This window comes from Somniosus microcephalus, chromosome 13 (genome assembly GCF_052327205.1).
Source record: "Somniosus microcephalus isolate GS21.2 chromosome 13, FLI_Smic_1.0, whole genome shotgun sequence".
In the NCBI taxonomy this organism is placed as follows: domain Eukaryota; kingdom Metazoa; phylum Chordata; class Chondrichthyes; order Squaliformes; family Somniosidae; genus Somniosus; species Somniosus microcephalus.
In genome coordinates, this window is record NC_140999.1 from 110,811,372 (window position 1) to 110,955,107 (window position 143,736).

The 143,736-nt window shown below is 45.5% G+C and overlaps 4 protein-coding genes and 1 pseudogene across 7 annotated transcripts; 3 read left to right on the forward strand and 2 right to left on the reverse strand.

Annotated features, from left to right (window-relative positions):
• Nucleotides 1-2,876: 2,876 nt before the first annotated feature.
• snrpb (small nuclear ribonucleoprotein polypeptides B and B1) lies at nucleotides 2,877-13,113 on the forward strand. The gene is made up of 7 exons (XM_086005211.1): nucleotides 2,877-3,004; nucleotides 5,445-5,596; nucleotides 6,996-7,107; nucleotides 9,332-9,484; nucleotides 10,214-10,343; nucleotides 11,327-11,449; nucleotides 12,820-13,113. Exons 1-7 carry the CDS (start codon nucleotides 3,002-3,004, stop codon nucleotides 12,855-12,857), a joined length of 711 nt encoding a protein of 236 aa, XP_085861337.1. The 5' UTR covers nucleotides 2,877-3,001; the 3' UTR covers nucleotides 12,858-13,113.
• A 9,346-nt stretch (nucleotides 13,114-22,459) lies between these two features.
• ddx27 (DEAD (Asp-Glu-Ala-Asp) box polypeptide 27) lies at nucleotides 22,460-76,720 on the reverse strand. 2 transcript variants are annotated; one of them, XM_086005212.1, is made up of 21 exons: nucleotides 76,462-76,720; nucleotides 63,231-63,374; nucleotides 62,560-62,619; nucleotides 50,420-50,639; nucleotides 50,237-50,286; nucleotides 49,608-49,694; nucleotides 47,424-47,529; nucleotides 45,821-45,994; nucleotides 44,792-44,942; nucleotides 43,578-43,677; nucleotides 42,358-42,499; nucleotides 41,007-41,160; nucleotides 37,148-37,229; nucleotides 36,238-36,415; nucleotides 35,080-35,186; nucleotides 34,394-34,490; nucleotides 31,293-31,387; nucleotides 28,803-28,926; nucleotides 28,549-28,645; nucleotides 25,905-25,979; nucleotides 22,460-23,656 (listed from the first exon to the last, which is right to left on the reverse strand). In XM_086005212.1, the coding sequence occupies exons 1-21, from the start codon at nucleotides 76,543-76,545 to the stop codon at nucleotides 23,641-23,643; spliced, it is 2,343 nt and encodes a 780-aa protein (XP_085861338.1). In that variant the 5' UTR covers nucleotides 76,546-76,720; the 3' UTR covers nucleotides 22,460-23,640. The 2 variants fall into 2 exon arrangements, with proteins under 2 accessions (XP_085861338.1, XP_085861339.1); XM_086005213.1 differs by lacking the exon at nucleotides 76,462-76,720 and adding an exon at nucleotides 76,002-76,099.
• A 15,038-nt stretch (nucleotides 76,721-91,758) lies between these two features.
• pdrg1 (p53 and DNA-damage regulated 1) lies at nucleotides 91,759-105,906 on the reverse strand. Of its 3 annotated transcripts, none has more exons than XM_086005215.1 (5): nucleotides 105,671-105,906; nucleotides 102,049-102,124; nucleotides 95,046-95,120; nucleotides 93,629-93,655; nucleotides 91,759-92,175 (listed from the first exon to the last, which is right to left on the reverse strand). In XM_086005215.1, the coding sequence occupies exons 1-5, from the start codon at nucleotides 105,803-105,805 to the stop codon at nucleotides 92,093-92,095; spliced, it is 396 nt and encodes a 131-aa protein (XP_085861341.1). In that variant the 5' UTR covers nucleotides 105,806-105,906; the 3' UTR covers nucleotides 91,759-92,092. The 3 variants fall into 3 exon arrangements, with proteins under 3 accessions (XP_085861341.1, XP_085861340.1, XP_085861342.1); XM_086005214.1 differs by having other exon boundaries at nucleotides 93,575-93,655; nucleotides 105,671-105,873; XM_086005216.1 differs by lacking the exon at nucleotides 95,046-95,120 and having other exon boundaries at nucleotides 93,575-93,655; nucleotides 105,671-105,898.
• Nucleotides 105,907-114,116: 8,210 nt separating this feature from the next.
• On the forward strand, nucleotides 114,117-130,485 carry LOC147108544 (tubulin beta chain-like). The gene is made up of 4 exons (XM_086005217.1): nucleotides 114,117-114,408; nucleotides 115,869-115,977; nucleotides 126,726-126,836; nucleotides 128,468-130,485. Exons 1-4 carry the CDS (start codon nucleotides 114,352-114,354, stop codon nucleotides 129,529-129,531), a joined length of 1,341 nt encoding a protein of 446 aa, XP_085861343.1. The 5' UTR covers nucleotides 114,117-114,351; the 3' UTR covers nucleotides 129,532-130,485.
• Nucleotides 130,486-142,344: 11,859 nt separating this feature from the next.
• Nucleotides 142,345-143,528, forward strand: LOC147108545 (acyl-coenzyme A diphosphatase NUDT19 pseudogene; annotated as a pseudogene).
• Nucleotides 143,529-143,736: the final 208 nt, after the last annotated feature.

Consider the following 143,736-nt stretch of genomic DNA (forward strand, 5'->3'; position numbering starts at 1 on the left):
AGCCCAAGTATGAAAAACAAGGTTAACATGAACTCACTGACTAAGGTTGGAAAAACGATGGCGTGTATAAAGACAGAGAATTCTGAGTCTGTTCAAGTTACAGACATATGCATTACGGAGGAACACCGGGCTCGAACTCAACGTTATCTCAAAGTACGACAACAATTAGAACAATTGAGTTACCGTCTCGTACAAGAGATGAAAACAATGAAAAAGTTCTATGACACCGAATGGGAGAGTCTGGAAAGACAACAGAACCTGCTGGCTCAAGCAGAGAGCGACCATAGAGCCATCGTGACCAATTACCGATCACATCTCCCTTATGATGTTCAGGAGTTACAATATTTGCATGATCTAGAGATACAGCATAACGGCAAACCACGCTACACTGAGGATTTTGTCCTGCAATTGGAGACGGAGCTAGTGCAGGCAAGGTTAAGAGAAGCTGAATCGCAATGTGCACTTAAAGAGATGCAGAAAAAAATCTTGGACATAGAAAAGAGAAATGCTTCTTTACCTGATGAGAATAATGTGGCCATGTTGCAAGAGGAGCTTATAGGGGCGAAACTGAAAGAAGCTAAGCAAAGGATGTTGGAACTTGAAACACAGAACCAAATCAGCAGTAACCAGCTATGTCGAGCAGAGAAGGAGTGCAATGGTCTACAGGAGAAGGTGCAATATCTCTCAGCCCAGAATAAGGGACTACTCACTCAGTTAAATGAAAGTAAAGGGAAAATGGCTGAGATAGACTGCAAGAATAAAGAAGATTTGATGGCAGTGAGACTTCGAGAGGCAGATAGCATAGCAGCCTTGGCTGAACTCCAACAGAAAATTGCGAAAGAAGCAAATGAAGAGGAATCTTCAGGAAGCCAGGATTTTATTCCAGTTCTTCTCTACGACTCCTTACAAGCAGAGTGTGAGAAGTTGAAAGAACAGTATGAACAGGCCCAGGCTATAATTCTGGAGGGGGTTAACTCGGCAACCTCCGAAAAGCTAGTTTCAGTAGAAGCATATGAGCAACTAAAGGTTGAACATGAGCAAGAAGTCCAAAGGCTGCAGGAAATTCTTGATGAGCTCAAGGCCAAGACAGACTCATCGGTAGAAGTTCCATCCATAGATGAGAAATTAGAGGTGAAAGACATGGCAGAACATGAAAGACAAGATGTCCAAGAACTCATAAAAATATTGAAGGAAACCCAAGACAAATATGAGGCGGCAATGACCGAGGTTCAACAACTTGAAGAACAGATTCAACTGGGAATCCTTTCAGTGGAAGAAAAGGAAACTGTAAGAAACACAGAGACTGTAAGAATGGCCCCTGAACATGAGCTAGAGAGCATCAAGGCGCAACTTCTCCGAGCGCTGAAAGCCAAAGTACAAGAGGAAAAAAAGGTGGATGAAACGGAGAAGACTCTGATCCACAGTGTTCCCGTGGAAGAGTTAACGGTCAGCCAACTCCTTCATATGCTGAGGGACAAGACTCTGCAATGGGAACAATCTGAACACGAGCTTCAATCTTCAAAGGGAAGGAGTTCGGAGCCCTCAAAAGTTATGGAAATAGCTGAGGTTGCAACACAGATTTTACTGGGATGCCAAAAGTACGCTGAATCACGTCTATGTGAACAACAGAATGTTGAAACAGCTGCTCCAGTAGAAGGATTGAATAGCCCGATCAATCAATCCCCGATGGAAGGGGAAGTATTGAAATCACAAATGAGGTCCTTAGTGAAGGATTTGCAGGAAACCCAGGAAGAGCGGGATGACTATGAACGCATGAAGAAGTCCCTTCAGGAAAGATGTCTAGGGAGGGAACAACAGTCGGCTAACATCCAGTTGGGTAAGGAAGAAGTAGCAGGCCCTCTCGCTAGACTAGCTCAGGATGACACCGAATATTACCATGACCTGTTGAGTGACACGGAATATTACGAGGACCTGGTCTGCCCAGCTTGTGATGAAAACTCCCAAAGTGCAGAAATCAGGATGAAGCACTTAAAGTCTAAGGAACATAGGGAGATGGTGGCGCTACAGCTGGCAGCTGAGAAGGGAGCCCCGAGAGTCTCCAAGAAGCAAAAAAGGAAAAGACGAAGCCGAAGATGATAACCATCTAAATCATTATCACTTCTAATGGGAAAGTAGGGAAAAATTACTAAGGCAGTCCAGCTGTTTGTAAAAGTCAGCACTGCTGGTTCAGCAGGACGGAAGTTCAAGCTGTTACGTCAAGGGAAAGACTATTGGATGAGTCACTCTAGCAATGTGAACCGGCTACACCACAGAGATGTTGTTCGGACCGAGTCAAGACCAGAGACTGAATCTGTGAACTGTTCCCACAGAGACTGAACCTGTGAACTGTTTTCCGCAGAGACTATATCTGTAAATTGTTTTACATGAAGTTGAATATATGTTATGTTTAATGGGGAATACGTATGTTGTAAGCTAAAAAGGGAGGATTGTAGTGTATGTAACCGTCTACCTTTAAGAGACTATTGTATGTAACCATTCACCTTTAAGAGAACTATTTTAGGTGTGGCACTACTTGTTTGGCTTCTGTATACGGTAATACCGACGGTGACCACACCGGTATATAAGTGCTGTGGCATGATTTATAGGGCAGATTCGCCCTGACCTTCGAATAGTAAAGTCCTGTTGTATGTTACTCCTGAAGTCTGTGTCGTAATTAACTGCACAACCCACAGACTTTACAATTATCTCCCACAAATACAAAGCTCAGCCCGCCTACTCCGGCTCTTCTGTCGTCCGCAGCGACAGTGCATGTCTTCCCTGCCTCTCGCAGCGCCGCCCCGCTTCGCTTCCAGTCCTCCCAGCCAGGCTCGCCAGTATCCCAGGCTGCTCCGCGCCCAGTAGCGCCACCACGCCTGCGCAGTTTGCCCCCCCCCCCGGGTTTCCGCTCTTCGCGCCGCGCGGTTTCCAACCTGCGATAGCTCGCAGGAATATTTTTTACTTTTACAATCCGTCGGGTTGTGTGCCCATCCCGCCCGCAATCATGGTAAGGAGGCTTGATACCCAATCTCGGGGCCCTGATGAGTGACGTCGAGTGTATATTTCACATAAAGCCGGCTAACTAGGCCGGCAGGTTGGGTTTATTTTTCTAAGGGAGGGCGCTGATGAGTTCGCGGCCTGGTAGTCGGGCTTCTAGAGTAGTTCCGAGGGGGAGAAACTTTAAACCGTCAGGGCCTGGCTTTAGACTGAATCACTTCCAGCGTTGGTATTCGGCACCCTGTGTAGCACTGGAGTGTTTACAACCAGCACAAAGACCCAACCACGGCCGTGGTGGGAAAGTGTTCAGTGCCTCTGCTCTCTTCAGTTTCTATCCCGGTCTGGGGTTTGTTGGGAGTTCTGCATCCATTTGGACTTGATCAAGATAACCAGTTCCACAATGGTTATATATTGAGACTGAGGTTAAAAAAAAAGTGACTGCAGATCAGTGAATGAGAAAGGACAGGCTGATGGCTCTGAGTAGAGATTTCCTCCTCCCCAGCCCAACTTCCATCTGATGAAGGGTCTCACTTGAAATGTTAACCTGTTTGTTTCGGGATCTGATTGATATGTGTTTTTCCACTTTTCCATAATTATATTCATCCTTATTGATGTAGATCATCCTTGTTTTCAAATCCCTCCATGGCCTCGCCCCTTCCTATCTCTAATCTCCTTCAGCCCCACAACCCCCCCCCCCGCAAGATATCTGCGCTCCTCTAATTCTGCCCTCTTGAGCATCCCTGATTATAATTGCTCCACCATTGGTGGCCGTCCTTCTGTTGCCTTGACCCAAAGCTCTGAAATTCCCTGCCTAAACCTCTCCGCCTCTCTTTCCTCCTTTAAGACACTCCTTAAAACCTCCCTTTTCTCCTTAGTGTCAAACATTTTGTCTTTTCTCCTGTGAAGCGCCATGGGATGTTTTACTACATTAAAGGCGCTATATAAATACTTCTTGTAGCTAACCTGATAACGTCCTGAATCTCGCCAGGGAAACCCATTTGTAGCTGACCAGCTGAAGAGTGAGATAATATTGTCAGGGTGAGATTTCCTTGTACAATTTTAGTAAAGCTTTAGGAAGAAAAATGAGTGCATTTGTCTGAGATGTTCCCAGGACTAGAGAGTAACAGGGCAATAATATCAAGTAACACCCAAGATATTTTCATGTAAAAGCTTGATAGGTGCTGTCTATAATTTTTTGATTAACTATTTACTGCATTGCAAGAGTTTTAAGTTTGTATTCTTTCATGGTGTACGGTTTTTTTCTGTTGGGTGTGCTCGACACTGTTTTGAAGCAAATTAAGATCTATTGTGAGTGGAGCTGAAGCCCTTGACTAAATTTCAGAGCATAATGTCTTCATGAGATTGCAGCGGTTTTCTCCCTCTGATGGTGTCAGCATTGAACTCTCCCAGATCAGGGATCCTACAGGCTGGAACCCCTCTCAATTTTGCTGATAAAATACCTAAGCCCCACTCCCAGCATCAATGGGAGTTTTTGATTTTCCACACCAGCTAGCTTTGTGATGCTGTCAGTTTAGTGAATTGTGAGGTATTTTGGGGTATTTGACTGTTGCTTCATAGGGAGAGGGTTGCGACTGCCTGAGGGTACATTTACACTATAACTGTGGAGGTGCATTAGTGGTACAGTTAGTGTAAATGCTTCCTAATTCCAAAGTCAGGACCTGACATAGGAAAGGGAATCTCACTCTGCTTTGCTCCAGAGTGAGGTTGGATCCAAATTCCAGATTTACCCTACACAGATTTAGCATTGGTACAAACAGAAGCTGCTCTGTGCAAAAATCAAACTTGTAGTGTAAATGCACCCTTTGACTCATTTAATTTGGGGTGCTTGTGTTTGTTAGGGAGGAAGCTTTCATCATGTTCTAGGTTGCACTCTGGTCTCTGGTGAAATGGCAGTGTGCTAATTCACTGTTCCACCCTCTTGACTAATATTTCTAATAGCAAGCTCGGGAATTGTATTTTCAAAATGTGGTGGGAGAACGCAAGACTGCATGGAATACAACAACTTGCATTTATATCGCACTTTTAACGGATTAACAAGGTCTGTAGGTGAGCGTAGTTAGCCTTCTCTCTGTGTGTGCTACAGTGTAAGAGTTTAAGCTGAAGGTAAGTACTTTTTAGTTTTAAGGCAACAAGTGATCCTGGGGTGGAACTGTTAGGTTTGAGCATTAAGTGGCTGCCATCACCCTGGTGTCTTTAATTTCTGTGTTTTTTAAACTGAGATGTGAATCAAGAAGTAGTCTTGGTCAGCTGGGCATCTGACCTATGGAAATCTATTAGCGCAGTTTGGAGACTCGAACATACTAACGAGAAATCAAGTAATAGTAAGGTGATGTGCTTAAAAGCCAGAAAATCGTTAGATTGACTGGACTGAAGTTCCGTTGGAGCAGTGAGCCTTTGGTATGATGATGATTTTTTATTTCTCTTCTCAGACGGTGGGTAAGAGCAGTAAGATGCTTCAGCATATTGACTACAGAATGAGATGCATCCTTCAGGACGGGCGCATCTTTATTGGAACCTTCAAAGCTTTCGACAAACACATGAACCTTATCCTGTGTGACTGTGATGAGTTCAGGAAGATCAAGTAAGAAAAGTCTATAAGCTTATAGACCATAAATTCCTATCTGGATGGGTAGAATATTTGCTCCACAACAAATCTGTAGCTGTGATCTGGCTTTGTGGTGCTACCTGCTTCACTAAGTATACTCTGTGATACATCCCTTGTTTTTATATAGTGTGGAGATGGCAGTCATTATTAACTATAGCCATATGTCACACTGAATGGGCCTTGCCAGTTTTGAAGCCCTGGGCCAGAGTCTTTAGAGTTTCTTTATCAGTATTGGACTTTTAAAAGAAAAATTACAAAGGAGCACATTGCTCCTAATTCAGGCAGAAGTCAGTCTATTTTTTGCCATTGTTTTCTTTTGAGAAAACAGACCATCCTCCATTATAAGTTGCCTAATTTCTACCCTCCAGAACCAACTACTTACCAGAAATGAGTCATTCTTAATTGCTAGAAATTTGTTTCCTTCTAATTTGCGTTTTTGTTGTATTTGCCAATTCACAATTATCCTTTACAATAAACTGATACAGGATTATTTACATTGAAGTGATCTGGTTCTAAACCAGTGATTGAAATAAAGTACGCCAGTGAAATAGATGTACATTAGTGCCCTGTTCAGTGGGATAACTTCTCACCTAAAGTTATTGGGGTGAGTGTCCATGAGTCCTTTTGAGCATTAGTCAGGGCTCATCTAAAATGACAGGTGCTTTTAAGGACACCTGGTGACTTGCAGTGTCCACTCCCAAGTCCAGCGTGTGGATCTAGGATGTCTGCACATGACTTTTTAAATAATGAGCGCCCAGTTCAGTGCCTTAGTACCGTGTTTCATACGCGAGTCCTTTGGACATTTTATTGCTCCCAAGTTGCCATTTTGTTATTTCTTGACAACATAGAATGAGGACTGCAAAGTCCTTTTCAGTTTACCAGGTAGTTGCAGTCCAGGCCATCGACATCGTCAGCAACAGAGTCTGTAATTAACCGCACAGTGCACGTGTGTGGATGTTAGGTGAGGGTCATCAGCTGTGATGGCCCTCGTGGTTGAAAAGCCTGCCTACAATCGCTGTCTAGACTTGTACATGAAGAATGGCCACTTGGGTGAGGTACTGGAGGGTGCCAGGCACCTTTGGGCCATACCCTAGCGAATGTCAGTAGTCTCCAGAGTGGAGGCTGTTTGCTGTAACAACGGCAAATTTGCTCCCAGGACTCCTGTAAACCCAGTGTCTCAGTATTTCAAGGGCAGTCTCATCCTTGCACGTCCTTTACAGAGCAGGGTGGACTTAATTCTATTTGGTCAATAAGAAGTGGGTCAATGTAATTGAAGGCATAGCCTTGCTGAACTGGGGTAAAGTGCTGAGATGACAGTTTGACTGTGGGCTGATAGCTGGTTGTAACAATTAATTCTTCTGTGTTCCTACACAAGGCCAAAGAACTCCAAACAGCCTGAGCGGGAGGAGAAGCGTGTTCTTGGACTGGTCTTGCTTCGAGGTGAAACCCTGGTTTCCATGACTGTGGAAGGACCTCCTCCCAAAGACGTAAGTATCTAGATTTAGCTGAGGCCTTGGGGATTGGATGGTTCTGACATAAAATTGATAAGAATTATACCCTTTTTTTTAAGGAACTGCTCAATTTGGAATCCCGAGCATTTGGTTTTCCATCTTTTAGTAATTCAGTGACTAGATTAGGAGAATAGAACGATTTGTCATAAGCAGTGGTTGAGGCGGAGCAGAGGCCATTGTGTCTTTTAAAGGAACATTGCATAAATATTTGAAGCAGAGGAAGATAAATAACCATGGGGAGTTCGGTACAGTGGGATTAATTTTGGATTGTTCTATAAATTGCTGGCAGATGCATTTGGCCAAATTGTCTTCTAAATGTCTGTGGTTCTAAATAGAGCTACTTTCCATTTTGAACTGTGCCAGCGGGTAAATACTTGGAACAATAGCTAAATGATGATTAGTCACTGTAGATTTTTCAGGTTGTAACCTTGCACTGAGCCAGTCACACAGTGACGATTAACTGTACAGATAGTTAGATATACACTACCGCGGTTATTGAACGTGAGTGAAATAAGGCTGGGCCTGTGATCTAACGAATGGTGTTTCAGTAATCTATTTCACTTTAGTTGGTTAGTGGGTGATGTGTTTGTGACATCTTGTTTATAACTGCAAATCTGAAGCCCTTTTGTGAGTTACCAATGTGGAAAGATGTTACTAAAGTGAAATGATGGATGTCGGCCTTTGGGAAGTACTTTTAAAATAAAATAACTGGTCTGGTTACTTGTATCTGAGTTACCAAGCTACAGCTGTACCGTGATACAAATCTGTTTGCTCGAGTCCAAAATAACACTTAAAAAAGAAGTCCCCATTGCCGGCGAGATTAAATAATTTCAGCGGCTGTCTCTTGGTCATCACCGTGGGTCAGAGCGCAGGAGAGTGCCGCATTGCTTCAGTGTAAGGGGGGCATCTTTTAACTGGTTTATGGCGATTTACCTGGCCAGCAGCCTTTGCCTCCGAGCTCTGACCAATTCCAACTTTTTACCTGGTTTACGGTAATTCACCTGGTCAGCAGCCTTTTGCTGCTGCACTCTAAACCAATTTACAAACAGCGGTTTCGAATCGCTACCCCTCCTTCAGTTCTGAGTGGAGGAACTTATAATTAATGATATTAAAACAGACAAGTGGTTTGGATGAGAGAAAAATCAAGTTTTATTACCTAAATAAACTACAATCAAAAGAATAAACTATACCACACGAACACAGTAATTACAGTAAAACTATATAACGGGGGGTTGCAGATGGTGAAAACGAGGGATAAAATGACTACAATGTTATTTAAACAATCTTAGCAATTCCCTTAAATCACCACCCCAAACTCCTGCTAGGTTGCCTTGTTGAGTCAGAACACCCTGCTCACCTGTGGTCCAGTGAAGTAAAAAGAGAGAGAGATAGCTTCTCAGCAGCTATCTTTATACCTGGTGAGCCCCCTGCCGTTCTGCCTTGCAAGGGCTGTGTGCAAAATTCCCACCCAAAGGGTCCAATACACAAGAGAGAGCTGTGATTGGCTAACTCAGAGTGGTTGGACTGGGTTAATGTGTCTTCCGGAGCTCCCTGGGCTGAAACAAAAGGGAAATACAACTGCTCTATTGTCCAGTGCTGGGTGATTTAAGCCCATTCAGTTCTTAAACGGTTCCCATTCAAGATCCAAAAGTCTCTTCTGCAGTTTAGATGTATCCACTCGATATACAAACAAATGCTAATAGCATTCAATTGCTTTGTAAACAAAGCATTGTCCTTTGTCTTCGGCCATGTGGTGACAGCCATTTTTATCCCTGGAAATTTAAAAGCACAACGCCCAGGGATTCTTTAATCCAAAAAATTAATCTTCAGAACTGTAAATTATTGCGAATTCTTACAGTAGGAGTGCACTGGGACAGTTTATTGTGGCGTTGTGCCATGGAGAATGCAGTGGTTGATTGAGGTGGATACCAGTGGATCTGAGGGTCAGGTTGGGAGGCAACAGTGGTTGTCTGTCCCGACAGTAAAGCACGAATATTTGACAGTTTATGTGGGAGTATGTTATTCATCCTGCCCTTTCGGCCAGAGAGAGCTTGTAGCCTAGGGTAATCTGGAGGGAGAGGAATTGACGGTAACATTCTCTCTGTCGTTCAGTAATCTGTTGCTTTGTTAGATTTGGATTGTGGCTGTTTAGCTGGAGTTTAGATTTCTTAGATCACTTGCTGTGCCTTTCTAATTACAGACTGGAATTGCTCGCGTGCCTCTTGCTGGTGCAGCCGGGGGTCCTGGTATTGGCCGGGCAGCAGGTCGCGGCGTCCCTGCTGGAGCACCGATGCCACAGGCTCCAGCTGGGTTAGCGGGTCCTGTCCGAGGAGTGGGGGGACCATCTCAGCAGGTGAGAATCTTTCTGACTCTGTCTCTTCATCCCTGTGCTGCAATACTTTCATTCTGTTCAACCAGACTGCAGCCAGATAATAAGATGCCAGTGTGCGTTACAAACATTTTAAAGCAAGTAGTTTACTGTATCTTCTACAAAAGGATCTGAATGACTAGTGGGGTGTGCAGGACCTTGCCTCCCCAGACTGGTTTTGATGGCAAATCACTTTGGTTGATTTAGCACTTGTACAGTTGTGTAAATCACTCTATGTATTTATAGGGAGGAAGAGTTCTATGTATTGTAATATACCCCTAAATAGGGAATGTGTACGTAATGTTATACATTAATTTACATAACACCACTGTCTAGTATACTTTGCTGGGGAAATTTTTGCATATTTAAATTGACTGCAAATGTCAAACCAAAAGTAACTGGAGTAACTTGGGCTGCCAGCACCTTTTGAACAAATTCTTCACACTAGTAGATCTCTCGTAATTTTGCCCATGGAAAGTCAGTACAGAGCAAATTTCCCTCGGAGTGTGTTAGTGACATATGTACAGATACAGGGGTCTGGGTCTGGAGCTTATGAGAGTTCATCTATTGATCGATGTGCGCAGCTGCAGGGATGGCTGTGCTTCACAGACTGATGGTGCCCAAATATGGCAAGTTTGGCACATTACAGCTACAGTATTTACTGTAGTCAAGAGTCCATGTGTTTATTAATGCTGTTTATGCTGATGTAAATAGGTGATGACACCCCAAGCACGTGGAACTGTTGCAGCAGCTGCAGTCACGTCCAGTATCGCAGCAGCCCCTCAACAGTACGCACCAGGCCGCGGAGGCCCACCGCCAATGGGACGAGGAGCACCCCCACCAGGTGAGAACTTAACAGCACCAAAAATGTGAGATTGCGGTGGTGAACAGTTAACTACTGTACAGTGGGGCCTACTAAAGACAGACATACAAGGCAGCTAACTGTTCACTACAATGTTTGTTGTAGACTATACGGTCAAACTACACTAGGGTCCAGTTGTCAACTTTCCTTTTCTATTCCATTATTTCAGATTTCCCCCCTTTTCTCCGTGCTCCTTGATTGGTGCAGCAGGAGATACAATCGAGCAGCCAGAGAGCTCCTACTTTCTCTAGACATCGCAAATTAATTTTAAAAATCTCGAGTCCAGCGGGTATAGTGTCGGAATCAGCTGAGTAGCTGGTTCATATGTTCAACAACATAGAAAGGTTTGAAGCAGTCACTCTGCACTGTTACTGAAGGGCTGCTAATTTCTGACACACTAATGTTTATAACTTTAAGATTTATTGTAGATGATTAGTTCAGCACATGATTGTGTGCCTGTGGTGGACACTGTTGTGAAAAATGAAGCTTTAATCTTGCATTATAAGAAGCTGAATTATTAGGAGCTAAATATTCAGAGCTTCTCCCTCTTCCCCCTCCACCCCAGCCAGGCTGTGAGTAGCTGTTGGAGAACAGAGATCTATGGTTTGATTCCCACTCTGCTGATTTGGCTAGTTTCAGCCAGAACAGCAATAGGGCACTATGATTGGTCTCGGTGCCTGATTTGGAGTTTTGTGGGGGGGGGGGGGGGGGGGTTTGATATTGGCCAGTGTTCTTGTTACTGGAGGTGCACCGTCAGGCAAGATTTGACTTTTTTGCCTCTGATTGCTGCCCTTTGTTGAGGCTCCACAATGCATAATGCCTACTTGTGTGGAGCAGCAGAATGAGCACTGTGATTGTTCCTCCGCAGCGAGCCAGTAACTTCAGGAAAGGAGGTAGTGGCTGGTAGTTTCTAGCTCAATTCATGCTTGCTTGCGTGCTCTGACATGGTTTTAATGGGGTTGCAGGTATGATGGGCCCTCCTCCTGGTATGAGGCCACCTATGGGTCCACCAATGGGAATGCCTCCTGGACGAGGAGCACCAATGGGAATGCCACCGGGAATGAGACCTCCACCACCAGGAATGCGAGGTAAGTGCTTGAGCGAGAGTCAAATGGATGTTGAACCAGGGGTTGGAATACTGGTTTGTTCAATTTTGAAATTATTATCCACAGACTGATTTACAAATGAATTCAAACTTAATCTCTCACCGGTACAGTAGTCTGGTTGTTATGGTACGGGACAAGCAACCTAGAGGTTATGAGTTCAAATCCCACTGTCAAATGGTGAAATTGAGCTAAAAGCTGGTCATTTGTGGGCTAGCACCAGAAGGGTGTCACTCCAACCTGTTCTGGCTTACATGTGTCTCCAGTCCCACACTGTGTGGTTAACTATCATTGTCCTCAAGGCAACTGGATGGGCAACACATACTGCCTTGCCTGTGTTGTCCACGTCCCAAGAAGTAATGTATTTTATAAAAATGCTTATACAGCATTTGAGGCTCTCCTCCCACAAATGTACTATGAACAGCTGTTTGTTAAATACTCCATCACTACTGAACTGTGCTAGTGGCTGAAGTTCTTCCCCAAAGGGTAATTTTCATGAGTAGCAAATGTCAGTAACACTTGTGGGTAGTGGATGTAGCTGAAAGTATTCTGAAAGGGAACTATGTCAGAAGAGTCTAAATGGAGTTAGAGGGGCAAAGGGGTACAGATAGACAAATCACTAAAAGTAGTGAAGCGGGTTCATAAGGCCATAAAAAAGCAAACCAAGCATTGGGGTTCATTCTATAGGAATAGAATTGAAAGGCAGGAAAGTCACGTTAAACTTGCATAGAACCTTGGGTAGACCACATTTGGAGTACTGTGAACATTTCCAGGCTTCATATTATTAAAAAAATAGAGGCATTGGAGAGGGTGCAAAAAAGATTCACAGGGATGATACCAGAACTGAGAGTTGTAACAATCAGGAAAGGCTGATCTGGCTGGGGCTCTTTTCTCTAGAAAAGAGAAGGCTGAGGGGTGACCTAATAGAGGTCTTTAAGATAATTAAAGGGTGTGAATTACAGCAACCAGTCTCTTTTTGTCGCTCTCAATGCATCTCAGTGTAGGCACATCTCGTAATCTCTGAAAGCAATATGGCGATTTATAAATACGCAATAGAGGAGGAGATGCTGCTGCAACAAGGTTTATGGGGTTCGTGCTTGCAACTTTCTTTAAGCAGAGTCTGTTTCCCTCTCCTCTTCCCCATTCCACTATAGCAAGGGAATGTTGTCACATTCATGTTCTTCCTTGCACCTCAACTTGGAGAAGGCAATGCCAGGGAGCTGGTTTCTGCAGGTGCTGTCAGCTGGTAACAATAGCCTACAACAACGTATTTATCTTGTGTTTTTAATAAATATAAGATAGTGGCAAGAGCTACAAAGTCTCCTGGTGTGCCTAATGCGTAGTTTCCCTTTCAGGTCCTCCACCACCTGGCATGCGTCCACCAAGACCATGAAAATAAAACTAGTGAGACGTCCGGGCTGATTGATTACACCCAACTACGTGGGAACGTTTGGCCGTTGTGATGGGGTGGTGTCCTGAGCAGAGACTTTCCAAATCTTGCCGTTTGTAACGGCTGGTGGTTGCAATGCAATCGCTGAAATTTCTGGGACTGTTATCAGTAGATTGGCTTTACAGTAGGCCTGATGGGATTTATTTGCTTTGTATTGTAATATTTGACATTTTTATTAAAACGTTTTGGTAAAATGAAAGGCTGACTATCTTGGTGTAATACAATAACAAAATACTGCAGATGCTGGAAATCTGAAATAACAACAGAAAATGCTGGGAACACTCAGCAGGCCAGGCAGCATTCGTGGAGAGAGAAACCGTTAACGTTTCAGGTATCTTGGTGTAATGGTGCTTCAGAGTTGGGTCATAATGGATGTTGCTGAGAAATCTGGATAATTCTGTGGAATTGTTTCATAACATAAGAAATAGGAGCGGGAGTAGGCCATTTGGCCCCTCGAGCCTGCTCCGCCATTTAATGAGATCGTGGCTGATCCGATTTTGGTCTCGACTCCACTTTCCTGCCCGCTCCTCATAACCCTCGACTCCCCTGTTGCTCAAAAATCTCAGCCTTGAATATATTCTGTTTGTACCAGCAACAATATTTGTGATTCCTGAAACAGTTTTTTAAAAAGCAGTTTCTAATGTTTAGGGAACATTTTAGTGATTTCAGAACCCCAATGAATGGTCTGAATCCTGGTATAAGGAGCCATCAGCCTTATCTCATGAGTGGTTTACTGCTCTGTTGTTGGGAGGCATTACAGTCTACTGATTTTTGCTGTGCTCCCTAAAAAACTTCATAGTACCTCTTTACTTTCTCTCAGAAGCTGTCTCTTTTGGTCTCTTCCTTCCCAGCCCCACCATGCAAGGTGACCCAAGATATTAGAACCATAAAAGTTTGCAGCACAGAGGATGCCATTTGGTCATTGCACCTGCGCTGATTCTTTGCTAGAGCAATCCAAGATGAGAAAAGGCCCTTCTTAATTCATCCAGAAACTACAAACTCACTGCTGCATCTGTTTGATTCTGAAATGATCCCAAAGTTTTTGCCTCCACTACTCCATTCCAAGTGTTGATCACTCTGTGTGAAGAAGAATTTACTGATATCCAATCTAAACTTAACTTTTATTGGTTTGAACCTGAGAATTTGGAACTCACACATGGAGTGGTTGGAGCAGATAGTATTGACACTTTTAAGTGGGGGGGGGCTTGATGCATATGTGAGGGAGAAGGGAATAGAAGGAAACAGGCAGCATTGGAAGAGGTGGAATGGGAGGAGGCCCAAGTGGAGTACAAACACAGTTGGGCTGAATGGCCTGTTTGTGTACATTCTATATGTCCCTTTGTCCTACCCTCAATTTTAATTTGTGGTAATATTTTGGATTTATCTTTTGCATTCATTTAATGATCTTGTATACCTCTCCGGTGCCTCCTCTAGGCTGAAAAGCCCAAGTATCACCAGTCTTTTCTACATTCAGACCCTTGACACTAGGGAGCACCCTCGTGGTCCTTTGTCCTACCTCCTGCAGTTGAATGTCTCCCTTGTTTCTAGGTGAGGTGAGCAGAACGAGACACGGTACTCAAGGTGCAATCTGGCCAGCACACTGTACAGTTCACAACTTCCTCTGACTTATTCTTTTGGCTATGTAGTTGAACATTCTGTTGGCTTTGTTCATTGCTGTTCTGCATTGGTTGGACATGTTCAGCATAAAGTCTAAGATGTCTAGGTCTATTTTACCTTCATAGCTAGTTTATCACCATTCACAGAATATGTGTGGCCCACTTTTATTCCCTATGTGCAATATACATTTATGTTAAATGTAATCTGCCATTGCTTTGCCCACTCACATTTTAACTCTTGCTTTAATTTCTGAGCTACCTTGATTCCACTACCCCATCTAATTTGGTATTTTCTGCAATTTTGAACAATTTGAGATTCTGAATCCAGATAGAGATCTTGTCTGCTTAACACGCACGGTTTCTGCTTTCCTGAGGAATGAATGCCCTACAACCAGTCTCTGTGACCTGCAAAGGACTTTGAACTAATAATTTGGGGTGGGTTCAGTCAAAAACAATAGTAAAAATGATAGTTTAAATATATTTTAGAAAGATAAGAGCAGAGTTCAGGTCACAAATAGTGATATAGATACACCAGGTGAAGGGACTACTGAAATAACTGAAGTAGTTACAGCAGGAGTGAAATAAATGTGAGGAAAGGCAGCAGGAGGACAGGTTTGGGTCTTTTGCCCAAATAAGAGTTTAATACATTAACGCACGGAGTACAAGAAATAAATTGAGTGAATTAGAGGCTTAAATACAGCTTAGAGTGTATGACATGGTGGGCATTAGAGACATGGCTGCAAGCTGGTCATGATTGGGAATTAAATATTCCAAGTTACAAGGTCTTTAGAAAGGATAGGGAAACTGGAAGAGGAGGAAGGGTAGCCTTATTAAAGACACTATTACAACATTAGTAAGTGAGGGTATAGGTAAAGGCAAGCAATCAGTGGAGACTCCATGGTTAGAATTGAGGAATAAGAATGAAACTAATTGGAGTTGTCTACAGGCCTGATAGCAATGAAGTGACAATGTATTCAGTGATTAGAGACTTGTAGCAAAAGCAAAGTTGTTTTAATAGGAAACTAAATTTCATATAGATTGGGAAGAGGAAGAGCACAGTAGCTCAAGTCAGAAAGGTGGTGAATTTCTTGAGTGCATTCAATATAGTTTCTGGAGCCATATGTTCTGGAACCAACAAGAGGGCAGGCTGTATTAGATTTAGTAGTGAGCCAGTATTAGTTATTCTAACTGATCATAATATGATCAAATTCAATGTTGGGTTTGTAAAGGAGAAACTTAAAACATACTAAGATTCTAGATTTTGGTACGGCTAACTTTTAACAGGATGCGACAGAGACTGATGACAACAAACTGGTCAAAACCGTTACTGGGTAAAACTACAGGTGAACAGTGGCAGGTGTTCAAAAAAGAGTTTAGCTTAATACAGGACCAGTGTATACCCCTAAGGGGAAAGAGCTCTACTTACCAAATGAAACAGCCATGTTCGACGATGTCATTTATATGGACTTCCAGAGTGCATTCGATAAGGTTCCACATAAGGGACTGTTAGCTAAAATTAAAGCTCATGGAATTGAAGGCAAATTATTGACCTGGTTAGGCAGTAAAAGACTGAGAATGGGTATTGGAAGGAAGTGACTCATTTGTTTTATTTATTCATGGAATGTGGGTGTCGCTGGCAAGGCCAGCATTTATTGCCCATCCCTAATTGCCCTTGAAAAGGTGGTGGTGAGCCGCCGCCTTGAACCATGTGGTGAATGTATTCCCACAGTGCTGTTAGGGATGGAGTTCCAGGATTTTGACCCAGCAATGATGAAGGAACGGCGATATATTTCCAAGTCAGGATGGTGTGTGACTTGGAGGGGAACTTGGAGGTGGTGGCGTTTCCATGCGCCTACTACCCTTGACCTTCTAGGTGGTAGAGGTTGCGTATTTGGGAGGTGTCCCACAAGGAGCTGTGCTGGGGCCACAACTATTCACTAGATTTATTAATGACTTAGATAACACAATAGAGCGCCATATATCCAAGCTTGTCAGTGACACAAAGATTGGTGGTTTATTAAACAGTGTAGACGGGAGCATAAAATTACAAAGAGGCAGTGATAAAGTGAATGGGTGAAACTGGCAATTGGATTTCAACACAGGTAAGTGTGAAGACATCCATTTTGGACCATAAGAGGATAGATCTGAATATTATTTAAATGGTGAAAAACTACAAAGAGATTTTGCGGTCCATGTACACATCACTAAAATGTAGTAGGTAAAAAAAAAAAATCAAAAAGGCTAATGGAATGTTAGCCTTTATATCTAGAGGGCTATGGAGAGGGGAGCTCTCATCATGGTCAGCTCAATCAATGGGAGTAACTGCTCCAGGTCAGAAGAAAGCAACCCAACCAATAATGAGCAGCTCCAACAGGACACATCATGGGAAAAGGCAAGCAGCATCCAACCGTGTTCTGGATGGAGAGTGGGGGTGGGTCTGGTACATCTTGTGTGAGTCAACATTAATGTTCCCTCTAATTTGCAGTCTAAGTCCCTTCTGCAGTATCTCTCAACAGCTGGTGAGCGGCCTGCGCGGGACCTCCCGATTGGTGCGCAGCCACACACCTTATAGGGTACATTGGTCAACATTCTCAACAATCACTGATGAAGTTAAAAGTAGTGCTCAACCTTTTTTTATTTGTTCATGGGATGTGGGCATTACTGGCAAAGCCAGCGTTTATTGCCCACCCCTAATTGCCCTTGAGAAGGTGGTGGTGAGCCACCTTCTTGAACCACTGCAGTCCTTGTGGTGAAGGTACTCCCACAGTGCTGTTACGGAGGGAGTTCCAGGATTTTGACCCAGTGACGATGAAGGAAGAACGATATACTTCCAAGTCAGGCTGGTGTGTAACTTGGAGGGGAACTTGCAGGTGATGGTGTTCTCATGCACCTGCTGCCCTTGTCCTTCTAGGTGGAAGAGGTCGCGGGTTTGAGAGGTGCGGCCAAAGAAGCCTTGGAGAGTTGCTGCAGTGCATATGCTAGATGGTATACACTGCAGCCACAGTGCGCCAATGGTGGAGGGAGTGAATGTTTAAGGTGGGGGACGGGGTGTCAATCAAGCGGGCTGCTTTGTACTGGATGGTGTCAAGCTTCTTGAGTGTTGTTGGAGCTGCACTCATCCAGGCAAGTGGAGAGTATTCCATCACATTCCTAACTTGTGCCTTGTAGATGGTGGAAAGGCTTTGGGGAGTCAGGAGGTGAAACACTCGCTGCAGAATAACCAGCCTCTGACCCGCTCATTGCCACAGTATTTATGTGGCTGGTCCAGTTAAGTTTCTGGTCAATGGTGACCCCCAGGATGTTGGTGGAGGATTCAGCTCAGGTAATGCCATTGAATGTCAAGGGGCGGTGGTTAGACTCTTGCTTGCTGGAGAAAGTCATTGCCTGGGACTTGTGTGGCACGAATGTTACTTGCCACTTATCAGCCCAAGCCTGAATATCGTCCAGGTCTTGCTGCATTTGGGCATGGACTGCTTCATTATCTGAGGTGTGGAGATGCTGGTGTTGGACTGGGGTGGACAAATGTAAGAAGTCACACAACACCAGGTTATAGTCCAACAGTTTTATTTGAAAGCACAAGCTTTTGGAGTGCTGCTCCTTCGTCAGGTGGAGAGATGCCTATAGACACAGATTATATAGTCAGAGAATAATGCCAGACGATTACAGGTAATCTTTCTAACTGCCATTTATCACACCTCGGCAGAGAGATAATCACAGCAATCAAAGGTGTGAATGGTGTCCAAACAGGTTAGTCAGGAAAACATTACATCAAAGAACGAGGTGGGGTCACAAGGGGTAAAATGTTGCAGATGCTGGGGTCTGTGTGAAAAACAAAAAACAGACAAAAAACATTTTCTTTGCTGGGAATCACAGCAGGTCCAGCCACATCTGTGTAGAGAGAACAAGCCAACGATGACTCGAGTCTGGATGACCCTACGTCAGGTGGGGTTACATGTAGCGTGACATAAACCCAAGATCCCGGTTGAGGCCGTCCTCATGAGTGTGGAACTTGGCTATCAGTTTCTGCTCTACGATTTTGCGTTGTCGTGTGTCTCGAAGGCCGGCTTGGAGAATGCTTACCCGAAGATCGGAGGCTGAATGTCCTTGACTGCTGAAGTGTTCCCCGACTGGGAGGGAACACTCCTGCCTGTCGATTGTTGTGCGGTGTCCGTTCATCCGTTGTCGCAGTGTCTGCATGGTCTCACCGATGTACCATGCTCCAGGGCATCCTTTCCTGCAACGTATGAGGTAGACAATGTTGGTCGAGTCACATGAGTATGTACCATGTACCTCGCTAAGGCCATCCCCACGCCTCCACTACTCGCCTTCAAACAGCCACCTAACCTCAAACAGACCATCGTTCGCAGCAAATTACCCAGCTTTCAGGAGAATAGCGACCACGACACACCACAACCCTGCCACGGCAACCTCTGCAAGATATGCCAGATCATCAACACAGATACCATCATCACACGTGAGGACACCACCCACCAGGAAAGGATGCCCCGGAGCATGGTACATCGGCAAGACCATGCAGACACCGCGCAACAATCACCAGGCAGGAGTGTTCCCTCCCAGTCGGGGAACACTTCAGCAGTCAAGGACATTCAGCCACCGATCTTCGGGTAAGCATTCTCCAAGGCGGCCTTCGAGACACACAACGCAAAATCGTAGAGCAGAAACTGATAGCCAAGTTCCGCACTCATGAGGACGGCCTCAACCGGGATCTTGGGTTCATGTCACGCTACATGTAACCCCACCTGACGTAGGGTCATCCAGACTCGAGTCGTCGTTGGCTTGTTCTCTCTACACAGATGCGGCCGGACCTGCTGTGATTCCCAGCAAAGAAAATGTTTTTTGTCTGTTTTTTGTTTTTCATACAGACCCCAGCAGCTGCAACATTTTACCCCTTGTGACCCCACCTCGTTCTTTGATGTAATGTTTTCCTGACTAACCTGTTTGGACACCATTCACACCTTTGATTGCTGTGATTATCTCTCTGCCGAGGTGTGATAAATGGCAGTTAGAAAGATTACCTGTAATCATCTGGCATTATTCTCTGACTATATAATCTGTGTCTATAGGCATCTCTCCACTTCACCTGACGAAGGAGCAGCGCTCCGAAAGCTTGTGATTTCAAATAAAACTGTTGGACTATAACCTGGTGTTGTGTGACTTCTTACATTCATTATCTGAGGAGTTGCAAATGGAACTGAACACTGTGCGATCATCAGCAAACATCCCTTCTGACCTTATGATGGAGGAAAGGTCATTGATAAAGCAGCTGAAGATGGTTGGGCCTAGGGCACTGCCCTGAGGAACTCCTCCAGCCATGTCCTGGGGCTGTGATGATTGACCAACAACCACAACCATCTTTCTTTGTGCTAGGTATGACTCCAGTCAGTGAAGCGTTTCCCCCCCGATTCCCATTGACTTGTGTTTTACTAGGGTTCCTTGATGCCACACTAGGTCAAATGCTGCCTTGATGTCAACGGCAGTCACTCTCAACTCACTTCTGGAATTCAGCTCTTGTCCATGTTTGGACCAAGGCTGTAATGTGTTCTGGAGCCGAATGGTGCTGGCGGAACCCAAACTGAGCGTCGGTGAGCAGGTTATTGGTAAGTGCTGCTAACCGCACTGTCGACGACACCTTCCATTACTTTGCTGATGATTGAGTGTAGACCGATGGGGTGGTAATTGGCCGGATTGGTTTTGCCCTGCGTTTTGTGGACAGGACATACCTGTCCACAAAACTGCTGGACAAAAACCTAGAAGCTGCACTAAGATGTGCTGTGGTAAGTTCATGCCAGAATGAAAGACAAAGACTGCAAAGTTTCCCTCTGAATTGTGGTAGATGTTTAAGTAAATATACACAAAGTACATTTACCTGTATTGTGTGGAAGGCATTTTCTACTCCTAGCATGTGGCTAGAATGGTGTCGCTGTAACCACACTTGCACCTAGTCAGCAATTTCTATTGGACAACATTGCTTTAAAGTTACTTCTGCTTGCGTTTCCCTGAAGTACAACAACCCCCCCACTTTTGATGATCTCTTAGCTTCCCCATCATTTACCTAAAAGCATTGCACCTCCCTGCTGCTCTGGAAGCTTTGCAGAGTCAGGGTTTTTCGGTGAAGCATTCACGGTTTTGCTCCCAAGCTTGTTTCCTGGTTTTATAGCTCACAAATGGAGACTTTCAATCGCCTTTACATTTAGCAATCGATAGTTGTCTTCAGTATCTGTGGGCCTGGATAAATTTAATCTGTCGTCACAGGAACCCTCCTGCGGAGCAGCCACCTCAACCAATTGGAACACAATGCACATCTTGGCTGCTGTGGGAATCATCCCAACCCCACTTCACCTGAAAACTATATTTAGTAATTGGAACCCGTTAATGACACTTGCCTGACGCCATCCCCTTCCTTGGACACTGTCTGAGGCTGAACCAGACGGTTCACTAACTCGGCGTCCCATTTAACCCAGAGCTGAACTTCTGACCTCAGATCCTCTCCATCACCTAGACGGCCTACTTCCACCTTCATAATATCACCCGTCTCCGCCCCTGCCTCAGCCCACCCGCTGAAGCCCTCATTCATGCTTCTGTTACCTTCAGACTCGACTATTCCAATGCTGTCCTGGCAGGCCTCCCCCCTTCTGTAACCTTCAGCTCACCCAAAACACTGCTGTCCGTATCCTAACTCACATCAAGTCCCCTTCTCTCCTGTGCTCACATTGGCTCCCGGTCTGGCAAAGCCTCGATTTTAAAATTATCATCTTTGTATTCAAATCCCTCCCTATTTCTGCAACCTCCTTACAACACTCTTGAGATCTCTGCGCTCCTCCAATTCTGGCCTCTTGCGCATCCCCGATTTTAATCGCCCCATTGGTGGCCGTGCCTACCGCCATCTAGACCCTAAGCTCTGGAATTCCCTCTCTACCTCCCCTTCTTTAAGATGCACATTGACCAAGCTTTTGGCACCTGTCCTAATATCGCGTTATGTGGCTCGGTGTCAAGTTTTGTCTGGTAGCGCTCCTGTGAAGCACCTTTTGCTATGCTAGAGGTGCTATGTAAGTTGTGGACACAAAAAGTCAAAGGGGTCGATTTTCATTGACCCGTGGAGTCGGGATTGGAGGCGTGCGGGGGGTTAAAGTCCCGAATTCGGGGGTCCCAACACCATCCCGTCCCCAACCCGCCTCCATGTAAGTTTCAAAGGAGGCGGGTACCCGCCCCGCACTGGGACCCGCCTACCCGAGGCGGGAAGGGATTAGTGCCAATTAACTGCCTATTAACAGGTAGTTAACAGGCAGTTTTTAGCCTAATCCCTATTTTAAAGCTTGAAGTGTGGGATTCCCGATGGCTCCAAACCACGCCAAGTTAGAGTCGTCGGGCCGTCGGGTTGAAGGACTTGGAGGGGTCGAGATGTCAGTGTTCAGGTGAGTGATGGGTGCATGAGTGTAAAGGTAAGTGTGTTTGGTGTGTCTAAAGTGTGTAAAGAAGTTTAAATTACTTGTACTTACCTTTTCAGCCTTCCTTCCTCTAGGTTTCGGGGGTCCATCATCTCGCCGGCACAGAAAGCAAAATGGCTGCGAACTGTCAAAAGTGACAGCCTGCAGCTTTCTGTGCTGGTGAGATTTCTAACTGAGTCTGTGTAGAAGGACTCGGGTTAGAAGTAAGACTGACAGTGTTTGACAGCTTCAAACAGCTGTGAAACACTGATATTTCATCTGTCAAAACGTCTTGACAGATGAAATTTCAGTCTGTGACGTCACCTGTTGCCGGGTGGCCCTTAATTGGCCTGCTGGGTGGGCTCAACAAGGTCAATCAAGTTAAAATCGCGTGGATTGGCCGCATCTCGAAGGAGGCGGGACTACAACCCCAAAGTTGTAGTCCCGCCTCCTTCCCGACTTCTGAATGAAAATCACCCCCAAATTCTTTATAACTTTTATTAGAAACCAGTCAGATTGGTACAGCTCACGTGAAAACATCCACTGTTCTTAGGAATATATAAAAAACTGTCCCAAAAATGTGAATGTCCATTCCTCTAATAAATAGTGCTTTAGTCCCAAAAATTCATTCAAAGGGGCCATACAATCAGTCAAATCTATGGCACCTTTCAGTCTAATTTTCTCAGTCTATTCAACCTTTTGCAAATAGTTTGTAGGTAAAATTAACAAGGGAGGTCAGTTAATATAATACAAAATATTGGTCAAGGGCAGGTATGGTTCCACCGGTACCACCCACCTGCTTTTACCTTTCCCAAGCAGCAGCATAGTTCCTTTTGCTCATGAATGACATCAGACCATTTGATCACAAGGAGCATAAAGGCCAAGCTTGATCCTGTTCTCAACAGTATTCCACACGCGCACACTGCCAGAAAGGCTCACTGAATAACAATGGGGAGGGCACGATCTGGCCAATTTTCTCTTCCCTAACCTCGGCAGATGTTTCACTTCCTAACATCTGTAAGCTGGTTTAAACACCATCTCCTACACCATTTGGATCGAAAGTAAAATCATTTCAGAAATATGCCAGCTATTTCATGAGGTTTTGCTGATGCTCCACTTGAGGAAGGAGTTCTGTGCAGAATCCCAGACTCCTTGTGTCAGCAGCAAAGGTTCCCTGTGTCACCGAGCAACACATTGCTAAAAATCATCTCAATGCCCATAACTGAAGAGAAGGTGGTGTTTGAATTAAATAAAAAGAACGCACAGATGTCTGCATGACATAATAACAGCTGAAGATTGAGACATAACTGTTTCACTTCCGAGAGTCCCACCTACACCAGAAAGGACTGAACCCATAGTAAGCACTACTTTGGAATGGAAGTTGCGAGACCGGGATTGTTCCCCTTGACCTGTAATAATGAACAGTGTGAAATCTCAATTCCAATGGAGTTAAAGGCGAGTGTGATCATGGCTTTTGGTGTTCAACTTGTTTCAATGGATTGATAAAGCAATCAGTTTTTACATAGGGTTTCTCCCATGGTCTGATTTATAAATCAGTTTCACTAATAAAATGTAGCTCATTTGCAAATGTTACAGGCCGACTTGAAGTATTCACTCTTGAAAAGGCAGTTTAATAAATCTCTCCGGTAGCTCTACTGTCGGGGCTCATCTCCTCTTGTACCTGAAACACAAACACGCATGATTCAATTCACATGAACACCGCATTAACGTGCAAACAGCTGATGGCCAAGTCTTTGGGGAAATGGGCAAGAGCAGTAGGGGGCATTAAACACAAGAATCACGGTACTGTTTTAGTGCTGGACCTCAAATATTAAAAATGAAGTCCCGGTTTCAAGAACATGAGAATCTTAAAAAAGATATTCAAAACGACAAACAAGAATGTGTAGTTTTTATTTAATTCTTTGTGTTTGGTTTGTGGGCAACACTGACAAGACAATATTAACTGCCCAAGCTAAGGGCATTAGGAACTAACCACGTAGTGTAGGACTGGAGTCACATGTAGGCCACACCAGGTGGGGGAGTCCGGTCCCTCCCTGTGAACCAGTTGGGTATCTCCAATTATCCGGCAGCCTTCATGGTCATTTTTCTGGTGCCATCTCATAAAGGACCAGATTTATTGAATTCTGTTTCACAAATTGCTATGGTGGGGTTTCACCTCTCGAGCTCTGGGTTGCTGGTCTAGTACTAGGCTATTGTACAGGTTGAGTCCTGAATCCGGCAACTTCGGGACCGAGGCTGAGCCGGTTTGCGTGTTTTTCCGGACTTCGGAACGTGTTTCTGATGTCCGAAGTCTGGAAATATCGCAACCTGGGCTCGGGCGTTTCCAGACTTTGGACATCAGAAACACGTTCCGAGTCCAGAAATGCCTGGGCCGCTCCGCGTAGCGCTAACGCGTTTCTCCGCCCCTCCCCTTCAGTTAAGATCAGACAAGATCAATATGGATGGGAAGGCCATTTAGTCCATCTAAAGTCACCTTGCGATCAATAGGGAGAGGGCAGGGGGAGAGGGAAAGCTTCTGGGTCACAATGAAAAAGAATTTGCCATGACCATTATGCAAGAGATCCCTTTTACATGGTGTTTTATAAACGTCATGACATAAGTCCGCTGCCTGCCTTCCACCACTCTATCCCATCAGGTACAGCAGTTTGGGCCACTCTTTCACAGAAGTCCCACTTGGGTGAGGTACCAGAGGGCAACGGTCAATTGTGAAACGGTACCTCAACACCATCAAGGGAAGAGGGGAAGGGAGATTGAGGAATATTTAAAAAATAAGTTGCGCGTATCATCCGACGCTCAATTATATGATTAGAAAAGACACCACCCACTAAGCCACACAGAATAGAAGGTGGAGGTTTCAATTCCAGGTTTGTGCTGATCACAGCTGGGACATTTAAATTGGCTTCAGCACCCTTGAGCTAAGGGGGAAAAAATGAATAAACTTGCATTTATATAGCACATTTCATGACCTCAGGACATCCCAAAGCACTTTACAGCCAATGAAGTACTTTTGAAGTGTAGTCACTGTTGTAATGTAGGAATCACAGCAGCCAATTTACGCACAGCAAGCTCCCACAAACAACATGATATAACTAGATAATCTGTTTTTAGTGATGTTAATTGAGGGATAAATATTGGCCAGGACACCAGGGATAACTCTCCTGCTCTTCTTCAAAATAGTGCCATGGGATCTTTCATGTCCATCTGAGAGCGCAGCTGGGGCCTCGGTTTAACATCTCAGCTGAAAGACAGCACCTCAGACAGTGCAGCACTCCCTCAGTACTGCCCTGGAGTGTTGACCTAGATTTTTGTGCTTATGTTTCTGGAGTAGGACTTGAACCCACAACTTTCTGACTCAGGGGCAAGCGCTACCCACTGAGCCACAGCTGAACAACTGGCCATGGCTCTTAGTCCTGATTCCTGGTGGAAAGTGCGCTTTTGTGGATGTCGAGCGAGGACAGGATTGGGCCCAGCTGTGATGCCCTCAACAGAGTTGAATAAACTACCAAGACGTCTGGGTTAACACATGAAGGATGGGCCCTTGGCCATGTACCAGAGGGCTGTTCGTGCCAGTAGGACTGCACCATGGCTCAAGTTACAGCCTTCAGGAGAGGAGGATAGAAAAATTAGGAATAAAACTCCCTTAAAAAAAAAAAAATCAGAACATTGCAGCAACTGAAAGTTCTGTTTACACTTCGGACCTTCTCAATTTACTGAGGATATCATTGAGATGGATGAGTTTTGGTGGCAGTGGACCGGAATGATCGGGTGTAGTGCTAATCTGAAGTGCATTTTGAGCTGTGGACCATTGGTTTTCTGAATGTAACTATACTCATTGCAAAGGCAGCCCTCTCCCATTGGCTGAAGGACCACCCAATGGCAACCATTCGTGTTACTGCAGCAACGCTTACCTGGACTTGGATTTAAAGGCACCGCCTTTCCTGTGCAGCGATATTCCGAGTCTCTTTCGGTCTTCAAAGGACGGCCTACAAAGAAATCAAGATACAATGAATCCAGATACTGAAATAATATTATAATACATTGTACCTCTGACATGGGAAATATCTGAAAGTGCTTCACACAGTGAGTTTTGAAGTGTAGTGATGGTTATAGAGGCAAACAGTACAGCATTTCTGCACCAATAAGGTCCGCACTATTAACACGTGGCTGCTTCAGTGAGTTACTCCCTCCACGTGTAGTCCACTAGCATTGGTTTTGAGAATTTTATGCTCCTTAAGGTGCTGAGGAATGGAACACTATTTCACTTAGCATAAAGCACTCCCATTTCAGGAATCAAATGGTTAGACACAGAATATAGCTTCTTTTACTCTGCTCCAAATTAAACCTTAACCTTAAACTAAGAAAAGCTCTCCCAATTGCTCCAGTGTGACATTTTCCACACGAGTCAGAGGCCAGTGAGGCTCTATGTTATGCACCTGTGGCCCAAGAGACAAAAGCTTAAACATTCCTGCCCTAGAGAAAGGCTGTGATAATAGCTGGCAGTACCAGCAGTTATTACACACAACAAAGCTTTTCACAACGTGTATCCACAGAGAGGGCGCCCTTTGGCCCCCAGCTGAACATCCAGCACATGGAGGGCCACCCTCTGACCCCAGCTGGACATTCACCACCAGGGGGGTGGGGGAGGCTGCTCTTTGACCCCAGCTGGACATTCACCACCAGGGGGGCGGTGGAGGGGGAGGCTGCCCTCTGACCCCAGCTGGACATTCACCACCAGGGGGGTGGGGAGGCTGCCCTTTGACCCCAGCTGGACATTCACCACTGGGGGGGGGGGGGGGGGCGGTGGAGGGGGAGGCTGCCCTCTGACCCCAGCTGGACATTCACCACCTGGGGGGGGGGGGGGGGGGGAAGGCTGCCCTCTGACCCCAGCTGGACGTTCACCTCAAAGGGGGTCTCCCACTCACAGTTAAAAATAAAGCACAGGGATCTATCTTCCTAACCATAGCCTCCAACCCACCGGAACTCTACCACCTGCTGTATATTCCCCACAAGGGCATTACCCTCCTATCCAACTACTTGCTCTCCCCACAAGGGCACTATTCTCGTATCCTGCTATGTGCCTCTTCCACCCCCTCCACCCCAACCCCGGGCCGCTGCCCACCCATTCATAGAAACATAGAAGATAGGAGCAGGAATAGGCCATTCGGCCCCTCGAGCCTGCTCTGCCATTCAATGAGATCATGGCTGATCATCCAAATTCAGTACCCTGTCCCTGCCTTCTCCCCATATCCCTTGATCCCTTTAGCCTTAAGAAATATATCTAACTCCTTCTTGAATATATTTAATGAATTGGCCTCAACTGCCTTCTGTGGTAGAGAATTCCACAGGTTCACCACTCTCTGGGTGAAGAAATTCCTCCTCATTTCTGTCCTAAAAGGCCTACCCCTTATCCTTAGACTGTGACCCCTGGTTCTGGACTCCCCCGCCATCGGGAACATCCTTCCTGCATCTAGTCTGTCTAGTCCTGTTAGAATTTTATAAGTTTCAATGAGATCCCCTCTCATTCTTCTCCAGCGAGTATAAGCCCAATCAACCCAATCTCTCCTCATACGTCATTCCTGCCATCCCAGGTATCAGCCTGGTGAATCTTCGCTGCACTCCCTCCACGGCAAGAACAGCCTTCCTCAGATAAGGCGACCAAAACTGCACACAATACTCAAGATGTGGTCTCACCAAGGCCCTGTACAACTGCACCAAAACATCCTTGTTCCTGTACTCGAATCCTCTCACTACGAAGGCCAACATACCATTTGCCTTCTTAACCGCCTGCTGCACCTGCTTACCTTCAGCGACTGGTGCACAAGGACACCCAAGTCTCGTTGCACTTCCCCTTCTCCCAATCTATTGCCATTCAGATAATAATCTGCCTTCTTGTTTTTGCACCAAAGTGGATAACCTCACATTTATCCACGTTATATTGCATCTGCCATGCTTCTGCCCAATCACCCAACCTGTCCAAATCATACTGGAGTTTCTCGGCATCCTCCTCACAGCACACACGCCCACCCAGCTTTGTGTCGTCTGCAAACTTGGAGATATTACATCTAGTTCCCTCGTCTAGATCATTAATACATATTGTGAATAGCTGGGGTCCAAGGACCGATCCCTGCAGTACCCCACTAATCACTGCCTGCCACTCGGAAAAAGACCCGTTTATTCCAACTCTTTGCTTTCTGTCTGCCAACCAGTTCTCTATCCAAGTCAATACCTTGCCCCCAATCCCATGTGCCTTAACTTTACATGCTAATCTCTTATGCGGGACCTTATCGAAAGTCCAAATACACCACATCCACTGGTTCTCCCTTATCTATTTTACCAGTTACATCCTCAAAAAATTCCAGTAGATTAGTCAAGCACGATTTACCTTTTGTAAATCCATGCTGACTTTGTCCGATCCTGTCACTGTTTTCCAAGTGCTCTGCTATTACATCTTTTATAATGGACTCTAGCATTTTCCCCACTACCGATGTCAGGCTTACCGGTCTGTAATTCCCCATTTTCTCAACTACATATCAACACTATGACACAACTTACCCGGCTCTGTACTGTTTAAGGGCCTTCTGACTTGTGTTCGTCAATTCTTCATCAAACACAGACTTCTTTGATTTGTTTGTTCTATTCTTTTTATTTCCTTAAGATAAAGAAAAAAAAATCTTTTATTCAAAATATGAACATTTCTTTCGACTGTACCGTTCATTGACTGCAATTCATTTATGTTCACAACAGAAGTTACAGATGTATTCCTGGATCAGGAGTACATTTCACTCTGGTCTCGCCAGTTTACCCACCTGCAGCTGGGTTTGGCTCGTCCTCGGGCATCACGCGCGCTCTCATCGGTCTGCGGCCTCGTTTAGCAACGCGCTCTGCGTACATCTGCGATTTCACAATTTCAAACTGTGTTCTCTCTTCCGCCTGAGGTAAATGAGAGCACAACGTCATCACATCTGCTGCGATACACCACAGCCTCACCCACAGGAGTCACCTCAGGCCAATGTTTTTAAGGACACACCGTTACTGGGCAGCATGGAGTGAGGAGTTGGATTCACCACCGCTATTCCCTAAATGGAGCATCCCAGACATTGTCTGCACTGTAGGGATGTGCAGAGTGGATGCCAAGCACTTCCCACAGAAAGAGGGGAGGGGGGAAACAATTGAGGACCAGCCAAATGGTTCTCCCTCTCAGTTTCCATGCCTCCTGGTCTGTTAAATCCCATCTTGCTCAAATTTTACATTTCTTACCTCCATTACTAATGTGTAGCTAACCTTTTCGCTCCCCCATCAAGATTTATCTAGATCAAGTTCTCTGCTCTATTGGCCTTCTTCGCAAGGTCTCTGGCTCCATTTGGTTTACATAGAAACATAGAAGATAGGAGCAGGAGTAGGCCATTCGGCCCTTCGAGCCTGCTCCGCCATTCAATGTGATCATGGCTGATCATCCAAATTCAGTACCCTGTCCCTGCCTTTTCCCCATATCCCTTGATCCCTTTAGCCTCAAGAAATATATCCAACTCTTTCTTGAATATATTTAATGAACTAGCCTCCACCGCCCTCTGTGGCAGAGAATTCCACAGGTTCACCACTCTCTGGGTGAAGAAATTCCTCCTCATTTCAGTCCTAAATGGCTTACCCCTTATCCTTAGACTATGACCCCTGGTTCTGGACTCCCCGGCCATCAGAAACATCCTTCCTGCATCTAGTCTGTCCAGACCTGACAGAATTTTATAGGTTTCGATGAGATCCCCTCTCAATCTTCTAAACTCCAGTGAGTATAAGCCCAATCGACACAATCTCTCCTCATACGTCATTCCTGCCATCCCAGGTATCAGCCTGATGAATCTTCGCTGTACTCCCTCCATGGCAAGAACGTCCTTCCTCAGGTAAGGTGACCAAAACTGCACACAATACTCAAGGTGCGGTCTCACCAAGGCCCTGTACAACTAGCAAGACATCCTTGTTCCTGTACTCGAACCCTCTTGCTACGAAGGCCAACATACCATTTGCCTTCTTAACCGCCTGCTGCACCTGCATGCTTACCTTCAGCGACTGGTGCACAAGGACGCCCAGGTCTCTTTGCACTTCCCCTTCTCCCAATCTATTGCCATTCAAATAATAATCTGCCTTCCTGTTTTTGCCACCAAAGTGGATAACCTCACATTTATCCACATTATAGTGTATTTGCCATGTTTCTGCCCAATCACCCAACCTGTCCAAATCATACTGGAGTTTCCTGACATCCTCCTCGCAGCTTACCCTCCCGCCCAGCTTTGTGTTGTCTGCAAATTTGGAGATATTACATCCAATTCCCTCGTCCAGATCATTAATATATAGTGAACAGCTGGGGTCCTAGGACCGATCCTTGCGGTACCCCACTAGTCACTGCCTGCCACTCGGAAAACGACCCGTTTATTCCAACTCTTTGCCTTCTGTCCGCCAACCAGTTCTCTATCCAAGTCAATACCTTGCCCCCAATCCCATGTGCCTTAATTTTGCACGCTAATCTCTTGTGTGGGACCTTATCGAAAGCCTTCTGAAAGTCCAAATACACCACATCCACTGGTTCTCCCCTATCTATTTTACCAGTTACATCCTCAAAAAATTCCAGTAGATTAGTCAAGCATGATTTACCTTTTGTAAATCCATGTTGACTTTGTCCGATCCTGTCACTGCTTTCCAAGTGCTCTGCTATTACATCTTTTATAATAGACTCTAGCATTTTCCCCACTACCGATGTCAGGCTTACCGGTCTATAATTCCCCGCTTTTTCTCTAGGGTGAAGGTATCCCCAAGTACGCACCCCAATGCTCTCGGAATCTGAAATCCTCCCTTCTTCACTGATTCTTGATCTTCTGTTAATGTTATACTTATTGATTGTCATGAGTGATGATGACTTTCTCTCATAATGCTATTTCTCTTCATTACCTTCAGCGAACCTGTCACTGGGAATAACCCCGAGATTAATACCTGACATCAATACACATGCACTTCCCAATAGGACTCAGTGGATAGTGAGCAAGAACCTTGGCTGATTTTTTCTGTCCTCCCTATCCCAAAGGCACTGAGGTCAATTGTATATTATCATACAACTGTTCTGGCTGAGATTAGATATCTCAGCAGAGATCTGGGATTAAACCTGGGATGTACCACATTTACCTTTAGTCAGCCATCCAGGAGCTTTGAACTTTCACGTGCCCTTGACGGTAAAACGTTGTGCAAGAAAACTCTCCAGAATAATCTAATACAGGGGTATTAAATTCCCCAAAAATGTGACTGATACTCACCGTCATTTCTCCTTTTTTCTTAATATTTTCCATGAGCAATTTCCTCTTCTTTTTGCCTCTCAAGGCAACGTCAAAGTCCTGCAGAGCCTTTGCAACTGGGTTTAAAAAAAAGCATTGAACATATAATTTTATTAAATATTTCCTGTCAACTTTTTCCATGACCAATTTGTATGTTCACATTTAATGGGAATTGCCTATGTAAACTTGTAAAAATGTAATTACACCTCCCCCCCAGTGGAGGCACTGCTACGCCACCACTGGTGCCAGAATCCCATTACAGTCTGATGAGTTCCCAAAAGTTCTGACGAAAGGACATCGACCTGAAATGTTAACTCTGTTTCTCTCTCCACAGATGCTGCCTAACCTGCTGAGTATTTCCAGCATTTTCTGTTTTCTTTCTATTATTGTTGCATGGTAGTTGTGCACGGAATCGCAACACATTTGTATGACATTTCTCCGACCACTATTTTAACTGTGTTACAATAGTGGGTGGGAGTTAAGCATTCATCTGCTAATATTGCAATGGCAACTTCTACCTGCTTGTATTTATTAATCAATAGCAGAAAGATTTTGGATCTGTTTTTGATATTTATGAAAATATGGCCATGTATTGCTCTGCTGTCAAGCTGCACATTCCACACAACCAGATAACAGTCCCCATCAGGTTTATGGCATTCCCTTAACTCAGGGATTCCTTCCACACATTCACTACCATCTGTGTAAGCTATGAACCCCAGTCCTCTCTATCACCGCTACTCCAAGCCATATCCTCTTCTCCCAATTATTAGTCCATCCTTCAATACCGTCACCCTCAGTCTCCCTTCAGCACCACTATTCCCAGTAAAATCCCCCGCCCTTTCGTCTTTCACCACTGCTATTTCAAACACCAATCTTCTTCATTCTGACCTTTGCTACGATTATTCCAAGCAAAAAAACCCTCTCCTAGCACACTTACCATCATTTTTCCAAGCATTGTTTGTCCTTGTGATGACCCTCTCCCCAATACCGTGTGATTACTCTGCATGATTGGCAGACTTTTACCACTGCACAAACCAGACATTTCTGTGCTTTGCCATCCTACTGGCTCCAGGAGAGTAATAACGGCACAGGAGGCCGCCATTCGGCCCATCGATGCCGTGCCAAGCTCTCTGTAGAGCAATCCAGTCAGTCCCATTCCCCCACTCTATCCCTGTAGCCCTGCAAGTTTATTTCCCTCAAACGCCTATCCAGTCTCCCCTTGAAAACATTGAGTGTCTCCGCTTCCACTACTTCCGTCGGCAGTGAGTTCCAAGTCCACACCACTCGCTGCATAAAAAAGTTTTTCCTCACATCCACCCCGTATCTATTGCCCAAAACCTTAAATCTGTGTCCCCTAGTCCTTGTACCATCAACTAGTGGGAACAGCCTTTCCCCGTCTAGCCTATCCAAACCCATCATAATCTTGTACACCTCTATCAAATCACCCCGCAACCTCCTTTGCTCTAATGAAAAAAAATCCAGCTTCTCCAACCTGTCCTTGTAGCTAAGATCCACCATCCCTGGAACCATTCTGGTAAATCTCCTCTGCACCCTCTGAAGTGCCTTCACATCCTTCCTAAAGTGTGGTGACCAGAACTGGACGCAATACATAGATACATAGAAGATAGGAGCAGGAGTAGGCCATTCGGCCCCTCAAGCCTGCTCCGCCATTCAACGAGATCATGGCTGATCATCCAAATTCAGTACCCTGTCCCTGCTTTCTCCCCATATCCCTTGATCCCTTTAGCCTTAAGAAATATATCCAACTCCTTCTTGAATATATTTAATGAATTGGCCTCCACTGCCTTCTGTGGTAGAGAATTCCACAGGTTCACCACTCTCTGGGTGAAGAAATTCCTCCTCATCTCTGTCCTAAATGGCTTACCCCTTATCCTTAGACTGTGACTCCTGGTTCTGGACTCCTCGACCATCAGGAACATCCTTCCTGCATCTAGTCTGTCTAGTCCTGTTAGAATTTTATAAGTTTCAATGAGATCCCCTCTCATTCTTCTAATACTCTGGTTGTGGCCTAACCAGCGCTTTATAAAGATTCAGCATAACTTCTCTACTTTTGTACTCAATACAGGAAACTTTCTGGTATCCGGCACTGACGGGTCCGAGCTGGTGCCGTACCATCAAAACTGCCGTAGAAACCAGCGCTAATGTTAAAACATACGGAGCTTTTGAGCTCCGTGTGAATCAACAAACCCTGTTGCTACAGCTTCAAAACAGTCGGCTGCAGCTTAAAAGCGTCTCTGTAGTTAAGCAACAGCTTCAGCTAGACCTTGCAGAGCCTGACTGGAAAAAAAAAAGCAACGAGAAGTAAAAAAACTTATAGGAAACGGCTCCTGAATTTTGCCAGTAGATAGAGCTTTCCGGACATTTAACCTCCAGTTAAATGAAAGTTTCCTGTACCTCTATTTATGAAGCCCAAGATCCCATATACTTTGCTAACCACTCTCTCAATATGTCCCATCACCTTCAGGGACCTATGCACATTAACTCCCAGGTCCCTCTGTCCCTGCACACTTTTTAAAACTGTGCCATTAAATGTATATTGCCTCTCCCTGTTCCTTCTGTCAAAGTGCATCACCTCACACTTCTCTGTATTAAATTCCATCTGCCACTTGTCTGCCCATTCTGCTAGCCTTTCTATGTCCTGTTGCAGTCGATTACTATCATCATCACCGTTTGCCACACCACCAGGTTTGGTGTCATCGGCAAATTTAGAAATTCTACTCTGTATTCCAATATCCAGGTAATTTATATGTATCAAAAAAAGCAGTGGCCCCAGCACTGACCCTTGGGGAACACCACTGTCTACCATCCTCCAATCTGAAAAACAGCCATTTACCATAACTCGCTGTTTTCTGTCCTTAAGCCAATTCCTTATCCAAGCTGCCACTGACCCACCTATTCCATGAGCCTCAATTTTATTAACCAGCCTTCTATGTGGTACTTTGTCAAACGTCTTCCAATAATCCATGTAGACAACATCCATTGCATTCCCTTCATCAATCCTCTGTTACTTCATCAAAAAATTCAATTAGATTAGCTGCCACATTGCCCAGAACAAAGCTCACCTTTCTCTTTCTTCCGCTCCTCTCTGGTTTGGAACCAGCTGCGTTCCGGCCCGGTCTCTTCATTGTCCTTCTGCAGCTTGTTTTTGGCAGTATTGATCTGTAGGGAACAAGTAAATCAGGAATCAATACTCGCCTGCTAATCGCAGTGGCGCAGGTTAACAGCAGTGCTATTCCCTCCATCCCCACTGTAGGTTACCAAAAGACACTACTATTCTCTCCATCCCACACCAGTTACGACACAATAATGAACAAAGCTGCTGGGTTCAATAGTAATTTGGGATGAGGAGAGCAAAAGCCATGACAGAAATGCTCCTACTTGTTGATACATTTCTTGACATTTAATCACCACCAGGTTAAAATAATGAGCTTTTGGCACGGAGTCCCTTTAACACACTGCATCCACCCTGCACTGCCCAAAGTGTGAATCAGCACTCAGTGGGGAGATATCAGTAAGCAGGAAACTCACCGTTACCGAACATCTGAGAGATTTATTTTTTAAAACGCAATTTTTTTTGCCACGTTGGTATTGACAACTCCAGTACAAGTCATCATGGACTGATCAGCTGTGATGAACGGAAGGGAATCCCAGTGTTTGGTCATCCTGTAGCCCATCTTCAATGCTTCATTTGTAACAGTGAACTACAACCTGTAAAGCGGTGTAATACTTGGGGTAACATGCCACGTACCTGAGCCTCCGATCGCTGCAGCATCTTCTCCTCCTTTTCTAGCTGCATCACAGCATAAATTTCCTTCTCCAGTTTCTCGATCTTGTCCCGGAACTTCATCACCACCTCTGTGAAGATAGGGACAAGGGCATCAGCATGAGGTCCCGCACAGGACAGGTTATGTACACATCACTGGGGCACCCAAAGAATCCTTGTGGCACTCCTAACACCTCCTCCTATCCTGAAGGTGCCACTTTGCTGGGGTACAGTTCTATAAAGGTCACCACCCAGCCCTCCATCATCTCGCCCAAGTAGTCATTTTACATTTATGAGTCTGGACAGTGAACAATGGAAGGCTATTCAGCTGTGGGAGGCACCAGTGTCAAGCCCAATGCTGCCCTCACCTGACGCCCACACAGTTTGCAGCGGCAACCCCGTCCTATTTTTCTCTCCTCCTTCGACCAGGGGCATTGAGACCCACTGCAGTGCCCCATTGCAGCCCCGGCTGCGATACAACTCCGCAAAGACAAAGGTCAAACCTGGTGATTTTATTTCTTTTTTTATTTAAACAACGTGAAACACGTAGCGAGGAAGAATGGTCATGAGGAGTGTAAGGGAGCGGTTTCAATATGAAAGGAGAGCCAGTAACTTGAGTCAGTTCCACAGATGAGATTCCTGTTTAAACAGGACAGGTGCCATCATAATTCTTGATTCCTAGCAAGGGTATAGATGGCAAGATTTGCTCTCTAAATTCTGCTCAAAGTTGCTTTCCTCCCCCTCACAAATTTACAGAGTCATACAAATTACAGCACAGGAGGCCATTCAGCCCATTGAATTCTGTGCTGGTGCAAGCTGTACAATTCTTTCTCTCCTCTCTTGTGAGCACCAACTCTTGCTGAGCCCTGGCTCCACAAGCACCAACCACCCTTCAGCACCTTATCCCAGTGACCATTCTTCACGTGTGAGTTTAGACAGTGAGCGTCAGCAAGTTATTTTACTAAGAAGACATCGCTGTCCTCATCAGGGGACTCGCACGCACATTCCAGCAGAAGTCACTGGATGATGATCGGGAGCAGTACAGCACCCAGACAAGTGCAGATGTGGGATCCAGAGGCGCCCACAGCCAAGGGTCGGCGGCTTTACAACTTATTCAAGCACAGTTGTCCCGTCAGCTCTCACCTTGTGGAATGACACGAGCTTTCACTTCAGTTTTGGCTTTCCTCACAATCTCTTTCAACATTTTCCTTTCCATCTCGCCAACGAGGGAGACAGATCGTCCGCTGCGGCCTGCTCGCGCCGTGCGGCCCACCCTGTGCACGTAGTGCTTGACAGTATTGGGCATCGTGAAGTTGATTACCTGGCTCAGAAGGAACAAAGACTCTGTTACTGATACCAACCAACACATAATAGCAGTCAGTTTATTTAAGGACTAGAGCTTCTCATGACTTGTCAAACGCAGATCACAGTTTTCACCAAATATGTTTTTACACCGTAGTTTTTAAGTTATAAAGATTCTCACTGGAACAGAATCTGTGTTATAGTGTTCTCTCCATTAGAACTCCACCACCCACCTCAACAACATTCTTTTGTATACGTCCCAAAGACAATGTTGTTGAATTCCAGGTGGGATCTTTACTGTATCACCAAGCTTTGAAGAAGAGCAATTCCGTTTGGGTAGTTTTAAGATATTGTTATAGGAGCCACAGCTCCAACAGAGATTCTCCGAGGGTGCACCACTCTCCTTAGTTTAACTTAGCTGGCGGCGCCACTACTAATCAAGGTCCGCTGGAGGCCAGAGTGCCAGCGCCAAAAGGGAGGAAATGCAGCTCCACCAGTTTAAAAGGAAGGGGAGACCTAACAGCAGCTCACAAGACCATTGACAATGTGGGTCTTTGACCCCTGAAGAAAGGTCCTTTACATTGCAGATTGTGGCAGTACTGCGCTTATTGTCAACGGCACTCAGTTTGTGTAAAAGTACCTTTGGGCAACAGGACCAAGAATAATATAAGCACAGAATATACCACCAGCACCTACCCCTATATGTAACTCCCACATCAATTGCCCCCTACACATTTATTGAGTCACTTACAGTTTTGACCCCATCAATGTCCAGTCCTCTGGCAGCAACATCAGTGGCTACAAGAATATCGATCTGCTCGTCCTTAAAGCGCCTGTCACCATGGAAACAAAGACAAGGGATAAGCCAAGAACAGCCCGATATTTGCATTTCTGCAGTGGAACACTCTCCAGGAAGCAACCCGTGGTCAAGAGGTCAGAACTTCTGGTGCAAAAAAAACTCTTTTTGGGGGGGGGGGGGGGGGGCGGTTGGAATCTAAATTTAAATTATCCCTCTTGTACCTCACTTAAGGGAACATTCTACATACACAAGTATAGACAGCAAGTGTTAAAACTATTTTACATTGAAGGGCGTTATAGTCCTGTCTTCCAGTAAGGGCCAATGGACTACAACCAGGAATGGGAGCTGGCTGATTTCCCTTCCCAGCCCCAGGTCCCTGATGTTAATTGCACTACCCCAACTGCTGCCCTGGCTGAGATTTTAGCTAATTCTGCGCAGACCAATCTGGGCCTTCCTGCTCTGCAGGCCTGAGTACCACACCAAGCACCGTCTTTATCCACTAAGCCATCAAAATGTGAAGTTATGACATCTCTTATGGGTTAGAATATTAACCAGAGTACACCCCAAAAAGACAAAATAGAAAGCCTTCACTACCCTGAGATTACAGTGGGAACTGTAGCCTAGTCTTAGCCATTAGGAAAGGCATTACAAATCTGTAGGAACACAAGGGAACTATACTGGAGTTATAATCCCACGTATGTAGCACTAAATCTGGGACTATAATCTAAAAGCGGAAGCAGCATGCTCTAGACAGGGCTAAGCGATCCCACAATCAACAGATCAGATCAAAGCTCTGCAGTCCTACCACATCCAGTCGTGAATGGTGGTGGACCATTAAACTACTAACGGGAGGAGGAGGCTCCATGAATATCCCCATTTCCAATCTTGGTGGAACCCAGCACGTGCGTGCAAAAGACAAGGCTACAACCATCTTCAGCCAGAAGCGCCGAGTGGATGATCCATATTGGCCTACTCCCGAGGTCCCCACCATCACAGAAGCCAGTCTTCAGCCAATTCGATTCACGCCACGTGATATCAAGAAACGGCAGGGCACACTGGATACAGCGAAGGCTACGGGCCCCGACAACATCCCGGCTATCGTGCTGAAGATTTGTGCTCCAGAACTAGCCGCACCTCTAGCCAAGCTGTTCCAGTACAGCTACAACACTGGCATCTATCCGACAATGTGGAAAAAAGCCCAGGTATGTCCTGTCCACAAAAAGCAGGACAAATCCAATCCGGCCAATTACCGACCAATCAGTCTACTCTCAATCACCAGCAAAGTGATGGAAGGTGTCATCAACAGTGCTATCAAGCAGCACATACACACCATTAACCTGCTCACTGATGCCCTGTTTGGGTTCCGCCAAGACCACTTGGCTCCCGACCTCATTGCAGCCTTGGTCCAAACAAAGAGTAACTGCCCTTGACATCAATGCAGCATTTGACTGAGTGTGGCATCAAGGAGCCCTAGTAAAACTGAAGTGAATGGGAATCAGGGGGAAAACTCTCCACTGGCTGGAGTCATACCTAGCACAAAGGAAGATGGTTGTGGTGGTTGAAGGCCAATCATCACAGCCCCAGGACATCGCTGCAGGAGTTCCTCAGGGCAGTGTCCTAGGCCCAACCATTTTCAGCTGCTTCATCAATGACCTTCCCTCCAACATAAGGTCAGAAATGGGGATGTTTGCTGATGACGGCACAGTGTTCAGCGCCATTCACAACTCCACAGATAATGAAGCATTTCATGCCCGCATGGACGACGTTCAGGCTTGGGCTGATAAGTGGCAGGTAACATTCGCGCCACAGAAGTGTCAGGCAATGACTATCTCCAACAAGTGAGAGTCTAACCACCGCCCCTTAACATTCAACACTGTCGTCGACAGTGCTATCAAGCGGCACTTACTCAGCAATAACCTGCTAACTGACGCCCAGTTTGGGTTCCACCAGGGCCACTCAGCTCCTGACCTCATTACAGCCTTGGTCCAAACATGGACAAAAGAGCTGAACTGAAGAGGTGAGGTGAGAGTGACTGCCCTTGACATCAAGGCAGCATTTGATCGAGTGTGGCATCAAGGAGCCATAGCAAAACTGAAGTCAATGGGAATCAAGGGGAAAACTCTCCATTGGTTGGAATCATACCTAGCACAAAGGAAGTTGGCTGTGGTTGTTGGAGGTCATTCATCTCAATCACATGACATCACTGCAGGAGTTCCTCAGGGCAGTGTCCTAGGCCCAACCATCTTCAGCTGTTTCATCAATGACCTTCCCTCCATCAAAAGGTCAGAAGTGGGGATGTTCGCTGATGATTGCACACTGTTCAGCGCCATTCGAGACTCGTCAGATACTGACGCAGTCCGTGTCCATATGCAGCAAGACCTGGACAACATTCAGACTTGGGCTGACAAGTGGCAAGTAACATTCGCACCACACAAGTGCCAGGCAATGACCATCTCCAACAAGTGAGACTCTAACCATCTCCCCTTGACATTCAATGGCATTACCATCGCTGAATCCCCCACTATCAACATCCTGGGGGTTACCATTGATCAGAAACTGAACTGGACCAGCCATATAAATACTGTGGCTACAAGAGCAGGCCAGAGGCTGGGAATTCTGTGGCGAGTGTCTCACCTCCTGACTCCCCAAAGCCTTTCCACCATCTACAAGGCACAAGTCAGGAGTGTGATGGAATACTCTCCACTTGCCTGGATGAGTGCAGCTCCAACAACACTCAAGAAGCTTGACACTATTCAGGATAAAGCAGCCCGCTTGATTGGCACTCCATCCACCACCTTCAACATTCACTCCCTCCACCACCGGCGCACTGTGGCTGTAGTGTGTACCATCTACAAGATGCACTGCAGCAACTCGCCAAAGCTCCTTCGGCAGCACTTTCCAAACCCGCGACCTCTACCACTTAGAAGGACAAGGGCAGCAGACGCATGGGAACATCACCACCTACAAGTTCCCCTCCAAGCCACACACCATCCTGACTTGGACCTGTATCGCCGTTCCTTCACTGTCGCTGGGCCAAAATCCTGTAACTCCCTTCCTAACAGCGCTGTGGGAGTACTTTCACCACATGGACTGCAACAGTTCAAGGCAGCGGCTCACCACCACCTTCTCAACGGCAATTAGGGATGGGCAATAAATACTGGCCTTGCCAGCAACGCCCACATCCCACAAACGAATAAAAAAAAGCGAGAAGTGCTGGAAATCTCCAATAATGAAGTTGCGATTTGGACTCCATAAGACTGTGGTTAAAGTTAGGAAGATAATCAACGTGTTAGGGTCCAGCCACAAACTGAACTACTCACACAGCACCAGCAGCAGTAGAGACGTCGCAACATCTGTTACTCACACTCCTCACTGAAGGCACCAACGCATGCTGGGGTACAGTTCCACGGATGCTGGCGGCCCTCTCGTACCTCAGCCAAGAGCCCATTCTTCGAGTCCGAACCTAGACAGTGCGAGTCAGCAGGCTATTCCTGCGCAGAGGGCATCAAGGGCAAAGCTGAGATTACCTCCATCTGACAGCCACACACACACACACTTCCTTTTCAGCAGGGGGGTCACTGGATAGCGATCAAGAGTAGGGAACCCAGGCTGATTTGTGCACCCTAACCAAGGGACATGGAGGCCAACATTCTCCAACAGATGCTCCAGCCGAGATAGGTTCACTCAGCACAGACTGGGGAATTAAACTTCGGTTCTGTATGGCTTACCACAACGTACAGTGCCTTTATCCAGAGGGGGGTAGAAGAGTCATGTGTCTTGTACCAACTCTTCAATTGGTTGTTCCACTTACCTAAGGGCCTCCAGTCGCTGGGTCTGAGAAAGGTCACCGTGCAGCTCGCCAACCTTCAGTCCCATCAGCCCCAGGAGGATGTGCATTCGATGAGCCTGTTTTTTAGTCTGTGTAAACAGCATGACGTGGTCTTGGAACGTACGAGTCAGAAGAGCTACAGAGGGAGGAAAGAAAAACTATTGTACCAAATGCAATACCTCATATCAAGTACAAAACTGTCCCCCTTTTATTCGATTGCCTTTTCCCCCGTATTAAATGCACAACCTCTAGTCACTCCTTCCCCATATTAAATACAAATTCCTATTGAAAGAAAGCAAGAAAGGAGAAACAGAAAAAGAGAGTTGCATGTCTTTCATGACCTCAGGACGTTGCAAAGCATTTTACAGCCAATTTGCACACAGCAAGCTCCCATAAACAGCAATGTGATAATAACCAGATAATCTGTTTAGTGCTGTAGGTTGAGGGATAAATATTGGCCAGGACACCGGGGAGAACTCTCCTGCTCTTCTTTGAATAGTGCTGTGGGGATCTTTTACGTTCACCTGAGGGGGCAGTTTAACATCTCAGCCGAAAGACGGCACCTCCGACAGTGCAACACTCACTCGGTTCTGCACTGGAGTGTCAGCGTAGAAGAACTCAATTTCCCATAAACAATACATTACAACAGTGGAAGTACAGGAAACTTTGGTTTATCCGGAGGTTGTATGGCCGGAAACTTTGCTCTAACGGCAGAAATCAGCAGCCGTTTTAGTTCGTTTTTTTTTCTTCTCCTAGCATTCTGTTAACAGGCAGGCTCTGGAAAGCGTCTTTGGAGCTTCGCAACAGCTTCAAAGACGCTTCAAGGTACGGGCCGAGTGTTTACGAGCTGTTGCTGAGCAACAGTGTTTGTTGTCAAATACGGAGATTTTCATTTCCGTATGCTTCAACGTTGACTTTGCATGTCCGGCACTTTTGATAGATCGGCAACACGCCGGTCCCGTCGGTGCCGGATATCAGAACTTTTCCTGTACTTCATTGGCTGTAAAGCGCTTTGGGACGTCCTGTGGTCATGAAAGGCGCTACATAAATGCAAGACTTTCTTTCTATTAAACACAGGATACCTATTTCAAGCCAGCTGTAATGAGTGCTGTAGTTGTCAATTCCTTCCGCAGAAGCAGAGCCTTAACTAAAGGCAACAACATAGGCAGAAAAGTGACCAGCCCTATGTAAGTACATGTCACCAATGTACTGGCATCAGCCCCAATTTCGGGGGGAAAAATAGAAATGGCTGTTGAACAATTAGACTGATAGCATTCATCATTAGTTGTGTTGGGGCACAAACTGCACTGCAATTCAAACACATCCCATTTACCGGAAACAACTGCCTCCCTGTCCCCCTCACGGTTTGGGCGGATTCGGATGAATTCCTGACGGAGGAACGGCGCCACATCAGTGTTACTGTTCACGAAGATTCGCACCGGATTCTTCAGTGACACTGATGCCAGATCTTTCACCTGCAGGGAAAGATAGGGAGAGGAGAGCAACAGAGTGAGTGTGTGTGTTAACAATCTGGTCTGAAAATATTAAATTATAAATCCTCAGACCAAATAAGCAAGTGCGCTTGGAAGAGACACACTAACGTAAGGATAAACCAGGTAACTATAGCCCAGTCAACTCAACAATGGTAATGGATAATCTTCTAGAGAGACATGGATGGATTAAAGACAGCCAGCACGGATTTGTGAAAGGCAAGGCAGGTCCGGCAAATTTAATGAGTTTTTTAAGGAAATAACGGTGTGCACTGACAAAAGAAGTGCAGTGAAGGTGTGTGCACAGACTTTCAAAAGTCATTTAACAAGGTTTGTTGAGGACATTAAGGTGCATAAGGGTACGTGGCAGGATGCTGGTTAGAGGACCAAAGAGAAAGTAGTGGTTAGTGAATGTATATCCAATTGGAAGGATGTGGCATCCCCCAAAGGTTAGTGTTGGGACCACTGCTTCTCAATACATAATGATCTGTACTTGAGTATGGGGCACTTTTTTTTCCAAAGATTGTAAGTGACTTCAGGAAGACATAGGTTGCTAGATTGGGTATGTAGATGCCCAATGAAATAGAATGTGTTGAAATGTGAGGTGGCATAGGAAGAATGAGAGGAAATAGACACTAAATGGTAAAACTTTAAAGGGACTAGCAGAGCAGAGGCGCTTAGAGGTTCAAGTACACAAGTGTTTAAAAGTGGAAAGAAAAAACATGCATATGGGATCCTAGGTTTTATAAACTGAGTAACTGGGTACAACAGCAAAGAGGTAGGGTAATGCTAAACCTATACAAATATTTTGTTAGGACGCTACTGGAATAATGTGTCCATTATGAGCGCGCAACTTAGGAAGGATGTCAAGACCATGAAGAGGGTATCGAAAAGATTTACACCAGGAAAGGCTGATGGGAGGCTCCCTACATCTATCTTCAGAGTTTACTGTTCGCCTCAACTACTTGCAGGTACGAGCAAACTCAGTTTTCAGCATTCAGTCTGGCCCTGCAGCATGGTAGAAATTCTTCCGGCCTGCTCCACAGCAACACCTTCCACCTACCTCATCAGTCATGGTGGCAGAGAACAGCATCGCCTGTCGCTGTTGGGAGCAGAGACGAATTATCTCCTTCATCTGTTCCTCAAAGTACTCGTCCAGCATTCTGCAGAGGCATGGGGAAGGGGGGGGAACAGACATAACGCAGCACTGGTCAGTGACCTCACTCAGAGATTGCACAAATTTTTTTTTGTATAAAACACAGCAACTGTAGCAGTTTGAACAGAAGACTATAGTCAGAGGAATGCAGTGTTCTGGAGGGATTACAGGGATGGGGGTAGGTGGGGCAAGATGTGAACAGATTTAAAGACAAGGATTTAATTTAAAATATTGGGTGACAGGAAGCCAGAGAAAATCAGCAAGAACCTGGGAGGGGTGGGTAAATGAAATTTAGTGTGGAACAGGGCACAAGTAGTATGCTGTAACAACACAGATGTAGGGCTGCAGGGCTCATTTGGTAAGGACAGCATGTAACTGAGCCATTTGGACTCAGGGTTCCTGCTCCTGATCAAGTTGCCCCTACTGGAAAGCCTGTGCGTGGGGATGTCAGGCGAGGGCACGGTGGAGCTCAAGGACTGTGAGGTCTACTCGCAGTTGCCAGTTCTCATGGTCCATGCTCACACATGAAGAATGGCCACTTTGGCCAGGGGCTGCTGGTACCTGTGGATCCACATCCCAACACAGGAAAAAGAAACCTTTCACCAATTCATGTCGAGGTGCAGTCCCCACCGCTTATAGCGGGCGCATTCATGCAAATGCGATTTGCCCGCTATATGCGATGGCCGCTATAACATTTAACAGATTCTTAAGGGGAGCTCCCAAAATAATGCCAACGCCAACTCTTGATAAGTGTGAGGAATATCGCAGAGAGTATCATGGTGTGTGTAAGCAACTTCGACAAATGGTAATGACAAATGGTCAGTGCCATTTGCCCGATACAGACACCTGCCCGGGATAAATGGGGACGGGGTAAGTGGTGGGGACTGTACATCCAACATAAATTACTCCCCATTTGGTTTAAAGTTTTGCTTTCTGAAGGCTTATGATTTCCAAAAGGATATTAACAGCTGGTCAGTGTACTTGGAGCAGAAACCTGAAATTCACACATGCGCTGACGTTATGGGACAATTCACTCCTCAGTTTTACACACCCGAGAAACTTTTCGGCCCCTTCGCTTCCACCTCTTTACCCATGGACAGGGCTGCTTTGTCCCTTCTTACCTGTCGGCTTCGTCCAGAATAAGGACCTCAATGCTGCCAAGGTCAAAAGACGGACAATTGTGAAGATGATCGATCAGTCGACCGGGGGTGGCAATGAGAACATCAGGTCCCGCTCTCAGAGATGCCTCCTGGGTTTTTACATCCAGTCCACCTGGAAGCAGACAGGACATTTCAGATAGTTATCTAAAGCGTCCCTATGAAAGGGCAGCAGTGCATCCCATCCCATCCCATATCTTACATTGTCTTTATTACTTCTTTCTTACTGTTGGGAGACAATTACCCATGCAATAAAATAAAGCAGAACCCTGTAGGCTGCCTTGTACCCCATGGAGCTTAGGTCCCACTATAGGAACCTCCCACCATGTGCTGTATCTAGGATTTATTGCAAAATGAAACTTATTTGTTCAAAAGAGTCGTTTAATCGTAGTGGCTGCAGTAGGACTTTTGCATTAAAAGCAAAAACAGTAGCTACAATCTTTTAAATTTACTTGAATATTTAGATTAGGTAAAGACATTCTATGCTGCTAACCATACCTTATGCAATGTACAGACTCTGACATCATCCTCTAGTATATTTTATAATTCTAGAAGAGCTGTAAAATCTTATGCAATAAAGGTATTTTCTTTGAATGGGCTGTTAGGGCAAAGTTTCCCTCTATTTTTATCCTCTTCTCTCTCTCTGCTTGGGCAGACTTGTGCAGCACAGGCAGTGGGGACATGCCAACAACACCCTGTGCTGTCAGAGTTTCCCCAGCAAGCCACTTGTTGCAGATTTTCTATTCTCCTCTCCTGGGAAATATCACAGCATTGGATCAATATATCCGTCCTCAGATCAAGAACTCAGTGAAGTGGGACTATAACATACACCCGCCCCTGCTCTGTGGCACTGACTGCCAACACAATAATGGTACACATTCTTTTATAAAGAGCATCTAGGAGTAGCCACGCATCTCAAACCTTAAAGTACACATGGTTCCTTATACTTAAGATCTGTTTTCTGACTGCGACAGACACACAGTCCAAACTTACCAACAGCGAGACAGACTGTGATGGATGTGAACTGTGACAAATGTCTGGAGACAGCGTGCACTTGGATGCCAAGCTCGCGAGTTGGAACTAGAACCAGCACCCTGGTAATAGGAGCCTGTCGTGGTTTATAGATCAGACGTTCTAGGACTGGCAGCATGAAGGCAGCAGTTTTACCTACGGAGCAGGGGAATGAAAGGAGAGAAAAAAATCAATGTGCGTGAGAGTTTAATCTCTTGATTAGATGATCGGCAACATATGAACTTTTTTGTTTTGTTTCTTATCAATGATCGAAGTGAGGTATTCTTGCTTAAAATGTGTTTGGAACCAAATGCGAATGGACACAACCATGTTTACACAGGACAGCCTCACCCAGCCTTATGATTCTCAGGTGAAAGTAGCTGGAGCAAAAGGATTATAGCCTCAGGTGTGATCCAAAAACCCAACATTATTTCCACTTACAGCTGACCTCTCCCCTGCCATTCTTCCCAAGTTGCAGCAGGTTATCTACAGATATAGTCCAGCCTCTAATCCCCCGCCTCCTGTGCGGCACAGGACTCAGCAGGTTACTTATGTTTTTAATCCAAAAGTAATGCTGACATCACAAGACCTCCAGGCTGTGTTTGCCTCCATCACTTTAACTATAAGTTGATTTGATTACCCCTTTCATACATCCATGAAGCAGAGAACTACTGGGGAAATTCTGGATCCCGCTGCTCGTCAATAATTCTGCACTTACTGCCCAGAGAACATTTACTTTTGTTCAGTCACCAGACCGAGGTTCAACACCTGGTCTGTGATGAGTCAGCTGATCTCAGCAGGGGTAAAAGAGGCCTGGTCTTCAGGGAAAGGGGCCGGGGGGTGGAAGATGGGAAATCAGTCAGGGTTCCTGTTCCTGATCGCTAGCCCATGCCTTCTGCTGGATAGTGCGTGTTTGTAGATATAGGGCAAGATCAGGATCAAACGTCGTTGTGATACTAGCAAGCCAGCCTTTGTTCTCGAAGCTCACCTGAACAATGACTACCTGTATGAGGTAGTGCAGGCCAGCCAGTACCACGGAATCAACACCCTCCAGAGAAGAGGTGGAGAGAAATTGGGGAACAAACCCAGATGACCAATAGCAGCTGCAAGACGGACAGGAAAGCCACCAGTTCCTGGCAACTTCACAGCAGAGACCAGCTTCTGATATCAATACTACAATTAGCATAACAGCACACACCTATCCTCTGGAAACCACACCATACCCTGACAGCATCATTACACAAAGATGCCACACAACATGCTGCCTCACCTTTGCCCTTGGTATAACTGTACAATTTACAACCAATGAGCAAAGATGTAACACATCAATCATATAAAAATGTGACATGTGGGTAGCCCTGGAAGAACTGCTGCATGATATCACAGCAATGAATATGGATCTCAGGTACACGGAGTACCTGTGATATATATCACTGTAATAATAACAACATGGCTCAGGTACAGGAAATATCGGGCACAACATTATATCCACAAGTACCTATTCCTGGTGCAGAGATCATCACAAAAATACACGCCCATCTCACATATTGAAGATTACCAAGCGAGGAACTAAAGCAACACCTACCTGTCCCAGTAGCAGCACAGGCACACAGGTCTCTGCCCAGCAGACCCAAAGGAATACACGCTTTCTGAATGGGGGTTGGTTGTTTGAAACCCACTGCAGTGATTGCCTAAACACAGTCACACGAAAGAGGAACAATGGTTAGAAAGGCAGGAGAAACTGTCCAAGAGTCAGGGATCCAAGCTTTGCAGTCCAGCAGTATCATGGTTAGACAATGAATCAATCACAAGTAAATTAAACAGTACAATTCCAATAATGTACTCTATTGGGATTATTAAAATACAAGTAACATGTACAATACTGCCTACATAAGTGTGTTTTGCATGTTATGTAGTTTCTCTGTTACTGGGAAGCCATAAACAACGTGTTATATCAGAGGGTGTACCACAGACCCAAGATTTCTTGAGAACTAAAGATATTTATTAAAAATTGAAAATTAGACGACTGCAACATTTCACTGAAAAATTATCTGTAAATACACTTCCCAGTGTGGAATGGAGTCATACAAAACCAAGATGGTCCCAGATTCAATCCACAGGTTACTGATCCAATCCAGGGTGAGAGTGGAGTGTAATAATTGGTGGTAGTCACTCCCCGGACTACTACTACTAAATTCCCGTTCGTCAGCTGAGCAGCAACGATGGGGCCGAATTAATTCACTCCATTGTTGTCGGTTCTGAACTAGCCGGGCTGCTTCAGTCATCTGTAGCTCTTTCTGTGACAAGTCACTCTTGACATTGTCTATCCAGCGCTTCCTTGGTCTTCCTCGGCTTCTTCATAGAATCTTACAGCACATAAGGAGGCCATTTGGCCCATTGTGCCTGTGCCGGCTCTTTGAAAGAGCTCTCCAATTAGTCCCACTCCCCTGCTCTTTCCCCATAACCCTGCAAATTTTTTCCTTTTCAAGTATAAAGTTAATAACTAATCTGCTTCCACCACCCTTTCAGGCAATGCATTTAAGATCAATACAACTTGCTGTGTAAAAAAAATTCTCATCTTCCCTCTGGTTCTTTTGCCAATTATCTTAAATCTGTCCCCTCTGGTTACAGGCCCTTCTGTCAGTGGAAACAGTTCTCCCTATCCACTCTATCAAAACTCTTCATAATTTTAAACACCTATTAAATCTTCCCTTAACCATCTCTGCTCTAAGGTGAACAATCCCAGATTCTCTAGTCTCGCCACATAATTGAAGACCCTCATCTCTGGTACCATTCTAGTAAATCTCCTCTGCACCCTCTCCAAGGCCTTGACATCCTTCCTAAAGTGTGGTGTCCAGAATTGGACACAATATTCCAGCTGAGGCCTAATCAGTGATTTATTAAGCTTTAGCATAACGTCCTTGCTTTTGTACTCTATGCCTTTATTTATAAAGCCAAAGATCCACATGCTTTTTTCAACAGCCTTATCAACTTGTCCTGTCACCTTCAAAAGATTTGTGTATGTAAACCGCCAGATCTCTCTGTTTTGCACCCCCTTTAAAACAGAACCATTTAATTTATATTGCCTCTCTTCACTTTTCCTTCCAAAATGCATCACTTCACACTTCTTTGCATTAAATTTCATCTGCCATGAGTCCACCCACTTCACCAGTCTGTCTATGTCCTCCTGAAGTCTTGTTCCATGTACCCAGGCTAGGGAGGGAAAATTAGCCAGAGTTCACATCCCATCCAGATTCTCCTGTTAAAAAGTGCACCTGTAGGTGTCAGGTGAGTGCAGGATTGAGCTTGGCTGTGATTCAACAGGCAGCCAACCTGGTGTCACTCATTGTCTAGGACTACACATGAGGAATGGCCATTTGGTGAGGTACTAAAGAGTAACAGATGTATTTGGAATTGTACCCCGGCAAGAGTCAGTGCTTTCAAGAGGGGAGATTACTGGGAAGGAGAAAATTTGTGTTATTAATTCATGTTGTGTGACGCGAGATCAGTTTATGAAAGTGTCTCATGCCAAGGCCACACTTTCCAGAAGAGGCCAATTCTTCACAAGAAACAGCCAACAGGAGCACGGGCACATCGGCACATTCCTAACAGGTTCATCAATTTACAAGCAGAAAGTAACACACAGAATTTAAACTGTAAATGGAAATGCTTCCTTCCCAGAAAGGGAAGCACTTCCTAGACAAATGAGGGTAATGGTGGCAGTCAGACATGTTGACGCATACATGTCTCATCAAGTGACATACAATACCTTTAAAAGTGGTCGCGATAGATTCATGTCCTGGAATGTCAGACTGTCGTCAAACTGAGGGGCATCCTCGAAGAACACGCTCGATTCCTGCACAGAAGCACAAACAGCAGTGTGAATCTGCAAACTCCAAAAATAGCTTCACGTTCCTCATCCTCCCCAAGTTTAATCATCTTTTCAACCATCTCTCCATTCCTCCTAACTCCATCCCAATGACCTGCCAACCTCCCCATTTCCTTACATCTGCTCTCCCTCCTCCTGCCTGTTAATCCTCCTCTCATTCACTCTCCCCATACCACACTCCTTCTACACGTCACTCTGTTGGCCATCCCTCATTCCCTTCCTTCCACTCAGCCCTGCAGTTGCCCCTCCATTGCTTTCCTCCTTCCAGTTGCCTCTCCATTCCCATAGAGCCCCTCTCTTCCAGTCAATCGTTGAATATTCCCCACCCAGTTGTGGGTTCCAAAAGCTAAAAATTAAGGAAAGCAAAAAAAATCATCTCAGCCACTACTAAGGGTCATGAACAGCCATCTGCTGCAGGCCTCCCCAAGACACTCAGACTCTTGCCTTCAGCAATACAATCATCCTCATTGTCCCCAAACCACAGGAGGCAAAACATCAGAAGTACTCACATTCTCAGGAGCTTTCTTCTTTCTCTTCTTCCCCTTTAATTTCAATGTGTCTGTGAAACAATTAGCATTAAGTCAGTCTCTGAACATGCACATTGCACAATCAATAAAGAGATGGAAACAAACTTTACAATATTACCAGGGAAACCCAAAGCCAATTAACTCAAGACCAGGCAGTTAACTTACCTGCTTTCTGTAAAATATCCTCATCTCCTGAGGAGAACTCTGATATCGACTCATCATCTTCCTCATCCTCTGGCTCTTCTTCTCCATCCGATTCCTCCGCTTCACCATTAGCCTCCGCCTCATCCAGTTCTTCCTCGTCTTCCTCTATCGCATCTGGATTGGACACAGTGTCCTCAGTAGAGTCGGTCTTTATTCTCTTTGCTTCTTTTGTAGATTTCTCCTAGGAATGAGAAACGTTTAAACCAAAAGCAGAGACAGATACAAGTCATTCTTCCTCTCAGTTTGTTGCTATCCCTCCTCATTTTCCCTCTCCCAGCAGCATCCTTCAAGGATCACTTCTCCTCCCCAACTTACATCCATTTCTAGAGCCATATGCAAAATCAGAGCAGGGACCTCAACTTCTGCTGAAAGATCCTTAATTTGCCATGCTCTCCGAATTGTTCGGGAAGTTTATCCAGTGAGGAACTGACCTCACTGTCCCAGCTTTTATCTTGGTTTGTACTGAGCTAGATAATCTCAGTCAAGAAAGGTGCTATAAATATCCTTCCAGGTGAAACAGTGATTTACTTGTACTTCTTGCAATTTAGTATACTGTATTCGCTGCTCACGATGCAGTCTCCTCTATATTGGGGAGACCAAACGCAGATTGGGTGACTGCTTTGCAGAACACCTCCGTTCAGTCCGTAAGGGTAACCCCGAGCTTCCGGTCGCCTGACCCTTTAATTCACCGCTCCACTCCCACTCTGACCCCTTCGTCCTCGGACTCTTACACTGTCCCAAAGAAGCTCAACGTAAGTTCGAGGAACAGCACCTCATCTTTTGATTAGGCACTTTACAGCCTTCCGGACTCAACAAAGAGTTCAACTATTTCAGACCATAACCTCTGCCCCTATCTTTTTTTTCCTCTCTCACTTGGCAGCTGTCGATGATTCTGCCATTGCCATTTACACTTAATCTAGTCATCTTTTGTTTCTTAACTTGTCCCATTACCATCTCCTTTTGACTTGCACCATTATCCCGTTTGTCTCTTAATCTCTCCTGCCATCCATCCTATCACAGAACTTCCCTTCTGTTCTTTCCTTCCCTCCCTCCTTTCCCTGCCCCTACACTTGCTTAAAAACCTGTTCCATCTCCAACTTTTTCTAGTTCTGACGAAGGGTCATCGACCTGAAACGTTAACACTGTTTCTCTCTCCACAGATGCTGCCTGACCTACTGAGTATTTCCAGCATTTTCTGCTTTTATTTCAGATTTCCAGTATTTTGTTTTTGCTATAAATATCCTCAGCCTTGGTTTGGGGCAGGGGGGTTGGTGGGGGGGGGGGGGGGGGGAAGGAAAAAGAGAGAACTTGGCTAGGGCTTATACTCCTGATTGCTATCCAGTGAACCTTGCTGAGGGGTGCATGTGGACATAAAGCAAGTCTGGAATCAGGGTCTCTGCCATTTAATGGCCTGAGGAAAAGAATATAAAAGAGACTTTAAGATCAAGAAAAATACATTGGGCACAAAAGCGTTTATGCCTAACGCTCAAGCCCTTCACCACAGAAATAAATAAAATTATCCCTTGAATCCATTTACCCTGTCCAAAGAAACATAGGAACAGGAGTAGGCCATTCAGCCCTTCGACCCTGTTCTGCCATTCAATTAGATCTGTAACTCAACTCCATTTACCCACCATGGTTCCGTATCTCTTAATAATCTTACCTAACAAAAATCTATCATAGAAATTTACAGCACAGAAGGAGGCCATTCAGCCCATCTTGTCCGTGCCGGCCGACAGTTTCAGTCTCAGTTTTGAAATTTTCAATTGACATCCAGCCTCAACAGCTTTTTGAGGAGAGTTTTCCAGATTTCCACTATCCTTTGTGTGAATAGGTGCTTCCTGACATCACCCCTGAATAGCCTAGCTCTAATTTTAAGGTTATGCCCCCTTGTTCTGGATTCCGCCACCAGAGGAAATAGTTTCTCTCTATCTACTCTATTAAATTCTTTAATCATCTTAAACACCTCAATTAGATCACCCTTCTTCAATACTCAAGGTAATACAAGCCTAGTCTATGCAGCCTGTCCTCATAATTTAACCCCGGGGGGAGATACTGACAGCACCGCAGGGTAATACAGGAGGAGCAGATTGTCAGAGAGCGCATGGTTACTGCTCTACATAGACACATTTAAAGTGGAAGCTAGGTAAGCATATGAGGGAGAAAGGATTGGAGGATATGCTGATAGGGTTAGATGAAGAGGGGTGGGAGGAGACTCGTGTGGAGCATAAACACCGGCACAGACCAGTTGGGCCAAATGGCCTGTTTCTGTGCTGTAAAATTCTATGCAATGCATTCTATGTAACCATTTTAGCCTCGGTAACATTCTGGCTAATCTGCGCTGCACCCACTCCAAGGCCAGTATATCCTTCCTGAGGTTCAGTGCCCAGAACTGAACACAGTGCTCCAGATGCAGTCTAACCAGAGCTTTATACAACTGTAGCATAACTTCCTCCACTTTGTATTCTAGCTCCCGTGAGATTTGCAGTGATGAAAGTCTGACACTAAAATCAGCTCCAGCATGTCTGTGGGAAAAGGACTAAAAAAGTCGTTTGAACACCTGCAGACTTAACTTGGTTACGTTGTGGACACATTGCAAAAGACCACACAACAGAGGATAGATCACCATAGCAACAAGAACGAGTCTGGGCCAGCTGGAGATCATTTTGAACACCTGCGTATGTTAGGTTGTGGACAGAGAGAGAAAACAAGTGTGTCAATCAATCGTGGATGATATTTGTTGGAACCTATTGTTGATAAGCCACGGTCTCAGGAGGTTGGTAGTAGGCTAAAAAGAGCTTTTAAAAAGCTAGACAAATGAGACACAGCTCCACAGCAACTGTTCCACCCTCGCCTTTCGCTTTCTGGTGGTGCCACCTCACCTAATATCTTCTTGACTGCTTATTACCAATCTTCCCGACAAGCTTGAGCCAACCATGAGTATATGACGTTCGTTATGGGGTTAGTCTAAGATATGTAGTGTATGTAACTGTTCTACCTTTAAGAGAACTATTGTATGTAACCGTTCACCTTTAAGAGAACTATTTTAGGTGTGGCACTACCTTATCTTGGCTGCTGTATACTGTAATACCGACGGTGACCACACCGGTATATAAGTGCTGTGTCAGGATTTATTGGGCAGATTCGCCCTGACCTTCGAATAGTAAAGTCCTGTTAAAGTTACTCTTGTAGTCTGTGTATTAATTCGCCATAATACCTACAGACTTTACAGTGGCGACGAGTTCGATCTTACCCTGCGGCAACAATAATTCCGAAGCAGTTAACGAGCGTCGAGAAGAGGCACCCGCCCTCGTCGTTCTGCTGAGAGAAAACTCGAGCCTGCAGAGCAAGGAAGAAGGAAGAATTCATACACGAAGCCTTCCATCAGCAACAGGCACTGATTGTCCCTTCTGCCACGGTGGTGAGTGAGCCGATCAGCACGAGAAGCAAGTCGGCCACGGTGACTGTGAGTAAAGGGAAAATAAACGGAGGATAAGGGCGGTGAACTCGACCACGGTCGGGGGAAAGGAGCCGGACAGAAGTCGGGCCCAGAGGCGCTGAGACTGGGGCAGCGTGGAGCACGGAAGCCGCGGTACAAGTGGGCTGGGAGACGCAACGGCGTCGTGAGACAGCTAGACCGCGACCGGCGAAAAAGGCCGGGCAGCTACCGAGGCCACGAGGCGCTGCGACCGGGATCGTAAGGCGCGGGAAGATATAAAAATAAATAAACCACGGAGAACTCAGCCGCAGCCGGGGAGGAAAGCACCGGACTGCGAGAGGGCTGGGAGGCGCGATTGGAGTGAAAAAGGCCGGGCAGCGACCGAGGCCACGAAGCGCTGCGACCGGGATCGTAAGGCGCGGGAAGATATAAAAATAAATAAATCACGGAGAACTCAGCCGCAGCCGGGGAGGAAAGCACCGGACTGCGAGAGGGCTGGGAGGCGCGATTGGAAGCCGCTGAGGGAGAGACAGAGCCCGAGCGAGCGGGAGAGACAGAGCCCGAGCGAGGGAGACTGAGCGCGATCCAGCCAGCGGCTGAAACTGTTCGCCGCCAACGGGTTGTACCCAGCGCCGGTTGCCCTGCCGAGAAAAGGGAACAACAGAGCCAGAGCGAGGGAGACTGAGCAAGATCCAGCCCAGCGGCTGAAACTGTTCGCCGTCAACGGGTTGTACCCAGCGCCGGTTGCCCTGCCGAGAAAAGGGAACAAGGAACGCACTGAAGCTGACGCGCAGGCTGTGAACCCCGAAAGCCAGCGGTCGTCGCCCGAGGGAAAAGCTTACCCCTCCCGCCAGGGGAAGAAACGCGGGAAGCCGCCAGTAGGCGGGGAAGACGACAGAAGCGGGAAACCGCCATTTTGAAAGTAGGCGGGGGAAGAAGACAAGTGCGGGAAACCGCCATTTTGAAAATAAAAAGTTAAAGAAAAATTTCGTGTTTGTTTCGCAGAAAGATAGAGAGATAGTGAAGATGCCTAAGCATGGTAACATCAACAACTTCGATTCCGAGGTGGAAGATTGGGCCACGTACGTAGAACGTATCGAGATATATTGTGAGGCCAATAAGATAGCAGATGATGATAAAGCTCTCACCTTATTAAACGCAATGGGGGCAAAGACATACGGGCTATTGAAGCATCTTCTATCACCAGCTAAACCGGCGGATCAGACTTTCGCTAATATTGTTGCTGTCCTGAAGGATCATTTGAACCCCACACCACTGATGTTGGCGGAACGATTCAAATTCTATGCGAGAACGCAACGGAAAGAGGAAAGCAACGCGGAATACTTGGTCGAACTGCGTAGACTAGCGAAATACTGCCAGTTTGGGGAAAATCTGACAGAGGCATTGAGAGACAAGTTCGTGTGCGGGTTGTCGAAGGAAGGAACACAAAAGCGTCTGCTAGAAGAGAACGATCTCACACTTGATAAGGCTGTCCTTATTGCAGCATCGCACGAAGCCGCAGCGAGAGGCACAGCGGAAATGCAGCTGAAGGCAGCGGTACTCAGTGTGGATCAAATTACTTCGGGTACATCGAAATGTTATCGTTGTGGGAAGACAACACACGACCAGAACCAATGCTGGTTTAAAAACCAGGAATGTAGAAAATGTGGCAAACTTGGTCACATAGCTAAGGTATGCCGGTCAGGAAAGAAGACCAACAACAACAAAAAAAAGTCACCGCAGGAAAAGTACAATAAGGTACACAAGGTGGCTGAGAAGAGTTCAGATGAACAGAATTCGGATTCAGACTCAACCGTTCAGGAACTGGGTAGTCTGAGAATTCACAATGTGAGTAAGGAAGCTGACCTGCAAACTATCTGGGTCATGCTAAAAATAGCCGGAGTCCAAGTGAAAATGGAATTGGACACAGGATCAGCCCTATCAGTCATAAATCGAAGGGATTACAACCGGCTATTCTCACACATACCCTTGAGAGATACCAAGATCGTATTGCAGACATACACGGGGCAGAAAGTATACCCCATGGGAAAGATAAAAGTCAAGGTGAGAGACAGGGGCAAAGAACACCAAGGAATGTATTTATATGTACTACCTGAGGGAGGTCCACCACTTCTGGGACGGGAGTGGATCTGGGAAATAAACATGGAATGGCACTATTTAAAAGCAATAATGAGTGAGAACTCGGTGAAGACAATCAGCTCAGACTCTGAAACGGATGATGATAAGACCAGCCCAGGTGCGAAAGACAAGTTTAAAATGGACTTGCTGACTAAGGTTGGAAAAACGAAGGAGTGCATAAATGCTTATGCTTCAGAGGAGAACAAAGTTTCAGAACAGAATTCCACTGAACAACAACAACATAGTTTGACAGAGAATTCTGAGTCTGTCCAGTTTACAGATATGCACAATTCTGAGGAACACTGGGCTCGAACTCAACTCCATTTCAAATTACAACAGCAATTAGAACAATTGAGTTGCCGTCTCGAACAAGAGATGAAAGCAATGAAAAAGTTCTGTGACACAGAGTGGGAGAACCTGGAAAGACAACAGAAACAGCTGATGGAGAAAAAGGAGCAGGAGCACACAAACCGTCGGGGCAAGGAGGCCAAACGAATCAAAGCTGATTCGGTTTCAGAAGGTGCGTGCTTTAATCTGGTGGAGCAAGAGGTTCAGCAACTGAAAGCGCTTGTTAGCGGATTGCAGGCAGAAAAGACTGATTTGGTCGCCATGAACTCCGAGCTCCTACTGAAGTTGGGTGCAGCATCAGCGGACGATTCAAGTGGGGAAATTCGAATGGTGGAGGCTGCGGATGATGGCGAAGTAGAAACAGCAAAGGAGCCCCAGGGCAAGGTTATAAACAGCCCTGCAGCTACTGGGAAACGTATGAGGTCAGAAGAGTTAACGGTCAGCCAACTCTTTCATATGCTGAAGGACAAGACTCTGAAATGGGAACAAATTGAACATGAGTTTAAATCTTCAAAGGAGAGGGGTTTGGAGTTAACGGTCAGCCAACTCCTTCATATGCTGAAGGACAAGACTCTGAAATGGGAACAAATTGAACAGGAGTTTAAATCTTCAAAGGAGAGGGGTTTGGAGCTCCCAAAAGTTATTGAAATAGCTGAGGTTGCAACACAGACTGAGAAGATGGCAGCAGAGCAACCCTTGGATGCCAAAAGTACGCTGACTCACGTCAATGTTGAACAACAGAAGGTTGAAACAGCTGCTGCAGTAGAGGGATTGAATAGTCCGATCAACCAATCTCCGAATGAAGTTGAAGTATTGAAATCACAAATGACGTCATTAGTAAAAGACTTGCAGGAAGCCCAGAAAAAGCTGGATGAAGCTGAACGCCTGAAGAAGTCTCTTCAGGAAAGATGTCTGGATTTGGAACAAAAGCTGGCTAATGTCCAGCTGGGTATGGAGGAAATAGAAGACCCTCTCACTGGCCTAGCTCAAGATGACACCGAATATTACCATGACCTGTTGGACGACATCGAATATTACGGTGACCTGTTCTGCCCAGCTTGTGATGAAAACTCCCAAAGTGCAGAAACCATGAAGAATCACAAAAAGTCTAAGGAACATCGGGAGATGGTGGCGCTACTACGGAAAAAGGAGGACGAGAAGGAGGAACTGTGCATGCAGCTGGCAGCTGACAGTGGAGCCCAGAGAGTCTCCAAGAAGCAGAAAAGGAAAAGACGAAGCAGAAGATGATGATCATCTGGACCATCATCATCACTACTAGATCACGCACGGGGTCCCTTCGAACAGAGCCAAATCAGTTTGGAAGTAGAAAAACTTCCCAAGGTACTCAAGTTTTTACAAGCCAACAATGCTGGTTCAGAAGGACGGAAGTTCAAGCTGTTAAGTCCAGTGAGGGACTATTGGATGAGTCACTCCAGCAACGTGAACCGACTACACCACAGGGAACTGCTACACCACTGAGGTGTTGTCAGGACCGAGTCAAGAAGCACGGAAGGCGCATCCACCGAGATTGAATCTGTGAACTGTTTTCCGCAGAGACTGAATCTATGAACTGTTTCCCGCAGAGACTGAATCTGTGAACTGTTTCCGCAGAGACTACATCTGTGAACTGTTTTAACATGAAGTTGGATATATGTTATGATGTTATGTTTAATGGGGGAATAAGTATGTTGTAAGCTAAAAAGGGAGGATTGTAGTGTATGTAACTGTTCTACCTTTAAGAGAACTATTGTATGTAACCGTTCACCTTTAAGAGAACTATTTTAGGTGTGGCACTACCTTATCTTGGCTGCTGTATACTGTAATACCGACGGTGACCACACCGGTATATAAGTGCTGTGTCAGGATTTATTGGGCAGATTCGCCCTGACCTTCGAATAGTAAAGTCCTGTTAAAGTTACTCTTGTAGTCTGTGTATTAATTCGCCATAATACCTACAGACTTTACAAGATAGACATTGGATTTCTAAAGGTTATGCATTTTGGAAATTCAGAGGGTGTTGTTGTGTGGTTAAAGCAATTCTAATTTGTGCATAAACCCAAGATATTGTTTAGATTCTAATGAAAATGTTCTAATTTGTTAATAATAAATGATGTACAAAGCCATGGTTTGTGCCTGAAGTTTCTTTAGGAAAAAGAGCCCATTAAGTTAAATAAAATTAAATCATGTGGAGATAAAAAAGCAATTCCCCAAAGTAAAGTGTAAAATCACTTTGCACCTTTTTGCTCCTACACATTCCATTAGTCTTTCAAATTATATTTTGTACCTGTCTACTAGTTATTAGTGATTTCTGTAAATGGACCCTTAAATCTTTCAGTTTTAGAAAATACTCTGATCTGTCTTTCTTAGCACAAAAGTGTCTAGGTTTGCACATGAAGAATGACCACTTGGACAAGGTACTGAAGGACTGCTAGCCCCGGTGAAACTGTCCCCCTGAAAAGTCAGCAGCTTAAGACTTTTATTAGTTTTAGATATGGAAAGGGAAGAAAGTTCAAGAAAAATGGGCAGGAAATTTAGCCTGTGGGAGATCACAGCTTCTATGTCCAACTGAGCTCCCCACACCTGAACATTCATACACTCTCAATTCTTTGACAAATATGTTGAAAACTGACAGAAGTGGATGACCTCACACTTCCCATATTGAACTCCATCTGCCACAGTTTTGCCCACTCACGCCCATCTATCTAAATGCACGTAGCATTCGCAACAAGGTGGATGAATTAATGGCACTATTAGAAGTAAATGGGTATGATGTAATTGCCATTACAGAGACATGGTTGCAGGGTAACCAAAGCTGGGAACTGAATGTTCCAGGGTACTTAACATTTAGGAAGGACAAACAAAAAGAAAAAGGAGGTGGCGTAGCACTGTTAATAAGGGATGAGATTGGTACGGTAGAGATAAAAGATCATGGCTTGGCAGATCGTGATGTAGAACTGGAATCAGCTTGGGTGGAGCTAAGAAACAGCAAAGGGCGGAAAACATTGGTGGGAGTTGTGTATAGGCCACCAAACAGTAATGGTAATGTAGGGCACAGTATCAATCAAGAGATTAGAAGTGCATGTAACAAGGGCAATACGGTAATCGTGGGGGACTTTAATCTACATATTGACTGGGCAAATCAAAGTACCACTAATGGTGTGGAGGACGAGTTCTTGGAATGCATGCGAAATGGTTTCCTGGATCAGTATGTGGAGGAACAGGCTATTCTGGATCTGGTACTGTGTAATGAGAAAGGGCTAATCAATAATCTTGTGCTAAAGGGGCCTTTAGGGACAAGTGACCATAATATGATTGAATTTTACATTAAGTTTCAGGGTGATGTAGTCCAATCTGAAATGAAGGTCTTCAATCTAAACAGAGGAAACTACAAGGGTATGAGGGACAAGTTGGCCATGGTAGATTGGGAGACTACACTAAAAAGGTATGAAGGTGGACATACAACGGCTAACATTCAAGGAAATAATGCATAATTTGCAACAAACATATATTCCTCTAGGGCATAAAAACCCAAAAGGAAAAAAGTGATCCAACCATGTCTAATAAAAGAAATTAAAGCTAGTATTAAGTCAAAGAAAGAAGCTTATAAAGTTGCCAGAAAAAGCAGTCAGCTTGAGGATTGGGATCTTTTTAGAAATCAGCAAAGGGGGGCCAAGAAATTGATAAAGAAAGGGAAAATGGAATATGAGCACAAACTAGCAAAAAATATAAAAACGAATTGTAAAAGCTTCTATAGGTATGTGAAAATGAAAAGACTGGCGAAGGTAAATGTAGGTCCTTTACAGTCAGAGACGGGAGAATTTATAATGGGGAATGAGGAAATGGAAGAGGAATTAAATAAATACTTTGTTTCTGTCTTCAGAGGAAGACACAAAAAACCTCCCAGAAATACGAGAAAACCAAGGGTGTGACGAGAATGAGGAACTTAAAGAAATTATTATTAGTAAAACAAACAGTACTAGCAAAATTAATGGGACTAAAAGTCGACAAATCCCAAGGACCGGATGACCTACATCCTAGGGTTTTGAAAGAGGTGGCCATTGGAATAGTAGAAGCATTGGTTGTCATCTTCAAAAATTCTATAAATTCTGGAACGGTTCCTGCAGATTGGAGGATAGCAAATGTAACCCGCTATTTAAGAAAAGAAGGGAAGAGAGAAAACGGGGAACTACAGACCTGTTAGCCTCACATCAGTAGTTGGGAAAATGCTGGAATCTATTATAAAGAATGCAATAACTGGGCACTTAGAAACTAATAGTAAGATTGGGCATGGATTTATGAAAGGGAAATCCTGTTTGACAAACCTATTGGAGTTCTTTGAGGATGTTACTAGTGGAGTAGACAAAGGAGAACCGGTAGATGTGGTGTATCTGGATTTTCAGAAGGCCTTCAATAAGGTCCACGCAAGAGGTTGGTGAACAAAATTAGGGCACATGGAATTGGGGGTAATATACTAGCATGGATTGAGAATTGGTTAACAGACAGAAAACAAAGAGATGGGATAAACGGGACTTTTTCAGGATGGCAGGCTGTAACTAGTGGGGTACCACGAGGATCGGTGCTTGGGCCCCAGCTATTCACAATCTATATCAATGATTTGGATGAGGGGACTAAATGTAACATTTCCAAATTTGCTGATGATACAAAGCTAGGTGGCAGTGTCAGTTGCAAAGAGGATGTGAAGAGGCTTCAAGGGGATCTCGACAGGCTCAGTGAGTGGGCAAGAACATGGCAGATGGAATATAATGTGGATAAATGTGAAGTTATCCACTTTGGTAGAAAAAACAGAAAGGCAGAGTATTTCCAAAATGGTGAAAGATTGGGGAATGCAGATGCTCAAGAGGGACCTGGGTGTCCTTGTACATGAGTCACTGAAAGTGAATGTGCAGGTGCAGCAAACCATTAGGAAGGCAAATGGTATGCTGGCCTTCATTACAAGAGGATTTGAGTAAAGAAGTCTTACTCCAATTATATAGGGCTTTGGTGAGACCACACCTGGAGTACTGTGTACAATTTTGGTCTCCTTACCTATGGAAGGATATACTTGCCATAGAGAGAATGCAACAAAGGTTCACGAGATTGATTCCTGGGATGGTGGGACTGTCATATGAGAAGAGATTGAGTAAACTAGGCCTGTATTCTCTTGAATTCAGAAGAATGAGAAGGGATCTCATTGAGCATACAAAATGATTACAGGGCTTGATAGGATGGATGCTGGGAGAATGTTTCCCTTAGCTGGGAGTCTAGAACCAGGGGCCACAGCCTCAGGATAAAGGGTAGGCCATTCAGGGCCGAGATGAGAAGAAATTTCTTCACACAGAGGGTGGTGAATCTTTGGAATTCTCTACCCCAGAGGACTGTGGAGGCTCAGTCATTGGGTATATTCAAAACAGAAGTCAATAGATTTCTGACTAGTAGGGGTATCAAGGGATATGGCGATAGGGCCGGTGAATGGTGTTGAGGCAGAAGATCAGCCATGATCTCAATGAATGGCGGAGCAGACTCCAAGGGCCGAATGGCATACTCCTGCTCCTATTTCTTATGTTCTTATCAATGTCCCACTGCAACTTTCTGCTCCCATCTACACCACTTACTTTTGCACTAGACCCTCACTCTTCCTGGTCTCTACTCCGCACTGTAGGTTGACAAGGTCAGCTAATGCTTCGGTGTGAAAATGAACTGGTCATTGTGGGACTGAGCCAGTCAGAGCAGGAAGGTCCCAGCTTCAATCCTTGGTCTGTGCTCAGTTCATTGATCTCCACCAAGCTAACAGTAGGCGTGTTACTGGACGAGGAAGGGAAAAAATCTACCAGTATTCCCACTGCTGACCGCTATCCAGTGACCCCTGGATCATGCACCTGTGTGGAAAGGATCAGCTTCGATTGCGAACCCTCCTTCCTCTCTAGGTTTGCACATGAAGAATGACCACTTGGACAAGGTACTGAAGGACTGCTAGCCCTGGTGAAACTGTCCCCCTGAAAAGTCAGCAGCTTAAGATTTTTATTTGTTTTAAATATGGAAAGGGAAAAAAGTTAAGGAAAAATGGGCAGGAAATTTAGCCTGTGGGAGATCACAGCTTCTATGTCCAACTGAGCTCCCCACACCTGAATATTCAGACACTCTCAATTCTTTCACAAATATGTTGAAAACAACTGACCTCTTTCTTTCTTTTCTTTCGCACTTTGTCTATCTTTTCATCCAGGGTTGTTGGCGCTTTCTGGAATTGAGCAGAAAAGTGAAGTTAGCATTGTTTCAAGAACACAGCTATAAATTCTTTAGGGGAGCGACAGAACACAGCCAAGCCCTGGCTTCAAATCACAAGGTGCCAAGTTTGGGTGCCCAGGCTCCACCCGACATCCACTTTGTGACCCAGTGCTCAACAAGAGTCAGGAGTAAAGCACCCAGCTCAGTGCACTGAAACTCCTGGTCATCTCCTGCCAAACAATCAGCAAGTGCTCTGACAGGGGACATAATAAACCAATGGGACTTACCTACTGCCTCAAAAAGAGGCATGTGATATGGGGCATGTACACCCACTCATCAACACACTTCAGATACCCTCCATCACACTTCTTTAATCCCACATTACCCTTAACTTAGCAGAGAAGCAAACAGAAAGAAAGCTTCCACATTGGCCTATTCACTAGGATTACAGGGACTTTTTGAACACCAGCGCTCAACAGTATGACTGGCAGCATTTCTGGGCTAGAGCTTCGCATCACTACAGCAGAAACTGTGAATGCTGCAACACTAAATGTAATCTGGTATTTATTCAAGAAGGTTAGGGTAACTGCAGCCTGTAGTCAAGATAGGGTCACAGATCCTCACACTCTTCTTCAGTTGGCTCAAGACATCTGCCATCATCCAGCTGTCGTCATATTCCCCATCCTTCTCGGTGAAGAGAAAGCCTTCACTGAAGTCCACACACTGCTTCCTCAACTTCTTTTTCTTCAGCAAAATGACAGGCGGGTCCTAAAACAAAGAAATAGAACAGTCTTACAAGTCAGAAAGAAATATGATGTGCAACAAGACCAGTCCTCCCGCTGCTTATCAGCCATGTTCTCACTGAATGGCGGAGCAGGCTCGAGGGGCCGAATGGCCTACTCCTGCTCCTATCTTCTATGTTTCTATGTTATTCACAGACAACATAATACACCAGTACATCGCTAAGCATAACTCCACAGCACCAGTAATCCAAATGGGAGATGCCTTGAAGACGGAACTTCCCATTGCAGCAATCTTTTGTAAGCTTGAGTTGTTATTTTACTGATTATGTCAAAATTAATAGCTATAAATTGCTTTGGAACTTAGGAATTAGCATTAGCCCACAGGCCAGGACCAGTATATTTAGCTACAGACAACTATTATTGGGAGTATGACTGCTCCGATGATTGACGGGACAGTGCAAAATGTCTCCCAAGTTTAACAATCATATACTTAAAACTTTAAATAAGTAACAAGAGCCAGGAGTGAAGTTGGGAGGAAGAGCTGCAATTAAAATAATCACAGTGCTGTAGGAGCAGTTCATTCCTATCATAGGCACCAGCTCCATATCTCTAACAATGTGATATATAAATGGCTATTCTCCCTCCTGACTCCAATCCCTGTTCCTGCTGCTGACTCCATTCTCTGCTCTCAATGTTGATTTTAAGCTGTGATGGTGAATTTAAATGACAATTCTCCTTCCCGACTTGAAACTTAAGTAGCTGTTCACACAAGACCTCAGTTTTCTTTACAGCCATTAGCATTCCATACATCAAATACTGAGCTAGTCTGAATTAATCAGTATTCTGAATGTGATCAGTCCCAACCAGACTGCATCAGTTCCAAAGGTAACTCAACAGGAGGATGAGGTACCTGTGATCTATTTAAAAGAAAATACTCTAAAGGTTCTGCACAGTAAAGTTGCTTCAATAACTTTCCTGCCAGAAACTTGGAATCCAGTGCAGTGGCAACTGCTTCCCTCAAGTAAGTATCAGACTATAACAGATTAGGTTGACATTGAGGTAGTGCTACACTGTTGAAGGTGCAGTCTTTCAGATGAGGCAGTAAACCAAGGTCCTGTCTATGCATTCAGGTGGATGCAAAAGATCCCTTGGCACTATTCAAAGAGCAGGTAGTTCTCCCATGTCCTGGCCAACATGCCTCCCTCAATCTCCACTACCAAACACAGATTAAGTTGTCATTCGTTTCCTCTGTTGCTCGTGTAATCTTGCTCTGCACAAATTACCCATCCCGTTGTCTACATAACAGTAATTACATTGTAAAAGCAATTAACTGGCTGTGACTCGCTTTGGATCTTGAGGATATGAAAAGCACCATGTAAATGGAAGCTTTCTTTCTAACTCTTGCTCAATAACCTGACTTCAGGAACTACCAGCTCTGATGAATATCTATTTCCATTACATTCCTTAGACCCTTTTTTTTTTGAAAGCCAGTCCCACTGTATTCATATATTTTTTAATCATTTATGTGATGTGGGCATCACTGGCAAGGCCAGCATTTATTGCCCATCCCTAGTTGCCCCTTGAGAAGGTGGTGGTGAGGCGCCTTCTAGAACCGCTGCTGTCCACGAGGTGAAGGTACTCCCACAGTGCTGTTGGGAGGGAGTTCCAGGATTTTAACCCAGCGGCAATGAAGGAACGGCGATATATTTCCAACTCAGGATGGTGTGTGACTTGGAGGGGAACTTGGAGGTGATGGTGTTCACACGCGCCTGCTGCCCTTGTCCTTCTAGGTGGAAGAGGTCACGGATTTGGGAGATGGTCGAAGAAGCCTTGGCGAGTTGCTGCAGTGCATCTTGTACACACTGCAGACACGGTGCATCGGTGGTGGAGGGAGTGAATGTTTAAGGTGGTGGATGGGGTGCCAATTAAGCAGGCTGCTTTTCCTGGATGGTGTCGAGCTTCCCGAGTGTTGTTGGAGCTGCACTCATCCAGGCAAGTGGAGAGTATTCCATCACACACCTGATTTGTGCCTTGTAGATGGTGGAAAGGCTTTGGGGAGTCAAGAGGTGAGACACTCGCCGCAGAATACCTGGCCTCTGACCTGCTCTTGTAGCCACAATATTTATGTGGATGGTCCAGTTAAGTTTCTGGTCAATGGTCACCCACAGGATGTTGACGGTGGGGGATTTGACGATGGTAATGCCGTTGAATGTCAAGAGGTGGTGGTTAGACTTTCTCTTTTTGGAGATGGTCATTGCCTGGCACTTGTGTGGCATGAATGTTACTTGCCACTTTTCAGCCCAAGTCTGAATGTTGTCCAGGACTTGCTGCATGCGGGCATGGACTGCTTCATTATCTGAGGAGTTGTGAATGGTATTGAACACTGCAATCATCAGCGAACATCCCCACTTCTGACCTTATGATGGAGGGAAGGTCATTAATGAAGCAGCTGAAGATGGTTGGGCGTAGGACACTGCCCTGAGGAACTCCTGCAGTGATGTCCTGGCGCTGAGATGATTGGCCTCCAACAACCACAACCATCTTCCTTTGTGCTAGGTATGGCTCTAGCCAGTGGAGAAAAAGATTTCAATTTTACTAGGGCTCCTTGATGCCACACTCAGTCAAATGCTGCCTTGATGTCAAGGGCAGTCACTCTCACTTCACCTCTGGAATTCAGCTCTTTTGTCAATGTTTGGACCAAGGCTAGAGCCGAGTGGTCCTGGCAGAACCCAAACTGAGCATTGCTGAGCAGATTACTGGGGAGTAAGTGCTGCTTGATAGTACAGTCGACGACACCTTTAATCACTGACGGGGTAGTAATTGGCCGGATTGGATTTGTCCTGCTTTTTGTGGGCAGGACATACCTGGGCAGTTTTCCACATTGTCGGGTAGATGCCAGTATTGTAGCTGTACTGGAACAGCTTGGCTAACGGCGCAGCTAGTAGCTGGAGCACAAATCTTCAGCACTACAGCTGGGATGTTGTCGGGGCTCACAGCCTTTGCAGTATCCAGTGCGCTCAGCTGTTTCTTGATATCAAGTGGAATGAATCGAGTTGCCTGAAGACTGGCTTCTGTGATGGTGGGGACCTCAGGAGGAGGCCAAGATGGATCATCCACTCGGCACTTCTGGCTGAAGATGGTTGCAAACGCTTCAACCATGTCTTTGAACTTGTGTGCTGGGCTCTGCCATCACAGAGGAAGGGGACGTTCATGAAGCCTCTGCCTCCAGTTAGTTGTTTAATGGTCCACCACCATTCACGGCTGGATGTGGCAGAACTGCAGAGCTTTGATCCGATGCATTGCCAGTGGGATAGATTAGCTCTGTCTATAGCATGTTGCTTCAGCTGTTTAGCATGCATGTAGTCCAGTGTTGTAGCTTCATCAGGTCGTCACCTAATTTTTAGGTACGCCTGGTGCTGCTCCTGGCATGCTCTTCTACTCTCATTGAACCAAGGTTGGTCCCCTGGCTTGATGGTAACGGTAAAGTGAGGGCCACGAGGTTACAGATTGTGGTGGAATACAATGCTGCTGCTGCTGATGGCCCACAGCGCCTCATGGATGCCCAGTTTTGAATCCCATTTAGCATGGGGGTAGTGCACGTTGGAGCGTGTCCTCAGTGTGAAGACAGGACTTCGTCGCCACAAGGACTGTGTGGTGGTCACTCCTACCAATACTGTCATGGACAGATGCATCTGTGACAGGTAAATTGGTGAGGATGAGGTCAAATAGGTTTTTCCCTCATATTGGTTCTCTTACCACCTGCCGCAGGCAATCTGGCAGCTTTGCTCTTCAGGGCTCGGCCAGCTCAGTCAGTAGTGGTGTTACTGAGCCACTCTTGGTGACGGACATTGAAGTTCCCCACCCAGAGTACACTCTGTGCCCTTGCTACCCTCAGTGCTTCTTCCAAGTGGTGTTCAATATGGAGGAGTACTGATTCATCAGCTGAGGGAGGGCAGTAGGTGGTAATCAGCAGGAGGTTTCTTTGCCCATGTTTGACCTGAAGCCATGAGACTTCATGGGGTCTGGAGTCAATGTTGAGGACTCCCAGGGCCACTCCCTCCTGACTGTATACCACTGTGCCGCCACCTCTGGTGGATCTGTCCTGCCAGTGGGACAGGACATACCCAGGGAGGGTAATGGAGGAGTCTGGGACGTTGGCTGAAAGGTATGATTCTGTGAGTATGACTATGTCAGGCGTTGCTTGACTAGTCTGAGGGACAGCTCTCCCAATTTTGGCACAAGTCCACAGACGTTAGGGAGGAGGACTTTGCAGGGTTGACTGGGCTGGGTGTGCCTTTGTTCATTTCTGTTCAAATCACCACCTCTTCACTAAACATTCCTCACAGAATCAACTTTTTCACAATCTTCCCTTTTCTCTACAAGTTAAAAGTAAAACACACTGCAGACATTATATCCTATACCTTCATTATCAGCAAACACTATAATAAACACCTACATTACAAATATCTAGAGCTTTGTATATAATAAACATTGTTACACGCTGTAACAGTCCTAATGTTATAAAACAGTACATTCCCAACTGACCGTGAGCAACAACATGGAAGATTCATCAGCATAAGTTGTAATCATAGAAATTTACAGCACGGAAGGAGGCCATTTCGGCCCATCATGTCCACGCCGGCCGACAAAGAGCTATCCAGCCTAATCCCACTTTCCAGCTCTTGGTCCGTAGCCCTGTAGGTTACGGCACTTCAAGTGTACATCCAAGCACTTTTTAAATGTGGTGAGGGTTTCTGCCTCTACCACCCTTTCAGGCAGTGAGTTCCAGATCCCTACCACCCTCTGGGTGAAGAAATTTCCCCTCAAATCTCCTCTAAACCTCCTACCAATTACTTTAAATCTATGGCCCCCTGGTTGTTGACCTCTCTGCTGAGGGAAACAGGTCCTTCCTATCCACTCTATCTAGGCCCGATAATTTTATACACCTCAATAAGGTCTCCCCTCAGCCTCCTCCGTTCCAATGAAAACAAACGCAGCCTATCCAATCTTTCCTCATAGCTAAAATTCTCCAGTCCCGGAAACATCCTTGTAAATCTTTCCTGTAATGTGGTGACCAGAACTGCACGCAGTACTCTAGCTGCGGCCTAACTGGTGTTTGATACAGTTTAAGCATAACCTCCCTGCTCTTGTATTCTATGCCTCAGCTAATAAAGGCAAGTATTCCATATGCCTTCTTAACCACCTTATCTACCTGGCCTGCTACCTTCAGGGATCAGTGGACCTGCACTCCAAGGTCCCTTTGTTTCTCTACACTTCTCAGTGTCCTACCATTTATAGTGTATTCCCTTGCCTTGTTAGCCCTCCCCAAATGCATTACCTCACAGTGACAGGATCGGACAAAGTCAACATGGATTTACAAAAGATAAATCGTGCTTGACTAATCTACTGGAATTTTTTTGAGGATGTAACTGGTAGAATAGATAAGGGAGAACCAGTGGATGTGGTATATTTGGACTTTCAGAAGGCTTTCGATAAGGTCCCGCATAAGAGATTAGCGTGTAAAGTTAAGGCACATGGGACTGGGGGAAGGTGCTGACTTGGATAGCGAACTGGTTGGCAGACAGGAAGCAAGAGTTGGAATAAAGGGGTCTTTTCCGAGTGGCAGGCAGTGACTAGTGGGGTACCGCAGGGATCGGTCCTAGGACCCCAGCTATTCACAATATATATTAATGATGATCTAGATGAGGAACTAGATGTAATATCTCCAAGTTTGCAGACGACACAAAGCTGGGTGGGCGTGTGTGCTGTGAGGAGGATGCCGAGAAACTCCAGTATGATTTGGACAGGTTGGGTGATTGGGCAGAAACATGGCAGATGCAGTATAATGTGGATAAATGCGAGGGTATCCACTTTGGTGGCAAAAACAGGAAGGCAGATTATTATCTGAACGGCAATAGATTGGGAGAAGGGGAAGTGCAACGAGACCTGGGTGTCCTTGTGCACCAGTCGCTGAAGGTAAGCATGCAGGTGCAGCAGGCGGTTAAGAAGGCAAATGGTATGTTGGCTTTCGTAGCGAGAGGGTTTGAGTACAAGAACAAGGATGTCTTGCTGCAGTTGTACAGGGCCTTGGTGAGACCACACCTTGAGTATTGTGTGCAGTTTTGGTCACCTTATCTGAGGATGTTCTTGCCATGGAGGGAGTGCAGCGAAGATTCACCAGACTGATACCTGGGATGGCAGGAATGACGTATGAGGAGAGATTGGGTCGATTGGGCTTATACTCGCTGGAGTTTAGAAGAATGAGAGGGGATCTCATTGAAACTTATAAAATTCTAACAGGACTGGACAGACTGGATGCAGGAAGTATGTTCCCGATGGCCAGGGAGTCCAGAACCAGGGGTCACGGTCTAAGGATAAGGGGTAAGCCATTTAGGACAGAGGTGAGGAGGAATTTCTTCACCCAGAGAGTGGTGAACCTGTGGAATTCTCTACCACAGAAGGCAGTGGAAGCCAATTCATTAAATATATTCAAGAAGGAGTTGGATATATTTCTTAAGGCTAAGGGGATCAAGGGATATGGGGAGAAGGCAGAGACAGGGTACTGAATTTGGATGATCAGCCATGATCTCATTGAATGGTAGAGCAGGCTCGAGGGGCCGAATGGCCTACTCCTGCTCCTATCTTCTATATTTCTCACATTTCTCCGGGTTGAATTCCATTTGCCACTGTTCTGCCCACCTGACCAGTTCATTGATATCTTCCTGCAGTCTACAGTTTTATTCTTCATCATCACCCACAGCCAATTTTAGTATCATCTCCAAACTTCTTTATTATACCCCCTACATTCAAGTCTAAATCATTGATATACCACAAAGAGCAAGGGACCCAGTACTGAGCCCTGTGGAACCCTACTGGAAACAGCTCTCCAGTCACTAGACTTCCAGGTTTTGTGTCATCTGAAAATTTTGAAATTGTGCCCTGTACACCCATGTCCAAGTCATTTATATACATCAAGAAAAGCAGTGGTCCTAGCACCAACCCCCGGGGAACACCACTGTATACTTTCCTCCAGTCCGAAAAACAACCGCTCACCACTACTCTCGGTTTCCTGTCACTTAGCCAATTTCGTATCCATGCTGCCACTGTCCCTTTTATTCCAGGGGCTTCAACTTTGCTGGCAAGCCTATTATGTGGCACTTTATCAAACGCCTTTTGGAAGTCCATGTACATCACTTCAACCACATTGCCCTCATCAAAAAACTCGATCAAGTTAGTTAAACACGATTTGCCTTTAACAAATCCATGCTGACTTTTCTTAATTAATCCACAGTTGTCCAAGTGACTTAATTTTGTCCCTGATTACTGTTTCTAAAAGCTTCCCCACTACCGAGGTCAAACTGACTGGCCTGTAGTTGCTGGGTTTATCTTTACACCCTTTTTTTGAACAATGGTGTAACATTTGCAATTCTCCAGTCCTCTGGCACCACTCCTATATCCAAGGAGGATTGGAAGATTATGGCCAGTACCTCCACGATTTCCACCTTAAATTCCCTCAACATCCTAGGATGCAGCCCATCCGGTCCTGGTGACTTATCTACTTTAAGTACAGCCAGCCTTTCTAGTACCACCTCTTTCAATTTTTATCCCATCCAGCATCTCCATTACCTCCTCTTTCGCTATGACTTTGGCAGCATCTTCTTCCTTGGTGAAGTCAGGTGCAAAGTACTCATTTAGTGTACGGATGTTGCCTGACTTGCTGAGTTTTTCCAGCATTTTCTGTTGTTATTTCGGATTTCCAACATCTGCAGTATTTTGCTATCGTACTAGTGTTTGGTTCACTGCCACACCTCTTCTAGGAATGCCTACCTTGAAGAAGTTCTGCTCTTCTCTGCGACGGGATCTCCGTTTGGCTCTTCAACCTTGTTCACCTTCATTACTTTCAGTTTCCCTTCTCGTGTTTGATCAGGTATCTGCCAAGACTCGGTTTCACAGCCACATCATTTTCCTCAGCAACTGTCTCCGGTTCCGACTTACTCCACGTGGATTCCAACTAAACTTCCACCCTTCGTGCTTCGGATCCACCCAGGATTACAAATATCTCCAAGATATTCATCGTTCCTCGAACTACTGCTCTCGCCGCATCCTGAGATCCACGCTCAACGCCATGTGGCGCCACATGAACACACTCGACTTCTCTCTTCAGCAACACCGGCGCACTCTATCTCAAAGCTGTCCGGGTCCTCAGTTCCACTTCATCCTTCGACTCATCCGACGCTTCAACAAAAAACTTTTCTTCTTCCTTTCCGATGTCAAGGATCGCAAGCTTCATCAACTCTTGGACACCAACGCCCCTCCGGAACCTTCTTCCCCTTCACTTTCCTCTGACCCCCCTTCTCCCAATCTCACCCCCTGCCGTGTGTTCACTATCCCCTCTGACCTTCCACTCTCTGACCCTGAACGATCAGTCCTCAGCAAAGGCCTGAGCTTCATCCCCTTACGCCCCCACCTCAATGAATTTCGAGCTCGGCACGATGCTGAGCTCTTTTTCCGCCGCCTTCGTCTCCGTGCCCACTTCTTTGGCCAGGAGTCCTCCCCCCGCACAACTGACCCTTTCTCCCGCTTGCAGAATTCCCATTCTACCTGGACCCCTCCCCCTGGCCTCTTACCCTCTCTAGATCTTTTCATCGCTAACTGCCGCCATGACATCGGCCGTCTCCATTTCTCTGCTCCCCTCACTCACTCCAACCTACCTCCCTCTGAACTTGCAGCACTCCATTCTCTTAGATCCAACCCTGACATTGTCATTAAACCCGCTGACAAGGGTGGTGCTGTTGTTGTTTGGCGTACTGACCTCTACCTAGCGGAAGCTGAACGCCAACTCTCCGACACCTGCTCCTACCTCCACCTGGACCATGACCCCACTACCGAACATCAAACCACCGTTTCCAAGACTGTCACTGACCTCATCTCCTCTGGAGATCTTCCCCCCGCTGCCACCAACCTCATAGTTCCCCAACCCCGCACAGCCCGCTTCCACCTCCTTCCCAAGATCCACAAACAGGACTGCCCTGGTAGACCCATCGTTTCAGCCTGTTCTTGCCCTACGGAACTTATCTCTTCCTATCTTGACTCTATCTTTTCTCCCCTTGTCCAGTCTCTTCCCACCTACATCCGCGACTCTTCGGACGCCCTCCGCCACTTTAACAGTTTCCAGTTTCCTGGCCCCCACCGCTTCCTTTTCACCATGGACGTACAATCCCTCTACACCTCCATCCCCCACCCGGATGGCCTGAGGGCACTCCGCTTCTTCCTCGAACAGAGGCCCGACCAGTCCCCATCCACCACGACCCTCCTCCGCCTGGCTGAACTTGTTCTCACATTGAACAACTTCTCCTTTAACTCCACTCATTTCCTCCAAATCAAAGGTGTTGCCATGGGTACCCGCATGGGTCCTAGCTATGCCTGCCTTTTCGTGGGCTATGTGGAACAATCTTTGTTCCAGTCCTACTCGGGTCCCCTCCCTCACCTCTTTTTCCGATACATTGATGACTGTATCGGTGCCGTTTCCTGCTCTCGCCCCGAACTTGACAATTTCATTCACTTTGCCTCCAATTTCCACCCTTCCCTCACCTTCACATGGTCCATCTCTGACTCTTCCCTTCCCTTCCTCGACTTCTCCGTCTCCATCTCTGGGGATAGGTTATCGACCAATATTTACTACAAGCCCACTGACTCCCACAGCTACCTGGACTACACTTCCTCACACCCCGCTTCCTGTAAGGACTCTATTCCATTCTCCCAGTTTCTCCGCCTCCACCGTATCTGCTCCGACGATGCCACCTTCCACACCAGTGCTTCAGACATGTCTTCCTTTTTCCGCAACCGAGGATTCCCCTCTACCATGGTTGACACTGCCCTCGACCGTGTCAGTTCTATCTCCCGCACCTCTGCCCTCACCCCTGCCACTCCCTCCCGGAACCACGATAGGGTTCCCCTTGTCCTCACCTTTCACCCCACCAGCCTCCACATTCAACGGATCATCCTCCGGCATTTCCGCTACCTCCAAAGTGATCCCACCACCAAACTTATCTTCCCCTCCCCTCCCCTTTCAGCATTCCGCAGGGACCACTCTCTCCGAGACACCCTAGTCCACTCCTCTATCACCCCAAACAGCCCTTCCCCTTCGCCTGGCACCTTCCCGTGCAAGCGGAGGAGATGTAACACCTGCCCCTATACCTCCCCCCTCCCCACTGTCCAGGGCCCCAAACACCCCTTCCAGGTGAAACAGCGATTTACTTGTACTTCTCGCAATCTAGTATACTGTATTCGCTGCTCACGATGCGGTCTCCTCTACATTGGGGAGACCAAACGCAGATTGGGTGACCGCTTTGCGGAACACCTCCGTTCAGTCCGTAAGGGTGACCCCGAGCTTCCGGTCGCCTGTCATTTCAATTCACCGCTCCATTCCCACTCGGACCTCACCGTCCTTGGCCTCTTGTACTGTTCCACAGAAGCTCAACGTAAACTCGAGGAACAGCACCTCATCTTCCGATTAGGCACTCTGCAGCCTTCCGGTCTCAATATCGAGTTCAACAATTTCAGATCATAACCTCAGCCCCTATTTCATTTTCACTTATATTTTTCCACTCCTTTCCTTTCCCCCCCCCCTTTCCTTTTGTTTCTCTCTCACACCTGGCAGCTATCTTTTGCCCTGCCAGTACACTTTACACCTAATCACAGCCTATTACCATCTCGTCTAGCTTCTAATCTCTTTTACTTCTTTTGGTTCTTTTATTCTTTTGTCCGATCGCAGCCCTGCCTTCGATCTAGTTCCTTTTCTCTCCAGTTTTGAAGAAGGGTCAAACCCGAAACGTCAACTCAAATTTCTCTCCACGGATGTTGCCTGACTTGCTGAGTTTTTCCAGCATTTTCTGTTGTTATTTCGGATTTCCAACATCTGCAGTATTTTGCTATCGTACTCATTTAGTGCCTCAGCTATGCCCTCTGCCTCCGTGCGTAGGTCTCCTTTTTGGTCCCTAATCAGCCCCAACCCTCCTCTTACTACTTGTTTACTATTTATATATGCCTATAGAAGACTTTTGAATTCCCTTTTATGTTAGCGGAAAGATTAATGAGTGGGCATTGAGATTAAGATTGAGATCATCCCTTCAAATCTGTCATCATCACCCCCTCCTCAAAAAACCTTTGAATCCGCCGTCCTTGCAAACTACCGCACCATTCCTCTCCAAAGTCCTTGAACGTGTTGTTGTTTCCCAAATCCGTGCTTATCTTTCCGCAACTCCATGTTTGAACCTCTAATCAGGTTTTCGCCCCTGCCACAGCACTCAATTGGCCATTATCAAAGTCACAAATGATACCCTATGTGACCATGGTAAACTATCCCTCCTAATCCTCCTGAACCTGTTACCATCCTCCTCCAATGCCTCTCCTCCGTTGTTCAGCTGGGTGGGACTGCCCTCACCAGGTCCCTTCGTAGACAGAAAATCACCTGCATTGACTTCTCTTCCCACTCCGTTACCTCTAGAGTCCCCCAAGAATCTATCCTTCGCCCCCCTCCTAATTATCATCTACATGCTGCCCTTCATCCGAAAACACAGCGTCAGTTTCTACATGTACGCTGGCATCACCCAGCTCCACCTCACTCAACTCCTCCATTGCCTCTGATTTGTCACGCTGCTTGTCCGACATCCAGTACTGGATGAGCAGAAATTCCCTCCAATTAAATATTGGGAAGACTGAAGCCATCGTCTTCGGTCCATGCTAAAAATTCTGTTCTCTAGCCACCAAATCCATCCCTCTTCCCAGCCACTGTCTGAGGCTGAACCAGACTGTTTGCAACCCTGACGGCCTATTTGACCGTGAGCTGAGCTTCTGACCCCATATCCTCCTACTTCCACCTCCATAACATCGCCCTTCTTTGCCCCTGCGTCAACTCATCTGCTGCTGAAACCCTCATCCATGCCTTTGTTCCCACCAGACCCGACTATTCAAATGCTCTCCAGGCCAGCCTCCCACTTTGCACCCTCCATAAACTTGAGCTCATCCAAAACTCTGCTGCCAGTGTTCTAACTCGCACCAAGTCCCGTTCACCCATCACCCCTGTCCTCGCTGACTGAGAATTCTGGCCTCTTGCGCAACTCTGATATTTTTCCCTCCATCATTGGCGGCTGTGCCTTCAGCTGCCTAGGCCCGAAGCACTGGAACTCCCTCCCTAAACTTCTCCGCCTCTCTACTGCTCTCCTGCTTAAGATGCTCCTTAAAACCTACCTCTTTGACCAAGTTTTTGTCCTAATATCTCATGTTGCCGATTTGATTCAAAATCGCTCCTGTGAAGTACCTTGGCATGTTTTGCTATGTAAAAGGCGCTATATAAATGCAAGTTGTTGTTTTAAATGTCAAAATGAACGCAGATGTAATCCTGGAAAGAATAAGGTGTCTCAACCAGATTGGGCTGCTAGTACTGAGGGACCAAGGGGTCCTCAAAGAAATGGGAGATGTGCTCAACAAGTCCCTTACTTACATATATGTAGTCAGGGATTGTTCCGACGGACTAGAGGGGAATATTGTACCAATATTTAAAAAGGGCAACAAGTCAGGACCGGGAAATTATAGCTAGCCTTAGGTTATAAGCAAGTTGCTAGAGAGAATCATCAGAGATATTCTGTATTACCTCCTCAAAAGAGATGGGGTTCTGATGAGAATTCCGTGCACAGCAACGAATGGCAGGTTATTGGCCCACATCCTTCGGTCCTCTGACTCTGGCCTTTTCCACATCCTCCCTCCTTTTACCCCACAATTGAGCCTCAGCCCTGCTCTCCCTATTTTAAGAAAAGCCTTCTTAAAGGCCACGTTTTCAAACAAACTTTCATTTGTCTTGTTGCCTTTTTTTGGGTGGGATCTTGTTGTGCTACACACGACGACCATAACGGCAGGGGATATATTTTGGAAATAATCCGCTGTACGCGAATGGCTCAGAACTGCGTCAGGGCGCCACTTTAAACCTGCAAGACCGGTGGCGGCACCAGGCTGAAGGTCGAGGCCCAGTAATCGCCGCCCGCCTCGGTGTCCCCGAGCCCTAGAGGCCCCGTCAAGCACTCAGCGCCCCGGTCACCCGCCGCCTCCACCCTCACCTCGCCCTCAGACCCCGTCTCCTCCTCCTCCTCCGGAACCTCGTCCTCATCGCCGAGAGTCCTGATAAAATCCAAAGCAGCCATCGAGCGCGACAACCCGAGCAGAGCCGGCACGTGGGGAAGGTTGCAGCGAGGGGGAAAGCTTCCGCCGCAGCAACAGCAGCTGGCACAAACAGTCCGGCACAACAAACGTTCCGGCCCAGCTTCAGGGTGAAGACAGTCGCGAGGAGAGGCTGTCGGCTGAAGCAGTTTACCCACGCTTTCAGTCAATCACCCAGAGTTTACTCAGTATAATTCTGCAAACCTTAATATCAAAGTCAATAAAGTGTCAGTCAGTTGGTAGCACCCGCGCCTCTGAGCCAGAAGGTTGTGGGTTCAAGTCCTACTTCAGGGAGTTAAGCACAAAAATCTAGGCTGACACGCCAGTGGAGGTGCCAGATGAGGCATTAAACGGAGGCCCTGTTTGCTCTCTCAGGTGGATGTAAAAGATCCCATGGCTCTATTTGGAAGAAGTTATCCCTGGTGTCCTGGCAACCACCATCCCTAAAACAGATTATCTGGTCATTATCACATTGCTGTTTGTGGGAGCTTGCTGTGTGCAAATTGGCTGCCACATTTCCTACATTACAACAGTGACTACACTTCAAAAAGTACTTCATTGGCTGTTAAGCACTTCGGGATGTCCAGTGGTCGTGAAAGGTGCTATATAAAGACAGAGACTTGAGCACATAAAGCTAAGCTGACAATCCAGTGCAGGGCTGAGGGAGTGCTGCACTGTCGGAGGTGCCGTCTTTCGGATGAGATGTTAAACCGAGGCCCCGTCTGCTCTCTCAGGTGGATGTAAAAGATCCCATGGCACTATTTTGAAGAAGAGCAGGGGAGTTTTCCCCGGTGTCCTGGCCAATATTTATCCCTCAACCAACATCACTAAAAAACAGATTATCTGGTCATTATCACATTGCTGTTTGTGGGAGTTTGCTGTGCACTAGTTGGCTGCCGCGTCTCCCACATTACAACAGTGATTACACTTTAAAAAGTACTTCATTGACTGTAAAGCAGTTTGAGACGTCTGGTGGTCGTGAAAGGCGCTATATAAATGCAAGTCTTTTTTCTTTCAGGCTATGAAAGATTTTAATTACTCGCCATCTTGGGAATGGGTAATTTCTCTGACACACTATGCTACTGAAGCTCGGCGCTGCCATCTTTGTATAGGCAGCTTCCCTTTATGCACTGTTTCTGGAATTAATGAATGCAGAGTGCTGTCTTCTTTATAAAGGAAGGCTACCCACATATTTACTTAAAGGGCTGGAGGCTGGACAACCTTCCTGTAATGTCCGTGTGTAATTGAGACACGGACTGCAGAAGTTGGTTATAACAGGTGTTTACTGAATGGAGACAAAACTGGAACTACTATACAAAGTTACTACACAGGCTTATATACAGGGGTGGTCACTACTGGTACTGCAGTATACAGGGGCTGCAGAATATAGTTCCTTCTTCAAGGTACATACACTACACTTCCCTTCAGCTGAATTGGCAGTGTAGTCATCCTGGTCTAGGAGAGAAGGCTGAGTACTGTGAAATCTTGATTTGTTGCATTTAATTCGCTGGAATAGTTTTGTTACCAATCTGGTATTTTAAACAACAATACATGTAGCAGAAACACTGGCAGGCAAAATAAAGGAAAATCCCAAGGTGTTTTATAAGTATATTAAGGGCAAGAGGATAACCAGGGAAAGAGTAGGGCCCATTAGGGACCAAAGTGGCAATCTGTGTGTAGAGCCGGAAGATGTAGGTGAGGTTTTAAATGAATATTTTGCATCTGTGTTCACTATGGAGAAGGATGATGTAGGCATAGAAATCAGGCTGGGGGAGTGTGATATACTTGAACAAATTAGTATTGAGAGGGAGGAGGTACTAGCGGTTTTAGCAGGCTTAAAAGTGGATAAATCCCCAGGCCCAGACGAGATATATCCCAGGCTGCTGTGTGAGGCAAGGGAGGAGATTGCAGGGGCTTTGACACAAATTTTCAGAACCTCTCTGGCCACAGGGGAGGTGCCAGAAGACTGGAGGACAGCCAACGTAGTACCATTATTCAAGAAGGGTAGTAGGGATAAACTAACATCAGTGGTAGTGAAATTACTGGAAAAAATTCTGAGGGACAGAATTAGTCTCCACTTGGAGAGGCAAGGATTATCAAGGATAGTCAGCATGGCTTTGTCAGGGGAGATCATGTCAAACAATTTGATTGAATTTTTCAAGGGGGTGGCTAGGTGTGTGGATGAGGGTAGTGCAGTTGATGTAGTCTACATGGACTTCAGTAAGGCTTTTGACAAAGTCCTGCATGGGAGACTGGTCAAGAAGGTAAGAGCCCATGGGATCCAGGGCAATTTGGCACTTTGGATCCAAAATTGGCTTAGTGGCAGGAGGCAGAGGGTGATGGTCGAAGGTTGTTTTTGTGACTGGAAGCCTGTGTCCAGTGGTGTACCGCAGAGCTCGGTGCTGGGTCCTTTGTTGTTTGTAGTGTACATTAATGATTTATATATGAATGTAGGAGGTATGATCAGTAAGTTCGCAGATGACACGAAAAATGGTGGAGTGGTAAATAGCGAGGAGGGAAGCCTCAGGCTACAGGACGATATAGACGGGTTGGTCAGATGGGCAGAACAGTGGCAAATGGAATTTAACCCTGAAAAGTGTGAGGTGATGCATTTTGGGAGGACTAACAAGGCAAGGGAATACACAATGAATGGTAGGATTCTAGGAAGGACAGAGGATCAGAGGAACCTTGGTGTGCATGTACATAGATCCCTGAAGGCAGCAGGACAGGTAGATAAGGTGGTTAAAAAGGCATATGGGACACTTGCCTTCATTTGCCGAGGCATAGAATATAAGAGCAGGGAGGTTATGATGGAACTGTACAAAACACTAGTTAGGCCACAGCTGGAATACTGTGTGCAGTTCTGGTTGCCACACTATAGGAAGGATGTGATTGCATTGGTGAGGGTGCACAGGAGATTCACTAGGATGTTACCTGGGCTGGAGTGCTTCAGCTATGAAGAGAGACTGGACAGGCTGGGGTTGTTTTCCTTAGAGCAGAGAAGGCTGAGGGGGGACCTGATTGAGGTGTACAAAATTATATGGGGCATAGATAGGGTAGATAGAAAGGAACTTTTCCCCTTAGTTGAGGGGTCAATAACCAGGGGGCATAGTTTCAAGGTAAAGGGCAGGAAGTTTAGAGGGGATTTGAGGAAAAGCTTTTTCACCCAGAGGGTGGTTGGAATCTGGAACTCACTGCCTGAAAGGGTGGTAGAGGCAGGAACCCTCACAACATTCAAGAAGCATTTAGATGAGCATTTGAAACGTCATAGCATACAAGGCTACGGACCAAGTGCTGGAAAATGGGATTAGAATAGACAGGGCTTGATGGCCGGCGCGGACACGATGGGCTGAAGGGCCTCTTTCTGTGCTGTATAACTCTATGACTCTATTTCAATGGACACAACATTAACCCACTAGATTTTTTTTCTTGTTGAATAAGGACAGAATCAGGCTCAGCTCTGATGTCCTCTCTCTGGTCAAATAGCTTGAAAATACTCAGTTTTGATTCTCATGTGAAGAATGATTGCTTGGTGAAAGTAACAGGGGGTTCCCTGTGCCAATGCAGGAACCAACACCTTAATGAACAGAGTGGAGAAAATTGAAGGAACCATATATTTTTAATTAGATCAGCAAATGCTAGGCACATTCACAAAATGGCCGGGCCTGAGGCGGCTTGAGACGGCCGGTTGCGGCTGGCCGGGCCCGGTTGCCGGGGTAACCCTCCTCCCCTCTCCGCCCTCCCGATCTCCGGGACCGGGCCTGGGCCTGAGCAGCTTGAGACGGCCGATTGTGGCTGGCGTGCCCGGTTGCCGGGGTAACCCTCTCCGCTCCCGAGCCCCACCCCTCCGAGCCCTGCCCCCCCGCTAACCTGCTCGCTTCCCTCTGCCCGCGCTCTGTGGGCCCTGTGTGGAGGTGCGCGTGCGCCGTGCAGCGTGAGCGCGAATGAAGCGCGAGCAGCTTGCAGTGAGCCCAGCCAGCCTTTACCAAGATGGCTGGCCGCTGGTTCGGAATCGGGCCCAGCGGGACGGCCGGTGCGTAGCTCGGGCATGGCTGGGCAACAGACGCCCAGGCTTCGAGGCCTGCCTGCAAAAACGGTGAAAGGTAGGAAAATTATAGAGGTTAGAGAAAAGATTTACAAACGAATTAACTTTTTTAAAAAACAATTTGTGTTTTAAAAGCAACTTTTTTTTTGCTGGAAATGTAGATTTGAAAAGAAACACGCAGAAAGCAGGAAAAAGAAATGAAGAGTTTGGAATCAAGATGGCAGCCACTCACCTCGGTTCAGAATGATAAGGCCCGCCCACACACGCACCGATTGGTCAACCGTCAGATCACTGAAGCGTAGGATTGGTCAATCATCCTGTCACTCGACTGTAGGATGGCCCGCCCGCACAGGCAATGAACCCGCCCCCGTGATGCAGCGATTGGTCAACCGTCGGGTCGCTCGACCGTACGATTGGTCAACCTTCACGTCACTCGATGCTAATGAGCGGATAATGAGCAGAATTTTGAACGTTTTTTGGATACCGTCGGCACAATTTTTGTCCGACAAAAAAGTAAATATGCCTACAAGAGTCCCCTAATGATGAGCTTTCTTTTGATATAACACATGTGTAGGTACGCTCTATAATTTTTGATTGTATAGCCGGACAGACAGACAGACAGAGAGACAGACACAGAGAGACATACTGTTTTATATATATATATAGATAGATAGGTGGAAAATCTAGCCCAAAATATCTACAGGCCCAGGGTCCAGACAGAAGACATCTTAAGGAAGTGAGCAAGGAAACAGGCAGTAATCTGGTTAATATTTACAATACTCCGGCTAACATTTGCAAGAGTGATATAAGTACAGAGGTTGTAGAATCATAAAAATTTACAGCACAGAAGAAGGCCATTCAGTCCATCGTGTCTGTGTCGGCCGAAAAAGAGCTATCCAGCCTAATCCCACGTTCCAGCTCTTGGTCCATATCTTTGTAGGTTACAACACTTGAAGTGCGTATCCAAGTACTTTTTTAATGTGATGCGGGTTTCTGCCTCTACCACCCTTTCAGGCAGTGAGTTCCAGACCCCCACTACCCTCTGGGTGAAAAAAGTTCTCCTCAACTCCCCTCTAATCCTTCTATCAATTACTTTAAATTTATCAATTACTTAAAATCTATGCCCCCTCGTTATTTTGCTCTCTACTAAGGGAAATAGGCCCTTCCTATCCACTCTATCTAGGCCCCTCATAATTTTATACACCTCAATCAAGTCTCCCCTCAGCCTCCTCTGTTCCAAAGAAAACAACCCCAGCCTATCCAATCATTCCTCATAGCTAAAATTCTCCAGTCCCGGCAACATCCTTGTAAATCTCCTCTGTACCCTCTCTAGTGCAATCACATCTTTCCTGTAATGTGGTGACCAGAACTGTATACAGTACTCTTAACTGTGGCCTAACTAGTGTTTTATACAGTTCAAGCATAAACCTTCCTACTCCTATATTCTGTGCCTCGGCTAATAAAGGAAAGTATCCCGTATGCTTTCTTAACCATCTGATCTACCTGTCCTGCTACCTTCAGGGATCTGTAGACATGCACTTATGAGGGAATACGCCATATTTCAGAAAGATACACCATAGTATGAACAGAATACTGATATTATTAATACAGAATACACTGGGTTTAAAAATCTAAAGCCTCGGAGTCACAGGCTGTAAACAGAAATACAGGCTTCTGAGATAAAGATCAGTTGAAATGGGAATTAGTTAAAAATACTAAAACAATAAAAGATTGAAGCAAATCATTGGTGCTTCCAAAAGGTCTACAGTTTGCAACCAACACAATGAGAAGACCCAGTTTAAAGTGTTAAGAACTAACACGTAAAACAGAAATACAAACATTAAAAGAGGCAAGTGCCTTTGAAATGATGACATCAAGTAAAGAAACACCTGCTGGTCAAATAATTTTTATGTTAAACTTGGAATACAGGAAACACGATTAAATATGCAACCAATTGAGGTAGCAAGAAATGCATGAACCACTCTGGTCAAAGTGTCTTTAATATATACATAGTAAAAACCATACCAACAAGACTTTGAAGATATGACTTCAATAGATGACACCAAGCAATTACATTGTGTTTGTATTGAACTTGGAGCAGTACAGAATCACAACGTCTGCTAAAACCAGTAAAACCAATATTAAGAATTGAATGAAGAATCTTCGATAAGAATGGCATCAAACAGAAATCATTGCTGTCATTGTTTTTATGATGGTTTTTGGAACACCTAAAGGTAGAGACATAATTATGCATGCAATAGTTGAATTGACAGTAAGAATAGAAAGCATTCGAAAGAGGTATCAATAAAGACAATTAGCTGACATCAGCAGAGAACATCAAAGAATAAACCAAAGCAAAAAGAGTATAAAACATAGACCTTTTCAACAGAAAGTCAGAACTCGCTGAACGGGCAAAGCGTTTCTCAACTCTTCAGAGGCATCTCTGTAAGTCTTTAACTGAGTCTCGGGAAGTCAAAGTAATTGATTTTGGTGGATGTTCTGGATTTAGAAATAAGTAAGAAATGTAGAAAAGATTTGAGAATAAGGATCTCTGAGAAATAAGAAAAGTAAGCTATCTGTATTTTGAATTGTTAATGTTGCGACTGATTCAACAGCTGTTAACTGAATGTCGGCTTTTAAAATAAAACTATATATTTTTAGAATTGTCTCAAAGAGTAATTCTGTATAAACTCGCAAACCCAAATTCTGTACACTCTTTTGTAAGGAGTTGCAGAATTCTGGGGGAGTATTCCGGACCCTCATAATATCCGGAAGGTTATAGTCTAGTTCAACTTATTAAAAGTACTATCTGGAGGACCGTAACATCTTCAGTCATTCCTTTCCTTTAGGGAGAGATAGCCTGAACCTTTAGACCCATTTAAGCGTCTTATGGAATTTGGCTATCTCTAACTTAAGTTGAGGGTGAACGTCTGGGGAATACACCTGATCTGGGATAGCCCAAAAGGGCTAGGACTTGTAATTATCCCTTCACACTCCAAGGTCCCTCTGATCTTCTGCACTTCTCAGTATCCTACCATTTATAGTGTATTCCCTTGCCTTGTTAGTCCTCCCCAAATGCATTACCTCACACTTCTCCGGATTGAATTCCATTTGCCACTCTTCTGCCCACCTGACCAGTCCATTGATATCTTCCTGCGGTCTGCAGCTTTCTTCCTCACTATCAACCACATAGTCAATTTTTGTATCATCTACAAACTTCTTAATCGTGCCCCCTACATTGAAGACTAAATCATTGATATATACCACAAAAAGCAAGAGACCTGGTACTGAGCCCTGCTGAACCCCACTGGAAACAGCTCTCCAGTTACAAAAATACCCGTCGACCATTACCCTTTGCTTCCTGCCACTGAGCTAATTTTGGATCCAACTTGCAATTTTCCCTTATCCCATGGGCTTTTACTTTTTTGACCAGTCTGCCATATGGGACCATGTCAAAAGCCTTGCTAAAATCCATGTAGGCTACATCAAATGTGCTACCCTCATCAAACCTCCTTGTTACCTCCTCAAAAAATTCAATCATGTTAGTCAGACACAACCTTTCCTTAACAAATCCCTGTCATTGATTAATCCGTGCCTTTCTAAATGACGATTAATACTGTCCCCCAGAATTTTTTCCAATAATTTGCCCACCACCGAGGCTAGGCTGACTGGCCTGTAATTACTCGGTCTATCCCTTTCTCCCTTTTTAAACAACATTAGCAGTCCTCCAGTCCTCCGGCACCACACCTGCCGCCAGAGAGGATTGGAAAATGATGGTTAGAGCGTCTGCTATTTCCTCCCTTGATTCTCTTCCCTGGGATACATTTCATTCGGGCCTGGTGATTTATCTACTTTCAAAGATGATAAACCCCTTAAAACTCCCTCTCTCACTATGTTTATCTCATTTAATATTTCACACGTCTCCTCCTTAACTACAATGTCTGCATCGTCCCTCTCTTTTGTGAAGACAGATGCAAAGTATTCATTAAGAACCACACCCACATCTTCCGCCTCCACACACAAGCTTCCTTTTTGGTCTCTAATAGGCCCTACTGTTTCTTTAGTTATCCTCTTGCTCTTTATTTATTTATAAAATATCTTTGGGTTTTCCTTGATTTTACTTGCCAATATTTTTTCATGCCCTCTCTTCGCTTTCCTAATTTCCTTTTTAAATTCACCCCTGCACTTCCTATATTCCTCTAGGCTTTCTGCAGTATTTAGCTCTCTGTATTGTTTTTTATTTGTTCATGGGATCTGGGCATCACTGGCAAGGCCAGCATTTATTGCACATCCCTAGTTGCCCTTGAGAAAGTGGTGGTGAGCTGCCTTCTTGAACCGCTGCAGTCCGTGTGGTGAAGGTACTCCCGCAGTGCTGTTAGGGAGGGAGTTCCAGGATTTTGACCCAGCAACGATGAAGGAACGGCAATATACTTCCAAGTCAGGATGGTGTGTGACTTGGAGGGGAACTCGGAGGTTGCGGTGTTCCTATGCACTTGCTGCCCTTGTCCTTCTAGGTGGTAGAGGTCACGGGTTTGGGAGGTGCTGCCGAAGGAGCCTTGACGAGTTGCTGCAGTGCATCTTGTAGATGGTACACACTGCAGCCATGGGACACCGGTGGTGGAGGGAGTGAATGTTTAAGGTGGTGGATGGGGTGCCAATCAAGCGGGCTGCTTTGTCCTGGATGGTGTCGAGCCTCTTGAGTGTTGTTGGAGCTGCACTCATTCAAGCAGGTGGAGAGTATTCCATCACACGCCTTGTAGATGGTGGAAAGGCTATGGGGAGTCAGGAGGTGAGACACCCGCCGCAGAATACCCAGCCTTTGACCTGCTCTTGTTGCCACAGTATTTATGTGTCTGGTCCAGTTAAGTTTCTGGTCAATGGTTACCCCCAGGATGTTGATGGTGGGGGATTCGGCGATGGTAATGCCGTTGAATGTCAAGGGGCGGTGGTTAGACTCTCGCTTGTTGGAGATAGACAATACCTGGCACTTGTGTGGTGTGAATGTTACCTGCCACTTATCAGCCAAGCCTGAATGTCGTCCAGGTCTTGTTGCATGCAGGCATGGACTGCTTCATTACCTGAGGAGTTGCGAATGGCACTGAACACTCTGCAGTCATCAGCAAACATCCCCATATTTGACCTTATGTTTGGAGGGAAGGTCATTGATGAAGCAGCTGAAGATGGTTGGGCCTAGGACACTGCTCTGAGGAACTCCTGCAGTGATGTCCTGGGGCTGCGATGATTGACTTTCAACCACCACAACCATCTTCCTTTGTGCTAGGTATGACTCCAGCCAGTGGAGAGTTTTCCCCCCGATTCCCATTCACTTCAGTTTTACTAGGGCTCCTTGATGCTACACTCAGTCAAATGCTGCCTTGATGTCTAGGGCAGTCACTTTCACCTCACCTCTGGAATTCAGCTCCTTTGTCCATGTTTGTACCAAGGCTGTAATAAGGTCTGGAGCTGAATGGTGCTGGCGGAAGCCAAACTGGGCATCGGTGAGCAGGTTATTGGTGAATAAGTGCCGCTTGATAGCACTGTCAACAGCACCTTCCATCACACTGCTGATGATTGAGAGTAGTCTGATGGGACGGTAATTGGCCGGATTGGATTTGTCCTGTTTTTTGTGGACAGGACATACCTGGGCAGTTTTCCACATTGTCGGATAGATGCCAGTGTTGTTGCTGTACTGGAACAGCTTGGCTAGAGGTGCGGCTAATTCTGGAGCACAAGTCTTCAGCACGACAGCTGGGATGTTGTCGGGGCCCATAGCCTTTGCTGTATCCAGTGCGCTCAGCCGTTTCTTGATATCACGTGGAGTGAATCGAATTGGCTGAAGACTGGCTTCTGTGATGGTGGGGACCTCAGGAGTAGGCCGATATGGATCATCCACTCGGCACTTCCGGCTGAAGATGATTGCAAACGCTTCAGCCTTGTCTTTTGCACTCACGTGCTGAGCTCCACCATTAATGAGGATGGGGATATTTATGGAGCCTCCTCTTCCCGTTGTTTAATGGCCCACCATTATTCACGACTGGATGTGGCAGGACTGCAGAGCTTTGATCTGATCCATTGATTGTGGGATCGCTTAGCCTTGTCTACAGCATGCTGCTTCTGCTTTTTAGCATGTAGTCCTGTGTTGCAGCTTCCCCAGGTTGGCACCTCATTTTTAGGTACCGGTGCTGCTCCTGGCATGCTCTTCTACACTCCTTATTGAACCAGGGTTGGTCCCCTGGCTTGATGGTAATGGTAGAGTGAGGGATATGCCATGCCAAGAGGTTACAGATTGTTGTGGAATCAAATTCTGCTGCTGCTGATGGCCCACAGCACCTCATGGATGCCCAGCTGCCAGATCTGTTCTGAATCTATCCCATTTGGCATGGTGGTAGTGCCACACAACACGATGGAGCGTGTCCTCAGTGTGAAGACGGGACTTCGTCTCCACAATGACTGTGCGGTGGTCACTGCTATCAATCCTGTCATGGACAGATGCCTCTGCAACAGGTAGATTGGTGAGGACGAGGTCAAGTAGGTTTTTCCCTCATGTTGGTTCTCCACCACCTGTCGCAGGCCCAGACTGGCAGTTATGTCCTTCAGGACTCAGCCAGCTTGGTCAGTAGTGGTGCTACCGAGCTGCTCTTGGTTATGGACATTGAAGTCCCTCCACCCAGAGTACATTCTGTGCCCTTGCTACTCTCAGTGCTTCTTCCAAGTGGTGTTCAACATGGAGGAGTACTGATTCATCAGCTGAGGGAGGGCAGTAGGTGGTAATCATGCTTGACCTGAAGCCATGAGACTTCATGGGGTCCGGAGTCAATGTTGAGGACTCCCAGGGCCACTCCCTCCCGACTGTATACCACTGTGCCGTCACCCCTGGTGGGTCTGTCCTGCCGGTGAGACAGGGTTTGAACTCGCGTCTCTGGATTATTAATCCAGGTCGGCCAGTAACATAACCACTACGCTACCGTTCCCCTAACTTAAGCTTCCCCTTTTTGTGTTATCCTACCCTGTATGCTCCTTGATATCTAGGGGGCTCTAGATTTGGGAGTCCCACCCTTTTTCTTTGTGGGAACATATTTGATCTGAACTTGGTCTCCTTGAATGCCTCCCACTGCTCTGACACCGATTTACCTTCAAGTAGCTGTTTCCAGTCAACTTTTGCTAAATCACATTGCAGCTTAGTAAAATTGGCCTTTCCCCAATCAAGAACTTTTATTCCTGGTCTATCTTTGTCCTTTTCTATAACTACACTAAATCTAACTGAATTATGATCACTACCACCAAAATGCTCTCCCACTGATACCCCTTCCACCTGCCCAGCTTCATTCCCTAAAACTAAGTCCAGAATCGCACCCTTTCTTGTTGGGCTTGCTACATATACTGGCGAAAAAAGTTCTCCTGAATGCATTTTAAGAATTCTATGCCCTATGTACCTTTTACACTGATTCTATCCGTATTAATGTTAGGGTGGTTGAAATCCCCTACTGCATTATTGTTTTTGCACTTCTCAAAAATGTTCCTACATATTTGCTCTTCTATCTCCCTCTGACTATTTGGGGGGCTAAAGTGTGATTGCCCCTTTTTTGTTTTTCAGTTCAGCCCAGATGACCTTATTTGATGATCCTTTTAACATATCACAACTATAATTGTTTCTTTAACCAATATTGTGACCACCCTCTCGATCTCATCTGAAAACCCTGTAACCAGATTTGTTGAGCTGCCATTCCTGCCCTTCTTTCAGCCATGTTTCAGTAATAGATATATCATACTCCGTGTTTATCTGTGCCCTCAGGTCATCTGCCTTATTTACTAGACTCCTTGCATTGAAGTATATACCATTAAGCACTGCCAAACTCCGTTGTTGTCTATTTTCTAGCCTTTGTAACTCACTAATTTACTACCTTCCATTTCCAGCTTTGCTGCTCTCCCTTCCGAATCTACACTCAGGTTCCCATCCCCCTGCCAAGCTAGCTTAAACCCTCAACAGTACTAGCAACCAATAAATCTGTTGTGTCTGAGGCGTGGAGAGCAACTAGCATGGTGGAGAATTATAAACAGTTGGTCCAATGCCAGGAGGAGAAAATGCTCCTACATTTTACTATCATTGTTCACCTAAGAAGAGGGGCCACTTCGATGTGTCATAAATCACATCTATTCAAATTCTTTCACAGAATATCTAAATTAATTGAGCAACATCCAGTAGTTTTAACTCACTTAGATGTTCAGAATGTATTTGATAACTTTTTTTTAAATAAGTACAGAATTAGTGAGATAGTAGCTGGCTGGCCTGAAATTGGTTTGGCAATAGCAAGTAGAAGGTAGCAATAAATGGAAAAGGCTGGATCAATGATGACTATAAAGATGTAGCAAATTTACTAATGTGGGGGGAGACCAAAAGCATTCCAAACTGAGCTGATGCAGTTTAAGGAAGATACATGTACTTTTTTAATACAAGGTAATAAATGTTAGAGGAAATATGAAGTGCACATGACAGACTGATATCCATTGTCTAAATGTGCAAAGAAAAAACAAGTGCAGCACGGTGGCATAGTGGTTAGCACTGTTGCCTCACAGCGCCAGGGACCCGGGTTCGAATCCGGCCTCGGGTGACTGTCTGTGTGGAGTTTGCACATTCTCCCCGTGTTTGCGTGGGTTTCCTCCGGGTGCTCCGGTTTCCTCCCACAGTCCAAAGATGTGCGGGTTAGGTTGATTGGTCATGCTAAATTGACCCTTAGTGTTAGGGGGATTAAATACGTGGGGTTACGGGGATAGGGTGGGATATGTGTTGGTGTAGGGGTTACAGGGATCGGGTGGGATATGTGTCGGTGCAGGCTCGATGGGCCGAAATGGCCTCTATCTGCACTGTGGGGTTTCTGTGATTCTGTGATTCCAGCCAATTATGATGCTATTCTCAACGGCCCAATACTTCGGGTCCCAATGCGTAAGGACGGGGTACTCACGCGTGGACCCGATGGAAGTGCCGGTTTCTTGCATGCGCGGGAAACCGGCATTTCCTCCAAGGGGTTCAGAGGTCCAACGCGTGCGCGCAGGACTCTGTGCGCACGCGTTGAACTTCCTTTTTTTTTATTATACAGGTTTGCCCGTGTGTAAGGGCCTCAACTTTTTACGAATGTAAAAAGGAGGCGCAAGGACTTGATTCTTTAAGGTAAGTGGTCTATTATTTAAAATTATAACATTTTTTCCACAGCTTTATTGTTTTTATTAAGGACTTTACCGTAAGGCAAGTGTATTTTTAGACCAGATTTAAAAATTATTTTTCAAAAATTTGAATAATTGTTTAAAATAGTTTTTTTAGTTATTTATAGTTCATTTAATTATAGTGGGATGTTTTTTAAAATTTTATTTAAAGTTTAAGTAGTGTTTTGGGCGCCCGTAGTTTTCATGAGTTTGACAGTCCTTACTATCAAACTCATGAATGAAGTTTTCCCTCCCCTGATTGGCTGCCCAGTGCTCACCTGATCCCAGCCGGCACATCGAACTAACTACACCGCTGGATCAGGCAAGCACAGCGCGCCAACAGCTGAACCGGGCCAGTGGCAGGAATTCCAAGCAGGCCCAGGCTTCAGCTGTCGGCGCGCCGGGTAAGTGCACATCGGGGGCTTGCACGCGCGGCAAGCCCCCGAACCTAATTTCTGGGCCAACAAGTCTAATCCTGGGCTATATTTGGAAAACATTTGATGTCAAAACAAGAGGGAAGGCTCCAAACCCTTCCTCCCATGCCCACAGCTGCTCTTCACTATCAGCAGCTCTCTTGTGCCTTGGTCCCTCCTAAATCCTGTCATGGAGGTGGGGGGGGATTGGAGTTGCATATAAGCCAGACTGAGTAAAGACAGCAGGTTTCCTTCCCTAAAGGATATTCATGAACCAACTGGATTTTTACAACAATCCAGCAGCTCCATGGTCACTTTTACTGATACCAGCTGTTTATTTCCAGATTTCTTTTAAAACTGAATTTAGATTCTCAAACTGCCAAGGAGGGATTTGAACTCGCATTCTCTGGATTACTAGTCCAGTAACATAAGCATTACATTACCATACCAGACTTGGGGAAGGGAAAAGTGCCTAGAAGGCTCATTCCTAATCACCAACAAGCGATACCTGCTGGAGGGGCATGTTTCAGATAGCCTGCTGGCACTGTCTGGCAAGGCCCACAACTGAGTATTGCCAATTTAGATACCATATTATAGGGCAACTGGACAGGGAGTCAGTGCCTTTCTGGAAGAGAAAAAATTTGGGGAGGGAAAACTTCTGCAGGAGGGAGAATTGCGACAGGTAACTTTTTAAACAGTTTCCTTTTCTTGTGATAACATTGGTTTTTCCCTAGCAAGGAGTTGGGGAATAACCTGTTCTCCTGGAATGTTTAATGTTTTCTAGTGAAGTTGGCAACAGACGACGATGGTCAAGTCCGCTTGACCCTTAAGCCATCTGAATCCTAATGGAAACCATTTAAAAAGATTTACCTTTGTCTGACAGGCAATGTTCATTTCCCCCACCTGAGCTTGAATTTCTGTTCCAGCACCACTAGGGCTGTTTTCCTGTGAGCCAGGGCCACTTGAAAGGGGCTGGGGCTGGTAGCATTCTGAAGTGAAGGTGTCTTGAAGCACTGGGTTTGGAGGACTTTCAGGAGCACTGGTGTGGGGTTTGGACTCTTAATTGCCCTCTAAAGAGGCCTAGCACACTACAGTTGTATCAAACCACTACTAGCAGTCCAAGAAGTCTCACTCCTGATCACCATCAGGTAGGGATGGGCAATAAATGCCAGACTTGCCAGTGATGCCCACATCTCGAGAACAAATATAAAAAAGAAAACCCTACTGCCATTGACCAAGATCAACTAACTCAACACAATCCAAGGATGGAGCCTGGGAAGTCCCTGGTCTGCTTGGCTCAGAGACTATCAGGAATGCTAAATGCTGGCTTAGCTTTCTCCAAAGCAGACTCAATTGTAATTATATTGGAGAGTTTAAGTTTTAATGTCAGATTACAGTTTTCAAATAATTACATTAAATAACTGATAAAACTCCAGTTTTGCAGAGCAAGGATTTTTCCTGAAGCAAGTGCATGTTAAAATGTAACACACAAGATGAAAACCACAAACAAGTTAGTTTTGAAAGGAAGGATCAGCACATAATTCTGAAATCAAGCATTTTTATTTTTAAAGTTCATGTGCCAAGTGGTCAGCAGTGCTGTGTAAGTTATTGTATCTGTTCAAGTCCCAAGCACGGTCTGGGCAACAACAAAAAACTGCTGGCCACAAAAAGTAGCATTTCCCAAATCACAATCCTGTTGGGGCCAGTTGCAGTAAATCTTTGAACTCAAGCAAAGTTGAGGAAAATCCCACAACCTCTTTATATGGCCTTACAGTTGTGCATGTGCTGTTCATCTTTTGTAAAGCAGATGTTCCTCTAATACATGGTGTCACGTCCAGTTCTCAACACCAATTATACACTAGTCTTGAGCAACTTTCAACTCTTCAGGGTCTTGTCAATGGCTCGCATTTCTTCTTGAGTTAAAGGGGAAAGGTTGAATCCTTTGAGTTCAGGTTTTCCTAGAATGAGAATTAAGTTAAGGGGATCAGAATCACCAGCAGGAGTGCATTTCAGTATGCCCATCACCCTATAGCACAACCACAGATATTACGTAAAAGCTTGAGACACACCTCCCCAATGGCTCAGTTATACACTGCCTTTGCCAAGTAAGGCTCAGCTACCCAGCCAGAACGGCAACATAAAACCACCTGCATTTATATAGCCTCTTTAATGTAGTAAAACATCCGAAGGCACTTCACAAGATCATTATCAAACAAAATGTTACACAAACCACACAAGGAGATATTAGAACAGGTGCTCAAAGGCTGTGTCAAAGAGGTAGATTTTAAGGAGTATTAAGGCCACTAATGGTGGAGCGATGGAAATCGGGGATGTGCAAGAGGTCAGAATTGGAGGAGTGCAGAAATTTGAGGGTTGTAGGGCTGGAGGAGGTTACAGTGGTAAGGAGAGGAGAGGCCATGGAGGGATTTGAAAACAAGTATGAGAATTTAAAAAGAGGTGTTGCCATACAGGGAGTCAATGTAGGTCAGCAAGCACAGATCTCCAGAGATTATGCTGCAACCTTAAAATGCACTGACATCCACATTTAGGATACAATGTTCAATTCTGGTCACCATGCTACGATTGAACAATGCAGAGGGAGCAGGGATGAGAAAGACTGGTCCCAACTAGAAAGAAATGAGACACAAGGAAAGGATCCCAAGCTCTACAGCATTTTTTAAAAATATAAATGCTCATTTACCAAGTGGTCAACTATGGTTAGTAACTAAAAGAAGTTGGCTAAGAGGAGAATCTTATCCAGGAATAAATAAATGATAACAATTTAGGTAAAGTAAACCTTGGACATTCATTCAAATTAAACAAGGAAAGTAGGTCCAGAGGACATAAATTTTAATTGAAAGAAGATATTAGGAAGAACTACTTCACTCAGTGTTGTAAATATTTGGAATAATCTGCCAGGCAGAGTTTTAGAAGCAAAAACATTAGGGACATTTAATCAGCTATTTACTATAATGAGATTTAGGGCACCAGAGGGGCGCGCTTCAATTGACTATTCTCATCCTAAACATATTTTAAAAAAAGGACATTGCGCCAAATCTTCCTCACTCAACACCTTCATGTTCAAGTGTTAAAAGGAAAAGGGACAACAGGGTTCACTCCCTCCCTGCCACACAGCACAATGTGAATTTCACTACCCCCTGATCAGCCATGATCACATTGAATGGCGGAGCAGGCTCGAAGGGCCGAATGGCCTACTCCTGCTCCTATCTTCTATGTTTCTATCGCTGCACTGGCTGGGATCAGCTACATCAGCACAGAACAGGCCAGGCTTGAAATGATTTGAAGAGAGCCACAGACAGCTTTAGAAATACCTTACACACAGAAAATTAAAGTCACCTTGGGCCTCATTTAAATGATTAACTTTCACTTTCAGCTGATTACAAAGCTTACGTATTTCTTCATCCAACTGCTCTTGGTCTGAAATATTAAAGTAATGTTTGAGTTAAATGAAGGTAATTGTACATATCAAATAATCACTTGTGTAATGGACGTTTCTGAATTGTGGCTTAGAAGTCAATTAAGTCCCACAAATCTTCTTGTGCTCAACTCAACCTACTGTAAATTCTATGTAATAGTTACAGCACAGAAATAAGCCATTCGGCCCAACTGGTCTATGCCAGTGTTTATGCTCCACATGAGCCTCCTCCCACCCTACCTGCATATTCTGCTCGCCCTCATGCGCTTATCTAGCTTTCCCTTAAAGGCCTCTGTGCTATTCGTCTCAACGTCCACGTGGCAGCATATGGCTGACCTTGCACGGTTTCAACGGGAAGACTTTTGTTCCTTTCACCACGAATGCCACCTATTCAACCAAACTGAAGCAGCTTGCAAGGGCTCTTGATCTCACCCTAGACCTAGGAAATCACAAGTTCAACTGCATTTTTAAAAATTCATTCCTGGGATGTGGGTGTCACTGGCAAGGCCAGCATTTATTGCCCATCTCTAATTGCCCTCGAGAAGGGGATGGTGAGTCGCTGCATTCCGTGTGGTGAAGGTACTTCCGGTGCTGTTAGGGAGGGAGTTTCAGGATTTTGACCCAGCAATAATGAAGGAACGGCCATATATGTCCATATCAGGATGGTGTGTGACTTGGAGGTGGTGGTGTTCCCATGCTCCTTGTCCTTCTAGGTGGTAGAGGTCATGGGTTTGGGAGGTGCTGTCGAGTTTTGGCTAGTTGCTGCAGTGCCTCTTGTAGATGGTACACACTGCAGCCATGGTACGCTGGTGGTAAATGGAGTGAATGTTTAAGGTGGTGGATGGGGTGCCAATCAAGTGTGGGGAATTCCACAGCATAGGCCTGATGCTTGCAGAGAGAAAATAAAAGGGGAAAAATTATTCATCGTCATCCCTGGCCTCTTACAACTCTCCACCCCCAGGCATTTGGGTTTTAGAATGACATTAGCAGAAGCCCATTCTCTTGGCTTTGGATGGTGGGGGAGCAGAAACTGAATTAGAAAAAAAAAGCAGAGAACACTTAAAACATGTTACTCATAAAAACAATGCAAATAAAAAAGGGAACTGAATATCTGGTACAGAAAAGATGAAATTACTGCATTTGGATTACTACTACTAAAGCAAACATAGAAAACACACACATTAAATCCAACATTAAACTCAACTCTCCTCTATTGAGGCCTCAGTTCCTCTGCCCTCTCGATTTGGGTGATTTTTCAAACAGTGCAATTCTAAGTAAACAGACAGAAGGTTTGTACTAGACCATAGTTTAGCATAGCTGTCTACAGCCCACATGTAGATGGCAGATGTCACTCAAACGCAAGCGTTTTAATGAACTGAATCCAACACTTACCTTTCCGAATCATGTCCCTGGTTCTAGAATTGGGGAATTTGATAAACATGTTTCCAAAACAAACCATCACATTACCTGAAAAAGAAATAGAAAGGGAGCCAGCTGTTACCAACTCACGTGGTCAATGAGCTTTGATGACCAGACATGCAAAGCCCGAGGGCAGTATTTTTGTATTAAATAAGAAATAACAATTCCAAATAAAGAACATGGCACTGCAAGGTGCACTTATCCCACATTCTGGTCTTTGGTGAGTTAGCAGATCCCAGCACGACAGCAGTTTATATGCTACAATTGGTCTTAGTGCCCCGAGCCAGTGGGGAGAAAGTTCAGCTAGACTCGCTGCTCTGGATTGGTATGCAGTGACACCTGCTGGAAAATGCATGTTGTGAACACTGGTTGACACCATCCTAAGTTGAATAGCCTGCTGACACTCCCTAGGTATAACCTGAAGATGGCCTCAGAAAAGGAGCATACTCGGATTAAAACAAGACCAGTCTGAAAAGCCATATCAGTTACGTATCTTTAAACATTCACATTTTAAAAACAATAGAAAAAAATCATGTATCCATTGGCTAAATGCACCATGTGACATTGCATGGAGCCACAGAGCACAGGATCCAGACTCAATTTCTGGTGTGTGTTTAGGTGACTGACCTCAGCCTGAATGAGACAGAGTGGGGACACTATAGCTGGATTCAGTGTCCCCACTGGGTGGGAAAGAGAAATCATCCAGGGTTCCTGCTCCTGATCGGTATCCAGTGCCTACAAAAAGGTCAGGATTGCACTCCACTGACTACAACTCTTAACACTCACCATCTAGGCTGACACACGAAAGAACGACCACTTGGGTGAAGTGGAGCATGTTTCAGTTGGAAAGCATTTGGGAAACAGTGATCACAATATTAGGCTTAGAGTAGTTATGGAAAAGGATAAGGCAAAAATCAAATTTGAAAATACTCAACTGGAAGAGGGTGGATTGGAATCAAATATTGGCAGGTAAAACAGTGAGTGAGACATACTCACGAGGGGGAAAGAAAGGGCATCCAAAGATAGAGCTCCCGGGATGACTAAAGATATAGTCAAAGGAAGGGTGGGGCCAATTAGGAACCGAAAAAAAGGAGATCTTCTTGTGGAGGCAGAGGGCATGGGTAAGGGACTAAATGAGAACTTTGCATCCATCTTCACTAGAGAAGAGGATGCTGCCAATGTCACAACAACAGGAGGAGGTAGTAGAGAAATTGGATAGGATAAAAATAGATAAAGGAGGTACAAGGAAGGTTGGCAGCACTCAAGTAGGAAAATCAATCCGGTCCGGATGGGATGCATCCTAGGTTGTGGAGGGAAGGAATAGTGGACATTGCGGCGGCTCTGGTCACAATCTTCCAATCCTTCTTAGATATGGGAGTGGTGCCAGAGGACTGGAGGATTGCCAATGTTACACTCCTGTTCAAAAATAAATGGGAGTGAGATAAATCCAGCAACTACAGGCCAGTCAGCCTGATGGCAGTGGTGGGGATACTTTTAAGGACATTAATTCAGGATAAAATTAATTGGCACTTGGAAAAATATGGGTTAACAAGTGAAAGCCAGCACAGATTTGTTAAAGGCAAATTATGTTTGACTAATTTGATTGAGTTCTTTGATAAACTAATGGAGAGGATCGATAAGGGTAGTGCAGTTGATGTGTACATGGACTTTCAAAAGGCGTTTGATAAGGTACCACATAATAGACTGGTTAGCAAAATTGAAGCTCATGGGATTAAAGGGGCAGTGGCTGCATGGATACGAGATTAGCTAAGGGACAGAAAGCAGAGAGTAGTGGTGAATGGTTGTTTTTCCAGACTGGAAGGAAGTGTGCAGTGGTGTCCCCCAGGGGTCAGTTTTTTAGTATTTTGCTCTTTTTGGTGCATATTAATCATAATCAACTTTATTGTCATTGTTAGTGCACAAGTGCAGTACAACGAAATGTAGGCTTGCGGCTCCCGAGAGTGTACATTTAGATTAAGACATTTAAACATTCAACATTCATTTGGCTTGTAATACATTAACATAAACATAACCATAATAAAGTGCATTGGCAGATGTGCAGGCTTTAGAGTTTATTTGTGGAGTTCAGTAGGATGACAGCCCTGGGAAAGAAGCTGTTCCTAAATCTGGTCGTTCGGGTGCGAATGTATCTGTAGCGTCTCCCAGATGGCAGGAGGGCGAACAGACTGTGGCTGGGGTGGGTAGGGTCTTTGATGATGGTCAGTGACCTCCGGAAACAGCGTTTCTGACCTGGACTTAGGTAAAGAGCATAATTTCAAACTTTGCATATGACACAAAACTCGGAAATGTAGTGACAATGAGGAGGATAGTGACAAACTTCAAGAGGTCATAGACAGACTGATGAAATGGGCAGACACATGGCAAATGCAATTTAACCCAGAGAAGTGTGAAGTGATTTATTTTAGTAGGGAGAATGAGGAGAGGCAATATAAACCAAATGGTACAATTTTTAAAAGGGTGCAAGAACAGAGAGACCTGGGGGTGTACATGTACAAGTCTTTGAAAGTGGCAGGACAAGTTGATAAGGCTGTTAAAATATTTGGGGATCCTGGACGTTATTAATAGAGGCATAGAGTACAAAAGCAAGTAGGTTATGCTAAACCTTTATAAAATACTGGTTGGGCTCCAGCTGGAATACAGTGCCAATTCAGGGCACCACACTTTAGGAAAGATGTCAAGATCTTAGATAGGGTGCAGAGGAGATTTACTAGAATGACACCAGGGATGAAAGACTTCAGTTACATGGAGATACTAGAGAAATTGGGGTTGTTCTCCTTAGAACAGAGAGGGTTAAAGGGAGATTTGATAGGAGTTCAAAAATCATATAGGGTTTTTAATAGAGTAAATAAGGAGAAACTATTTTTTTTATTTTTTTATTCATTGATGGGATGTGGGCGTCGCTGGCTAGGCCTGCATTTAGTGCCCATCCCTAATTGCCCTTGAGAAGATGGTGGTGAGCCGCCTTCTTGAACCGCTGCAGTCCATATGGTGTAGGTACACCCACAATGCTGTTAGGAAGGGAGTTCCAGGATTTTGGCCCAGCGACAGTGAAGGAATGGCGATACAGGTCCAAGTCAGGATGGTGTGTGGCTTGGAGGGGAACTTGTAGGTGGTGATGTTCCCATGCATCTGCTGCCCTTGTCCTTCTAAGTGGTAGAGGTCGCGGGTTTGGAAGGTGCTGTTGAAGGAGCTTTGGCGAGTTGCTGCAGTGCATCTTGTAGATGGTACACACTGCAGCCACAGTGCGCCGGTGGTGGAGGGAGTGCCAATCAAGCGGGCTGCTTTATCCTGAATAGTGTCAAGCTTCTTGAGTGTTGTTGGAGCTGCACTCATCCAGGCAAGTGGAGAGTATTCCATCACACTCCTGACTTGTGCCTTGTAGATGGTGGAAAGGCTTTGGGGAGTCAGGAGGTGAGACACTCGCCGCAGAATTCCCAGCCTCTGGCCTGCTCTTGTAGCCACAGTATTTATATGGCTGGTCCAGTTCAGTTTCTGATCAATGGTAACCCCCAGGATGTTGATAGTGGGGGATTCAGCGATGGTAATGCCATTGAATGTCAAGGGGAGATGGTTAGAGTCTCACTTGTTTGAGATGGTCATTGCCTGGCACTTGTGTGGTGCGAATGTTACTTGCCACTTGTCAGCCCAAGTCTGAATGTTGTCCAGGTCTTGCTGCATATGGACACGGACTGCGTCAGTATCTGACGAGTCTCGAATGGTGCTGAACAGTGTGCAATCATCAGCGAACATCCCCACTTCTGACCTTTTGATGGAGGGAAGGTCATTGATGAAACAGCTGAAGATGGTTGGGCCTAGGACACTGCCCTGAGGAACTCCTGCAGTGATGTCATGTGATTGAGATGAATGACCTCCAACAACCACAGCCAACTTCCTTTGTGCTAGGTATGATTCCAACCAATGGAGAGTTTTCCCCTTGATTCCCATTGACTTCAGTTTTGCTACGGCTCCTTGATGCCACACTCGATCAAATGCTGCCTTGATGTCAAGGGCAGTCACTCTCACCTCACCTCGAGTTCAGCTCTTTTGTCCATGTTTGGACCAAGGCTGTAATGAGGTCAGGAGCTGAGTGGCCCTGGCGGAACCCAAACTGGGCGTCAGTTAGTAGGTTATTGCTGAGTAAGTGCCGCTTGATAGCACTGTCGACGACACCTTCCATCGCTTTGCTGATGATTGAGAGTAGACTGATGGGACGGTAATTGGCCGGGTCGGATTTGTCCTGCTTTTTGTAGACAGGACATACTTGGGCAATTTTCCACATTGCCGGGTAGATGCCAGTGTTGTAGCTGTACTGGAACAGCTTGGCTAGGGGCGCAGCTAGTTCTGGAGCACAAGTCTTCAGTACTATTGCCGGAATGTTGTCAGGGCCCATAGCCTTTGCAGTATCCAGTGTCTTCAGCCGTTTCTTGACATCACGTGGAGTGAATTGAATGGGCTGAAGACTGGCATCTGTGATGCTGGGGACCTCAGGAGAAGGCCGAGATGGATCATCCACTCGGCACTTCTGGCTGATGATAGTTGCAAATGCTTCAGCCTTGTCTTTTGCACTCACGTGCTGGGCTCCACCATCATTGAGGATGGGGATATTTTTGGAGCCTCCTCCTCCTGTTAACTGTTTAATTGTCCACCACCACTCACGACTGGATGTGGCAGGACTGCAGAGCTTTGATTTGATCCGATGATTGCGAGATCGCTTAGCTCTGTCTATCGCATGTTGCTTCCGTTGTTTGGCATGCAAGTAGTCCTGTGTTGTAGCCTCACCAGGTTGACACCTCATTTTTCGGTATGCCTGGTGCTGTTCCCGGCATGCTCTCCTGCACTCTTCGTTAAACCAGGGTTGATCTCCCGGCTTGATGGTAATGGTAGAGTGAGGGATATGCCGGGCCATGAGGTTACAGATTGTGGTTGAATACAGTTCTGCTGCTGCTGATGGCCCACAGCGCCTCATGGATGCCCAGTTTTGAGTTGCCAGATCTGTTCGAAATCTGTCCCATTTAGCACGGTGGTAGTGCCACGCAACACGGTGGAGGGTATCCTCAACATGAAGACGGGACTTGGTCTCCACAAGGACTGTGCGGTGGTCACTTCCACCAATGCTGTCATGGACAGATGCATCTGCAACAGGTAGATTGGTGAGGACAAGGTCAAGTAGGTTTTTCCCTCTTGTTGGTTCCCTCACCACCTGTCGCTGACCCAGTCTGGCAGCTATGTCCTTTAGGACTCGGCCAGCTCGGTCAGTTGTGGTGCTACCGAGCCACTCTTGGTGATGGACATTGAAGTCCCCCACCCAGAGGACATTTTGTGCCCTTGCTACTCTCAGTGCTTCTTCCAATTGGTGTTCAACATGAAGGAGTACTGATTCATCGGCTGAGGGAGGGTGGTAGGTGGTAATTAGCAGGAGGTTTCCTTGCCCATGTTTGACTTGATGCCATGAGACCTCATGGGGTCCTGAGTCAATGTTGATGACTCCCAGGGCTACTCCCTCCCGACTGTATACCACAGTGCCACCACCTCTGGTGGGTCTGTCCTGCCGGTGGGACAGGACATACCCAGGGATGGTGATGGTGGTGTCTGGGACATTGGTTGTAAGGTATGATTCGGTAATTATGACTATGTCAGGCTGTTGCTTGACTAGTCTGTGGGACAGCGCTCCCAATTTTGGCACAAGCCTCCAGATGTTGGCAAGGAGGACTTTGCAGGGTCGACAGGGCTGGGTTTGCCGTTGTCATTGTCGTTTCCGGTGCCGAGGTCGATGCCGGGTGGTCCGTCCAGTTTTATTCTTATTGTTTTTCGTAGCGGTTGTTTACAACTGAGTGGCTTGCTAGGCCATTTCAGAGGGCATTAAGAGTCAACCACATTGCTATGGGTCTGGAGTCACATGTAGGCCAGATCAGGTAAGGACGGCAGATTTCCTTCCCTAAAAAGGGCATTAGTGAACCAGATGGGTTTTTGCAACAATCGACAATGGTATCATGGTCACCATTACCAAGACTAACATTTAATTCCAGAATTAAATTTAAATTCCACCAGCTGCCGTGGTGGGATTTGAACCCATATCCTCAGAGCATTTGACTAATAGTGACATAACCACTACGCCACCGCCTCCTCAGGGACAGATGGATCGGTAACCAGAGGACACAAGTTTAAAGGTAATTGGCAAAAGAACTAGAGGCAACATGAAGGAAAAAAAATTATGCAATGAGTTGTAATCTAGAATGCACTGCCTGAAAGGGTGGAGGAAGCAGATTAACTTTCTAAAGGGAACTGGATAAATACTTGAAGAGGAAAAAATTGCAGTGAAATGGGGCAAACTGGATACCTCTTTCAAAGAGCCAGCAAAAACACGATGGGCCGAATGGCCTCCTTTTGTGCTGCATCATTCTATGTGATGGAGAACTACTAATGGTAGTAGCACCACACTTTAGCGGGTCAATGCCCTCAGGAAAGAGCAGTAAACTGGGGAAATAAAGCTCCTCCAGTCCTCGTAAGGGTTAATTATATTCTTTGGCAGAACCTCCCAAACCCACAACCTCCACCACCTAGAAGGATAACAGCAGCAGGGGCATGGGAACACCATCACCTCCAAGTTCCTCCCCTAAGGCCACACACCATCCTGACTTGGACATGCATCGCAGTTCCTTCATCTTCGCTGGGTCCTGGAACTCCCTACCCAATAGCACTGTGGGAGTACCTTCACTACACAGACTGCAGCAGTTCAAGAAGGCAGCCCACCACCACCTTCTCAATGGGAACTAGGGATGGACAATAAATGCCAGCCTTGCCAGCAATGAGTACATCCCAATAATGAATTTTAAAAAGTTATATAGACACTTTTCAATACTTGGATTCTTTTATGAACACTCAAATCTGAAGGGAGAGTCTCAATCCCACCATTCCTCCAAACCATTGTTTAGTGGCTGATAAAAGGTATTCATACCAGATTGGTCAGTGCTGTTTTGTAACGCTCTCAGTGCCTCACGGTTCCGATTTCTCTTCCCATCCAGATCAACAATCTGAAATCCACCATATAAAAAAGACAAAGTTCAGGCACAACTCCTTGTATCCATATTAAAATCATTTGTACCTCATGGTACCAATCTCAGAAAGCAAATACAGCCCTTCACCACGATTATTAAAAACACTTGGGATTGCCCAATTCGATACTGAACAGTAAACCATGTGGAAAGTTTGTTAAGATCACTATACATATGCAAGAGAAAATATTTCACTTAACTATAACAGAAACATAGGAATTGCTCGATGAAAAAAGACCACGGTCCATATGGTTTGCCTTAGAACATAAGAAACAGGAGCAGGAGTAGGCCATTTGGCCCCTCGAGCCTGCTCTGCCATTCACTAAGATCATGGCTGATCTGATCTTGGCCTCAACTCCACTTCCCTGCCCGCTCCCCATAACCCTCGACTCCCCTATAGTTCAAAAATCTGTCTATTGCCACCGTAAATATATTCAGTGACCCAGCCTCCACAGCTCTCTGGGGTAGAGAATTCCAAAGATTCACGTCCCTGAGAGAAGAAATTCCTCCTCATCTCCGTTTTAAATGGGCGACCTCTTATTCTGAAATTATGCCCCCTAGTTTTAGATTCACCCACGAGGGGAAACATCCTCTCTGCATCTACCCTGTCAAGCCCCCTCAGAATCTTATATATTTCAATAAGATCACTTCTCATTCTTCTAAACTCCAATGAGTATAGGCCCAACCTGCTCAATCTTTCTTCATAAGACAACCTCCTCGTCTCAGGAATCAACCTCGTGAACCTTCTCTGAACTGCCTCCAATGCAAGTATATCCCTCCTTAAATAAGGAGACCAAAACTGTACGCAGTACTCCAGGTGTGGTCTCACCAACGCCCTGTACAGTTGTAGCAAGACTTCCCTACTTTTATACTCCATGCAATAAAGGCCAACATTCCATTTGCCTTCCTAATTACTTGCTGTACCTGCATGCTAACTTTTTGTGATTCATGTGCAAGGACCCCCAGATCCCTCTGTACTACAGCATTTTGTAGTCGCTCTTCATTTAAATAATTTGCTTTTTTATTCTTCCCACCAAAGTAGATAGCCTCGCATTTTCCCACATTATACTCCATCTGCCAAATTTTTGCCCACTCACTTAACCTATCTATATCCCATTGCAGATTATTTGTGTCCTCCTCACAACTTGCTTTCCCACCTATCTTTGTATCATCAGCAAATCTGGCTACATTACACTCGGTCCCTTCATCCAAGTCATTAATATAGATTGTAAATAGTTGAGGCCCCAGCACTGAACCCTGTGGCACCCCACTAGTTACAGTTTGACAACCTGAAATTACCCATTTATCCCGACTCTGTTTTCTGTTAGTTAGCCAATCCTCTATCCATCCATGCTAATATATTACCCCCAATCCTGTGAGCTCTTATCTTGTGCAGTAACCTTTTATGTGGCACCTTATCGAATGCCTTCTGGAAATCCAAATACACTAGATCTACTGGTTCACCTTTATCCACCCTGCTCATTACATCCTGGTCATGGCATGATACAATGATAATGGAAACGTTGACTAATCATAGCAATCAGTGTATTAGTCTAAAACAGACCCAGACATGAGGTGAGGAAAAACCCCAGTGGTGGAGAGCTTTGGGAACCATATGTCTAAAAAGTCACCTGTTCCTCCCAAGCATGCTACACTCACCACAGAAAAATCTGCAAATCATTACATACCCCTTTATTTTCAGATTTTCTCATTTCCCCACCGCTTTTGAAATTCCACATGACAACCAAAATACCAGCGGTGTGATCACTGGACTTATTTAGTGCATTAGTACCCAATACACAGACGAGCAAAATTAAGCAGGGGACAACTAAAAATGCAGTCAGAGATAGATTTTTTAACTATATAAAAAAGAGGCTTTTGTAGAAAGGGAGTGGGGTAACCAGACAAAGTGGTTTTGGGGGAAATGTTCCACACTAAACCAGGAGCATAGTGACTGAAAGGTCCATCCTTGATGATAGAGCAGAGGGAGTGAGGCACAAGCAATAATCCAGAACCAGAGGAACAAAGTGTGTGGGCCATGGTAGCTGTAGAAGATTATTAAGGTAAGGTAGACCAAGAGCATGGTAGGATTGGAAAATGAGGATGAAATATTTAAAATATATAAATTTGGGACATTGAGCCAGTGAAGCTTGATGAGGATGGAGCCCACATGGAAGCCTAAAGGCTGCGTGCAACCTGCAAGTCAGAATTGGCTTTAACATCAGTGTATGCTCAAAAAAGTGGGGGGCGGCGACGGCGACAGCTGGAAAGAGGAAAACTGCTTATATAGGAGTTAGAGGACATGGGGGAAGTGACTGAAGGCATGGTCAAAGAGACAGGTTCTCAGCATGCTTTTGAAAAGGGGTTGAAGCAGCAAGGTGGAGGGATTTAGGAAGAGAATTCTAGAGTACTTCGTCATGACAACCAAAGGTTCTGCCACTAATGAACAGAAAGAGGGGCACACCCAGTAGGCTAGTGTTGGAAGATTAGTATCTGTATAGCTGGAGTTCACAGAGTAGGTGACAATGGACCCAAAGAAATTTGTAAATGAGAGTGAAGATTTTGGAATCAATGGGTTGGATATGAGGAGTAGATGGAAATACAGGGATGATGGCAGAGCAAAACTTAGCACAGGATAAGATACATGGTTTTTGAAGGAGTTTGGAGAGCCTGGAACACAGGAGGCCACAGCAACAGCAGGGATAGTTAGTCACTGGACAAGCAAAAAATCAGTACAAGCTGAGAATTTTTATGCTTTCCAATTAAATCAGCAAATGGAAATACCCCAATTACAGCCCAGAGGACTACACTGCAAGTGCTTAATCATAGTTCTCAGCTGGGCTGGGAATCTGGACAGCATATACTGGTGTGTGGCTCAGTGTTTCAGTACATGTGCATGTATGTACATAACCATTATTAATCTATATTTTAAATGGAAATTCAAGACCCAGCATGATGCATTCAGCTTATAGTCCCAAAAACCACGGCTTTATCAGAAAATGTTTGTGTTTATCATGATTTCCCCCGAGCAGGTAACCCCTGAAATACATGTATGTATGGGAAGAGATCTTGTATGTACACACACTCCACAAGATAAACAAAAACTTAGCCAGATAAAACAGCAGAGATAAATCCTATTGCTGAGCCAGACTATTGCAGCTGGCTTTGGGAGTGATGAACAGCGAGTAGCTCATAGAATTTACAGCACAAGACACCATTCAGTCCATTGCGCCCGTAGTATCCCACAAAGGGGGGGGGGGGGGGGGAGCTGATATTGGGAAAATAGAAAAATGCTCTCTGGAGGTTGAGGCCAACAATGGTGGGAGCTTTTCACTCTGCATCTAACCCTGGGTGGGCCATATGCGGACACTGGGCACAAACCGTGAGGGAAGGTTCCATTGCCCATTAGTGACTCGGCGTTGGCCCTGCCGTCAGTCACCAGGCGCAATGCGGAGGCTGTGAATACCCGGACCCTCGGCCGACAACACCCGGTCGCGCCAGGCCCCGACTCCGGCCGACAATTACCTGCTGTTTGTCGGCCAACAGGCTCTCCACCAGCTCCTCCACTTCGGTCAAGTAATTCATCACCATTTCGGGCGACTGCGCCATCTTCACGCGGCGATAAACCGGCCGGACGACGCGATGGTCACTCCGCAGCATCCTTCTGTCTCATTGGCAGCCTCGTCGCCTGCTGCTCTGTGATTGGCAATTGTTATGTCAATCAATGGGGCCCCTGCCCCCAGCTAAGGCGGGCTTGACGCGCGTGGCATTCTGGGAGTTGTAGTCTGTGCGGGACAGATTCAGAGAATGGTTACAGCACAGTAGGTCACCACCGAAAATGGAATTTTAATTTAATTTCTTAAGTTTCTGTTAAGTCTGTGTGTTATAATGAGAATTACTACACAGACCACAAGAGTAAACTTTAACAGGTCTTTACTAGTCGAGGGTCAGGGCGGAACTGCCCAATAAATCATTACACAGCACTTATATACCGGTGTGGTCACCACCGGTATTACAGTATACAGCAGCCAAGATAAAGTAGTGCAGCCCTTAAAATAGTTCTCTTAAAGGTGGAACGGTTACATACACTACAATCCTCCCTTTTTAGCTTAACAGTATATATTCCCCATTAAACATAACATCATAACATATATACACAACTTCATGTAAAAACAGTTCACAGATTCAGTCTCTCTGGAGGCTTCCTGACTCGGTCCGGATAACGCCTCGGTGGTGTAGTAGGTTCTTTTGGCAAGGTCGATTCGGCTTGAATGCCAGTGTCGGGTTCATCTGATTCCAGTATCACCGGATCGGAGGTAGATACTATGGGTATCTCTGCTTCATCATTAGGCGTATAGAGTTGTGGAGTAGGTTGTCCCTTTTCGGATGACCCTATGATCTGGTCAACATGGCGCCTTATTATGCTTTCACCAATGTTCACGGTATACATCAGCGGTCCTAGTCGTGTGCAAATAGTTCCAGGCTGCCATTTCTCGGTACGGTAGTCCCGGGCCAAAACTTGTTGACCTATCTGGAAGGTTCTAGTTGGCCTTTCATTCATGCCTTGAAATTGCTGGCTCTCTACGTCCCTTCTGATGTTTGGTTTGATCAAATCCAGCCGACATCTTAGTCTTCTATTGAAAAACATCATGGCGGGAGTTTGGTTTGTAACCACATGTGTTGCATTCCTGTACGCCAACAAGAAGTTATCTACCTTATGTTGTAGATTTATGTCTTCATTACCCATGGCCTTTATGGCCTTCTTGAAGGTCTGGACAAACCTTTCAGCTAATCCATTGGTGGCGGGATGGTATGGGGCGGACGTGTAGTGCTTAACCCCATTGTTTTTTAAGAACTTCCTGAATTCTTCGGACACAAATTGCGGTCCATTATCAGAACAGATCTGTTCCGGCAGCCCATTCCTGGCAAATATGGTCCTTAATACTGTGATGGTTTTTTCCGTGGTGGTGGAGGACATCTTTATTACCTCCGGCCACTTGGAGTGTGCATCCACCGCGATTAAGAACATTGAGTCCATAAATGGACCAGCAAAGTCGATATGTACCCTTTGCCATGGAGATGAGGGCCACTCCCATGGATGTAGAGGGGCTTGTGGTGGGGCGTTTTGGACCTTCTGGCATCCTAGACAGCTCTTGGTCATTTCTTCGATGTCTCCATCGATACCTGGCCACCACACAAACGCTCTGGCTAGGTTCTTCATTTTCACTCCACCCAGATGCCCCTCGTGAGGCTCCTTTAGCACTTTATGCTGGAGTTTGGGTGGAATCACCACTCTGGATCCACACATCAAAGTTCCTCGGCACACTGACAGCTGTTCTCTTCTTTGCGAGAATGCTGGCAACAGTGGTTCGCCATGTGCTGGCCATCCCTTCACCATTAAATCGTAGACTCGTGAGAGAGTCGGGTCATTTCTTGTTTCCTTTTCGATCGTAGAATTTGTTACTGGTAGACATTCCACTATGGTTGAGTGGAACATCTCCACTGGGTCCACTGTAGGCGCCTCTTCTACCGTTGGCAATGGTAGGCGCGATAAACCGTCAGCATTCCCATGCTGTTTTGATCCTTTGTATTCTATGTCATATTGGTGTGCCCCTAAGAAAAGGGACCACCTCTGTAGCCTTTGCGCTGTCATAATGGAAACGCCCTTTTTAGGGTTGAATATGGATACTAACGGCTGGTGGTCTGTCAGCAGTGTAAACTTCTGGCCCTGCAGGTAATGATTAAACTTCTTTACTCCCCACACCAGGCTGAGAGCCTCCCTATCTATCTGAGCATAGTTGCGCTCAGCGGAGGTCAATGATCTGGATGCAAATGCGACTGGCCTTTCCGAGCCATTTGGCAACTTGTGTGAGAGTACTGCTCCAATACCATAAGGAGAAGCATCACAAGCTAAACGAATAGGTAGCGTTGGGTTGAAGTGAGCCAACACTTCCTCTGAGGTGATCAATGCCTTGCTTTTGCGAAAGGCCTTCTTACAGTCCTCGCTCCACTTCCATGGTACTTCTTTCTGCAAAAGAGCATTCAGCGGGTGCAGCACCGTGGATAGATTTGGCAGAAACTTATGGTAATAGTTAATCAACCCTAGGAACGACCTCAACTGGAATACATTTTCCGGAGCGGGAGCCTTCACAACAGCTTCGATCTTGTCAGGTGACTTGTGCAGCCCCTCCTGGTCAATGACATGGCCACAGTACGAGATCCGTTTCTGAAAGAACTCACATTTCTGGCAATTAACTCGAAGGCCATATTCCTTCAACCTGGTGAGCACCAGTTTCAAATTTGCAAGGTGTTCCTCATCGTCATCTCCTGTAATCAGGATATCGTCCAAGTAACATTGAGTGCTTGGAATTCCCTGTAATACCTGCTCCATGGCCCTCTGCCAAATTGCTGGAGCCGAAGCCACTCCAAAAACCAGTCTATTATATCGATACAAGCCTCTGTGCGTGTTGATTGTGAGATACTGGCGCGACTCTTCCTCAACTTCCATCTGTAAGTACGCTTGCGCCAGGTCTATCTTGGTGAAGCGTTTCCCGCCAGACAATGAAGCAAAGATATCCTCAATCTGCGGAAGCAGATATTGCACCGTGTGAAGCACCGGATTAACTGTGATCTTGAAGTCTCCACAGATGCGGACCTTCCCCGGTTCCCCTGGCTTGTTACTCGATGAACGCTTCATGACGGGAACAATGGGCGTGGCCCACTCACTCCAGTCCACCTTAGACAGTACTCCTGAACGTTCTAGCCCTTCCAGCTCAGCTTCCACAGCAGGTCGTATCGCATAAGGTACCGGTCTGGCTTTGAAAAATTTTGGGTTTGCATGTTCTGCAATCTTGATTTTTGCCTTAATTCCTCTCAGTGTTCCCAGTCCCTGTTGGAACACCTCTTTAGCCTCATCCAATATTCTGGACAATCGTTCAGGTTTGACATCTTTTTTCCCGGAATCTACCGTTATTACGTTTAGGGAGTGCCAGTCCATATTTATTTTCCTGATCCACTCCCGTCCCAGAAGTGGTGGACCTCCCTCAGGTAGTACATATAAGTCCATTTCTTGGTGTTCTTTGCCCTTGTGTACCACCTTGACTTTTATCTTTCCGATGGGGTATACTCTTTGCCCCGTGTATGTCTGCAATACTATCTTCGTATCCCGTAGGGGAATATGTTTGAATAACCTTTTGTAATCTTGCTTATTCATGGCCGTCAATGCCGATCCGGTCTCCAATTCCATCTTCACTTGGACTCCTGCTATCTGCAGTGTGACCCAGATAGTTTGTCGGTCAGCTTCCTTACTCACATTGTGAATTCTCAGACTACCCAGTTCCTTGCTGTTGGAGTCTGAATCCGAATTCTGTTCATCCAAACTCTTCTCAGCCACCTTATGTACCTTTCTGCACTTTTCCTGCGGTGACTTTTTGTTGCTGGTCTTCTTTCCTGACCAGCATACTTTAGCTATGTGACCAAGCTTGCCACATTTCCTACATTCCTGGTTTTTAAACCAGCATTGGTTCTGATCGTGTGTTGTCTTTCCACAACGATAACATTTCGTTGTACCCAAAGCCATTTGATCTACGCTGAGTACCGCTGCCTTCAGCTGCATTTCCGCAGTGCCTCTCGCTGCGGCTTCGTGCGATGCTGCAATAGTGACAGCCTTATCAAGTGTAAGATCATTCTCTTCAAGCAGCCGCTTTTGTGTTCCTTCTTTCGACAATCCACACACGAATTTGTCTCTCAGTGCCTCTGTCAGACTTTCCCCAAACTGACAGTATTTCACTAGCTTACGCAGTTCAATTAAATACTCCGCGTTGCTTTCCTCTTTCAGTTGCGTTCTCGCATAAAATTTAAATCGTTCCGCTAACATCAGCGGTGTGGGGTTCAAATGATTTTTCAGGACAGCAACAATTTTAGCGAAAGTCTGATCCGTCGGTTTAGCTGGTGATAGAAGATGCTTCAATAGCCCGTATGTCTTCGCACCCATTGAGTTTAGTAAGGTTAGTGCTTTATCTTCATGTGATATTTTATTTGCCTTACAATATATCTCTATGCGTTCTACATACGTGGCCCAATCTTCAACATCGGGATCGAAATCGTTGATGTTACCATGCTTAGGCATCCTCGCAATCTTCTTGAGAAACAAAAAGAAATTTTTCTTTTATTTTTTTTTTTCAAAATGGCGGTTTCCCACGCTTGTCTTCTTCCCCCGCCTACGAAAATGGCGGCTTCCCGCGTTTGCCTTTCTCCCCCCCGCTGGCTGTAATGGCAATTGCCGTATTGCTGCGTTCGCCCTCCCCAGCGGTTTTCAAATCGTGCCTCCCAGCCCCTCTTGCAGTCCGGTCCTTTCCCCCGGCTGCGGCTGAGTTCTCCGCGGTTTTTTTTGTTTTATTTTCCCCCGCGCCTTACGCTGACCCGGTCGCTGCGCCTCGCGGCCTCAGTAGCTGCCCGGCCTTTTTCACCGGTCGCGGTCGAGCTCTCTCTCGACGCTGCTGCGTCTCCCAGCCCGCTTGCAGCCTGGTCTTTCGCACCGGCTGCGTTTGCATTCACCGCGGCTCCCGTGCCTTACGCTGCCCCAGTCTCAGCGCCTCTGGCCCCGACTTCTGTCCGGCTCTTTTCCCCGGCCGTGGTCGAGTTCTCCGCCCTTATATCCTCCGTTTTTCCCTCCCCTACTTCACAGCCAACGTGGCCGACTTGCTGCTCGTCGCTGATCGGCTTACCCACCACTGTGATAGAAGGGATGATCACTGCCTGTTGCTGCTGGAAGGCTTCATGTCAGAATTCTTCCTTTGCTCTGCAGACCCGAGTCTTTTCTCAGCAGGATGATGAGGGCGGATGCCTCCTCTCAACGCCCGTCAACCTGCCTTGGATGTATCTCTGCTGCAGGGTAAGATCGTACTCGTCGCCACTGTTAAGTTTGTGTGTTATAATGAGAATTACTACACAGACCACAAGAGTAAACTTTAACAGGTCTTTACTAGTCGAGGGTCAGGGCGGAACTGCCCAATAAATCATTACACAGCACTTATATACCGGTGTGGTCACCACCGGTATTACAGTATACAGCAGCCAAGATAAAGTAGTGCAACCCTTAAAATAGTTCTTTTAAAGGTGGAACGGTTACATACACTACAGTTTCCTTTAAACTTTTTTTGTTAAGTTACCGTTTTTATTGGTTGTGCCCCTTTAAAAAGGGGGCAGGCACATTGTTGACTTTTAATAGGCAATTGCCTATGATAAAGAAAGAGTCAGCACAGTAGGTTTGTTGTGCCCCTTTAAGAAACATGCTTAACTCTAATACAAAAGCAAAATACTGCGGATGCTGGAAATCTGAAATAAAAACAGAAAATGCTGGAAATACTCAGTAGGTCAGGCAGCATCTGTGGAGAGAGAAACAGAGTTAACATTTCAGGTCCATGACCCTTCCTCAGAACTGAAAAAGCTGGAGATCCAACAGGTTTTTAAGCAAGTGCAGGGACAGGGAAAGGGGGAGGGGAGGAAAGAACAAAAGGAAAGGTCTGTGATAGGATGGAAGGCAGGAGAGATTAAGAGACATTAAGAGATGGTGCAAGGCAAAAGGAGATGCTTAACTCTAAATCGGCAATTGCCGGCATTAAGAGTCAGCACAGTAGGAGACCATTCGGCCTGTCGAGCCCGTGCCAGCTCTCTGCAAGAGCACTTCAGCTAATCCCACTCCCCTGCCCTTTCCTCGTAGCCCAGCAGTTTTTTTCCCTATAGGTACTTATCCAATTCCCTTTTGAAAGCCGTGATTGAGTCTGCCTCCACCACCCTTTCAGGCAGTACATTCCAGATGATAACCACTCGCTACATAAAAACGTTTTTCCTCATGTCACCTTTGGACCTTCTGCCAATCACCTTAAATCTGTGTCCTCTGGTTCTCCACCTTTCCGCCAATGGGAACAGTTTCTCTCTGTCAAGACCCCTCATGATTTTCAACATCTCTATCACATCTCCTCTGCTCCAAGGAGAACAACCCCAGCTTCTCCAGTCTATCCATGTAACTGAAGTCTTTCATCCCTGGAACCATTCTTGTAAATCTTTTCTGCACCCTCTCTAAAGCCTTCACATCCTTCCTAAAGTGCGGTGCCCAAAATTGGAGACAATACTGCAGTTATGGCTGAACCAGTGTTTTATAAAGGTTCATCATAACTTCCTTGCTTTTGTACACTATGCTTCTATTTATAAAGTCCAGGATCCCGTATGCATTTTTAACTGCTTTCTCAACCTGCCCTGCCACCTTCAACGATTTGTGCACATATACCCCCAGGTCTCTCTGTTCCTGCACCCCCTTTAGAATTGTACCCATTAGTTTATATTGCCTCTCCTCGTTCTTCCTACCAAAATGTATCACTTCGCACTTTTCTGCGTTAAAATTCATCTGCCACGTATCCGCCTATTCCACCAGCTTGTCTATGTCCTCTTGAAGTCTATCACTATCCTCCTCACTATTTACTATACTTCCAAGTTTTGTGTAATCTGCAAATTTTGAACTAATGCCCTGTACACCTAAGTTCAAATCATTAATATATGTCAGGAAAAGCAGTGGTCCCAGTACCGACCCCTGGCAAACACCACTGTATACCTTCCTCCAGTCCGCTAAACAACTGTTCACCACTACTCTCTGTTTCCTGTCACTTAGCCAATTTTGTATCCATGCTGCCACTGTCCCTTTTATTCCATGGGCTTCAACTTTGCTGGCAAGCCTATTATGTGGCACTTTATCAAATGTCCATGTACATTCTCTTACATAGTATTTACAGCACAGAAACAGGCCATTAGGCCCAGCAGATTCATGCCTGTGTTTATGCTATACACGAGCCTCCTCCCACCCTTCTTCATCTAACCCCATCAACATATCCTTCTATCTCTTTCTCCTTCATGTACTTATCTAGCTTCCCCTTAAATGCATCTGTGGTAGCGAGTTCCATATTCTAACCACTCTCCAGGTGAAAAAGTTTCTCCTGAATTCCTTATTGGATTTATTAGTGACTATCTTATATTGATGGCCCCTAGTTCTGGTCTCCCCCGCAAGTGGAAACATCTTCTCAATGTCTACCCCATCAAACCCTTTCATAATCTTAAAGACCTCTATCAAGTCACCCCTCAGTCTTCTCTTTTCTAGAGAAAAGTGCCCCAGCCTGTTCAGTCTTTTCTGATAGGTATAACCTCCCAGTTCTGCTATCATTTTTCTTAACCTTTTTTGCATCTTGTCCAATGCCTCTATATCATAAATATGGAGAAGTTTAACATAACTTCAATAGCAAAATACTGTGGATGCTGGAAATCTAAAATAACAACAGAAAATGCTGGAAACACTCAGCAGGCCAGGCAGCATCCGTGGAGAGAGAGAAACAGAGTTAACGTTTCAGGTCTGTGACCCTTCAGCAGAACTGGAAAAAGTTCTGACGAAGGGTCCCAGACCTGAAAGGTTAACTCTGTTTCTCTCTCCACGGATGCTGCCTGGCTTGCTGAGTGTTTCCAGCATTTTCTGTTGTTATTTAACATAACTTCGCTGCTTTTCAATTCTATCCCTCTGGAAATGAACCCCAGTGCTTTGTTTGCTTTTTTATGGCCTTGTTAACCTGCGTCGCTACTTTTAGTGAATTGTGTTTCGATACCCCCAGATCCCGCTGCTCCTCTACCCCATTATTTCCCAAGGAGTATGTGGCCTCCTTATTCTTCCAACCAAAATGTACCACTTCGCTCCCCAATTTAGTGTCATTTGCAAATTTCTCTGGTGGTTCTCCATCTCAGATTGTGCTGGAATCCGGTAGGGAGGTAACAGAAAAAGTTCACGTCACCATAAATTGATTATTGCTAGACAAAGGTAAATTTAGTGTTCGAGTTTTGCACCCCTCATTCAGTTCATGATTCTGTGAGGCGACTACATCTCCCAGAGTGCACTGGCGTTGGACGCTTCATAAAAGTAGTGAGCGAAGGACGCGCTTTGCTAGTGTGAGCCGGCAGCTGCAGAGCAGAGTCTTACGGACAGTTCGTGAGCTTCAGCCTGACGTCAAGCCCTCCCACAGCATTTACACCCCTCTGCACACAAACGGAGCTTTGCAACTGTCCGGAAACACACCGAGCCCTGCAGCATATGCAAAGAGATCAGCACCTGCATCCTTCTGTAAATTGATTCTGCAGCATCCCCCCCAACAAAAAAAAGAACAGGCACGACAATGAGGGAAATTCTGCACATCCAGGCTGGACAATGCGGGAACCAGATCGGAGCCAAGGTAAGAAACCCAATATTGAAGTCATTTATATAAATGCACAATGCAAATAATTTCTGTCAATCGAAAGATACTCAGAGGCTATGTCTTATAAAATGCTACTTGACTGCATCCCTGTAAGAAAATTAAACCACACCCTTTCCCAATGCTTGGAACCGCAAGTGCTTGATTCTATCTGACACAGTCTGACAACTTAGTGAAACCACACCATAATGGTGTATTTTCCAGCGGTTGTAACTGATTTATATTTGTAAAAGGAATTAAGCACACAGTATTAGTATTAGTCTGGGGAAAATTCCTAGGTATTGCTATGCCTAAGTAACTGGGGCTGAATATGGAAGCAGCTGGACATGCGCGCAGGCTGATGACAGCCCTGCACCCTCCCTCCCTATTCCTTTGTCTGGATGCCAGAATTCGACAGAATAGGGATCGGGGTGTAATTTCGATCTAAATCGAACCGAACCCCTATGAACCAAACCTCAGCTCAATTTGAAGTAAACTCGGGGGACAGGTTTTGGTTTTTTTGTTGTTTTATTCAGGCTCTGATAGCGCCGGGGTGCAGATCGCCCGGGCCATCTAAAGCTTTGTGTCCTCACATTAAGCAGCATGCTCTCCGAGGAATGCATGGTGTAGGGAGCAGATATGGGTGCAAACAATGTCTATTTATCTGCCCACTGTGCAAAATTGTTCTCGCATTCATGAAATTTGCAGGATTGTGGCGTAAAGTAGTGGCTCTTGTCTGGACAGCCCAGCTGCTTGAGGCTCTTCCATGCTCAAGGGAGTGGTTTGGGTTTTGTGGGGTTCAGTATCACTGCTGTCTCCAGGGTAGATTTATTCTCGTGTTAAGTCTGCATGTATGTGATCCAAGGGAATCTCCCTCGGCATTCCCCAGCAGCATGTCCTCATCCAGTCAGCCCCTGAAGATGAAATCTCACAGGGTCCCAGTTGCAAAAGGAAGCCACAGCGCTTTCCAACCAGGAATAAGACTGGGAGCTAACATAAATGGGGAAATGCAGAATCGGTGCAGCTTGTCCCGTACGAATGTAGACGTGAATGGTTTAGATAGAATTTGCTGTTGCGCGGAGTACGTGTGAGCTGGCGATAAAACCCCATTCTGATCATCTCCTTTCTGGTGCAGGGCTATAATGCGAGCCCTGTGTGCGACCCAGAAGCAGTTTCTCCTATTGCGCCGATGTGCATTGAACCCAGCTGCAGAGGGTGTGGTTTATACACCCCCTCGCCCCCGACCTCAATGACCTGCGCCCTTCACGCTAGCTGGCTGGAATTGCTCCAGACTGCATCCCACACGTTCATGCATTTCATAGAATCATGTGCGAGTAACGGTTGATTCATTCAGTCCCCCAGGCTTTCCTAATCGGGATTTGTCAATTTAAAGACTGGATTCTACCAAGATAAAAAAATCTCACTTTGTGATCTGTGATCTTTGTGATCTGTTTTCATAGTTTTGGGAGGTGATCAGCGATGAACATGGAATTGATCCTTCTGGAAGCGCCCGTGGTGAAAGTGACATACAGCTGGATAGGATCAACGTCTACTACAATGAAGCAGCTGGTAAGGAGTCACTGCAACCAGAGGATTTGATGTTGCCTATGCATCTGGATGGGCTACTGTCCATTGCACAACCTAGGAATCGAGGATATCCGAGACCCGTTCTTCAGTGCATCTTCACCATGCATTTCCTTGTGCTAGTTGCTTCATGTGCAACATATTTGCAAACACACCGGCATCCCAATATACTACACTTGACATCAGATACAAGCCATTCCTGGGCTTTTAAATTATCTTAGCAAAGGATTGGAGGTCTTTTCTCATCGCCGCCTGCATGGTCCCAATGTCTAGGGTAGTGGCCAGGCTATCAAATACATTTTCCTCATTGTTCAGTATAGGCAAAGACACAAACATCTCCAAGAGAAATGAATGATTCTCACCTACACTTTCCTGACTTTCAATAGAATGTACATCGATATCAAATTGAAATCCTTTCAGGAATTATGTTACTCAGGGATGCACTCGCACATCATTTCCTAACCCATGTTCGGGTTCCTGAAATTCACTCATAAACACCTAGAAAAATGATTTTAGAAAAAATCCCATATTACCATTTAATCTCATTTATGAGCCCTTGAGAAACTTTACCACCCAATACAATACGATCATTACTACTTAACAAAGTTCCCAAATTAATCCAAGTTATCAAAACAGTTTTGTTCATTCCACTTAGCCTCTTATTGGACCTTTTTATTTCTCAAAATATTTCAAAATTATCCCAATTCCGGAGAGCAACTCAGTCTGCAAGATGATGGATGTTCGTTACCTTTAATACAACAGTCTCCTCCCAAAACTTCTTTCTTAATACAGTGGACGGAAACCACTTAGACTGGACCTTTTCAAAACTCAAATTTAAATTATACCCTTAAATTTCAGATAAATTTTCCTTCTCGAGTGCTTGAACAGCAACTCGTACCAATTTAGCCAATCAGTTTCAATTTCACAAACAAATTATGCACAGGCTTGGTGGTTTTACAAAGGAGACAAAAGTAGTTGCAATTCCGTTCGTATGTAAGTCTTCTATATTCCCCCTCGAGCAATGTGTCTTGGAAGATAACAAATGACTCCGAATAGGTTAATTCCAAGCATTGGAAAGGCAAAGTGTTAAGTCCAATTTTTGTCACCATGCTGCAATATTCAAGATCCATCAATGTCTGCAGATAAGAATGTAAATTATGCAAAGAACCACTCTTGCACCATCAACACACATATGGTCCTCTGCTTAAAAGAAAAAACAGAAAATCCATTGTGGCTTTTTTTGCGAGCCCAATGGGTTAATTTGTCAATTCTTGATTCCCTTCTGTCACTGGGGAAATAGCCACTCAAATTAAGAAACTTAAAATTTAAAAATGCCCAAAATGTTTACATTCAGCAATGCAAAGGTTGTTGCTTAGTGAATTAAAGCAGAGTTAATCTGATACTAGAAAGCAAAAAAAAACTCACAGCTGCTCGTGGAGAGAGTTCACTTCTCTTTTTTACATTTCAAAAGAAAACAAAACCCAGACTTCATCAATCAATGTCAGCTTGTGTTACACAGCTTCTCGCAGCTTTCAAGTAAATTTTTTAAAAATTCATTAAAAAAATCTTACTTTTGCAAAGTCTTTTTGCCTTTTAAAACTTACAAAGGTCCTGATCAATTCAATTCAACAGGTAAAAACATCAGACATAATTAGTAACACCACTATAAACATTCTGTGAAACAATTCTGTAGTACATTCCAACTACAGGATGTCTTCATATCATTATCATACTGCTGATAGCAGTCGCGTTCCCCTTTTTCTCTCTGGTCACACACTCCAGTACCACTAAGATGAATAAACAATCAGAATCACCTTAAATCATGGAATCCTTGACATTGGTCAGAAATTTAAGTTAACCTCAATAACTCCAATTTAATTCAGACCAATATCTTAAACTAAACACAATACAGCTTGAAAAAAGAGGGAGGGGCCACATTCACACTGAAAACAAAAAAACTTCCTTATTCCATCATAGACTAATTTATCCTTTTTCCCTTAAACCAATTTTCAATTTCTGATGTTTTCTATTGAATCCCATTCTGTACTGATTCAGAATCTTAAACTCACAGTCTGTGACCTCACCAAAACCTGTTACCTCCTGCACAATTCTTAACACATTTCTCTGGTATATGGGAGGGGTGCAACAACATAGAGTAAAGGGTGAAGGGAATGCTAAAGATTCAGTCGAGAGTCTCAGTTCACCCTTCAGAACTCCTATAACTGCCTCTCAACATTCCAAGTCCCATTCTGCATCCCTTTAGACCATGCTTACAACTCCCACACTTTAGCTTTTCACTGAACATCTCATCAGTTCTGAGACAACCCTTTCCTACAGAAACTTTAAGTGCTTCTGAGCAAACTTCTCCCATTGCTTTCATCTCTGTTTCTGCATCAATTTCTCAGTAATTGCTCCACATGCATCTGGGGGGAAAGGGTACTGTCTCTGGGGAGGGGGGAGATCCATCATTCCAGGACCACCTCAACCTTCATTCATATGGCAGCCAAGGAGTTGGGTGCCCCCACTGCCAACAAGGGTCCTCAATCTGTGGGGAGGAGAGGTCATTCCTTTGGACACACCGACTTAACAGGACCAACCGTGTTTGCCATTGACGCCGTAACCGACTCATTCCCTGATTTAGTTTCCCACAGCACAACATTATGCATGACGGGAATGGCCTCCGGGACACCAGTGGCACCCTGAATGGTCATAACTGTAGATGGTGGAACAGAAGTATCTGCAAATGTAAACGTGGACCCTGTGTCAATTGAAGATATTTCCCGCTGCCCTTCTACACATGCCTCGATAAGGGGACGGCCACCCCTATCCTGAAGTAAGAGTCCTGAAAAAGCAACATGTGAGGTTACGGTGTGGCTTCCCTATTGCGATTCCATCTCACTTGCGGAATCTCACCCTGACCTTACCAACTGGATCGAGGTCTCATTTCTGTCTGTGACCCTTGTTGCCTTTTCCTGATTCTTCAACTTTTCTTTTAACTTCTCTACTTCTTTAGCCAATCTATCTGTGTCCTCTATCAACTGACAGATCTAGTCCCAGACACCACCTGGTCTCGCTCCCTTAATGGGATTTATTCACTCAGGCCCTTCTGCCTTCCATCGCTGTAACCCCTGTCTCACTTCTATGACTGGGAAACCTGCAGCTCTCTGATACAGACGTTACACCCTCGCCATCCATTTATCAAATCTCTTGTCCCTGCCCCAAGCATCTACTTCCAGCACTACTGAGGGAGTGGAAGAGTCAAAATGATCTCTCTATGGACATCATCCTCATAATAACTGATTTCAATCCAATTTGTTCCCAAGCTTTTGCACAACTGAAATATACATTCCCCCGCTTCCCTGGGTCCTTCCCCTGGTAATAATGTGAGACACTTTATCAACTGTGGCCCTCAATGAGCACCAAAGATCGCAACAATGATTCTACAGTGCAGGGACCTTGGGTTTGATCAAAACCTACCACCTTTCCCAGGTAATTCCCTAAAGCTCGTAGAATTGTATGAACCCTCTGTTTCTCCAATATGTCCCACGACTGCCACCATCCCAGAATATTACACCACCATTGGGAAAACTTACTAAGGTTTACCAAGGATAGCTCTCATGTCCTGTAACTTTACCCCTCCTCACTCATCCCAGGAATTCTCAAAACTACTAAAGGTAGCGTTTCCTTCATGACCTGCATAGGGAGTGGAAGATTCATGATCATGCTCTTGCCTTGTCCGCCTGAACGTGCTCCCCCCACCCCCCCCCCACTCTCCGCATTACCAGAAGGTTGGGTGAAATTTCTCGGGGTGACGAGTGTCTGAGGAGCCGAAGAGGCATCTAACTGCTCCTCCTCCGTACCTAACATCTTCACCCGAACCACGCGGGATCGGGGCTCCTAAGTCGGAGAAGGTAAAGGGGGTGAGGAAGGGGACGGTGGCCATGCTTCCTGTCTCATAATCCCCTTTTCAACTCTTGGACTTGGGGAATTCTCTGAACACCACCAGTCTTCATCAATTTCTGTCGCCTGCTGCCCTCCCATGCCCTTCCCAGGACGTGGGGTAGGGGCCCCTCTAACTTCAGTGCCCACCCGGGTCTCCGCCAACTTTGCATGCTGCAGCTTAGATATTCCTTTCTCTAGTTCTTGATTCCTGTTCTGTAAGTTCTGTTCGCTGCTCTATAAGTTCTGAGACTTCTTCATCTCAGGCCTCAGCCTCTTCTCCTAACTTCTGAATCCTCCGCATTAGACACTGTAACACTAACGCCTTTCTCTTTTTATCACCTTTTAACCCTAACATCATAATCCCTTTTAACCGGACACTCTCCACTAAGGACTGCATGTCTCGCTCCAGCTTCCTGTCATTGTTTTCTGCCCTATCCCGTAGGGCCTCCTTTTAGACTCAATCCATTTATTAAGAAATGACCAGACCTTGTCCGGAATATTTCCTGATCCTCCCATTGCTAACTGGAGATCCCTTTAGGTCGCAACAACTAAGAGAATACTCACCCCTCGAACTGATGTGTGGGAAACACTTCTTCTAGGCCCCAAGCTCTGGAATTCCCTGCCTAACGCTTTCCGCCTCTCAATCTCTCTTTCCTCCTTTAAACCTACCTCTTTGACCAAGCTTTTGGTCACCTGCCCTAATTTCGCCTTAGGTGGCTCGGTGTAAAATTTTTTGTTTTATAATACTCCTGTGAAGCACCTTGGGATGTTTTATTTCGTTAAAGGCGCTATATAAATACAAGTTGTTGTTGTTGAACCAACTCCAACTTTAACAAAATTTTAAAAAATCACGTTGGACCAACTTCAACTTAAAAAAATTCTGAAATTTCACTTCACGTCCGACCAACTCAGACTTAACGAAATTTGAAAAAATCACGTCTCACCAACTTCGACTTAACAAAATTTGAAAATATCATGTCGGAGTCACCAAGATGTTGGACTGTTTTCTTGTTCCTTTTTGCCTCGTTACTTTAAACACCAGATTACACACCCATTCAGTTGTAGCAATGCAGGATCAGTCTTTATTGAAGCATCATACTTCACAAATCCAGTATGAGAGCTTAATCATACTATCCAAAAAAAGTATGTTGAGTCATCATACTCCACGATTCCAGTATGATCTGTTAAACAGTGGTTCACTCACGTCTCTTATACCAATTTCACCTTTCGATGCAAACCACCAATAAATCATAGTACATCAAAGATACATATAAATGCCAACAGAATATCATGATGTAAACAAACATGCACTTAACTCTTCTAATTATTTTATTGCCATGACCAGAAGTGACCTGATTGCCCTCAAACTCTTCCCATTCCCATAAACACAAGTGACCAAGCTGACATATTCCAGACAATTACAGATATGGCTGAGTGACTCTTGCACATTCTCCTATCCTACTTTTCTGTGAAGATATCCTTGCTTTTGGGCCTCTTTATATAATTCATCTGCTTAGCAGAAAGCCATTTTAACTCATGTCCTGATCCCACAGACTGCCCAGAAAGAACATTGAGGTACTCAGGTAGTGTCAACCCTCGTTCCCACAGATGGCACCCTGGAAAAGACTGGGGTGTGGCGGTACCACCGGTTGTCCCTTACATATAGATATATACATAATTCCCTTTAACTTACCTAACTGTATGTACTTAACTTACTTATATATGTTAGCTTACCTGTTGGGGCCGTGGCCCCTTTAACTTACCTGTCGGGGCTGTTGCCCCTTTAAGATGTACCCTAACGTGCTGACGTCACGTCACGTATGACGTAACGTGCGTGCGGCGGCCGCCGGCCCGACTCAGCCTTCCAGGACGGCCGCCGGCGCAACCTAGCATAGCGTCTTCGGCCGCATCGGCCAGCCGACGGGAGCGACGCAATCTTCCGCTCCCGCGGCAAGCACCGACACAGCCCAGCCTCGGCCTCAACGGCCAGCGACCGCTACATTGGTGACCCAACGACGTGAGTACGGGAGTTCATCAATTCCAACGCTACAATTGGTGAACCCGTATCCGTGAACGATTTTCACGGTAGCAACGCGTGCCTGAACCTCGTCTTCCCACAAGACGACCAACGCACAACCACGGAACAGCAACCGCCTCACTCCGCCAAAGGCGACTCCGTCTTTGCGAACGTATTCGCAAGGTAAGCACAGCCTGGAGCAGATCCCGTTTGACATGGACAAACCTCAACCGGACCCCGTTCGTTTTTTTGTGAGCAAGTTTCACAAAAGAAACACGCCATGGAAGCACCAACCGTTTTGCTGTCGCTACCGCAATCCAGGGAGCCACAGTCTCCCTCGTGCTTTATACTGGTAGAAGCCCCGTGCGACGAGAACATCGATGCGGCGCCGACCACACACTTGCTCACGGTCCCCGTACTCATCTTTCCTACCACCACATGGATCGTCCGCCTCTACGTCCACAGCGACAGCAAGTATAAATCTCTCCAAGCGCGGGGTACAGCATGTTCGAGCCCACAAAATCGGAGCGCACCCTGCGGGGATACCACGAGGACTCACCCCCGCAAAACACGAGGACGCACTCCTCGCGCACGAGGACCCATCCCTCGCGAACCACGAGGACCCATCCCTCGTGAACACCGACGACTCCTTCTCCGCCGACGATGCACCAGCCCTTCAGCCTGCTGGTTGTGTTACCTACTACACGATTCGGCGTGAACAAAAAGCGTGCCACCCTCCCGGCTGTTTTCTCCTAAAGCAAGAACAGTTACAAGTGTTGCCGCCCTCCAGGCAGAGTTACCCCTCCTGAAAGCAACAACAACCTGGACCGTTGCCGCCCTTTCTCCAGTGCTCCCTGTAACAAACGCAAACGTCTACTGAAGCTGCACACATCGAGGACGGGTCCAACGGGCATCCTGCGGCCGCGATCAGCCACGTGAAAGTTGCTAGCCTCACCGATCACAGGTTAACGCAGTAACTCTTCACCCTCTGTTGTGTTAATGTCGTAGCACTATGGCACGCACCATTCCGCGTGTTCCAGCCTCCTGAAGGTTTCGCTCACCTGTTGGCGAGTTCACTCACCTTGCCTGTCAAGTCCTTCTGGAACGTTCGTTTGGCGTTCCTGCAGAGTTCGGCATAACAAGGACTTGTTCCAACATCAACAGAGTCATCGCCCGCGTCCGCCCAACCTGCCCGTCACTCTGACAAGGCCTGCTGTTTCGCATGTCTCCATGGTCCTTCGCCTGACGGATACACTTTATTCGCCACAACGCGTGTACGGATCCCCTCACGAGCAGCATCTTCGGACCTCGCTCGCTAAGTCGAGACAGCACGACCACCGAGACCACCAGCTCGTCAGACCATCTCATCCTTGGACTTCCGTTAAAGCGAATTCTGGGGGGGCCCATGTGGCGGTACCACCGGTTGTCCCTTACATATAGATATATACATAATTCCCTTTAACTTACCTAACTGTATGTACTTAACTTACTTATATATGTTAGCTTACCTGTCGGGGCCGTTGCCCCTTTAAGATGTACCCTAACGTGCTGACGTCATGTCACGTATGACGTAACGTGCGTGCGGCGGCCGCCGGCCTGACTCGGCCTTCCAGGACGGCCGCTGGCGCAACCCGGCATAGCATCTTCGGCCGCATCGGCCAGCCGACGGGAGCGACGCGATCTTCCGCTCCCGCGGCAAGCACCGGCACAGCCCGGCCTCGCGACCTCGGCCTCAACGGCCAGCGACGCAACAACGCGGTCACGTGGCTGCCCCAAGCGCGGGCAAACGTGATGACATGCATCACGTGATGCCCTAAGCACGGGAAACGCGAACGTGATGACGTCACAACACAAACGCGATGACGTCATCACGCTCCCCACAGGACTGCGAACTCAGTCCTCGTGGAGTCCCCACTGGGACAAGACCTATACCACGGTGCTCCTACAGTCAGCCATCTTACCTGATGTAATTAGTCTGTTCCTGTAAATAAACAACTTGTTAATAGTTCATCGAAGTCAAACTCTTATTTAGTGGCGATCTACACGAACCGCTACAGGGGGCTAAATATACCAGGATATAATTTTTTTTCCAGAAAGGATGGAAAATTGGAAAGGGGGAATAGAAGTACTCATAAAAGACACTATCATGGCAGTAGAAAGAAGGGATTTGAATGAGTCATCAGCAGGTGGATTCACTATGGGTAGATTTAAGGAACAGGAAATGATGCAGATCACTGGTGGGAGTATTTGAGACATTCTGACTGAAATATCTTAGAGGATTGTATGTGTGTGCAGATCAGAGATGTATAAGAAGGAAAATCTGGTCATGGGAGATTTAACCTATGCATATGGAGTATGAGGGAAATAGCAGCATGAGTAGGAAAGGAAACTGTTTTTTGAATGTATACCAGATAGTTTCCTAAAGCAGCAACACATGAGCAGGAGATACTTGATTTAGTTATGATTAACAAGCCCAGAAATAATTGATGGTTGATAGTAAGAGAGCATCCTGGGGGAATAGTAACCTTTAATATGAAAGGGAGAAAGGAGGATCACAAACCAAGGTTTAGGATTTAAACCACAGGCTAGCTTTGAAGGGATGAAGAAAGAATTGGCTGGAATAGGGTGGTTGAAATTATTTGTAAAATACAGACTAATAGCAGAATCTATTCAAGCAGGTAATTAATGAATTATAAAATAAGTACATCGCCCCAATAGGTTAAAAAGGGCACCTAGGGTGATGAAACTATGGGTCTAGTATTATAATAAAAGGGGCAAACTTATGCTAGGATGAAGAATGGTGTCGAGAATGAGGACTGGGAGGATTATAGAAAGTTAAAAAAGCAAATCAGAATAGTCATCAGTTCCTAGAATTGTTTCTGACTAAATGTGGTAACAATGTGGGTGGTGTATATAATATAGGCTAGAGGATTTGTCCTTTAATAACTCTTCACTGGTGAAATTGCCACCTTGCCACAGGGCATTGTAGACACTAATAGCCCATCTGTTTCCTGAACTGTTCAAAAATGCTCACTTGATGAGATCAAACAACATACCTGGTAGTGTACTAGTGGGATAAACATCTTTGAGTATAAAGTCACAATGCTTGACTCCAGATGGTGTAGAACTGACTATTTTCTAGTTTGTTTTAACCATTTAAATCAGGCTGTGTTATGTCTTTTAAAAAAAATAAAAGACATACAAGTCTGAGGTTTTTTTTATTTGTTCATGGGATGTGGGCATCACTGGCAAGGACAGCATTTATTGCCCATCCCTAATTGCCCTTGAGAAGGTGGTGGTGAGCCTCCTTCTTGAACTGCTGCAGTCCATTTGGTGAAGGTACTCCCACAGTGCTGTTAGGGAGTTCTAGGATTATGACCCAGCGATGATGAAGGAACGCTGATATACTTCCAAGTCAGGATGGTGTTCCCATGCGCCTACTGCTCTTGTCCTTCGAGGTGGTAGCGGTCGCAGGTTTGGGAGATGCTGCTGAAGAAGCCTTGGTGAGTTGCTGCTGTGCATCTTGTAGACGGTACACTGCAGCCATGGTATGCTGGTGGTGGAGGGAATGAACGTTTAAGGTGGTGGATGGGGTGCTAATCAAGCGGGCTGCTTTGTCCTGGATGGTGTTGAGCTTCTTGAGTGTTGTTGGAGCTGCACTCATCCAGGCAAATGGAGAGTATTCCATCACACTCCTTACTTGTGCCTTGTAAATGGTGGAAAGGCTTTGGGGAGTCAGGAGGTGAGACACAGAATACTGTACTCACCTTGCAGCCAGTGGTGGCTATGCTGATGTTTCTGGAGATGCCATGGCCCAATTGGCAGGTTTTCCCTGGAGTAATCAAATGGCTTCTGTGCAGTGTGGGAGAGCATGTTCTCTGCCTGTGCAGGCCAGCAGTGTGACTCCCTGATGTGCCTTCAATAACCACAAAACTAGAAGTTATAGACTTTTAACAAGTTGGCTTTTAATCACTAAGATCAGAGCTAACATCTCAACACACCGACTGGCTCACAGGAATGAGTCATACAGATCCTGGGATCTTTAAGTAAGAGAAGTCAGGGGCGGAGCCAAGAGCCAAGACCTGGAACCTTCCAGGTTAGTCAGGAAAGAGGAAGTGAAACTATACACCGTGTGGGGGAGGGTAATATACATGAGTGCAAAACGAATACAGGCAAGACAAACAGATTTCATTACACTCCCCGATTAGTGGCCTGCGCAACCATCATGGGAGAGCTGGCAGCCAGAAAAATAAGTTGCATATCACAGCTTTTAAAGCGCCTGGGTATGCGCTAGTCCAGTCTGTTGTTACTGTGCTGAAAAATCCTTTCCACAATGTAAATGGCAGCAGATTCCACAGCAATAGGAGCCAAACAGTTGCAGAATCTCCTCTACCGGAAGCAGTTCTGTAATATGAACGTAACATTAAAGTTATTTGTTAAAAGCCAGGATAAATGTTGATGTCAAGCTTTACCACTCCCTATCTCTGTATATTTATTACTTCACCCTCTTCCATGCAAGAATAAAAGAAGTTTATATTGCAGGAGGCCATTCGGCCCATTGTGTCTGTGCTTGCTCTTTGCTGGATCAATCACAAACGAATCCCACTATCCTGCTCTCTCCCCATAGCCCTGTATCTTCCCCTGCTTTAATTGTTTCTCTACTCTTTACTTGAAAGGTGCAGTGGTCTCTTCCTGTGTGGATTTAACTTTGTCTGAAACTTCACATCTGTATTGTCTTTAATATAATGTTGCTGTTGTATTGTCTCTTTTCCAGGTGACAAGTATGTTCCCCGTGCGATTCTGGTCGACTTGGAACCTGGTACCATGGACTCCGTCAGATCTGGGCCATTTGGACAGATATTTAGACCAGATAACTTTGTATTTGGTAGGGGTACAATAGTAATACTCTTTTAATTGCATAAACAGCTGGTTTAAGATAGTTGAGTGGGCTCTGTAGAGATGAAGCAAGTGGATCATGTTTTTTTTGTAAAATGCCATTCTCATAAATGAATAAACAGACAGCTTATCTTTTTATTTGTATACTCCTCTATTTCCCATCATTAGGAGGTGAAAAAGTAGTACAAGGTGACTGGTCCTCCAGCTTACCTCGCCATGGAGAAGGACATGAGCACACTCGTCCTGTAACTATTCTCGTTTACATTGTCCTGATGATATAGTGGTTAGAGGCACTGTCTGGTGTGGTACTGAGCCATACAGACCACAAGATCCTTGTTTTGATCTCTGGTCTGTGCTGAGTCAGCTGATCTCGGTTACAACAGCAGTTGGGATTCTTTAATTAACTTTAGTGCTCCTCGGGTGGAGAGGGGAAAAAATCAGCTAGGGTTGCTGCTCCTGATTGCTATCTAGTGAGCCCTGCTGGAAAGCGTGCAACTGGGGGGTGTTCAATGAGGATCAGATCAGGCTCTGCTGTGATGCTGCTAGTTGAATAGCCTGCCAAGACTTTTTAATCTTACACTGGAAGAATGGCCACATGGGTGAGCAATCGGAGGCACCTATACCTCAGCTAGGGTCAGTGCCTTCAGGAGAGCAGGAGGGAAGAAAATAAGGCAACATAAATTCTTACTTGGTACTGTCTGTTTAACAATCCTGGTCTTTTGAGCTGCTTCAGCTCTTTGCACTGGTATAATGCAGAGATCCAATTTTTTACAGACCTATAGCCTTGTATGCTGCACTTGCAAAGAGTCAATGGGGCATAATGTACAAATGATCTCTCGTCTAAAGGACGTCTGCAGAGGAGTGATCGCATTCAAACTGATACATCATTCAGTAACTTACATTAATATTCTGCCCAATGAAATCCTATTTCTACTCCATGAATCACTTTTGTTACCCATTTTCCAGCATTTTCTAATCAATATGCATTGCACAAACTTCCCATTGGGATATTGAATGCAATTTACTCAGATTTCATTGTATGTGTGTTGGGATCTTCATTTTCCCTTGTGTAGATTAGACCTCTGATTTATATCCTTTATACCAGCCTTAAAATCACTCTCCCTGATGCCTTAGTGGGTGAATGTCCTGCAGAGCTGTACAGGTCAGGAGGTTCCAGGTTCCATCCCTGATAGATACTGAGTGAGCTGATGTCAACTGAGGCCATTAAAATCAGCCAGGGTTTCCACCAGCTGAGACCTATCCATGGTTTAGCTGGAATGTTGGGTAAGCAGTGTCTGGCTGGGCTGTGATGCCTCTTCCCAAGGTTGAATAGCCTGCCACCACTTGCTGTTTGGACTTGCATATGAAGGATGATCATTTGAGTAAGGTAACAGAAGGGTTTATTAGCTCCTGTGGAATTGTACTGCAGCCTGCAGGGGAGAGGGAGAGAAAAAGAATCAGGTTTTCAAACATAATGAATAACATTTTCAAAGCAGTAATATTAATGAGTAATGAAAATGATTGTGTAAACTAGTTTTGGAGCAGAAATTGGGTGTTAAAAGTTTTGAATGACATTGTGAATGCCTGTGCTTTTCCATGTCATGAGTATTTTTCTTCCAGGTCAAAGTGGTGCTGGAAACAATTGGGCCAAGGGTCACTACACCGAGGGAGCTGAACTGGTTGATGCAGTGCTTGATGTGGTGAGGAAGGAGTCTGAGAGCTGTGACTGTTTACAGGGATTCCAGCTCACTCACTCACTGGGTGGTGGCACCGGCTCTGGGATGGGCACCCTCCTCATCAGCAAGATCCGGGAGGAATACCCCGACCGCATCATGAACACATTCAGCGTCATGCCCTCGCCTAAAGTTTCGGACACTGTGGTGGAGCCGTACAACGCTACCCTGTCCGTCCATCAGCTGGTGGAGAACACAGACGAGACGTACTGCATTGACAATGAAGCCCTTTATGACATCTGCTTCCGCACCATGAAGCTGACCACTCCCACATATGGAGATCTTAATCACTTGGTCTCTGCTACCATGAGCGGAGTCACCACCTGCCTCCGCTTCCCTGGACAACTCAATGCTGACCTTCGCAAGCTGGCAGTGAACATGGTGCCCTTCCCTCGGCTCCACTTCTTCATGCCGGGCTTTGCTCCGCTTACCAGCCGCGGTAGCCAGAATTACAGAGCGCTCACGGTGCCGGAGCTGACTCAGCAAATGTTTGATGCCAAAAACATGATGGCAGCCTGCGACCCACGACATGGACGCTACTTGACCGTTGCTGCCATATTCCGAGGCCGGATGTCCATGAAGGAAGTGGATGAGCAGATGCTCAACGTCCAGAACAAGAACAGCAGCTATTTTGTGGAATGGATTCCCAACAATGTTAAGACGGCTGTCTGTGACATCCCGCCCCGCGGCCTCAAGATGTCTTCCACCTTCATCGGCAACAGCACCGCCATCCAGGAGTTGTTCAAGCGCATCTCCGATCAGTTCACTGCCATGTTCCGCAGGAAGGCCTTCTTGCACTGGTACACGGGCGAGGGGATGGATGAGATGGAGTTCACTGAGGCTGAGAGCAACATGAATGACCTGGTATCTGAGTACCAGCAGTACCAGGATGCCACTGCAGATGAGCAGGAGGAGTTCGAAGAGGAAGAGGGAGATAATGATGAAGCATAAGCATCTTCAAGAAGCGGCAACAGCAAGTTGCAGAGAAAATTGTATTTCTGAATCGAACTATTGAATTCTGTGTAATTTGCCAGTCTTCAATCGAGAAGATGCTGTGATGCTAATAGCACTATGAAAATGGGATTCCTATTGAAGGTTTGTGTATGTGTGATTTAACATGGTGTGTAGTTTTAAAGTAGCAGTGCCCCCAAAATGCTAAATTATTAAATCAAACATTTTCAAAAGGTATAGCCTCCTTTATGAACTGGCTTGAAAAGCACATACATCGTGCAGCTGCTGAAACGATTTTAGAGTCACTTGTTTCAGTTTTTTAAAATTTGTAATCGATTTTAGAACATTATATATGTATGTTTTTAAATAATCAAAGGGTACCCTGTCAGTTCTGGTGCTGACAGTGCAGCCTTTCAGGCAGTAAAACAACCTCCCAAAGTGGGAAGAAAGTTGGCAACTGGAAAAAAGGTCAGGGTGAGATTTGCCTTTCATTCATTATGAAGAAACATTATGATCCCTTTTTTATTAAAAAAAAACTCTTGCAGACTTTTTTTTCGATGCAGTTGATTTTTCTTTCTCTTCAGCTGAGATAAGGTAAGAATACTTCTTAAAACTGTATTTAAAAAAAATCTGGGGCACTACAGCTTTAGATGTAGTCGGAGTTTGTTTTATAAAGAAACTATTTAATGGTTGTAACCTTCCCTAGAAGTGTAGTACAAAGCACTGTTCAGTAGTGAGTATTGAGATCTGCTGGTGTCGTGATGATTGAGAGTCAGAGACGGACCCATGAAGGGTGGGTTCCACTTCTATGACTGCCAAGGAGCCCTCAGCAGGTTCACACAGCTCTTTCCGGATCTGCGGCCGTTCTCTGTATTGCATGCCAACCTAACTTTGTCTTTCTGAGATGACCTGTACTGTAGAAATCAAACCACTCTAATAAATCAGTACAAACTCTTCCCTGTTTTTTATTTCCTCCTATAACTGACTACAGGTGTACACTTGTCACCTCTTTCCAAGTATCAGACTGAATGGAGGCAGAATAGGGAAGAGGCAAGAGGTGGGATCACAACTTAAATTGTGATGCCTTGCTGCTGAAAAGAACATGGATTTATATAGCACCTTATTATGTATCCAGAAACAAAATCAAAGTCCTTCATCTATAATAAGTTACTCTGAAGTGGTTATATGTCAATAAATGCAGCAGCCACTTTGTACACAGCAAAATCCCATGACTAACAATGAGTTGATAGCCAGTTTATCTGTTTTTGGACATGGGTTAGAATCATGGGGGAAAAATTCGGCATCGCCCCGTTTGGGGCGCAATTATTGGCCGGGCGCAAAGTTTAGCGCCTGGCGCTAATTATCGCCTCCGACTGCAAACTTGGCTTCTATCACCCCTGGAGGTGATTGGAGTGCTGAATCAGGCGCTACACACCTCTCGAGGCGCTATCGCCGAGGTGCGAGGCACTACCTCAGAGCGCTGGCGAAGCTCATGTGATGTCAGTCAGCAATGGAACACAGACACACTGGCGCCGGCCAGTTCTTAAAGGGGAGGGTCGATTTTGCTCTCCATCCACACGCTGCTCATTGCAGCCTTGAATCTCAGCCTGGAGAGACCTGTACATCAATTCTGCTGGAAAGAACAATGGAGAGGCCCAGGGAAAGAGCTCAGAGTGCAGCCCCCATAGTCTCTTCTAAATTGATGCAAGGTCAAATCAAAATGAACCTGAAAAGTGCTGCTCAGTACCCAAAACTCCTTCACACAGCATTGAATCTCTCCAGCAGTATCTCTCTCTCTCTCTCTCTCAGAATGCGTGGTGCAAAAATGTCGCCGACAAAAAAAGGCAGGAAGCGATCGCCTTTAAATAGCGCTCCCCCAGTCCCTTCCCGACTGCAAAACGTTCCCCTCAACCTGTCGTTGCTAGTGGCAGGTGGAAAGGCAAGGGGGCGCCACTCAATATCTGGTCCGGGGCGCTTCACGCTCGACTGAGGTCACGATCTGCAGGCGCAGATCATGGCGGTAGTGTTTAGCGCTGCTGCAAAATGTCTGGTCAATTTCGCAAGCGGCGCAAACATCGCCGCACCAGGGCACTAGTTGCTTTGCGTGCCATTAGTGTCCTCTTAGGGCGCTAACGGGAGGTGCAAAGCAACCGAATTTTCCCCCCATAGAATCTTACAGCACAGAAGGAGGTCATTCGACTCGTCATGCCTGTACAGGCTCTTTGAAAGAGGTGTCCAAATTAGTCCCACACCCCAGCTTTTTCCCCATAACCCTGCAAATTAGTCCTCTTGTACATGTCCAATTGCCTTTTGAAAGTTGCTATGAAATCTGATTCCACCACCTTTTCACGTCATGATTTCCAGATCTTAACCACCCTCTGTGTGGAAAAAAATCTAATTTCCCCTCTAGTTCTTTTGCCAATTATTTTAAATCTATGATCTCTGGATACCAACCCACTTTTCAGAGGAAACAGTTTCTCCCTACTTGCTCTATCAAAACCCCTCATCATTTTGAATACCTCTATTAGGTCTCCCCTTAACCTTCTTTGCTCTAAGGAGAACAATCCAAGCTTCTCCACATAACTGAAGTCTTTCATCCCTGGTGGTATCCTGGTAAACCTCCTCTGTACCCTCTCTAAGGCCTTGAAAGCCTTCCTAAAGTGTGGTGCCCAGAATTGGACACAATACCCCAGCTGAGGTCTAACCAGAGATTTGTAAAAGTTTAGCATAACTTACTTGTTTTTGTATTCAATGTCGCTATTTACAAATCCAAGTATCCCATATGCTTTCTTAACCTCATCAGCTTGCCCTGCCACCTTCAAAGATTTGTAAATATGCACCCCCAGGTCTCTCTGCTCTTGAATCCCCCCCCCCCCCCAAAATACCATTTAGATTATACTGCCTCCCCATGTTGTTTCTCCCACTTATCTGCATTAAATTGCAGGGTTGAGGGAGGAATGTTGCCCAAGACACCAGGAGAACTTCCTGTCCTACTTCAAATAGTACCAAGGGATCTCCATATCCACCAGAACCAGTAGTTGGGGCCTTGCTTTACCATTTTGACTGAATGTCAGCACCTCCAACAATTCAGCACTCCCTCAGCACTGCACTGGAGCATCAGTCTCGATAAAAATATTCTGCTCAAGTTGCAGAATAGAACTTGAACCCATAAAAATATTTGAAAACCTTAATAACCAATTCCTTTACAGGCACAGAAATAGGTAGGAGAGGAACAAAAAATTCTGATCCTAAAATAAAAGACTTTGTTTAAATTTTTAGAAATTTCTAAAGAATTCAGTTAAAAAGTGAACAGGTGACAGCTCTAATTGTAACCTATTGCATGAGTAATTTTTTGTCTACATTTTCTTCTTTGATGCTGTAACCCTTTCAGATGTGGCTCAATATTCTAGAGTAGTTGCTGTGACTCAAAAGCATTGAGGCTTGATCCTAGACATTGATGGTGAAGTCAGGGAAAGACCTGACTGGAATTCACATCTGCAGCAAAAAAGTAACTCGCTTCTTTGCTCCCCCTAGTAGCTGAGTGGGTAAATGCACTGACTCAGTTAGACTCCGAGGACCCAGGTTCAATCCCAGGTCTGTGTCAAGTTAGCTCATCTCAGTCAGAGTAGTTGTAGGGGACACCGTGCGCTAGATGAGGAAAGTTACCTTCTAGTGGAAAGTGCAAATGTTGAGGCAAGGACTATATCAGGCTGGACTGTGACGTGCCCCCATGTTTTGACACTTCACTGTTTAAGCTCATATATGAAAAATGGCCAGTTGGGAAAGGAACCAGAGGGCAGAAGGGGGTTGTGCAACTGTATCCCATGTCTGTGCCTTCAGCAAATGGGAAAAACTATTTGATTCTAAATCTAATTTCAAGCCTATATGGAAGTATTCATTATGGCCTTAGTGTTGCTGCTGTATTTCTGTCAGAAGGCTGTTCACATACCATCGAGTATCAGCAGTCATAAGAACATAAGAATAAGGAGTGTTTGTGACATTATATGAGCACATTGCTGATCATCATGCAGAAAACACCAGTTTCAATTCCAAAATTAACTGCAGTCCTTTTTGGAGTGATTCCATTTATTTTATATGGTTTCAAAGTATTCTCGCTACAGTGCCTTGATTCCACACTGCAGTGGTTAGGAGTTTCACTAATTGCAGTTTGCTGATCTTGTTATTGATTCCTTCACTGCTCATTTCGCAGAGGAAGAGAGAAGGGATTAAGCACCAGCCTGTTATGTTCATTAATAAATAGACATTCTTATTATGAACACAGCTAGCTTTTGCTAGTTACTTTATTGAGCACATGTGGACTCGGTACTGTATCTGTAGAGATGCAGCATGTGTGCTCCTGTGTGCAGGCTGCCATCTTGACTGTTGCCTTGTGGGTAGCCTAGTGCCTCATGGGTAATGTAGTCTTAATATATATACATCTGGGTAGTGTAGTCTTGTACATACAGCTATATCCAGCTCTACACAGCTCTACGGCTCCACCTAGTGTCCACTATAGAATGACATGTTATTGATCACTACATCCCCCTTTCTTTGAGGTTTAACAAAATCAATATCAACTTTCAAGAAAACAATAAAGATAATATCAGTAACACTTTTGTTAGTGCTCTATAAACATAAACATTTTCAAAACAGTCAACACATTTTCAAAGCTTTACATTGTACTCAAAGATTAAGTCTATCAGGCTTTTTTACTTCACGTGTGGATCTTCTCAACACGGGTAAGTCTGATGTGTCTTCATGAGATTGTTCTGGCGGTGAATGACAAGATGCAGTTGCGGCATGGTCATCGATCTGCTCTTGTATAGATCGAGGTCTCCTTGCGATCTTTGCTTGGAGAGGGTTTCAGTGTTTCCTTCACTCTTCATGCCATAACTCTCAATGTAGTCAATGCACTCTCGAAAAACTGCTGGCAGCTGAATCCCATCATACAGCATAGTCCTCTCAGCAGCCTCGGCTAATGGAACACCAAAGATTGGCCTGAGGGAAGAAGGAGTATCCACCGGAACTGCTTCCTGCTCTGGTGCAGGCTTCTTTTTTCTTTTTCTCTTTCCACTGCTTAACAACATCTGCTGCGGTTATATCTTTGGACTTTTTCTCCTTGTGTTTTTCCTCTTTGTGCTTTTCTTCCTTTAGCTTCTCTTTGACCTTAAAGTCTTTTTCTTTCTTCTTGGAGAAACTAAGCTTTTTGAAGACATGGATACCCTTTGGCCTTTTCATCCTTGATGGGCTCTCTGCTTCATCACCTGAGTCATCTGGTCTGCTTATGGCACAGTTTATATGGTAGACTCTCTTGACCAGTTCTAAGTCTTCACAAGCTTTGTCACCTAGTATCGAATCAAGTCTTTCAGCCACAACAGAAAACATGATGATGCACTTTGTCTTTGACTGTCACTTTAAGTCTGCATACAGCTAAGCTATCTATTTTCTGTCCATTATAGTCCTTCAGTAGTACTGACTTTTTCTGTATTTTGGGCTTTTCTTTCATATTGTTAATGTCACTCATACTGATTTAAGTTTGCTTTTGCCCCAGTGTCTAGTTTCAAGGTAACTAATGCTCCATTTACCTGCAGTGGGATCATCCATTTGTTCTCTTTTACTGCATTAACTTTATGTTCAGCATTGTCCATTTCTGAGGGCTGCACATTTTCTGTATCCTTTTTGATATTGTCACATGACACCATTCGTACAAAAAATGTCTCACTTAAATCAGTGTCCTCAATTACATTAACTTGTTGCCCTTTTGTTGTTTTTACTTTTGAAAAGCATTGTTTGGCAAAGTGATTCTTTCCATTACACTTTGTGCACATTTTTCCAAACGCTGGGCATTGTCTTAACTGGTGTTTGTAACCACAGCGTTTACAATTAAAAATTTCATCCTCCGATTGCTTTTCATTTCTGTTCTGCCCACGTTTCTTCCCCTTGTAGGACACAGCACCGACAGCAGCATTATCACTCATTACAATCGCATCATTATTGATTTCACTGAAAGTCTTCGCGTGCTTTCGAGCTAGCTCGCTGGCTTGGCATATTTTCACCGCATTTTCCAAATTTAGTTCGGTTTCTCTCAACAGACGTTCCCTGACTTTTTTATCATGAATACCAAACACAATCTGGTCACGAATCATGGATGCTTTGAGCTCAGAGAAATTACATGTCTGTGCTTTCAGTTTCAGATCAGTTATAAAGCTATCAAAAGTCTCATTTTGTTGCTGTGGCCGAGAATGGAAGATGTATCTTTCATACGTCTCATTCTTTTTGGGAGAGCAATGTACATCAATTTTTTTTAGCACATCTTCTAATTTTTCTCAGTTCTCTGGATTAAATACAAATGTATTAAATACCTCTATCGCCTGTGGGCCTGCAACCGTAAGCAGCAACGCTATCTTCCTTGCGTCTGGCTTCGTACCGAATCCGATGGCTGCAATGTAGAGTTCGAATTGTTGTTTAAAAATCCGCCAATTGTAGTCGATATTTCCCTCGAGATTCAAACGCTCTGGTGGCTTCAAATTCTCCATGTCGCTTTTCACAATTTTCAGCAGATCTACCCCACTCCTGGTACCATGTTATGTTCATTAATAAATAGACATTCTTATTATGAACACAGCTAGCTTTTGCTAGTTACTTTATTGAGCACATGTGGACTCGGTACTGTATCTGTAGAGATGCAGCATATGTGTTCCTGTGTGCAGGCTGCCATCTTGACTTGCCTTGTGGGTAGCCTAGTGCCTCATGGGTAATGTAGTCTTAATATATATACATCTGGGTAGTGTAGTCTTGTACATACAGCTATATCCAGCTCTACGGCTCCACCTAGTGTCCACTATAGAATGACATGTTATTGATCACTACACAGCCCACCAGATCCATCTAATTTACTCGGCTCCACTGCTGTCCACTCAGTAATTAGCCAGATGGTTTTGGTGATCTGTTCCCTTTGACCCTGCAGTGGCTACTGGTGATGGGATTCTGCATCAGGGTGGAGTGTAGCACCGCCATGCAGTCTGATTGTGATTTAATTACAAACTGTAACTTGTCCCCAGTTTCACAACATTGAGCTGCAGACCCACACTGCTCACAACAATTTAAATCTGTACTTATAAGTGGGAAAGGCCGCTGATCCAGTCGTGTCAATGTAGCTGCATCAAATCTCAACAGGCTTGTTCCTGTAACAATAGGACCTGAGAAGCACGCTGGGATCCTGAGTTGTGACAGGTGTAACTTCAGCTACCAGCTCAGTTACTGCAGAGTACGGATTCTCCATTTATGTTGGCGTCAGAGAAACATTCACCACCCCTCCTCGCCAAGTGCAGTGGCCTGAATACTGCACCTGTTAAGATCGGCTAACTCAGCACGTACGAGGGATGGAACCAGGGCTGGTCTATGGTTTCATATTATAGACAGCATATGCTTTTTCCACTAGCTCAAACATTAATATCTAGTCGTCTTCTTCTTCTTCTTAGGCAGTCCCTCGGAACTGAGGATGACTTGCTTCCACATTAAAAATGAGTTCTCGGGTGACTGATGAGTCCAATGCGGGACCTACAGTCTCTGTCACAGGTGGGGCAGACGGTGGTTGAAGGGGCAGGTGGGTGGGGTGCTTGGGTTGACGTGCGCTCTATATCTAGTAAAACTACTTCACACAACTCTGAAATAACCCAGCCCTGTAAACTCTTGATAAGCTTGTGCTATGCACTGTAACCACTTGTGAAGTATATGAGATCTTCCCAAGCCTTCGATTTTGTCAGTTACTCCAGCAGAGACGTGTATCCTGAGTGATGGCTGACATTGATAGTACACTATTTGCAATCTCCCACCCCAGCCAACTTAACTGACCAGGAACCTTGCTGTGCAGAGAATCATAGGCACAGCATATCTCTACATTAATGTGCTGCACCACCAGGAATAGTTCTCGGGGCCTAGCCTGATAATACTTGGTACCAGAGCCGTAGCTACGGGTGGTGCACTTAGTACCCAGGCCTGCTCTAATATGAGACTGTGTGAAGTTTAAGCAACATTATTAGCAGGCTTGCTTTAGTATCGATCAGACATAGCTGCGGTAGGAGCAATGCTGCATCGCTGGAGCTATGGGAATAAATGCAGCAGATATTGATGACCAGCCACGTCTCCCTTATTATTTAATGCCTGTCAATTTGGCGAGAGTGTCCATGAGGCCCCTGCAGTGGTGGAACTACTGGTGTCAGTAAAACTTGGAGGCCATCTGTCTGTGGGGGGGGGGGGGTGGTCATTGCTGATTCTAGTGCAGTAGAAGAGCGTTGGGTGGAACAGTAGCAACGCTCAGTGAGGCGTCTCACCACAATAAAATCAGCCAGCCTGCAAGCAATGAACGCCTGGCAGTGACCACCAGCGAACTAGCCCTGCTAGTGATGGGAGCTTTTAGCTTGTTGTGATGCCTTCTTCCCCCTCTCGCAGCTTGGTCTGCAGTGACAATGAACTGGAGCATTATGACAGTAATCCACCATAAATTGGGGGCCACCCAAATTTCCATTCGTAGTCACGCCACTGCTTAGTACCATACCAGTGCATTTACCAGAGGGAGGTTAATTTTTTTGATAAATAAGTGAGATTTTATGAAGTAGATTTCACCGGTGCCTGTCTCCTTTTCGCCTCCCACTTTCTACGAACCATGTATTTTTAATCCTATTGTAAAGACACAGGACAACTATTCTACACAGGCACAATATCTTAAATACAACAACACAAGGGATAGTTTTGCAGGGTGTGGCTCCAAAAAAAAGTCCTGTCTATTTATCAAACCATTTGACCTCTTCCATCTACCTTCACAATTCTACTCATGAACTCACCAATTCTATGAGAGGCCAGAAATAGCCCAGAAAGGGTCAGCTAGGATCTGCTACCACCAATTTTTTGGTAAGAACTGGAGTGGAACGTAGGATAGGAAAGGAACTTACCCTCCCTCCTCCCCACATTTTTACACCTGTCTGATTTCCTGTTGGAGAAGGCAGGTGATGTGCAATTCATACACCTTCAGTCATTTGACCCAGTGTTCCGTCGCAACACTGGATGCCTGTTCGTCCCTGCCACAGCCATAGTGGTCAGGGGTGATGTCAGGAAGCACTTCCTCACACAAAGGATAGTGGAAATCTGGAACTCTCGTCCCCAAAAAAGCTGTTGAGGCTGGGGGGTCATTTGAAAATTTCAAAACTGAGATTGATAGATTTTTGTTAGGTAAGGGTGTGGAACCAAGGCAGGTAGATGGAGTTAAGATACAGATCAGTCATGATCTAATTGAATGGCGGAACAGGCTCGAAGGGCTGAATGGCCTCCTCCTGTTCTCTTGGCAGTTGGAAGGGGGCGGTCGCACAATTTAGAGTTAGTGGTTAGAGTTTAGGATTGGGCTATAGAATTAGAGGCTAGAGTCGTACAATTTAGGGTTAGTGGTTAGAATTTGGGATTAGAGACTAGAGTCGCACAATTTAGAGTTAGTGGTTAGAGTTTAGGATTGGGCTTTAGGATTAGAGGCTGGGTCGCAAAATTTAGGGTTAGTGGTTAGATTTTAGGATTAGAGGCTAGGGTCACACAATTTAAGGATAGTGGTTAGAGTCTAGGATTGGGCTTTAGGATTAGAGGATGGGGTCGCACAATTTAGGGTTAGTGGTCAGTGTTTAGGATTAGAGGCTGGGGGTCGCACAATTTAAGGTTAGTGGTTAAGAGTCTAAGATTGGGCTTTAGGATTAGAGGCTGGGGGTCGCACAATTTCGGGTTAGAGTTTAGGATTGATCTTTAGGATTAGAGGATGGGGTCACAAAATTTCAGGTTGGAGTTGGGGCTAGTGATTGGGATTTAAGGTTAGAGATCGTTTATTTTGTTATTGACAACGAAACGCTGAACAAAGAGAATTAATGAACCCTCAGGTTTATAGCGAGAAGATATTACCCGCGAACACAGACCGAAGCTTCGACCTTTCTTGTCTTCGCCACCGTCACAGCGCCTGGAGACATGGCGGTTGGAGGAGCGCGTCTCTGATTATTGAACTCAGGACCATTTCTAGGGGATTTTTTAAAATTGCAGTATAGGTAAATTTGTTAGTGCAAGCCAAATACAGCTAACATGTTTTTTTAAACTTGCTCTAGAATTTCCCATGTACAGATTTATGCATCTGTTCATTGAAAGCTATACAACAGTACCATATGGGCCCGGAATCTGCGGTTGAAATGACGGCGAAACTGCCATTACAACTGTCAATCTGACAGCAACTTCTGGAGTACACACAGGCGCAGTTAAACGTGGAAATCCAGAAGTCGCTATCACTCATTCCCTGCTCCTACATTGGGCACCCCGTTGAACTCCCCACATCCGGCAATCAATTGAAATCACGGAACTGACGAGAACTTAAGCTTTTACGCTGGGATATCAAAGCAACAGCAACAATTTTTATTTATATAGCGCTTTTAACGCAGTAAAACGTCCCAAGGCGCTTCACAGGAGTATTATAAAACAAAAAATTTGACATATAAGGAGAAAGTAGGGCAGATGACCAAAAGCTTGGTCAAAGAGGTAGGTTTGAAGGAGCATCTTAAAGGAGGAAAGAGGTAGCGAGGCGGTTTAGGCAGGGAATTCCAGAGCTTAGGGCCTAGGCAACAGAAGGCACAGCCACCAATGTTTGAGCGATTATAATCAGGGATGCTCAAGTGGGTAGAATTAGAGGAGCACAGGTATATCGAGGATTTGTGGGGCTGGAGGAGATTACAGAGATAGGGAGGGGCGAGGCCATGAAGGGATTTGAAAACAAGGATGAGAATTTTGAAATCGAGGCGTTGCTTAACCGGGAGCCAATGTAGGTCAGCGAGCACAGGGGTGATGGGTGAATGGGACTTAGTGCGACTTAGGACACGGGCATGCGAGGTTTGGGTGACCTCAAGTTTACGAGGGGTAGAACGTGGGAGGCCAACCAGGAGTGCGTTGGAATAGTCAAGTCTAGAGGTAACAAAGGCATGGATGAGGGTTTCAGCAGTGGATGAGCTGAGGCAAGGGTGAAGATGGGCGATGTTACAGATGTGGAAATAGGCGGTATTAGTTATGCCGCGGATATGTGGTCAGAAGCTCATTCCAGGATCAAATATGACACCAAGGTTGCGAACAGTGTGGTTCAGCCTCAGACAAATGTTAAGGAGAAGGGTGGAGTCAGTGGCTAGGGAATGGAGTTTGTGGCGGGGACCGAAAACAATAGTTTTGGTCTTCCCAATATTTAATTGGAGAAAATTTCTGCTCATCCAGAACTGGATGTCAGACAAGCAATCTGACAATCTAGAGAGCGGCACCAGTACTGGGTAGGAGCCAGGAACTACTGTGAGAGGGGAGGAGAGAAAAGTGGCAGCTTTAATTGCGGTGGAGTGGAGGAAGAGGAGATGAGTACCAACGTGTACTGGGGATAGGGAACAGAAAGCAGGAAGAGCAGCAGGAGGGTGCTGGTGTGAACTGGAGGAAAGAGGAAAGTGCCAGTTTGAATGGGGGGGAGGCGGAGTCGCAGGCCAGCATGAACTGGGATTGATGGAAGGGAAAAGAGTGCCAGTGTGAACTAAGGGGAAAAAAAGATGAGTATCACTGTGAACTGGGAAAGGGCAGACAAACTTAGTGTAAACTGAAAGAAAGATGGAAAATAATGAAATGGAGGGGCAGAAGAGTGCCAATGTGAATTCAAGTTTATGGAATGAAGACTGCCAGTATGAATTAGGATGTGAGGGAAGAAGAGTGCCTCTGTAAACGCAAGTGGGGAAGAAGAGTGCTTCACGCCACAGTAACAACTGTGTAAACAATTTAAAAACAATTTCAGAGTAACAATACACATCCATAATAATTTGCAAGATATCGCTCTTAAAAACTCCCAAAAAAGTTAAGCTTTGTGGAATGAGATGTAACTAGGTATTTAATGGTGTATTGAGCCATAATTACTATAAAACAATCGTTCTGGCCCTGAAAAACTAATTTTATATTTGTGGAACATCGAATTTTTCTACTTTGATAAAAATTCCACTTTTTAAATAGTTTTTTAAAAGTTTTTTTTAATGATATTTCAGTTTCTACCTTAATCCCAATCTTTATTTTGCTCTCTGTAAAATGATTAAAAAGTGAAGGACAAAACCTGCTTTTTACTTCCTGGTTTGTTGGTTGAGAATTCTTCAATGTGATTGGCTGCTTAGCCAGCTTGCTGACATCACTGTTGGGCACTGGAGTAATGCTAGACTTGGCGTCAGATTCAAATTAACACCTGGAGAGGTGAAATTGACACCACAGAAATCACTAGATCTTTGTGGGCAGCTTTCTTCAAGGTCAGCGCCGAGCACCATCACTGCGCCATTGACCACAAAATCCGGGCCATTATCTTTGATAATTCTTGTGGAAAATTAACTTTCTCATTATTTAATTCCTTCCAGATAAATGCTTGTACGACATCCATTCCTGGATGAGCAGAAATTTCCTCCCAACTAAGTATTGAGAAGACCAAAGCCATTGTCTTTGGTCCCTGCCACAAACTCTGTTCCCTAGCAACTGATTCCATTCTTATCCCTGGCAACTGTCTGAGGCTGAAACAGACTGTTCGCAACCTTGATGTTGTATTTGACCTAAAGATGAGCTTCCGACCACATATCTACGACATCACTAAGACTGCCTACTTAAAAAGCTGTACAGCTTAAAGGGAACTGATTGGGGTTGCTAGTTTCCTGTAGGAGAGCACTGGGGTTGCTGGTTTAAGTAGGGGAGCACTGGGGTTGCTGATGAGCTGTATCAGCAACTAAACAAATTAATAGGTTATCCTTTCTTGCAGCGGAGATGAATAGGGACTTAAAATATTGGAAGGAAGCAGCTACTGTGATCTTGGCTGCAGGTGCTCGAAATCGCTTTGTGAATGAAAGTGCCACCAATACACAGATCTGTCGGCCTCCACTTTCGGTGCCTACACGAGAGAGAAATGTGGCTCAGTCATGGTTGGAGAAGACGGTGTGCGATTATGCCATGCTTATATTACAGCGGAGTTCGAGAAGCAGTTTCATGCCTGACGCTCAGGTGTTCCCAGGGGGTGTGATCAGCTCGTCTGATTTTTCCAGCGAGTGGATCCAGATGTTCCAGCCTTTTTGTGAGCCACCCAACTTTAACCTAGGCACAGTCAGGCAAATTGGCAACAGGGCTCCAATCTTTGCAATGGACAGGAGAAAGCTGGGATCTCAAATCTCTGTGGAGGTAGCTTTCCGTATTTGTGCCATTAGGGAAACCTTTGAAGAGTCAGGGATTCTACTTGTGAAGCCGAATGCCCCATATAAATGTTTGAACGACCAAGGGATCATAAAGCTTACACAGTACGACCAAAAGGAACTTTCAAGTTGGAGGCCACTTGTGCAGAAAAATGCAGTGAATTTTATAAAAATGTGCAGAGAGCTGGACTGTGTACCAAATATCTGGGCATTGAAGGAGTGGAGTAACTGGCTGACCCCCACTTTTCTAGCGGGAAAGAGATTTGATACCGCATTCTTCATCTGTTGTTTGCAAGAGATTCCTTTCACAGAGCATGATGGTTATGAAACCGTCCTCTACAACTGGATGTCCCCCCTGAGGTGATTGAGGGTCACTATTCTAAGAAACTCTACGTCCCTCCCCCACAGTGGTATGAGCTGGGCAGACTCTGCCGATTACCCCATCTCCAAGATCTGCAGTGGTTCAGCCAAGACCGTATGGTGGAAGGCTGTGAGCGATGGTTTCCAATCCGTCTGGTTGCTTCCAATGGCAACGCTATTCTGTATCCTGGGGATGAACTTCATCCAGAGGATCCGGATTGCACGGGGGAAAAGGACGTGAACCACAGTTCCTCGAAATCTCTGGAACAACTGCGGTTAGAGGTTACCAGACTGCACCGAGTGGAATTGCGAAGCCTGTATAATCGTACTCTGTATGTGAATATTGAGCCCCAATGTAAACATGTCTGTTAGATCCGTGTATCTTAATGTTGTGTCCTTCAATAATCAGACAAAAGACTGCAGGGAACGATCAACAGGTGTTTACTGAATGAGGGTTACTCTAGAACTAACTATACAGATCACTACTCAGGGTTTATATACAGGTGTGGTCACTGCCGGTACTACAGTATACAGGAGCTGTAAAAAGTAGTTCTCCCCTTAAAGGCACATACATTACAATTCCTCACCTTTTAGA

What these genes read in the sequence shown, in the direction of transcription:
- snrpb (XM_086005211.1), top strand. An exon ending in GATGAGTTCAGGAAGATCAA is followed by an intron (nt 5,597 to 6,995) that starts GTAAGAAAAGTC and finishes TTCCTACACAAG; the next exon opens with GCCAAAGAACTCCAAACAGC. An exon ending in TCCACCACCAGGAATGCGAG is followed by an intron (nt 11,450 to 12,819) that starts GTAAGTGCTTGA and finishes TTTCCCTTTCAG; the next exon opens with GTCCTCCACCACCTGGCATG.
- ddx27 (XM_086005212.1), bottom strand. Translation starts at nt 76,545, where the DNA reads ATGGCTGCTTTGGATTTTATCAGGACTCTCGGCGATGAGGACGAGGTT. An exon ending in CTGTGCTGCTACTGGGACAG is followed by an intron (nt 45,995 to 47,423) that starts GTAGGTGTTGCT and finishes CCTGCTCCGTAG; the next exon opens with GTAAAACTGCTGCCTTCATG. An exon ending in CTGCCACCATGACTGATGAG is followed by an intron (nt 42,500 to 43,577) that starts GTAGGTGGAAGG and finishes CTTTCCCTGCAG; the next exon opens with GTGAAAGATCTGGCATCAGT.
- pdrg1 (XM_086005214.1), bottom strand. Translation starts at nt 105,805, where the DNA reads ATGCTGCGGAGTGACCATCGCGTCGTCCGGCCGGTTTATCGCCGCGTG. An exon ending in AAACAGCACTGACCAATCTG is followed by an intron (nt 95,121 to 102,048) that starts GTATGAATACCT and finishes TTTCTTTTTCAG; the next exon opens with GTAATGTGATGGTTTGTTTT. An exon ending in CAGGGACATGATTCGGAAAG is followed by an intron (nt 93,656 to 95,045) that starts GTAAGTGTTGGA and finishes TTAATATTTCAG; the next exon opens with ACCAAGAGCAGTTGGATGAA.
- LOC147108544 (XM_086005217.1), top strand. Translation starts at nt 114,352, where the DNA reads ATGAGGGAAATTCTGCACATCCAGGCTGGACAATGCGGGAACCAGATC. An exon ending in GGAACCAGATCGGAGCCAAG is followed by an intron (nt 114,409 to 115,868) that starts GTAAGAAACCCA and finishes CTGTTTTCATAG; the next exon opens with TTTTGGGAGGTGATCAGCGA. An exon ending in ACCAGATAACTTTGTATTTG is followed by an intron (nt 126,837 to 128,467) that starts GTAGGGGTACAA and finishes TTTTTCTTCCAG; the next exon opens with GTCAAAGTGGTGCTGGAAAC.